This window comes from Dendrobates tinctorius, unplaced genomic scaffold (assembly GCF_039654945.1).
Source record: "Dendrobates tinctorius isolate UK_male_01 unplaced genomic scaffold, ASM3965494v1 ptg000028l, whole genome shotgun sequence".
Lineage (NCBI taxonomy): Eukaryota > Metazoa > Chordata > Amphibia > Anura > Dendrobatidae > Dendrobates > Dendrobates tinctorius.
The window spans coordinates 25,820,555-25,964,733 of NW_027361696.1; the positions used below are offsets into that span (position 1 = coordinate 25,820,555).

At 45.5% G+C, this 144,179-nt stretch overlaps 1 protein-coding gene across 1 annotated transcript; it reads right to left on the reverse strand.

The window, feature by feature from the left end:
• Positions 1-31,126: 31,126 nt before the first annotated feature.
• SCN1B (sodium voltage-gated channel beta subunit 1) lies at positions 31,127-117,606 on the reverse strand. The gene is made up of 7 exons (XM_073570502.1): positions 117,149-117,606; positions 93,605-94,043; positions 52,844-53,010; positions 42,722-42,959; positions 42,010-42,151; positions 40,246-40,344; positions 31,127-34,829 (listed from the first exon to the last, which is right to left on the reverse strand). Exons 2-6 carry the CDS (start codon positions 93,642-93,644, stop codon positions 40,278-40,280), a joined length of 654 nt encoding a protein of 217 aa, XP_073426603.1. The 5' UTR covers positions 93,645-94,043; positions 117,149-117,606; the 3' UTR covers positions 31,127-34,829; positions 40,246-40,277.
• Between the last annotated feature and the right edge of the window lie 26,573 nt (positions 117,607-144,179).

Genomic DNA, 144,179 nt, shown 5'->3' on the forward strand with positions numbered 1-144,179 from the left:
CCTCCGGTTTTGGCCGTTCGGGGAATCTCTTCCTCAGAGCTGCTCCCACCACCTTCCTGTTCCTCACGCCATGATGGGTCAAGGACCTCATCATCTACACTCCCCTCTTCAAACACCTGCTTCTCCTGGGTTGTCTCGCCAGCACCGTACGCACCAGAAAGTGGTAACTGAGTCTCATCATCATCTGATGCGTTCTGAGGTGTGCTGACCATAGGCACTGGCCCATCCACCTCTTCAGATTCAGAGGGACAAAGAAGTTGCGCATCACTGCATACTCCCTCTTCTTCACATTCTGAAATGCTGCTTGGCTGGCCCCCTCTTTCCAAACCAACAGATTCCGAGAACAGAAGTAGAGACTGTGATGGCTCCTGTCCAGGGCTCTCTGACTGCCTGGGCACTTTGGCAGGTGGTGAAGAGACAGATGGTTGCTCTTCGGTGCTCTGGCCCTGAGAGGATGTGGAAGTAATTGAAGTCGATGCGTTAGCTGCCATCCATCCGACAACGGCTTCAATTTGTTCCTCCTGCAGCAGTGGGGTACGGTGAGGTCCTACAAAGCTGCGCATAAAGGACTGTTGCCTGCTAAAACTGGGGGATGCTGACTCACTGGTGCCAACAGCAGGCACAGAATCCCCACGTCCTCTCCCTGTAGAATCCCCACATCCTCTCCGTGCAGAATCCCCACGTCCTCTCCCTGCTGAAACTCCACGCCCACGGCCATGTGCCTTACTCCCTGCCTTCTTCATCTTGCTAGACTGAGAAAGATAGGCAGAAAAGTACAAAGGGAGGCCTTAGTGTGCTTATTCCTGAACAGCTGGTTACAGGTATAAGAAACACAAATTTTATGAAGTGTGTGTGTCGACTACACTTTAATGGGAGCTAATGTGGCCTACACAACTTTCAAATGTAGTGTTTGGTGAACTTTATTGTTTTTTTGGGGGGGAAAAAAAATTAAAAGGATGTGACCAAAGATTTGAAAGTCAGAGTATCACCAACTTTCTGGAGCTATTACAATGCAGGCAGGTAACCTACAATGCAAAAGATGAGGCTCCAAAAAAATTGGGTAATACTAATCTGGCTGCAGCTGAAGGGCACAAGCCAGAAAAAAGGCTCCTCTATCTACTCCTATATAGTGTTTGCAACCAACCAATGTAGATGGATACGGATGGATGCACACTAATAGGAGAAAAAATGAGCTGCAATAAAAGAAAAATGTGTGAGGGAGTGACACGCTGAGCTGCCTACAACCAGACGTAGCTGCAGGACACTACTCAGCGTGAGCTGCACTCACACACAGTCAGAGACCTCTCAGACAGCTGTGAACAGTGCAGCTAAGTGGGCACTAGCACTGAAAGGCTGCAGAAAGGCTCCGCTGTCTACTTCTAGTGTTTGCAACCAACGTATATGGATACAGATGGAAGCACACTAGATAGAATTTTTTTAAAAATAAGCAGCTCAAAAAGAAAAATATGTATGAGGCAGCAGTGAGGCACGCTGGGTGGCCTACAACCAGACGTGGCTGCAGGACCCACTCCACAGCGTGAGCTGCACTCACACAGCCCTTGCAGACACCTGTGAACACTGCTGCTAGGGAAAAGCAAGCTACAGTGGTGGTTTATGTAGCCTGGGTAAAGCACAATATTGTTTTGAGAATTGCTATTTCTAACTGTCCCTCACAGTCTTCAACAGCAGCCTGTCCCTAACTGAATTCACAGCAGAGTGACCAGAAATGGCGGTGGCGGCTTTTATAGTGCATCATGACATCATTTCAGCAGCCAATCACAGCCATGCCAATAGTTAACATGTCTACATGCCTAACAGGATGTGCCCACACTTCTGAGGATTCCCATTGGCTGAATCAAAGCGAGCGGGCTGATAGCATTATGGGAACTTCTGATTCCGGTATCCGATATGAAAAAAGTATCGGAAGTCAGTATCGGAATTCCGATACAGCTAATATCAGCAGATACCCGATACTTGCGGTATCGGAAAGCTCAACACTATTAAGAACACAATAGCTTACTGGTGGAAAAAACCTGACCCACCATTATTTTCTGAAATCTTGGATAGGATCCATCAGCATAGTTCCATAGAAAAGAGATTTGCATTCATAAATGACGGATTAAGCAGATATTCCAACAAATGGAAGGTTTGCAACACTAAATTCTGTAACATTTATATTTTGGTGTGGTCTGAATTTGCTAACTTGGCCCCAAATATATGTACATTGTACGGGGTTCTGATAATTTACTTTGCATACTCGTGTACTTGTAAGGTATTGCTAAATAGACTTGAGTTCTCTTTTTTTTATTCCCTTTATCCTCTTTCCTTTTCCAAAACTTTTTTAGGGTTTTACATAACAATAGGAAGGGGGAGTGGAAAGGCGAAGGATCGGAAGGGGAAAAGACATTAAAGGGAATCTGTCACCCATTTTTTGAGATATCATGTAAACATATCATTGAATTTTGTGTTACCTAAGTATTCTAGTCGTACTTTTGATCCCCCCTGTCCCCGCACCTTTGGAAATCGCCGCGGTCTGGTCCAATGGGCGTGGCTTATTCTCCTCCCCCCCACCTTGGCTTGCTGGACGTAATTTCTTCTGTGAATATCACAGATGCCGTTGTTTATTCGCGCCTGCGCATTGATAAGGCCGTTCGCACTTGCGCAGTATGCTTTGCCCAACTGTTGGCAAAGCATATAATCGCTACTGCACATGCGCCGGTATTTTTCCCTGTGTCTATGACCTGGAAGTCTTCATGTCCCCAATTAACAGAAAAGTAACATGTTAACTTATACAAACATTTCGCTTTTAAAGTAACTACATAGGCACTTATAACAAATAGTATCAAGTAACCAGGAAGTGACACAATAATGTAGTCTGTCTAAATAAACTTTAAGGGAATAAAGGTATCCAAATGGACCATTTTTTTGTGAATTTGTCGAGGTTTTAATGCACCGTTGCTATTTTTTGTTCGAAGGCTTTATGGAGGGTCATTCTGTCAATAATGTCTTGGATGGTGGGAGGGTCTGGTCTCTTCCAATGACAAGCGATTAAGTTTTTTGTAACTAATAGAATGTGTGCCACCAAAGGAATGGTGGAATGTTCAATGCAATCTGAGTTTAAAGATAGAAGAGCTAGTTGCGGATACAAAGTGATGGGTTTTGGAAGTAGTGAGTTAATTAAAGACGATATGTCTTTCCAAACAGGCTTAATAAGGGGATAGTGCCAAAATATATGAAGTTAGCTACCGTACTGGCCGCAGCCTCTCCAGCACGACGAGCAGTGCTCCGGGTTAATCTTAGAAAGTCGGGCTGGTGTATAGTACCAACGAGTTAGCATTTTGTAGTGGGCTTCCTGAAGTGATATAGAGATAGAAACAGTGTAGGAAATAGAGCAAGCTTGCTCCCATTCTTCCGGACCTGGGGTTATGTGTAATTCTTGTTCCCACTTCAGTAAGTTGTGGGTCTTGATGAGTGCATGACATATTATTGAGCCACATATTAATATAGAAGGTGCTCCAAAAGATTTTATGGCTTATGTTAGTAATGAGGTTGGCAGCAGGTTCTGATAGGCTTGGTTTAGTTGCAAGGAATTTCTCGATTAAATCTTTTAGTACAATGTAATGGCAGAATGAAGAGGAGACCTTGAATTTTTCTTTGATTTGAGTGAAGGGGACGGGAATCAAATCATTGTAAAGGTCCTTAAATTTTTTGACCCCATGATCAACTCAAATGGGATAAATAACTGTGTTGTACAGGGAAGAGATAAGGTGGAGTGGGAGATTTTTAAGGAAGGTTAATTTGTTTATACCCCATTTTTGTTTGGAGAATGTTTTCCAGGCATCCAATGTGGCACTGAATATGGGGTGGGAAGGAGAGGGAAATTTATTAAGAATAATGGAGTCAAGAAGTAAGCGATATGGTGGGATATTCTTATTGAGGTGACATTCCAGTTCATACCAAGCAGGGGGGTCTGGAAGAGGCCACCAAAAAAGGCTTTGCTTGATAAGGAAGGACATGTAGTATGCCGAAATGTTCAGTAGACCGGCCGCACCGAATCTTTTGCTGTTGTAGAGGATATTGGAGGCGGTCCTTGCCTTTTTTTTGCCTCAGATGAAATTGTTAGTACGGGTTTGTAAGTTCGTTAGGTAATGGACTGAGATCGGTAATGGTAATAACCTAAACACATATAAGATTTTAGGAAGAATGTAGGATTTGAAAGTAGTGATCCTACCCCACCAAGAGAGGCCTTTGTCTCCAAATGAGGACATATCGTCAGCAATAGATTTGTTAAGGGGGGTTAGGTTTAATGGGATCAGAGAGGAGATATAACTGGAGATTCTCAGGCCCAAATAGGTGATGTGGTTATGTGACCAACTCCAAGGAGTAGACTGTTTAATGTCTTCAATGAGAGATGGGCGTAGGTTTAAGGGCAGAATTGTCGATTTAGATTCATTGATCTTGAAGAAAGATACTTTAGAGAATTGTGAGAGTAAAGTTTGGAGTTTCATGATTGAAGTGGAAGGATTTAGGACTGTAAGACCACGTTCACATGTTCAGTATTTGGTCAGTATTTTACATCAGTATTTGTAAGCCAAAACCAGGAGTGGGTGATAAATACAGAAGTGGTGATGTGTTTCTATTATACTTTTCCTCTGACTGTTCCACTCCTGGTTTTGGCTTATGAATACTGATGTAAAAAACTGACCAAATACTGACAGTGTGAACGTGGCCTTAGAATAATATAATCCGCAAAGAAAGCTAATTTTGTAATCTCTAGGGCCTGGCGGGATGCCATGAATGTCTGGGTCGTCCCTAACGAGTTGAGCCAGCGGCTCTATGGCCAGGACAAAGAGGAGAGGTGAGAGTGGACACCCTTGCCTCGTTCCATTTGAGATATTGAAGGATGGGGACAAATGATTATTGATGTATACCTTCGCGGCAGGGTTAGAATATAGGGTTGAGATACTGGACAGGATTTTTGAATGAAAGTCAAATTTACAAAGAGTTGCAAGCAGATAACTCCAGTTGAGTTGGTCGAATGCCTTTTCAGCATCTAAGGATATTATAGCAGTTTTTGATTTCTTGGAACCAATCAATTTGATCAAATTGATTAGCCTCCTTGTGCCATCAACAGATTGCCGGTTAATAACAACTCCGATTTGATCGTTATGAATCAGTTTAGGGAGAAATTGATTTAATCTATTTGCTATAGCTTTGGCGTAGATCTTAATGTCAGTGTTGATCGAAGATATTGGCCGATAGTTTTTCAATTGGGTAGGGTCAGAATTGGCTTTGGGTATGAGTACTATTGTGGCTTCTAACATTTCTTTCGGGAAGAATCCGGAGTTTGAGGCTGAGTTAAAAATTTTAGTTAAGTGCGGGGCTAGGAGATCACAAAAGGCTCTGTAATAATCATTTGTGAAGCCGTCTGGGCCGGGGGCTTTCAAGGGCTTGAGATGTTTAATAGTGTCCAAAATCTCTGTGTCTGTAAAAAGAGAGGATAGAAAGTCCACGGCTTCTTTGTCCAATTTAGAGAGTTTTATTGAGGCCAGGAAGACTTGGATATCTGACTGATTCAGTTGAGATTGGGGTGAATCCTGATTAATATTGTAGAGGTTGCAGAAAAAATATGCAAAAGAGTTTGCAACATCTTGGGGGTGATACTGGAGGGTACCGTTAGGGGAGTATATCGCATCAATCCTGTGTTTGCGCCTGAAATTTTTTAGTCTATTCGTCATGCATTTGGAGGGACAGTTGAGGTTGGAGTACCGTTTGAACTTGGAGGTCTTATTTGCGGAGTCATAAAAAGAAAATGTCAAAGACCTGAGCTCCAGCCGGAGCCCAGAGAGGTCCGATTGTATGGTAAGGTCAGGGCTAGTAATGTTAGCAAGGGCTAATTCCTTAGTTCGATTTGAGTTTTGAAGGACTAATATTTTTTCTCTATGGGATTTCTTTATTTTTGAGGAAATCTGCATTAGTCTACCTCATAGGACTGCCTTGTGGGCATTCGAGCATGAATAAGGGCTCGAGAGATTAGCACCATTTTTCTTGAAGTAGTTGGAAATGGCCGATGAAATTTCTGATTTTATTGATGGATTGTGTATGAGGGAAGAATTACATTTCCATAAGAACTGCATGTTGTACGCTGGGCCGTCTACAAACTTTGCGATGACTGGGGCATGGTCTGAGACCGTTTTGGGTAGAATTGATGTTGCCAAGCATTTTGGGAGAAAGAAAATATTGGTCAGGATTAAATCTATCCTGGAGGCGGAGTGGTAGTGATCGGAAAAGTGGGTGTACTCTACGGAGGTGAAGTTAAGGCAATGGAAGATGTCTAATAGTTCGTTGGTCTATAGCCAGTTATTAAGTGATTCTGTTTGGGGTCTCTTTGGGGAATAGGAGTCCAATTTATGGTTGGGGACCATACTAAAGTCACCTGTAAGGATGAGCGAACCATTCTTGACTGCATTAAGTTTTGTCATGAGTTTACTGAGGAATCTGAGTTGTCTTTTTGCCGGGACATATTTATCGACAATCGTGTATTCCGAGTTATTTAATTTACAGATTAGTATATGATAGTGACCCGACTTGTCTCTAACTTCATCTATGAATTCAAATGGTATTGAGTTTCTGATTAGGGTGAAGACTCCAGCCTTCTTTTTTGGTCCAGAGGATTCATACACATGGGGAAAATTTTTATCCCCAAAATTGGGATGGGAGTTAAACTTAAACTTAGTCTCTTGGAGACATACAATGTCAGTGCGCATCTTATTGATTTAATTACGAATAGTAAAGTTTTCTAGGGCTGTTGAGGCTCCTGACATTGTACCTAACCAATTTGATTGACATATTGTGAGCTAACCAAGAAGAACTATTTCAGAGAGAAACTAAATGCAAGTGGAAAATTAAGCCTTTGTAGTTCCAAATAAGCCTTAAATTGGAAACTGGGGCAATAAGACCAAAGGAAACTTAATGCAAATAAAAATTAGAGGCAGAAAATATCGGAACAAACTCGCTCCAGCGGACTCTACTTGAACTTGGGGGAAAGTTTGTGTGAGAGCCTTCCATGTGGAATCCTCAAAAATGCTGAGAAAAGGGTTTTGGAGGCCCATCAAACAAGGAGAAAGAACGTAATGTCTATAGTAAACAGTCCGAACAGAGAATTACTAAAGAAACTTAGGCCTGTATGGGAAGAAGAAAATTAACTTTATGCAGAACAGGAGACAGCATTACCTAATAATGGATCCGAGTGAAGAGTTAGGTCAAGTTTTGGGTCTTGCGTCAGAGAAGTTAGCAGAATTAGCCTTTTGCCTGATGTTTAAGGACTTAAGGAATTTTCCGCCTTGCTCCGGGGTGAGGACTGTTGTTTTCCCATTATGGTGGACTAGGAGCTTCAAGGGGAAGCCCCAATTATACTGGATGTTGTCTCGCAGCGAAGTTGTAATTTCCTTGAAAGCCTTTCTACCGTCAATGGTAGCTTTAGAGAGGTCGGCAAAGATTTTCAGGTGTGAGTATGGGTCTGGAAAACCACCACTGTCTCTAATTCTAGTCTGGAGAAGATTTGTAATATGAAAAAAATGGATCCATAAAATTGTGTCCCTTGAGGAATCTTTAGGGATATGTGCTGGCTTTGGTAGTCTATGTATACGGTCAATAGTAAGATCCTGACTGGACAGTGAGGGGTCAATTTTTTTAAAGACTTTCTTGACATAATCCTCGAGATTACCTGGGACAACAGACTCTGGGATGCCCCTGATTTTAATGTTAATACGCCTGTTCCTGTCTTCCAGGTCAGCCAATTTGTTTTTCATCTGGAGCAGATCCTCTTTAATCTGAAGATTATCTTTTTGAGTGAATTCGTGTTTTTCTTCTATGGAGACAAGTCTGGTCTCGTGATTGTCAAGTTTTTATTAAATGATTCGAAGGTTTCCCTGAATACCTTCATTTGAGAGTGCAAAGTGAGTTTAAGGCTGATATTAATTTTCTCTGCAAGAATGGGAATATATGCCTCTATAGACTCTTGACTTATATTAGTGGAGGTAAAGCTCTTGGGGTTGACAAGTTTGGGCCTGGATTTTTCTGGGCTTGAGTTTGGCGATGAAGACCAAGAATCATCTAAGCTGTCACCATTATGACTGCTTTGCAAAGCAGGGAGGTCCCCCCAGTCCCCTGGAGACTTCCTTTAAATGGAGATGGAGGTATCCATGGCATTGGGGTTTCTGATGGGGGATCTTGACTTAATCGGACTTAATGTGTGAATAGAGTCCGTGGAGGGATGACGACCACGTCCTCTCTCTGTCAGCCCTAACAGGAATAGATAAGGTAAAGGAAGTGGACTTGTTTGGTTTATTTTTAGGCTGCTTGAATTGACTCATATTGTTGGTATATAGAACAGCTGAGCAGAAACAGGGTAGACTGAAGTAGAGACCCCAAGGGTAACACCAGAACTGGAGAAATTGAGGTCTCCAGATCGCCGAAGATGAACAATCTAATCCAACAGGTAGAAGCCCGATAGTGTCCGGGGAAAATTAGGCTTTAATAACACTTAGTTAAAATAGAAAGTTGCCAACCGCGGGATGTATAGGTTATAAATCAATATCCGCTGGAGCAAACACTGCGCAGAATGTAATACAATTAAATATACGTACCAATTCTTCTGTATTGATCTGGCTTTACAGCAGGTCTCAGAGATGATCTGGTAGTGAGGTATCAAGGGTTAAGTCAAGCTTAGAATGCTGTACACCCCGGCAGTTGGCGCAGCTTTTATAATGGGAACTGCAAAATATGTTAATAATATAGCGGGGACCGTGAGGATGCACTTAACGCTGATAGAGTTACTGGAAATAACCCCGTTGAGCTATTAGGGCAGAAGCTGAGGACCCCTCTGGCTTGATTAGATTAGAGGGGGTGAGAGAACATTCACCAAAGCTATTCCTGCAGCTATTCCCACGGTCCGCGGTGAATGAAGAGAAAGCCCGCTGTGTAAAGCTGTCTGTAAAGCCAGGGCGGCAGATTCGCCAGGAGCCGCGGCTATTAATGGACTCTGCCTGGGCAGGGACTATGGATGGCAGCAGGGTCTGCATGCGGACAAGGGCTTCCCGACCCTCCGGTACCTGTGGTAAGTGTAAATTGATTCGGGTCCGATCCCGGCCACCCGCTACTACCTCAGGCCGGTCGGGGTTGTCAGCCAGGACCAGGAGCAATGGTGCCCGCACGGGAAATCATGTTACATGGAGCGGCTTTTACCAGGTGAAGTTCTGAGAAGGCAAATGTCACGTAGACCCGTCCTGTGTGACGCGACCAGCAGGCCGGTAACTAAAACAACAGGACGTGGCACGTGATACTGTCCTGTGTGACATGGCTCGCAGGCCGGTAACTAAAACAACAAGACAAGGGGTAGAGAAACAGTTACAAAGGTGGGGCCTGCAATAGGGAAAGGGGACGTGGAGACCTCCTGCACTCCCCTGAGTCAGTGTCCCTAACGCTTGTCATGATCTGACAGTTTTAAAATGGACAAAGTGAACTTTTTTTTACTTTGTAAAGTTCCAAGGTGTCTTGACTGTCCCCGGTGGTGGTTAGTGGTATCGCACTTTAGGTTTTTTGTGCACATAATTATGTATCAGGTGTGACACCCTATAAAGGTGTGCTAGGGGTGTGCAATCACTGGCTGTGATATTGTGAGATTGTGTTCATTCTGAGTTTGAGAGCCTGGTGGAAGGATGGAGCTGGAGAGGAGTCCTGCGCTGCTTAGCCAGGGGGGACGTGTGTCAGCTATGGTGTCTGGACGAAGGGCTGGCATGGCGTGGTGGGGTCGCAGTGATGGTGTCGGCGGGAAGTGTCTGCATGGACTGGTGGAGTGGCGACTATGGAGAGTGGCACTCACCATGTGGGACTTGGCTGCTGAGCTGGACTCAAGCATGCTTGACTTCGTGGCAGAAGCTGAACTCATCTTTGGGACTCTGTTACTAAGCAACAGCAACTGGTGGTGGACTCTGCTCCAAGGCTGTGTATGGTGAAGGATCCTGTTATGGTGATGGATCCGGGTGGAGGTGAAGATGCACGCAGGTGGTGGGCTCTGTTGCTAGGAGCGCACGCAACAGAGCAAAGCTAAGTGGTGTTTCCCCTGTATTGTCTCTTTCCTCATGTGTGTTATTAGTGCAGTGGTGGGATTAGTCTCCGCACCGACCTATTCCCTAGTGAGGGTTTAGGGTCAGGGCGAGCAAGGGTTTAAGGTTCGCGTGCGGCGACAGGTGTGGAGCCTGTATAGGGAATGTGAGGAGTGCAGGGACTCTTGCTCAAGGGAGTGTAGGAGCTCTCCAGGTCCCCATTCCCTATCGCAGGGCCCACCATTGTTAAAGTTTCCCAGGTTCCCCCTTTATTATTTAAATTCGCCTTACTGGAGGCGGGGTTTCCAGAATTATTGTATAACGTGTAATACCTAAATTCGCCGGGTGGAGGCGGCGTATCCACCTGCACGTTTTATTATTTAAATGCGCCCCATTGGAGGCGGTGTATCCAGGGTCACGTGTGTTATGGGTTCGCCTTGCGGTGACCACTGCATCCAGAGACACGTGACCGTGACATTATCACAGGCCCTACAGTTTTTTTTTCTGGTGAGCCTTGGCCATGTGGAGACCTGTTAGTAATTGCTGCCGGGCCTCACTGAGGTGAGTGGGGAGCGGCATGGTGTGTTAGAGCCGCTGCAGCAGCAGTTATCAGGGTCTGGGGCCTCTGCTCTGCTAACCAGAAAATCAAAAAAAAATGGCGGCTGCGGTCTGGCTAAAAGCCCCCTAGAGTCGCTGCTGGGGAGCGGGACTGGTTCATGCATGCGGGCGCACCCAGGCAGGTGGGAGGAATGGTGCCCCACGGAGCTGCCTGGTATTCCCCGAGGTGAAGGGGTACGCCCCTGTGGTGAGCTGACTGGTGTGATAGTCCGCGGGGTTTACGCCAAATCTTCTATACCACCGAAGAAGCCGCCCTCCTGGTTGTGTGGAGGCGACCAGCGAGTGTATATTTCCTCCATTTCCCATCCCCTTCTCCTCCTGGTGTGTGCAGCAGGTGTGCTGCGGGGGAGTAGGGACAAATCTCAACCCTCGCCATTAACCAACCCTGGGAGGCGCAGACCTCATGGTGAAAGGGTTGGAGGGTGGTGTCCCTTGGTGAATAGCGGGGGTGTGAGTGTGGTGACTCAGGGGGACGCCTCTGTTGTCGAGTCCAGAATGAGCTCACCAAAGTTATGACAAACAAATGTGTGCAATAAACGTTCAGGTCTGGACCTGCGTGTGAACGAGCGTGTATGGGTGCCACCAAAAAACATCTTGTGGAAATGTGTTGTGGAGTCTGATCAGCTCATAACAAACATTCACATACATAAACTCGTTCCCCAGGTCGGCGCTGTGGAGAGGAGTGGTACCTCCAAAATGAACATATATTGCCAATACCAGCGGTGCGTTTGTCATAAACCTGAAGTGTCAGGTAGTGGTGGGGTGAACTCAGGATCTGGGCGTCCCCGCTGTAGGTGTTTCCCTAATGAGGGGTGGTCTTGAGGGTCCAGAGGCCCCTCATTGAGGAGGGGATACTGTCATGATCTGACAGTTTTAAAATGGACAAAGTGAACTTTTTTTACTTTGTAAAGTTCCAAGGTGTCTTGACTGTCCCCGGTGGTGGTTAGTGGTATCGCACTTTAGGTTTTTTGTGCACGTAATTATGTATCAGGTGTGACACCCTATAAAGGTGTGCTAGGGGTGTGCAATCACTGGCTGTGATATTGTGAGATTGTGTTCATTCTGAGTTTGAGAGCCTGGTGGAAGGATGGAGCTGGAGAGGAGTCCTGCGCTGCTTAGCCAGGGGGGACGTGTCAGCTATGGTGTCTGGACGAAGGGCTGGCATGGCGTGGTGGGGTCGCAGTGATGGTGTCGGCGGGAAGTGTCTGCATGGACTGGTTGAGTGGCGACTATGGAGAGTGGCACTCACCATGTGGGACTTGGCTGCTGAGCTGGACTCAAGCATGCTTGACTTCGTGGCAGAAGCTGAACTCATCTTTGGGACTCTGTTACTAAGCAACAGCAACTGGTGGTGGACTCTGCTCCAAGGCTGTGCTATGGTGAAGGATCCTGTTATGGTGATGGATCCGGGTGGAGGTGAAGATGCACGCAGGTGGTGGGCTCTGTTGCTAGGAGCGCACGCAACAGAGCAAAGCTAAGTGGTGTTTCCCCTGTATTGTCTCTTTCCTCATGTGTGTTATTAGTGCAGTGGTGGGATTAGTCTCCGCACCGACCTATTCCCTAGTGAGGGTTTAGGGTCAGGGCGAGCAAGGGTTTAAGGTTCGCATGCGGCGACAGGTGCGGAGCCTGTATAGGGAATGTGAGAAGTGCAGGGACTCTGGCTCAGGGGAGTACAGGAGGTCTCCAGGTCCCCATTCCCTATCGCAGGGCCCACCATTGTTAAAGTTTCCCAGGTTCCCCCTTTATTATTTAAATTCGCCTTACTGGAGGCGGGGTTTCCAGAATTATTGTATAACGTGTAATACCTAAATTCGCCCTAGCACACCCTACACCTATCCCTTGCTAGGGGCACTGGCCCCACCGCTGTAATAATACACAATAAGGAAAAACACAAACAGGGAAACACCACTTAGCTTTACTCTGTTGCACTTGCTCCTGGCAACAGAGTCCACACCAGCATGCAGTTCTCCTCCTGAATCGCTCCCATGAATGTCATCCGCTCAATGCTGACTTTTATTTCCCATTGACTTGCATTGGGGTCGGGTTTCGGACGAAACTCCGACTTTTTTTTGCCCTAGTCGGACCAGTTTCATCTGAAACAAATTTTGTTTCATGAAACCCGATCCGACCAAAGTCGCTCAACTCTATTCCTGACTTATCCTCCAGTAAACTCCTCCTATGTTAACTACATACACTGTCTATTACTCTAAGGTGTCATGTACCCCATCTAGTGACTGATTCCGGTACTACGGTTTCCCTATGTTACAATTATATATTAACAGAACATATACATATATATATATATATATATATATATATATACAGTCATACATATTTACTTTTTTTGTATTTTATACAGAAATGTTCTTTAAAGAAGTGTTATATGTAGCATTTCAGTAAGCTGGATCATATTACTTAATCTAACACACCTTCACTAACATTGTAAAATAACTTGAAACATGTCTTGTAAAATGTAACAACCTTGTTTTAAATTGCACTTTTTTGTCAGGGTCTACATAAAGATAAAGGCCATCCAAATGTGCAACACTGCCCAGGATGAAGTGAAAAATCCATCACCTTCCAAGGCAATTTTGACAAATCCACCTGGCACGCAGACAGCAAAAAAGAAGAATAAAAAAAACAGGAAAAAGAGAAGGACAAAGAAGGTCGTGATGGAACAATCTACAGAGCAAGTAGACACTATAAAGAACCAAAATAATGAGCAAGTGGAGGTCATCAAGGACCCACCTACTGAGGCAGGTTAGTGTCGTAAGGTCATGATTTCCCTTCAGTGCCACCTATGCCAAGTGACAGACATGTATATCTATAACAGAGCAGGATAGCAGAGAACGTACAGCATAAAGTATGTACAGAGAAGAGAGGTCCTTAGGCCAGTAGATACTCACCATTGGCCTGAGTGAATTTTTGCACATGTAGTGAAATCTGTATTATGATATTTTTCACATGTGATCTAAGTTTGAAGTACTTTGATATTCTTCTTTTCATACATTCTCCTTTTCATTTACACTTTTTTTGTGTTTTTATTCACAGAAATAGTTATTCCTGTTCCTTTATCTATTGAAGAAGAAGGGTAAGTGTGAAGGAAAACCAGGGTAACTACTTCTCTTCTCTCCAATCCTTTTAGTTCTCTTTTCCTCTCTTCTCTTCTAGGACAAAGGAGGCATCTACTGGGAAAGTGGAGGCCATAATGGCCCAAAATAATGAGCACATGGAGGTTATCAAGGACCCACTTACTAAGAATCATAGAATCGTAGAGTTGGAAGGGACCTCCTGGGCCATCTGGTCCAACCCCCTGCTCAAAGCAGGATTCGCTAAATCATCCCAGTCAGATGTCTGTCCAGCCTCTGTTTGAAGACTTCCATTGAAGGAGAACTCACCACTTCTCGTGGCAGCCTGTTCCACTCATTGATCACTCTAACTGTCAAAAAGTTTTTTCTAATATCTAATCTGTGTCTCCTCCCATTCAGTTTCATCCCATTGCTTCTAGTCTTTCCTTGTGCAAATGAGAATAAAGTTGATCCTTCTACAATGTGACAGCCCTTTAGATATTTGTAGACAGCAATTAAGTCTCCTCTCAGTCTTCTCTTTTGCAAACTAAACATTCCCAAATCCTGCAACCTTTCCTCATAAGACAGGGTTTGCAGACCGGTCACCATTCTGGTCGCTCTTTTCTGAACTTGCTCCAGTTTGTTGATGTCTTTTTTAAAATGTGGTGCCCAAAACTGGACACAATATTCCAGATGAGGTCTGACCAAAGAGGAGTAGAGGGAAATAATGACTTCACGTGATCTAGACTGTATGCTTCTGTTAATACATCCTAGAACTGCATTTGCCTTTTTTGCTGCTGCATCACACTGTTGACTCATATTCAGTCTGTGATCTATTAGCATACCCAAGTCTTTTTCACATGTGCTGTCACTTAGCCCTATTCCTCCCAGCAAGTGTCCTCCAGCAGTGTGATGTTTTTCACTTCTGATCTAAGTTTTAAGAACTTTAATGTTTTCCCTTTATACAATGTCCACTTTGTTAGACTTTTTTGTGTTATTCTTGACAGAAGTGGTCGTCCTTGTTCGTTTATCTATTGAAGAAGAAGGGTAAGTGTGAAGGATGATTATTAGTGTCAGTGCTTCTTGTCTTCTCTACTCCTCTCTAAACTTTGTTTCTCTGCTCCTTTCCTGTTTTTCAGGTCAGAAAATGTCATGAAGCCATCTAATGAGCAAGTGGAGGTCACAATGGACCATAATAATGAGCAAGTGGATGACATCAAGGACCCACCTCCTAAGACAGGTTAATTTCTTTAAGTCAATAGGATTTCCCCCCTGTGCCTGTTAGGCGTCGGGTTCCTGCCGATGCACAGCAGGAATCCCGAGCCTTGCATTCAGCGGTCTCCCATTCCCCTTCGACTGCAGAGGAGCCTGCTCAGCAGACTCGTCGATCCCGGCGCTCTGCTCAGACCAGCTCTAAGGGCTTGGTTGCTGCTGCCACTTCTGGTCCAGCTATAGCAAGGCATGCTGGTCAGCAGCGAGCTACTCCAGGGACTAATTCCTCCTTTCGGTCCACTGAGCATGCCCGTGGGACGATCTCTCATTGGAGATCGGAAGTCACATGCTCAGGTCCTTCTCCAGCTCGGATTGGACCATCTGAAAGGTCAGGAAGGTCCCGGAAGGACGCGGCTATAAAAGGTTCGCATAGCCGCTCGGCCATGCACTAGTATAGACTGCATTATCAGACTATGAGAAGTATTGTCACTGTTAATATATGTATTGCACACAATTATTTTTGTTGTTATGATGAGCACTAATATTGTTGTGGCACTTTAAGTGAGGTATAATAATTGTGATATGGTTCCTCATTTTTTTCATATATTGATGCCGATAAGATTTAGATTTTACTTTTCCTCCACCGGATCTTGTGGTAACAGCTGTTCGGCAAGTGCGCGTGCGCTATTCTCCCTGACTCCCGTCACTTCCGATAACTCTCATACACTGACACGTAGACCTAAGTTTGCGTGCCATTGAGGGTTGTGAGGAAGTACGACATAGGGTGCGGGGTTGATGCATCACGTGCCGATGTCTGCTGATTAGCTCCCACAATGATCGGCCCTTTCTGACACATGTATAAAGACCGGGCCGCCCCTCACCCTGGACACGCCCCTGGAAGAAGCTGGTGGCGAAACGTGCGTCTTCACTATTTACTTGTTACTACTTTGATTATGGGCCTAGTAAATGGATTCTAGTGGAAATTGTATCCACTTCTTATCTCTATGTGTTATCATGCACAGGAGTTTTTGTAACCATTGTGTTATATTCCTTTTTATTGGAGTTTGGTAATTTTGGGCTGCATATCATTATACTGGTGTTAATCTTACCGCTTAGATAATCATTACCTTTTCTGACTCGATACATGAATTGGGCTTAAATTACATTTTTTATTAAGGCAATTTCTGGCATTTATTTTTTTGATGTCTTAGAGTAATATCTTTAGCTCAATTTTGGAGCATTAATACATTTCTCTTCATTTTTTCGATGTAGCTGTACATTGGAATTTTTTGTTATAATATGAGGAGTGAGTGTAGTATGCATGTATGAATGTCTCTGGTGAATGACTCATTGGAAACCCCTACCCTTGGTATGCATGTGTTGTGCAGCCAAGCCTATTAAGCGCCCAGTCTTAGGTGTTGGTAGGACAGAGTCTGAGACAGGCATCAGTGTCCACCGGTGGCTCGGTGCACGTGCTCGATGCTCCATAGTCAGCGTCTATAGTGGCGTCCGCAGGTGCGACACCAGGCGCTCAGAAGGTCTAGAGGAACTCTGACCCCGTGTCCTTGGGGCAGAGTTCTGTGAACGCTTTTTGTGTGCTCCGTGGCCGGGCTAAACAGGCACCGGCATTTATGTTCTGCGGTAGCACGGCTCTGTGAGCTAACAGAGTTCACTTCTGTTCACACTGGGTGACGTTAACCCACGTGTGACCTCTTTTACTTCCACCATTAACTAAGCAGCAATTTATCACCCCTGCACGGTGGACCCCGGGCTGCGAACGCACTTTACTATTATTTTATTATCTGGTGCGTTCCGCCAGCCCTAACAGTGACACCTATGACATCTGACAGATGGTCCAACTGACTTACACTTCTGAGGAGGTGGTGATGATGTCTAAAATCTGGGGTCTCATCAGATCTCATTCCTTGACCACTGTTGAAAAATTTAAATCTCCAGGATCATTCAATTGTAAAACCAAGGTGTTTTTTTTTTTTTTTCAAAAATAGATGTTCCTGTTAGTTTATCTATTGAAAAAAAAGGGTAAGTGTGAAAAATTGTATTTTCTTTTCTCTGTCTCCCTTTCTTATAATTCTCCTTTATCCTTTCAATTCCCTTCCATTTCTTCCTCTTTTCTTGTCCATGTTCCCATTTTTCTTCCCTTTTATTTTCCATCTGTTCTTTCTTTATCTCTTCGCACTTCTCTTTTACAATATTCTTCTGATTTAAAATAAAAAAAGGGATGTCACCTCTTTGCTTGTTTTTTAGCAGCATAGTTTCTAGTAAACTGTCCCTTTCCTGGTGACAATACTGAATTGGATGACTTTAGGAGTTGATAACCTTCCTCTGTAACTTGTGTTAAACATTTCTACAACCTCTTTGCCTTCACAGAGAGAATGACGTTTCTGCATTTAGTAGGAAAAAGTTGTTTGAGATTAGGATAACATTTGATATTTGGTATCCTATCCTATAATACTCACCCACAAGACTTGCTGATCTGTCCATAACTTCACTGACTTTCCCCAAAAAAACTGAACCTGTCTCGTAAAGCATCACAACCCTGTATTATATTGCGTTCTCACAGAGTCGTCATTGACATTACGATTAATGGCAATCAACAGATGAACTTTACTAATCCTCCAGTAAATAATCCATCACCCTCTAAGAAAATCTTGACAAATCCAGTTGGTAATCATTCATCAAATAAGAATATGAGAAGGCCAAAGAATGTTGTGAGGAAACCATCTACTGGGCAATTGGAGGCCAAATTGGATGAAAATAATGACCGAGTGGATGTCATCAAGAAAGGTTAGTTTCTTCAAGTCATAAGGTTTTCCCCTTTGGCCACCTATGATGTAAGATATTGGCCTACTAACTTACTCTTCTGAGGTGGTGGTGATGTCCAAAATCTGGTGTCTGATCTGATGTTGTTCCTTGAGCATCGCTGAATATTTCAATAGCTGACCTAGCTCAATCCAGTAGTGATGAGAGAGCATGCTCGTCACTATTCATTACTCACTCGAGCATCAGTGAGCTCGGGACACTCGTTACTCAGCGAGTATTCTTTTAATGCTCGAGCAGAAATTCGAGTCCCAATCCCACATGTTTGGCGATTTTTAGACAGCCAATGAACATGTGAGGATTGCCTGATTCACACACACTTATATTTCCTTTAAGTACAACAACAGTCCTTCTTAGGGATAGTGATAATCAATAGTAATACTGCTGTTAGCAGCACTAATGGAGACATTGTGCTGAAGGGGTCGTGTAGGACAGGATAGGGTGAATTGCATGTCCTTTAAGTTGCAACTCATATCAAAACCCATTCCTCCATAACTATGGGTAAGCACCATTATGCCTAACCTACTTTCCCTTGCCTCTATTTATATATGTGGCCACTTGGCTGAATTCATGCTTATATACAGAGACTGGGTATCTTGGTACTTTGCACATTATGTGCTGTGCTATACATAGGATTTCAATGTAAGGCTAATTTCACACTTGCTTTTTTTTGCAGCGCGTTTTTCCCGCAAAAAAACGCATTGAAAAAAACGCATACAAAAGCATACAACTGCTGCGTTTTTTTCAAGCATTTTTATGAGCATGCATGAAAAAAACGCAGCGTTTTTATGCGTTTGTATGCGTTTTTAGTGCGTTTTTACCACGTTTGCGTTTTTTCCAAACATTAGGTGGCCCCTCACACTAACCCAAACCATGACTTTACTAACCCTAACCCTAACCCTGACCCTAACCCTAACCCTAACCCTGACCCTAACCCTAACCCTGACCCTAACCCTAACCCTAACCCTGACCCTAACCCTTAACCAAACCATACTTAACCCTAACCCAAACCCTAAACCCTAACTAACCCTAACCCTGACCCTAACCCTAACCCTAACCCTGACCCTAACCCTAACCCTAAACCCCCTTAACTAACCCTAACTCTAACCCAAACCCCTAAATTCCATGGTTAACAAAAAAATGCATGTGCAAAAAAACGCATACATAAGCATGCCAATGCGCACATATGCGCACCCATAGACTTATAATGGGTGTCTTGCTGTAAAAAAACGCATTGCGCGCGCATGCGTTTTTTTGAGGCAAGTCGGACGCCCAAAAAATGCAACAGGATGCATTTTGTGCGCCCGAGCGCATACAGCAAAAAAAGCATGCGTGCAAAAACGCATACAAACGCGTGTGTATGCGCACATAAGCGCATCCCATGCAAAGTATAGGGAAAAAAACGCATGCGTTTTTTAGCGCTAAAATCCCGCGAAAAAAAACGCAAGTGTGAAACCAGCCTTAGCCCTCCACATTTTCATTCCTCCTGATTAGACTCATTGTTTGTATCTAATAGTAATGATTTAAAAATGTTTGAAGATATAATGCTTCTCTACATTCATGTTTTTTATTGTTAATTGGTGGTTTATGGCTACTCTTTTTGTTTCTTTTGTTTTGGTATCTATAGTTTGAAGTACTCCACCACTTTATTGTCTATGATATGCCAAAGGGGGACACTATACACTAGTCATATTCCTTAAACCATGATTGCATGCTGTTTGAATTTTGTCTTGTTTATTCCTTTTTTTCCATGAACTCATTGACCGATTCATGTTTTTATGGTGTTCTGTGCTCAGAAATTCATCAAAGCAGGCAAAATTAAATTATTCAGTATGTCCATTCACACTTTCTCTGTAGCATCTGTATGTAAGAGGTAGTTCTGGGAGGCTTTATGCTACTGGAGCTGAAATTACCACTTCTGAACTCTCCAGTACTTTGTTTCCATCTATTTCTGGGTGGTTCCTGAAGTATGTTTGGGATCATTGTCCTGCTAGAAGACCTGTGACCTACTACGATGCATTCCCAGATTTCTGTTCCTGGGCACTGCATTGCGACCCAAAATCCTGTAGGAATCTTCACATTTCAAAGCCCCCAGGACCAGAGACAGCAAAACAACCCAAAAATATCTTTGAACCTCCACCATGTTTGACTGTACAGTTGTGGCCAAAAGTATTGACACCCCTGCAATTCTGTCAGAAAATACTCAGTTTCTTCCTGAAAATGATTGCAAACACAAATTCTTTGGTATTAATATCTTCATTTAATTTGTCTTAAATGAAAAAACACAAAATAGAATGAAGCAAAAAGCAAAACATTGATCATTTCACACAAAACTCCAAAAATGGGCCAGACTAAAGTATTGGCACCCTCAGCCTAATACTTGGTTGCACAACCTTTAGCCAAAATAACTGCGACCAACCGCTTCTGGTAACCATCAATGAGTTTCTTACAATGCTCTGCTGGAATTTTAGATCATTCTTCTTTGGCAAACTGTTCCAGATCCCTGATATTTGAAGGGTGCCTTCTCCAAACTGCCATTTTTAGATCTCTCCACAGGTGTTCTATGGGATTCAGGTCTGGACTCATTGCTGGCCACCTTAGAAGTCTCCAGTGCTTTCTTTCAAACCATTTTCTACTGCTTTTTGAAGAGTGTTTTGGGTCATTGTCCAGCTGGAAGACCCATGACCTCTGAGGGAGACCCAGCTTTCTCACACTGGGCCCTACATTATGCTGCAAAATTTGTTGGTAGTCTTCTGACTTCATAATGCCATGCACACAGTCAAGCAGTCCAGTGCCAGAGGCAGCAAAGCAACCCCAAAACATCAGGGAACCTCCGCCATGTTTGACTGTAGGAACCGTGTTCTTTTATTTGAATGCCTCTTTTTTTCTCCTGTAAACTCTATGTTGATGCCTTTGCCCAAAAAGCTCTACTTTTGTCTCATCTGACCAGAGAACATTCTTACAAAACGTTTTAGGCTTTTTCAGGTAAGTTTTGGCAAACTCCAGCCTGGCTTTTTTATGTCTCGGGGTAAGAAGTGGGGTCTTTCTGGGTCTCCTACCATACAGTCCCTTTTCATTCAGACGCCGACGGATAGTACGGGTTGACACTGTTGTACCCTCGGACTGCAGGGCAGCTTGAACTTGTTTGGATGTTAGTCGAGGTTCTTTATCCAACATCCGCACAATCTTGCGTTGAAATCTCTTGTCAATTTTTCTTTTCCGTCCACATCTAGGAGGTTAGCCACAGTGCCATGGGCTTTAAACTTCTTGTTGACACTGTGCACGTAGACACAGGAACATTCAGGTCTTTGGAGATGGACTTGTAGCCTTCAGATTGCTCATGCTTCCTCACAATTTGGTTTCTCAAGTCCTCAGACAGTTCTTTGGTCTTCTTTCTTTTCTCCATTCTCAATGTGGTACACACAAGGACACAGGACAGAGGTTGAGTCAACTTTAATCCATGTCTACTGGCTGCAAGTGTGATTTAGTTATTGCCAACATCTGTTAGGTGCCACAGGTAAGTTACAGGTGCTGTTAATTACACAAATTAGAGAAGCATCTCATGATTTTTTGAACAGTGCCAATACTTTAGTCCACCCTCTTTTTTATGTTTGGTGTGGAATTATATCCAATTTGGCTTTAGGACAATTCTTTTTGTGTTTTTTTCATTTAAGACAAATTAAATGAAGATAATAATACCAAAGGACGAAACTGAGTATTATCTGACAGAATTGCAGGGGTGTCAATACTTTTGGCCACAACTGTAGGTTCTGTGTTCTTTTCTTTGCAGGCTTCATTCCATTTACAGTAAACAGTAGAATGATGTGTTTTACCAAAAACCTTTATCTTGGTCTCATCTGTCCAAAAGACATCTGCTGGCCCTCTTACAATAGAAAGGGCCACCTGATGGCCCTCTAACAATAGAAGTTGCAGCCTGATGGTCCACTACTAATAGTGATGGTCAGCTGATGGTCCTGAGAAAAAAAAATTGTGACTTTCAATGTGTCTGATCATGTCTAAGGGTACCGTTACACTTAGCGATGCACCAGCGATCCCGACAACGATATGGATCGCTGGTGCATCGCTAAGTGGTCGCTAGTGAGCTGCCACACAGGCAGATCTCACCAGCGACATAGCAGGGGTCGGGGGTCGCTACTTACCTGTCAGACGCCGCGATCCTGACGTCCTCCCGCCCGCGTCCACGCGTCGCTCGTAGGTGCCACAGGAAGCCCAGCAGGAAGCTCCCGACGGTAAATGGTCCACGAACGTTCTCGCGCGATCAGTGATAATCAGCGGGGGAGCCGGTCAGAGGTAAGTATCACATGTAGCGATATCGCTAGCAATATCGCTGCTGCGTCACAAAACCAGTGACGTTATAGCGATATTGCTAGCGATATCGCTATGTGTAATGGGCCCTTAGCACACCACATGGCCAGATAAGGTAGTAAAATGATAAAATTGCATTTTGCTGGTGAATGTTTTTTTCACCATTGAAAACAAACATGCAAAAACACTGCGTGCGAACAAGCTCCCAAGCTGTGGAGGATCATTTTTTTTCTCTTATTATTGCCTTATATACAAGTCATTATCGTGGAAGGAATGTTTCTTAACATTTTCTCCCTGTCAAATCATTTTATCTTTGGTTTTATTTGTTTTATTGTCAGTCCATAAAAGTGATGTAATACTCTGACGACAATCCAGTTATCATTCAACTTTCTCAATAAGTATGCGATGAACTTTACTTTTATTGGTCATGGATCTGCTTGAAAATGTGACCAGTTAGCACAATGTCCTAAACTTGTTGGAGAAGGTCTTCTTTACAGTTATCCTTACATTCAGTATGACACAAAATCATTATTACTGGATATTTCATCTTCAGAGGCACCTATTATATAATGTGAGTTTTGGATTTGAGGTCTGATGATTTTTCGTCAGTTTTGTCAACTTCTCAAGTCTCGGATCTGATGATGGCATATGTGATATACAGCAGTGTTCGCTTACAGTAAAATTTGGCATGGGACAGGGCAGCATAGAGCAAGTACAGTATACAGAAGACTGCCAAACAATTACCATTGGCATCTGTTACTTTGTGTTATACTAGCCAGATCTCGGCTCGACATTGTGAAGCTTCTCACATCTCGTTGGAGATTTGATATTTTCCCTTTGTACATTCTGCATTTTTGTTTATACGTTCATTGTGTTTTTATTGACAGAAATGGAAGTTCCAGTTCATTTATCTACTGAAGACGAAGGGTAAGTGTGAGTGGTGAATGGAGTAATTGCTTCAGTCATCACCTTTTTCTTCCATTTTCACTTCTGTCTTCTCTTTTTCAAACTTTTTTTTGTTTTCTCCTCTCTCCCTTGTTGTCTTCTCTAATATTCTTTTCTCTTCTCTTTTCCTTCACACAAGAGAAACAACTTGTTTGTATTTTATAGAGAAATTGAGTTTGAAATTTGCATTTACATTTGGTATTTCATTAACTCAAAAAACTTATCCTCGCCATTAACGTTCTCTCCACTCCTTCACTCGTCTCTTTTCCATCATCAAACTTGTTTTCTGTTTTTCCCACTCTTATTTTCTAATATTCTTTTCTCTTCTCTTTTTCTCCCTTTTCCTTGTTTCTTGTCCTTCAATGACATTAACCAAATAATTTAAAACCTATCTTGTAAAAGAAAATCACAACCTTTGTTTATTTTGTACTTTTGTAGATTCTCCATAGACAAAAAGAAAAAAGACAGACAATCCACCAACTTTGCTATGGATCCAAAGAAAACACCATCATACTCCATGGAGACTCTAACGAACCCAATTGGCCCTCCGTTAGAAAAAAAGAAGGAAAAGAAAACAACAAACGAGGCTTCGCAGGAAGCACCTGAAGGGCAAGTGGAGAAGCCACCTACTAAGATGGGTTTGTATCTTCAAGTGACCGCATTTTCCCATCTCTGCCACCTATGATATGTGATACATGACCTAACTTGTTTCCTCTTCTTCGTGGTGGCAATGTCCTATATCTGGAGTCTGATCTATTATTCCTTATCCACTTTTAAGCAGTTTTCATCTCCAGAGTCCTTCAATAGTTGACTGAGCTCAGTCCGGTTATCAACCCATCATGGTGACGGGCAATCATCTTTACAGTAGTCTTATCGGTCATAGATTGGCTTTAAGATATTATTGTTGGGCCGTACAAGGAGTTATAAGTCAGTATAAAAAATATTAAAACATAAGGAAATCCCAAACCAAACAGGATACATTTTGAGGGATCCTCATGATATATAAATAACTGAATTAACTGCTTCCAGACCTCCCACTGTACATAAAAGTCGGTGCTTGCTGGGCTTTGTTGTGCAGCGCCGACATTTATAAGCAGTCGGTGGTCTCACCGTGCTGAGGACCCTGCAAGCGCTGCAATTCCTGTTCAGAGCGATAGCTTTGACAGGTGACATCATCGGGACCTGATTGGATCAGGTCCCAATGATGTTAAAACTTTGCTATCTTCTAGATGCCGCAATCATGGCATTTAGAAGACAACAAAGGGAGACCACTGCTATACTCACCTCGCCGACATCCATGGTGATGAATTCTGATCACATCACGGTGAATCCCGCGTTGTCCTGGCAGCCGGAGGTCTGGATATGCCAGCTACGGTGGCTTGTTAGATTTAACCTTCAACTGAGTCTAACAAGCGATCTACCTGTGTAACACATTGTATGAGACTGGAGATCAGAGAAGCAAAAATTGAAGTCCCGTACAGGGACTAAGTAAAAAAAAATTTAAAAAGTTAAAAAATGTTTTAAAACTATTAAAAAAAATAAATAAAAACATAAAACCAATAAATTCGTATATTTATGTAAAACGATTTAGTTAGTATTTGTACCACAGTTAGATATAGATTAAATTGCAAAGAGGTAAAATTTAACTTTTAATACTGATGCAGAAAAAAAAGGTTATCACTAGTGTTGAGCGATACCATCCGATATTGAGAAATATCGGATCGGATTGGATCGGCCGATACCCAAAAAGTATCGGGTATCGCCGATTCCGATACCGGAAGTCCCATTCAAGTCAATGGGACAGAAATATCGGAATTAAATAAACCCCTTTCTGTACTTGCACATCCTGTTCGGGAGGGGGGAAGAGTGTGGGCGGTGCGTGGGTGGACACTGTGCGTGTCTATGTGTGCGGGCGGGGTCTGCGCGGGCCTGCCGGGGGTCTGTGCGGGCCTGCCTGGGGTCTGTACGGGCTTGCCGGGGGTCTGTGCGGTCTGCCAGGGGTCTGTACGGGCCTGCCGGGGGTCTGTGCCGGCTGCCGGGGGTCTGTGCCGGCCTGACGGGGGTCTGTGCGGGCCTGACGGGGGTCTGTACGGGCCTGCCGGGGGTCTGTGCGGCCTGCCGGGGGTCTGTGCGGGCCTGCCGGGGGTCTCTGCCGGCTGCCGGGGGTCTGTGCGGGCCTGCCGGGGGTCTGTGCGGGCTGCTGGGGGTCTGTGCGGGCCTGCCGGGGGTCTGTGTGGACTGCCGGGGGTCTGTGCGGGCCTGCCGGGGGTGTGTGCGGGCCTGCCGGGGCTTGTGTGTGTGTGTGTGCAGGCATCGTCCGATGGGACTACAAGTCCCATCGGGCGATGCCTGCTACAATGACAGTGATTGACACATTAGCCAATGATGGGACAGTAGTAGTCCCATCATCCGGCTAATGTGTTGAATGTAAAAAAAAAAATACTACATACATACTACATACATACTACATATATACAACATTCAAACAACATACATACATACTACATACATACTTCATATATACTACATTCATACAACATACATACATACTACATACATACTACATATATACTACATTCATACAGCATACATACATACTACATACATATTTCATATATACTACATTCATACAACATACATACATACTACATACATACTACATATATACTACATTCATACAGCATACATACATACTACATATATACAACATTCATACAACATACATACATACTACATACATACTACATATATACAACATTCATACAACATACATACATACATACTACATGCATACTTCATATATACTACATTCATACAACATACATACTACATACATACTACATATATACTACATTCATACAGCATACATACATACTACATATATACAACATTCATACAACATACATGCATACTACATACTACATACATACTACATATATACTACATTCATGCAACATACATGCATACTACATACATACTACATACATACTACATTCATACATACATACTACATATATACTACATTCATACAACATACATGCATACTACATACATACTACATATATACTACATTCATACAACATACATACATACTACATATATACTACATTCATACAACATACATACATGCATACTACATACTACATACATACTACATATATACTACATTCATACAACATACATACATGCATACTACATACTACATACATACTACATATATACTACATTCATACAACATACATACAGACTACATACATACTACATATATACTACATTCATACAACATACATACATGCATACTACATACTACATACATGCTACATATATACTACATTCATACAACATACATACATACATACTACATACATACTACATATGTACTACATTCATACAACATACATGCATGCATACTACATACATACTACATATATACTACATTCATACAACATACATGCATACATACTACATAAATACAACATACAACATGCTACAGACATACAAAATACATACTACATACAATACATTCATACATTCATGCAATACATACATATAGACATACAGTACATACAACATAGAGTACATACTCACCATCACTGGTCACTTTGATCCCCGAAGCCAGTGTCATCTGTAAAAAATATTAAAATAACAAACAACCAATATACTCCCTGATCCGCAGAAATCCACGAGTGTCCCACGACGATCTCCCGTGGAGAACAGCAGCATCAGCTGATGCGTCCGCTCTCTAGGGGCCCCAGGAATACAATGATGGGAGATAGGTATCCTTCCGAACTGTATTCCTCTGCCACTGTAAAAAAATAGTACCTAGTCTCACTTTTGGCATTGCTTTGTGAGAAAGTTCCCACGCAGCTTTTGCCATAAAGTGAGACCATTAAATGATAGTAACCTCTCAGTGATGCACTGCAGGAGATCGTCGTGGGACACTCGTGGATTTCTGCGGATCAGGGAGTATATCGCTTGTTTGTTATTTTCGAATTTTTCTCACAGATGACACTGGCTTGGCGGAACAAAGTGACAAGTAATGGTGAGTATGTACTCTGTTATATGTACTGTATGTCTATATGTACGTATTGTATGAATGTATGAATGTATTGTATGTAGTATGTATGTAGTATGTATTCTGTATGTCTGTAGCATGTTGTATGTATATTGTATGTATGTAGTATGTACTATGTCTGTATGTATGTTGAATGAATGTAGTATATATGTAGTAAGTATGTATGTAGTATGCATGTATGTATGTTGTATGTATGTAGTAAGTATGTAGTATGTATTTTGTATGTCTGTAGCATGTTGTATATATGTTGCATGTATGTAGTATGCATGTATGTATGTTGTATGAATGTAGTATATATGTAGTATGTATGCAGTATGTAGTATGCATGTATGTATGTTGTATGAATGTAGTATATATGAAGTATGTATATAGTATGTAGTATGTATGCATGTTGTATGAATGTAGTATATATGTAGTATGTATGTAGTATGTATGTATGTATGTTGTATGAATGTAGTATATATGAAGTATGTATGTAGTATTTATGTATGTTGCATGAATGTTGTATATATGTAGTATGTATGTAGTATGTATGTATGCTGTATGAATGTAGTATATATGCAGTATGTACTATGTATGTATGTATGTTGTATGAATGTAGTATATATGTAGTATGTATGTAGTATGTCTGTATGTTGTATGAATGTTGTATATATGTAGTATGTATGTTGTATGTATGTTGTATGAATGTAGTATATATGTAGTATGTATGTAGTATGTCTGTATGTTGTATGAATGTAGTATATATGTAGTATGTATGTTGTATGACTGTAGTATATATGTAGTATGTATGTAGTATGTATGCATGTTGTATGAATGTTGTATATATGTAATATGTATGTAGTATGTATGTTGTATGAATGTAGTATATATGTAGTATGTATGTATGTTGTATGAATGTAGTATTTATGTTGTATGTATGTAGTATGTATGTATGTTGTATGAATGTAGTATATATGAAGTATGTATGTAGTATGTATGTATGTTGTATGAATGTTGTATATATGTAGTATGTATATATATTTTTTTTTTTACATTCAACACATTAGCCGGATGATGGGACTACTACTGTCCCATCATTGGCTAATGTGTCAATCACTGTCATTGTAGCAGGCATAGCCCGATGGGACTTGTAGTCCCATCGGACGATGCCTGCACACAGACACAAAAACCCCCGGCAGGCCGCACAGACCCCCGGCAGCCGGCACAGAACCCTGGCAGGCCAGTACAGACCCCCGGCAGTCCGCACAGACCCCCGGCAAGCCCGTACAGACCCCCGGCATGCCCACACAGACCCTCGGCAGTCCGCACAGACCCCCGGCAGCCGGCACAGACCCCCGGCAGGCCCGTACAGACCCCCGGCAGTCTGCACAGACCGTGCATCATGATGCGCACAGACCGCGCATCATGATGACATCATTTCAACAGCCAATCACAGCCACAACAGTGGCTCATTGCATTATGGGAACTTCCGATTCCGGTATCCGATATTGTAAAAATATCGGTTCTCGGTATCGGAATTCCGATACAGCGAATATCGGCCGATACCCGATATTTGCAGTATCGGAATGCTCAACACTAGTTATCAGTTATCACCAAACCTCAGAAAAAAGTGAAAAAAAAAAAAGTGATCCAGCTTGAGACGGAGGCGGCTGCAACTTTACAAAGCTTTATTGGACAACTTAAAAATATGTTAGATCTTTAAAAATGTCTCCATAGCAAACACCAAGCACACCAGTGAGGAGGATCATCGCGTTTCAAGTAAAAAGTCTTAGTCATGATCTACCTGACAATGCATTGAAAAACTACACTCACTGGCCACTTTATTAGGTACACCTGTCCAACTGTGTGTTAAGACTTAATTTCTAATCAGCCAATCACATGGCGGCAACTCAGTGCATTTAGGCATGTAGACATGGTCAAGACAATCTCCTGCAGTTCAAACCGAGCATCAGTATGGGGAAGAAAGGTGATTTGAGTGCCTTTGAACGTGGCATGATTGTTGGTGCCAGAAGGGCTGGTCTGAGAATTTCAGAAACTGCTGATCTACTGGGATTTTCATGCACAACCATCTCTAGGGTTTACAGAGAATGGTCCGAAAAAGAAAAAAAATCCAGTGAGCGGCAGTTCTGTGGCCGGAAATGCCATGTTGATGCCAGAGGTCAGAGGAGAATGGGCAGACTGGTTCGAGCTGATAGAAAGGCAACAGTGACTCAAATTGCCACCCGTTACAACCAAGGTAGGCAGAAGAGCATCTCTGAACGCACAGTGCGTCGAACTTTGAGGCAGATGGGCTACAGCAGCAGAAGACCACACTGGGTACCACTCCTCTCAGCTAAGAACAGGAAACTGAGGCTACAATTTGCACAAGCTCATCGAAATTGGACAGTAGAAGATTGGAAAAACGTTGCCTGGTCTGATGAGTCTCGATTTCTGCTGCGACATTCGGATGGTAGGGTCAGAATTTGGCGTAAACAACATGAAAGCATGGATCCATCCTGCCTTGTATCAACGGTTCAGGCTGGTGGTGGTGGTGTCATGGTGTGGGGAATTTTTTCTGGGCACTCTTTGGGCCCCTTGGTACCAATTGAGCATCGTTGCAATGCCACAGCCTACCTGAGTATTGTTGCTGACCATGTCCATCCCTTTATGACCACAATGTACCCAACATCTGATGGCTACTTTCAGCAGGATAATGCGCCATGTCATAAAGCTCGAATCATCTCAGATTGGTTTCTTGAACATGACAATGAGTTTACTGTACTCAAATGGCCTCCTCAGTCACCAGATCTCAATCCAATAGAGCATCTTTGGGATGTGGTGGAACGGGAGATTCGCATCAGGGATGTGCAGCCGACAAATCTGCGCCAACTGTGTGATGCCATCATGTCAATATGGTCCAAAATCTCTGAGGAATGCTTCCAGCACCTTGTTGAATCTCTGCCACGAAGAATTGAGGCAGTTCTGAAGGCAAAAGGGGGTCCAACCCCTTACTAGCATGGTGTACCTAATAAAGTGGCCAGTGAGTGTATATAGAGTGCACATGACAGTGATATCATGGGGAAGTCCCTGTGAATAACTTGACTACAAGTTCTCACATAGAGATCACCATCTCAGTCACTTGAACTTTTAGTATGATGAAACTCCGTGGACTGGTTTTCTACAATGGGAAACTGTAACTTCTATCACAGCTACTGATGATGATCACAAAATTCCTGTCACACACAGTTATAATGAAGGAGATCACAGTTCAGTCTCCAAGCCTATGCAGTTTTGGTGTCCATTAGCCGCACCTATGTCAATTAGTTACCCCAAAGCACAACTTCTTTATCTTTCGTGTTATCATTTTTTCTCTAAATGTCATTGACTCACACAGCAAGGAACACTAAAGCCCCCATTACACACTGAGATATCGCTAGCAATATCGCTGTAAAGTCACCGATTTTGTGACGTTGCAGCGATATTGCTAGCGATATCGCTACATGTGATACTTATCTCCGACCGGCTCCCCCGCTGATTATCGCTGGTCGCGCGAGAAGGTCCTGGATCATTTCTCGTCGGGCGCTTCCTGCTAGGCTTCCTGTGGCGCCGATGAGCGACGCGTGGACACGGGTGGGAGGACGTCAGGATCGCCGTGTCTGACAGGTAAGTAGCGACCCCCGACCCCAGCGATGTCGCTGGTGAGATCTGCCTGTGTGGCAGCTCACTAGCGACCACTTAGCGATGCACCAGCGATCCATATCGTTGTCAGGATCGCTGGTGCATCGCTAAGTGTAACGGTACCCTTACTCTTCTCCGTTTCTGAGGTGGGACACTTCAAAAACTGTTGCAGCTGCATGATATTTGCCCAAAAGCATTTGAAACCTAAAGCAAAAAAAATCAGTCCGACCTCTGCTCCTCAACATATCAGTAAATGACTGGACACACATGATATAAAGTCATTTTCAACATTTATATTGTTAGATCTCTTTATTATTCTCAGTCAAATAAATAGAATCATTTATTTAAAAAAGCAAAAAATCAAACAAAAAGAAAATAAAAAACAGCACAGCCCGCAAATCCCCAAGCCAAATTATAAGGAAGAACGCAAAATGATACATGTAAAAAAATAACAACAGTAAAATAAAAGATGAGAATAAGATGGCATTTTACAGCAGGGATTAACATGGTGACAGCGGGTGATGACGGACAGATGGGTTTAACGCCTTCATCTCCAGCGTGACGCCACAGCTGGTTCATGAAGGGTTAAGAAGCAGGCACAGTTAGACAGTAGAAGCTTGCTTTGCAAGGCTGCAGCTTGTTGATACAGTAAGTTCAGCATGCATCATACATAATTTGCGGCTACGCAGTAGCCCTACTAAATCATATGCTACTGAGGAAGTTTCCTTCGGCACAACAAGCTCCCCGTGAGGCTCTAGAGGCCAACTCCAGCTGAAACAAAAAAGGAGAAACTGCACTTAACTGAAAACTCCCCCTTATATCATAATAACAGAATTCGGAGATTAGCCGCTCTCTGATAAGGACCTGCTGTCAACGAACTGCTTTAGTTGCCCTAAAGTTTGCAGAGTTGAGATGGAAGGTACATGGCGGTCACTAGAGATGAAGAAGGTTTTATTGTCAATGTGTACAACGAAATAAAGCTGAACACTATCAACTGGATCACCACTAGCTATATGGAATATCACCAGGGATAGTCAATATCCCCTGGGCCACCAGGGACAATCAAAGCCTCCAAATGTTCATTAGATCCTCAATGATACCCAGTAATCACCAGTTGAGGATAGAGAAAAAAAATAAGGAATCACCAGTTAGGGACAAGACTCTGAATCCCATCATCGGGTCACCATGTTGTAGTGCATTTTTTTTTTGGAAATCTATCATTGAGTCATCACATGCCGGTGGTCATAACTATTAAAATCCTGGATCACCAGGGACAATCAAAGTCTCCAAATTTCCACTAGCTCCTCAATGATACTGAGGATAGAGAAAAAATAAGGAATCACTAGATAGGGACAAGACTCTGCATCCCAATATTGAGTCACCAGTAGTGCAATTAATTTTTGTGTGAATCTATTGTTGGGTCATCACAAGCCAGTGGTCATAACTATTAAACCCCTGGACCACCAGGGACATCTACTTAGGTCAGTAGAGATGGATAAATTCTTACTGTCAATAATGCTGGATGCTATCAGCAGGATCATCACTAGTTACATGGAATACGAGTAGTACACCAGAGTTAGCTACTAAACCCTGGACCACCAGGGATAACCGGTACATCATGAAATATGATCACTAGCTCATCAACGATACCCAATGATCACTGGATGGGAATTCAGGGACAGCACTATCATGAGGATACTATGTAGTACAGCAGTGTTTTTGTCTCTATTTCTAACCCTGGGTCACGACAGTCAGGTGATCACTATTCTCCTTCCATAACTAACCTTATAGGTTCTCTGCAAAAGTCATGGAGTCAGTAATGGAGCAGTTCCAGAGCGAGGACCTCACAGAAAAGCGGATCTCAGTTTCCAAAGCTCCCGAGAGTATAATGAGGGGAAATGATACATTGTGATCAGGTACGGACTGGTACTGAAATTCAGCCCTGGCATTTGAAATCACAAAGGCCCATGCTTTCACTATCCCCAAGCACCAGATGGGAAATATTACTAATATTACCCCAATATTACCCCAGATGGAAGAAAGCAAGATTTACTACAAGACCAATATGTTTAATGACACCCGCGGCCTGCTGGGGTAAGTGACGGAGTCAGCGACTTTGAGTTTCGTCACAACTCTTAGCAGTATGAGTGTCTTGAGAACACAGATTCTGTTAACAGAGTAGCAGACATGGCGGCCCACGATCAGACAGGCCTTTCTGGCATTTGCCAGAATTGCCAAATGGCCAGTCCTGCCCTGAGTGTGATTAATTGCAGTCCAACCTTCATTTTTTAGCCTGAGTTGTCCATTAATTATGTTAAGGGATTTTTAATGCACCTTGTGCAAAAGAGAGTTCGGCTGAAAAGCCTAAAAGGTTTACTAAATTGATCAGTTTGGGATTATCATCCATTAAGATGACACCAATGTTTAGAAGATTGCTCACTCCACCGACAATCAGGAAGTATAATTAAGGATTGTGGTCACTGAGTTATCGCAATTTCATAATTCCTTTTGAAATCAATAAGAAATCATAATGCATATCCTTTTAAGAGAAGGAATTTAATTTTTTTATTTTTTTTATTAGTTTTCATTTTCATATGAAAGGGTCCTTAATGGGGTCTTTTCTACCCTCCATATTTAGTAAAGTGATATACTGCTCTGAAGAAATCATAGTGTACATCCTTTTTAAAGAAATAATTTTATTTTTTATTAATTTTTTATTTTATTTTTATTTTCATTATCAGAGGGTCCCTAATGGGGTCTTTTCCACCCTCCATATTTCCTAAAGTGATATATTTCAGTTACAATACACTGCCTGACCACCGGGGTGCTGTTGAGGAGAGTGCACCTCCACACATTGCACAATACTCTACAGTGCCATCTAGTGGTGGAAATATATAATGCAGAAATTGATATTTCCTAATTTATTAATAGATGAAAAATTGGTGGGGCTTAAAATGCGTCTGCAAGCTTCAGAGGAGGAGGAGCAGCCGGATCAAATCTTCCTCTTTCAATCATACATAATATAATGTATTCTCTTTTCTGTGCTTTATTCTGTATTACAAAATAAAGAACATGCTTTGATAAAAAGTCATTAAACCCCTTTTTCTTTCCCTCCCTGGAGCGTCACAGACCCAGTGCACAGCAGGAGATGGGTAACCACACTTGGATTGCATCCCATAGTTCACATTCAAAATGTCACCCCAATGGCGGACACAGGAACAGCAGAGCCGAGTGAGTTCAATCCATTTTTTTTCCAATGATCATCTCCAGGTAATCGCCATCCCAAGTGCCAGCGTTCAATTAAAGGTTCGAATGTGCAGGGGTTTAACTCATCAAATGCCAGACCTCGTTGCAGCACAATACTGTGAGAATGAACGCCCCATCCACGTGGCTGAGCATATGCAAGACTAGGCGCATTTATGTTATTTTGCAGCAGCAGAGAAAAAAAATAAAGGATATGCATCAGGAGCGACATGCAAGGAATATTAAACATGCCAATTAGATTGATCGCCGCATGTCGAATAATATATGTAAAAAATAAAAAAAATAAAAATAAAATTTTTGCTTTCCGGATCATTTGATGTAGATTTGATCGGTTCCCATGAATGCAGCCCCTTTCCACCTCCCCTATCCAAAAACTTAAAGAAATTGCAACGCCGCAAAAGAAAAAGTCTTACTTTCCACGGAAGCTTTTTTTTTTGGTATGTTTCCTTAACCACTTCATTGCTGGTAAGGGAAATGATGAAGCTAAGGAGCATTGCATATGTGTGTGACCCGGTGGAAGTGAGCCGAGTCTTGTCCACATCTTTTGCGCTGTTTGGCGACTTGGAGCGGATTTTGGCGGAGAAAGGAAAGGGCGGCGGTGGCAGTGGTGGTGTTGACAGCGACGGTACTGTTAGTGGCGGGCTGATTTATGACTCGTTACAGTTTTCGGTCCTCACAGCTGTTGTTTGTTGCTCCTGGCTCCATCTGTTCTTCCAGCTGTTGACAAAATTACAGTTAAAGGGGAAGTGTACTTTAATTAACCCCTATAGGCTTTCTTTTACTATTAGCATTGTTCCAGATTTTTTATTTTATTTTATACTAGCTGAAGAGCCCGGCGTTGCCTGGGCATAGTAACCAACTGTGGTTAGTTATAACAAATTATAATGATTATATTGCACATAAAAACTGTGCATCTAATCCTATCCTGTGTGATACTGACTGCTGAGCCGTGTATCTAATCCTATCCTGTGTGATACTGCCTGCTGAGCCATTTGTCTAATCCTCTCCTGTGTGATACTGACTGCTGAGCCGTGTATCTAATCCTATCCTGTGTGATACTGGGCTCCCCCTGCAGTCTGTGTCAGAGGGTGGTCTGTGTTGGCACGGTAATAAATTGTGTTATTTATTGCTGATAGCAACCAATCACAGCTCATTTTTCGTCTTTTAAACAGCTCTGGGACAGCGTGGCGAGTTTTGAGTGGCGACTTTTGTGTTTCGACTTTTATGTGGCGAGGTTGGTGTATGTGTGGTGAAATGTGTGCAGAGGATGGTATATGTGTTGAAGCACGTGGTAGTGTGTGGCGCATTTTGTGTGTGTGTTCTTATCCCCGTGTGTGGTGAGTATCCCATGTCAGGGTCCCACCTTAGCAACTGTACGGTATATACTCTTTGGCGCCATCGCTCTCATTCTTTAAGTCCACCTTGTTCACATCTGGCAGCTGTCAATTTGTCTCCAACACTTTTCCTTCCACTTTTTCCTCATTATGTAGATAGGGGAAAAATTGTTTGGTGAATTGGAACACGCGGGGTTAAAATTTCGCCTCACAACATAGCCTATGACGCTCTCGGGGTCCAGACGTGTGACTGTGCAAAATTTTGTGGCTGTAGCTGCGACGGTGCAGATACCAATCCCGGACATACACACACACACACACACACACACACACACACACACACACACACACACACACACACACACACACACCCACATTGAGCTTTATATATTAGACTAGCTGAACAGCCCGGCGTTGCCTGGGCATAGTAACCAACTGTGGTCAGTTATAGCAAATTATAAATGATTATATTGCACATAAAAAACATGCATCTAATCCTCTCCTGTGTGATACTGACTGTTGAGCCGTGTATCTAATCCTCTCCTGTGTGATACTGTCTGCTGAGCCGTGTATCTAATCCTATCCTGTGTGATACTGACTGCTGAGCCGTGTATCTAATCCTATCCTGTGTGATACTGACTGCTGAGCTGTGTATCTAATCCTATTCTGTGTGATACTGACTGCTGAGCTGTGTATCTAATCCTCTCCTGTGTGATACTGTCTGCTGAGCCGTGTATCTAATCCTATCCTGTGTGATACTGTCTGCTGAGCCATGTATCTAATCCTATCCTGTGTGATACTGACTGCTGAGCTGTGTATCTAATCCTCTCCTGTGTGATAGTGACTGCTGAGCCATGTATCTAATCCTCTCCTGTGTGATACTGACTGCTGAGCCGTGTAACTAATCCTATCCTGTGTGATACTGACTGCTGAGCTGTGTATCTAATCCTCCCCTGTGTGATAGTGACTGCTGAGCCGTGTATCTAATCCTATCCTGTGTGTTACTTACTGCTCAGCCGTGTATCTATTCCTATCCTGTGTGATACTGACTGCTGAGCCATGTATCTAATACTATTCTGTGTGATACTGTGTGCTGAGCTGTGTATCTATTCCTATACTGTGTGATACTGACTGCTGAGCCGTGCATCTAATCCTCTCCTGTGTGATACTGACTGCTGAGCCGTGTATTTAATCCTATCCTGTGTGATACTGACTGCTGAGCTGTGTATCTAATCCTATCCTCTGTGATACTGACTGCTGAGCCATGTATCTAATCCTCTCCTGTGTGATACTGGCTGCTGAGCCGTGTATCTAATCCTATCCTGTGTGATACTGACTGCTGAGCCATGTATCTAATCCTATCCTGTGTGATACTGACTGCTGAGCCATGTATCTAATACTATTCTGTGTGATACTGTGTGCTGAGCTGTGTATCTAATACTATTCTGTGTGATACTGTGTGCTGAGCCGTGTATCTATTCCTATCCTGTGTGATACTGACTGCTGAGCCGTGTATCTAATCCCATCCTGTGTGATACTGACTGCTGAGCTGTGTATCTAATCCTATCCTATGTGATACAGACTGCTGAGCTGTGCATCTAATCCTATCCTGTGTGATACTGACTGCTGAGCTGTATATCTAATCCTATCCTGTGTGATACTGACTGCTGAGCCGTGTATCTAATCCTCTCCTGTGTGATACTGGGCTCCCCCTGCAGTCTGTGTCAGAGGGTGGTCTGTGTTGGCACAGTAATAAATTGTGTTATTTCCAGCTTTACAGAAGGACGATAACACCATAGAAATGATAAGAATAGGCCTCAGTTACCACAACTGTCTACAAAGAAAACTGTTGCTGATAGCAACCAATCACAGCTCATTTTTCATCCTTTAAACAGCTCTGGGACAGCGTGGCGAGTTTTGAGTGGCGACTTTTGTGTTTCGACTTTTATGTGGCGAGGTTGGTGTATGTGTGGTGAAATGTGTACTGAGGATGGTATATGTGTTGAAGCACGTGGTAGCGTGTGGCGCATTTTGTGTGTGTGTTCACATCCCCATGTGTAGTGAGTATCCCATATCAGGGTCCCACCTTAGCAACTGTACGGTATATACTCTTTGGCGCCATCGCTCTCATTCTTTAAGTCCCCCTTGTTCACATCAGGCAGCTCTCAATTTGTCTCCAACACTTTTCCTTTCACTTTTTCCTCATTATGTAGATAGGGGAAAAATTGTTTGGTGAATTGGAACGCGCGGGGTTAAAATTTTGTCTCACAATATAGCCTATGACACTCTCGAGGTCCAGACGCGTGACTGTGCCAAATTTTGTGGCTGTAGCTGCGACGGTGCGGATGCCAATCTCGGACATACACCCACACATTGAACTTTATATATATACTAGCTGAAGTGCCCGGCGTTGCCCGGGCATAGTAACCAACTGTGGTTAGTTATAGCAAATTATAATGATTATATTGCACATAAAAACCGTGCATCTAATCCTATCCTGTGTGATACTGACTGCTAAGCCATGTATCTAATCCTCTCCTGTGTGATACTGTCTGCTGAGCCGTGTATCTAATCCTATCCTGTGTGATACTGTCTGCTGAGCTATGTATCTAATCCTATCCTGTGTGATACTGACTGCTCAGCCGTGTATCTAATCCTATTCTGTGTGATACTGACTGCTGAGCCGTGTATCTAATCCTATCCTGTGTGATACTGACTGCTGAGCTGTGTATCTAATCCTATCCTGTGTGATTCTGTCTGCTGAGCCGTGTATCTATTCCTATCCTGTGTGATACTGACTGCTGAGCTGTGTATCGAATCCTATCCTGTGTGATTCTGTCTGCTGAGCTGTGTATCTAATCCTATCCTGTGTGTTACTGACTGCTGAGCCGTGTATCTAATCCTATCCTGTGTGATACTGACTGCTGAGCTGTGTATCTAATCCTATCCTGTGTGATTCTGTCTGCCGAGCTGTGCATCTAATCCTATCCTGTGTGATACTGACTGCTGAGCTATGTATCTAATCCTCTCCTGTGTGATACTGACTGCTAAGCCCTGTATCTAATCCTCTCCGGTGTGATACTGACTGCTGAGCCCTGTATCTAATCCTATCCTGTGTGATACTGTCTGCTGAGCTGTGTATCTAATCCTATCCTGTGTGATACTGACTGCTGAGCTGTGTATCTAATCCTATCCTGTGTGATACTGTCTGCTGAGCTGTGCATCTAATCCTATCCTGTGTGATACTGACTGCTGAGCCATGTATCTAATCCTCTCCTGTGTGATACTGACTGCTGAGCTATGTATCTAATCCTCTCCTGTGTGTTACTGACTGCTGAGCTGTGTATCTATTCCTATCCTGTGTGATACTGACTGCTGAGCTATGTATCTAGTCCTCTCCTGTGTGATACTGACTGCTGAGCCCTGTATATAATCCTCTCCTGTGTGATACTGACTGCTGAGCCCTGTATCTAATCCTATCCTGTGTGATACTGACTGCTGAGCTGTGTATCTAATCCTATCCTGTGTGATACTGACTGCTGAGCTGTGTATCTAATCCTATCCTGTGTGATACTTACTGCTGAGGCGTGTATCTAATCCTCTCCTGTGTGATACTGACTGCTGAGGCGTGTATCTAATCCTATCCTGTGTGATACTGACTGCTGAGCTGTGTATCTAATCCTATCCTGTGTGATACTTACTGCTGAGCTGTGTATCTAATCCTCTCCTGTGTGATACTGACTGCTGAGGCGTGTATCTAATCCTCTCCTGTGTGTTACTGACTGCTGAGGCGTGTATCTAATCCTATCCTGTGTGATACTGACTGCTGAGCTGTGTATATAATCCTATCCTGTGTGATACTTACTGCTGAGCTGTGTATCTAATCCTCTCCTGTATGATACTGACTGCTGAGCCCTGTATCTAATCCTATCCTGTGTGATACTTACTGCTGAGCTGTGTATCTAATCCTCTCCTGTGTGATACTTACTGCTGAGCTGTGTATCTAATCCTATCCTGTGTGATACTGACTGCTGAGGCTTGTATCTAATCCTATCCTGTGTGATACTGGGCTCCCCCTGCAGTCTGTGTCAGAGGGTGGTCTGTGTTGGCTCGGTAATAAATTGTGCTATTTCCAGCTTTACAGAAGGACGATAACACCATAGAAATGATAAGAATAGGCCTCAGTTACCACAACTGTCTACAAAGAAAACTGTTGCTGATAGCAACCAATATATGGTATATGTGTTGAAGCACATGGTAGTGTGTGGCGCATTTTGTGTGTGTGTGTTCATATCCCCGTGTGTGGTGAGTATCCCATGTCAGGGCCCCACCTTAGCAACTGTACGGTATATACTCTTTGGCGCCATCGCTCTCATTCTTTAAGTCCCCCTTGTTCACATCTGGCAGCTGTCAATTTGCCTCCAACACTTTTCCTTTCACTTTTTCCCCATTATGTAGATAGGGGCAAAATTGTTTGGTGAATTGGAACACGCGGGGTTAAAATTTCACCTCACAACATAGCCTATGATGCTCTCGGGGTCCAGATATGTGACTGTGCCATATTTTGTGGCTGTAGCTGCGACGGTGCGGATGCCAATCCCGGACATACACACACACACACATTGAGCTTTATACATTAGATTTCCATCACAATGTTGCAATCTGCAAAAACCCCAAAAATGCCCACTTTTTGCTAAGCCCTGCCCCCGAGGAGCCGTGAGGTTCTTTCATGTGCTAAAGACCAGGTGCTACCTCTGCACCTCCTATTGCTACATAGAATGTATTTGGAGGCCACTCACCTGGTTTCCCTGTGTCACTGTCCTGGGTCCCCCTACTCCTGCGGCTGCACTCCTAGGCAATTATCTTTAGTTTCAGTAGTTATTGCTAAATAATCGGAACTGTGAAAATAAGGAAAAGTGGAAAAAGAGTCAAATTATGTACAATACAATGCAAAAAAAAAGGTGGATAACACAATTTACATATTTGGAAAAATCAAAGAAGCCAATCGCAAAGTGATTTTGTAAAATTTTTAAAACCCAGATTTTATGCTGAATAATTTCTTAATATTTTTTTTTACATTTTTTTTTTATCCAGATTCCTTACATAGATAGAAGATAAATTATGACTACCTGCAGCCGCCACTAGAGGGAGCTCAATAGCAGTCATATACAGTATGTGTGCACTGAATGCAATAAAACGAAAAAAGTGGTTTGGTACCGTGTTAGCCAGTAGAAAAAAATATATAAAGTGCTCTCAGTGAGAGAAACAAAATAGGAATCTTGTGGGTATGATACCTTTTAATGGCTAAAAAATAATAGTAAATGATGTTACAAAGCAAGCTTTCGAGACAACTTACGTCTCTTCATCATATCCGCCTGATGAAGGGACATAAGCAGTCCCGAATGCTTGCTTTGTAACATAATTTACTATTATTTGTTAGCCATTACAAGGTATCATACCCACAAGATTCCTATTTTGTTTCTCTCACTGAGAGCACTTTATATATTTGAATGCAATAATAACACACTGTGCAGTGAGCTCCCTCTAGTGGTGGATTTTTAGATGTGTCATACAAAATATTGGGTGCCATGTGAAGATGGCAGCTCTTTTTTCCTGCCTTCAGCTGCACTGCTGTGTACTCACTTGGAGTACAGATGATGAAAGTCATGGGTCAGCTCAGATCTTGTGTCTCGCTAACTGTGCTGCAGGAGATTGTTTCGACAAGCAGAACACTCAGAAAAGAGAGATGTTGACCAATCACTACCATCATCTGTACTCCAAGTGAGTACGTTCTGATATCAATGCAGTTAAAGACAGCAAATAGTATGGGAAAAAGTTGCTTATATGCAATTTTTCACAGGAATGAATACAAAAAGAATTCCAATTCAAAGTGATTTGCAAAGTTTCATGACTTTCAATGGGGGACAAAATTATATAAAAATTACATTTTGCTTACTCTATAAGTATAACTTAATAAAATAAATAATAAAACTACTAATCATAGTTTAATAGAAATCTATTTTATATGAATGGGTCAAAAAACACCAAAGTAATCTGGAATCCACTCAAAAAAATCAGAATGAAAAAAATTGGCAAAAATAGACATTTATAAAACTCATCCGATTGCAATATTTTACTGCGGGATGTGTTTTCTACATTTACATATCTCTGTAACTATTTTCTGATAATCTGGAAAATTCAATGTTTCAAAATCATTCAGGATTTGATTTGTAAACTTAACATTTAAACTTTTGGGGGCAATACTCAGTATAAACACTAGATGGCCATACATATTAACAAATCTGTGGTTCGCTTCTTTTTGAGGTGCTCTTTTTTTTTCAGGCAATGCGGAGTATAACCACTAGATGGCGATACTTATTAAAAAAATCTATGGGACTCTTCTGGTGTATGTAATGGATGATAATTTGACTTTCCAGCAATCTTGTACCTGGGACAATAGAAAGTGCTACCCCTAAGTCTCAGCCACGGGGTCCTGTCTGGTGGGCAACATATATCAGATATATACTACATTTAGTCTCAGAGTCTCCCGGTCTCGCACTCACGCGTTTTCCAGCACTTGCTCCTCCCCGGCCGCAGCAATCTTCTTATAACAGTAGATCATTTCGACCACCAGCCATATTGTGAGCACTACGATGAGGACGTACATCATGATCTCCGACACTATGGACGCGATATCCCTGTTTCCTGTGCCAGGAGAGAGTCTTATCAATCAATTCATCATCAATACATGAATACGTAACCAAAATCATCATCAGTACATAAACAGATGGAACACCAGAGCCATCAACAGTACATGAAGACTACAAAGTACAGTGCACTTAGACTATGTTCACACTGAGATTTTTTTCAGGAGTTTTTGAAGAAGAAACTTTCCAAAATCTTTCTTAAAACTGCTTCAAAATCTCTTTGAAAATCTTTTCAATTCTTATTTTTTGGAACGTCACTTTGCTCTTCATAGGAAGAGTTTTTGGATGTTTTTATACCTAAAATTGGTTTGAAAAACTTCTGATGGGCAAAAAAGAAAGTGCAGGTGACTGCTAGGTAGTGATTGCAGCAGAAGACCTCTGCAAACCAGGCGCTGTCCAATCAAAAGGCTGCAAGAAGAGGAGAAAAAACTCTTCCAAAACTTTTCAGTAAACAAAAGCTCCTCAAAAAACTTTTCCCCCCCCCCAAAAAAAAAACTGCTTGAACCCCTCATGGTTTTTGATTGTTTCCACAAACTCAATGTTCACCCCGTTTGGTTTCGTCACTCACCTTTGCTCACCACTGTAATGTCCATGAATTTGGTGACGTTGGTGTTGTACTCGTGGCTTTCGAAGATCAGCGTGCGGTTGACCCTGCACATGTAGGTCCCCGCGTGATCGAACGACACGTTGGAGATGACCACGGACATGTCCTGCAAGTCCTCTGAGTGACTGCTCCCGTTCCACTTCAGGCGCCCTACGAAGCGCTCGTCATCCACTATCGTCTGTGGGTACTGGTAGGTGAGGATCTGGGCGGGGAAGACAAAAGGAACGTAAAGTGTCCACAGAGCTCAACCAGTGGTGTAACTTGTGCATCCGTGCAAGGGCACAGAGGTCAGGGGCCACATCACCTCCAAAGTAGTGGACTTGTGCATTGACATGAACTATTGGCCAGTAAAGGGGCCATATATTGTTCTTGCACAAGGGCCTCTTCTGTCTGTGTCCATTATGCAAGGGCCCCAGAGGTCAAGGGGCCACTACCACCTACTGGACTCATATACAGGGCCCTCTCTGTCTGTGTCCCCCCATGATCTCAGCATCTTCTCTAGAGACGGCATCAGGAAGGGTTTTGCTCAGGAGTTAGGCCATGCTGTACAGTACCGCTCTGCTCCCTTAGGCCTTCAAGTCATGCTTTACAGTGCAGCTCTGCTCCTTTTGGCCTTCAACTCATGCTTTACAGTGCAGCATTGCTCCATCAGACAATACAGTAACTCCAAGGGAACTGCACTGTATTAGTCTGACACAGATATCCTGCTTGTCCACTATAAAGGCTGTCACCCAGATTTCCCAGGAACAGAAATGCCTGTATCCCCAGAAGGAGCAGGAGGAGAATGAGGAGGAGGAAGAGGAGGATTTCTATCACAAGATCCTTTATATACAAAAATCATCAAAACAAGTGAAGATTTACAGTAAACAAAGCAGGAAAGATAAAAATAAACAAAACCAATGAATATTTATATCCCTGACATCTCCACAATCCGACAAGTGCAAAAGACACAACTTTGAAGTCTGAGTTACTGTAGAGAGGAGACAATGGAAAGCAAAGATCATCTACCAGACTGCGCCCAGGTTATACCAGCACTATATACCAGAAGATGTACAACTTATACAAGCTGATGCCCAAGTTATGCCAGCTGTAAATATATATTAATTATATACAAGAGATGCCCAGGTTATACTAGCTGTACATATATATTTATATACATGACATGCCCAGGTTATACTAGCCGTACATATATAATTATATACAGGAGATGCCCAGGTTATACCGGCTGTACATATATAATTATATACAGGAGATGCCCAGGTTATACCAGCTGTACATATATATTTATATACATGAGATGCCCAGGTTATACCAGCTGTACATATGTATTTATATACAGGAGATGCCCAGGTTATACTAGCTGTACATATATATTTATATACAAGAGATGCCCAGGTTATACCAGCTGTACATATGTAATTATATACAGGAGATGCCCAGGTTATACCAGCTGTACATATGTAATTATATACAGGAGATGCCCAGGTTATACCAGCTGTACATATATATTTACATACATGAGATGCCCAGGTTATACCAGCTGTACATATATATTTATATACATGAGATGCCCAGGTTATACCAGCTGTACATAAATATTTATATACATGAGATGCCCAGGTTATACCAGCTGTACATATATATTTATATACATGACATGCCCAGGTTATACAAACTGTACATATATATTTATATACATGAGATGCCCAGGTTATACCAGCTGTACATATGTAATTATATACAGGAGATGCCCAGGTTATACCAGCTGTACATATATATTTATATACATGAGATGCCCAGGTTATACCAGCTGTACATATATATTTATGTACATGACATGCCCAGGTTATACAAGCTGCACATATATATTTATATACATGAGATTCCCAGGTTATACCAGCTGTACATATGTAATTATATACAGGAGATGCCCAGGTTATACCAGCTGTACATATAGAATTATATACAGGAGATGCCCAGGTTATACCAGCTGTACATATATAATTATACACAGGAGATGCCCAGATTATACCACCAGTACATATATAATTATGAATAGGAAATGCCCAGGTTATACCAGCTGTACATATATAACTATATACAGGAGATGACCAGATTATACCAGCTGTGCATATGTAATTATATACAGGAGATGCCCAGGTTATACCAGCTGTACATATATATTTATATACATGAGATGCCCAGGTTATACCAGCTGTACATATATATTTATATACATGAGATGCCCAGGTTATACCAGCTGTACATATATAATTATATACAGGAGATGCCCAGGTTATACCAGCTCTACATATATAATTATACACAGTAGATGCCCAGATTATACCAGCTGTACATATATAATTATATATAAAGCTCAAAGTGTGTATGTATGTGTGTATGTCCGGGATAGGCATCCGCACCGTCGCAGCTACAGCCACAAAATTTGGCACAGTCGCACGTCTGGACCCCGAGAGCGTCCTAAGCTATGTTGTGAGGCGAAATTTTAACCCCGCGCGTTCCAATTCACCAAACAATTTTGCCCCCGTCTACATACTGGGCAAAAAGTGTGAGCGTGTCAAGCCCCGCCCCTCATTATGATGTCACAATACCCCTATTTGCATACTGGGGATGCAGCGTGTGCGCATCAAGCCCCGCCCCTCATTATGATGTCACAATGGTTGCCATGGCGACGCTGATGTCATCATAGGTTGCAAGCCCTGCCGCGACGGGTATATGGGCACTGGACTATGGGATGGAGGATATGTATGACGGGTATATGGGCACGGGACTATGGGATGGAGGATATGTATGACGGGTATATGGGCACGGGACTATGGGATGGAGGATATGTATGACGGGTATATGGGCACGGGACTATGGGATGGAGGATATGTATGATGGGTATATGGGCACGGGACTATGGGATGGAGGATATGTATGACGAGTATATGGGCACGGGACTATGGGATGGAGGCTATGTATGACGGGTATATGGGCACGGGACTATGGGATGGAGGATGTGTGATGGGTATAAGGGCACGGGTCTATGGGATGGAGGATATGTGTGATGGGTATATGGGCACGGGACTATGGGATGGAGGATATGTATGATGGGTATATGGGCATGGGACTATGGGATGGAGGATGTGTGATGGGTATATGGGCATGGGCCAATGGGATGGAGGATGTGTATGATGGGTATATGGGCACGGGACTATGAGATGGAGGATGTGTGATGGGTATATGGGCATGGGACTATGAGATGAAGGATGTGTGATGGGTATATGGGCACTCGACTTGGATGGCGAATATGTATGATGGGTATATGGGCATGGGACTATGGGATGGAGGATGTGTGATGGGTATATGTGCATAGGACTATGGGATGGAGGATGTGTGATGGGTATAAGGGCTCGGGCCTATGGGATGGAGGATATGTATGATGGGTATATGGGCACGGGACTATGGGATGGAGGATGTGTGATGGGTATATGGGCATGGGACTATGAGATGAAGGATGTGTGATGGGTATAGGGACACTCGACTTGGATGGCGAATATGTATGATGGGTATATGGGCATGGGACTATGGGATGGAGGATGTGTGATGGGTATATATGCATAGGACTATGGGATGGAGGATGTGTGATGGGTATATGGGCATGGGACTATGGGATGGAGGATGTGTGATGGGTATATGGACACTCGACTATGGGATGGAGGATATGTATGATGGGTATTGGGCATGGGCCTATGGGATCGTGGATATGTATGATGGGTATATGGGCACGGGACTATGGGATGGAGGATAATTATAATTTGCTATAACTAACCACAGTTAGTTACTATGCCCGGGCAGCGCCGGGCTCTTCAGCTAGTATACCAATAAAAATGCTCGCCACCCGGGCATAGAACGGGTTCATAGCTAGTAATTATATACAGGAGATGCCCAGGTTATACCAGCTGTGCATATATCATATAGACAGGAGATGCCCAGATTATACCAGCTGTGCATATATAATTATATACAGGAGATGCCCAGGTTATACCAGCTGTACATATATAATTACATACAGGAGATGCCCAGATTATACCAGCAGTACATATAGAATTATATACAGGAGATGCCCAGGTTATACCAGCTGTACATATATAATATATACAGAAGATGCCCAGGTTATACCAGCTGTTCATATATAATTCATGGGCGTACATACCGCCGGTTCAACCGATGCGACTGCACCAGGGCTCAGAGCCTCCAGAGGGCCCTGCAAGGCGGCTAATGATGAGGGCAATCTGGCCTGTTTCTCTGGGCCCGAAGCTTCGGGGGCCCCTGGCCAGATTGCCCTCATGTGCGGCGGGCAGGGAGCAATCCCAGCAGCTCCGCTGCCTGCAAGAGAAAATAGCAGGAGCGGAGCTGCAAGGATCCGTCCTGCTTCCTGCCCGGCGGCCGCGCTTCCTGTCTCTGACAGAGAGCAGCGCCGCTGGATGATGTCATCATTCAGCGGCCGCTGCTGTGCCAGAGCGAGGAAGCGTGGGCGATGCTGCGGACAGGTGAGAGGTGCTGCTGTGTGTGTGTATGTATGTATGCATGCGCGTGTGTGTGTGTGTGTGTGTATGTATGTGTGTATGTCTGTGTGTGTGTAGGTGGAGCCTGGCCCTGGAGGAGAAGGCAATGATATGATGGGGACATGGGGAGAAGGCCATGATGGGGTGAGGGGCGAACGCCATGATGGGGGTGATGGGGAGAAGGCAGTGATGGGAGAGATGGAGAAGGCAATGATGGGAGTGATCGGGAGAAGGCAATGATGCGGGTGTTGGGGAGAAGGCAATGATGCGGGTGATGGGGAGAAGGCAGTAATGGGAGTGATGGGGAGAAGGCAGTGATGGGAGTGATGGAGAAGGCAATGATGGGAGTGATCGGGAGAAGGCAATGATGCGGGTGTTGGGGAGAAGGCAATGATGCGGGTGTTGGGGAGAAGGCAGTGATGGGAGTGATGGGGAGAAGGCAGTGATGGGGTGATAGAGAAGGCAATGATGGGAGTGATGGGGAAGAAGGCAATGATGGGAGTGATGGGGAGAAGGCAGTGATGGGGGTGATGGAGAAGGAAATGATGGGAGTGATGGGAAGAAGGCAAATGATGGGAGTGATGGGGAGAAGGCAATGATGGGGTGATGGGGAGAATGCAATGATGGGAGTGATGGAGAAGGCAATGATGGGAGTGATGAGGAGAAGGCAGTGATGGGAGTGATGGGGAGAAGGCAGTGATGGGAGAGATGGAGAAGGCAATGATGGGAGTGATCGGGAGAAGGCAATGATGCGGGTGTTGGGGAGAAGGCAATGATGCGGGTGATGGGGAGAAGGCAGTGATGGGGAGAAGGCAGTGATGGGGTGATAGAGAAGGCAATGATGGGAGTGATGGGGAAGAAGGCAATGATGGGAGTGATGGGGAGAAGGCAGTGATGGGGGTGATGGAGAAGGAAATGATGGGAGTGATGGGAAGAAGGCAAATGATGGGAGTGATGGGGAGAAGGCAATGATGGAGTGATGGGGAGAACGCAATGATGGGAGTGATGGAGAAGGCAATGATGGGAGTGATGAGGAGAAGGCAGTGATGGGGAGAAGGCAATGATGGGGGTGATGGAGAAGGCAATGATGAGAGTGATGGGGAGAAGGCAATGATGGGAGTGATGGGGAAGAAGGCAATGATGGGAGTGATGGAGAGAAGGCAATGATGGGGGTGATGGAGAGAAGGCTATGATGTGGTGGGGGAAAAGAAATGATGATGGTGGTGAATGCAATGATGGTGGTGGAAAGGGCAATAATGGGGGTGGAGGAGGAGGAAATGATGGAGGTGGTGGAATGATCAATGATGGAAGTGGTGGGGGAGAAAGCAAAGATAGTGATGGGGGAAAAGAAAATGATGGAGGTGGTGAAGAGGGCAATGATGGTGTGGGGGAGGAGAGGATTAGATACACGGCTCAGCAGACAGTATCACACAGGATAAGATTAGATACACGGCTCAGCAGTCAGTATCACACAGGATAGGATTAGATACACAGCTCAGCAGTCAGTATCACACAGGATAGGGTTAGATACATGGCTCAGCACACAGTATCACACAGAATATATTAGATACACAGCTCAGCAGACAGTATCACACAGGATAAGATTAGATACACGGCTCAGCAGACAGTATCACACAGGATAGGATTAGATACGCAGCTCAGCACACAGTATCACACAGAATAGCATTAGATACACGGCTCAGCAGTCAGTATCACACAGGATAGGATTAGATACGCAGCTCAGCACACAGTATCACACAGAATAGTATTAGATACACGGTTCAGCAGTCAGTATCACACAGGGTAGGATTAGATACGCAGCTCAGCACACAATATCACACAGAATAGTATTAGATACACGGCTCAGCAGACAGTATCACACAGGATAAGATTAGATACACGGCTCAGCAGTCAGTATCACACAGGATAGGATTAGATATGCAGCTCAGCACACAGTATCACACAGAATAGCATTAGATACACGGCTCAGCAGTCAGTATCACACAGGAAAGGATTAGATACGCAGCTCAGCACACAGTATCACACAGAATAGTATTAGATACACGGCTCAGCAGACAGTATCACACAGGATAAGATTAGATACACGGCTCAGCAGACAGCATCACACAGGAGAGGATTAGATACACGGCTCAGCAGTCAGTATCACACAGGATAGGATTATATACACAGCTCAGCAGGCAGTATCACATAGGATAAGATTAGATACATGGCTCAGCAGTCAGTATCACACAGGATAGAATTAGATATGCAGCTCAGCACACAGTATCACACAGAATAGTATTAGATACACGGCTCAGTAGACAGTATCACACAGGATAAGATTAGATACACGGCTCCGCAGTCAGTATCACACAGGATAGGATTAGATACGCAGCTCAGCACACAGTATCACACAGAATAGCATTAGATACACGGCTCAGCAGTCAGTATCACACAGGATAGGATTAGATACGCAGCTCAGCACACAGTATCACACAGAATAGCATTAGATACACGGCTCAGCAGGCAGTATCACACAGAATAGGATTAGATACATGGCTCAGCAGTCAGTATCACACAGGAGAGGATTAGATGCATGGTTTTTATATGCAATATAATCATTATAATTTGCTATAACTAAACACAGTTGGTTACTATGCCCAGGCAACGCCGGGCTCTTCAGCTAGTGCAAAATAAAGGAGACTATGTACATATACTGTATGTGTGTGTGGCTATGATATATATACTAGCTATGAACCCATTCTACGCCCGGGTGGCGAGCATTTTTATTGGTATATGGTCTCCTATCCTGCTATGTGCTCCTATCCTGGTACGCATGGCACCCCTCATTCCTATCCTCGTATGCATGGTACCCTCACCCCCCCCAATCCTGGTATGCATGGTACTCCCTCATCCCTATCCTGGTGTGCATGGTCCTCTCACCCCCCTATCCTGGTATGCATGGTCCCCTCACCCCCTATCCTGGTGTGCATGGTACCCCTCATCCCCCAATCCTGGTATACATGGTCCTCTCACCCCCCAATCCTGGTATGCATGGTACTCCCTCATCCCTATCCTGGTATGCATGCTACCCCTCATCCCCCAATCCTGGTATGCATGGTACCCCTCATCCCCCAATCCTGGTATGCATGTGGGTCGCCCTCCCAGGGCCGTGGGGTACTCGGTACCGGGCCGGTATCAGCGGGATGTGTCACAGCGTCGGTGACCCGGACCGTGGCCCTGGGCGCCCAAGTAATCGATGTGAATGGTGGAATGTAGTTAAATGAATAGTTCGTGACGCCACCTGTGGTGTTTGGCAAGGGAGATGTTAAGCCGACGCTGCTGACAGATCCTCTGGGACAGATGGTGTGGAGCAGCAAGGATGGTATAGCCCTCCACAGGCAGGGCTGTTGTCCCAGGGCAGTGTAGATGTGGAGACACTTAGATGGTGTAGTGTTTGGCGCAGGGGATTTAGCAGTGCCAGGCGGATGGAAGCAGGAAGGAATGGAGGACACCAGGGCATGTAGTTCCAATGCTTTACCCACAGTCTGTAGTGCCCGCTTCTGTGCCGTGTCCTTCGGGTCAGGGACTCAGTCAACCTCCAGGCAAGATGGAATGCTCCCTTCCACACTCCGCCAACTTAAGTGCCTTTTCTGAACGTCTCCTCTATAGCACCTTTAAGTGTGAAGATCTCCTAGTACTGAGTTACACTGGAGTTCCTCCTGACAGATGTTCCCAAGAACTCTACTTGCACGGCAGACAGCTGTAGCCTGCTTCGGGGACTCTCTACTCCTAAGTCCCGGCTCTCTATCCGTGTTGCTGTTGTGCCCTCAAGTCTTAGATGGGAGTAGTGCATTTACAGCCCACTACTCCATCGGTGTCTGCTGCAGAACCATTAGTGTCCATACAACCTCGGGGACCGGGCCCCGGCCTTGCGCTTAGAACTTCTAGGCAGGGTTCTTCCTCTAACCCACGTTCTCTGTGTTCCCTTTTACTCCTACGTTCCGCTCTTGTCTTTTCCCTTCTATGGAAGCTCAGGCTTCGATTCAATGTCCTTCTCCTTCTTTCCTTTCCCCGTGCCAGCTGGCTCAGGTCACTGAGGCAGCTGCAGCACTCCTTCCTCCATCCCTCTTCCAGGGATCCCCACTCCTCCCGAGTGGCTTCCTCTCCTACTCAACCTCCGAACTCAACTGAACCTCAATCCTGGAACCGTCCCACTCTTTTATATGTATCCTAAACTCCACCCACCTACCAGCACGTCTAGTGTTCCAAGCAGGGAACCACCAAAGGTGCTCTGCCTCTCTGCGGCAAGGAGCCGCAACGTGGTTTTGCTGAACTACTCTATGGTGTGGGGTGCGAGTGTTGGAGCGTGGTCAGGAGCCCCCAACTTACCTGGATGGTGGGGCACCACACCTTAGGAGAAGGTGCAGTACCTCTGTGGCGACTGAGCCTCAGGGGCGCCACACATGGTACCTCTCATCCCCCATTCCTGGTATGCATGGTCCCCTCACCCCCAATCCTGGTATGCATGGTACTCCTCATGCCCCAATCCTGGTATGCATGGTACCCCTCATCCCCCAATCCTGGTATGCATGCTACCCCTCTCCCCCCAATCCTTGTATGCATGGCCCCCTCACCCTCCAATCCTGGTATGCATGCTACCCCTCTCCCCCCAATCCTTGTATGCATGGCCCCCTCACCCTCCAATCCTGGTATGCATGGCCCCCTCACCCCCCCTATCCTGGTATGCATGGTACCCCTCATCCCCCAATCCTGGCATGCATGGCCCCCTCACCCAGTACAAATATATTTATATACATGAGATGCCCAGGTTATACCAGCTGTACATATATCATATATACAGGAGATTCCAAGGCTATACCAGCTGCACATATATAATTATATACAGGAGATTCCCAGGTTATACCAGCTGTACATATATAATTATATACAGCAGATTCCCAGGTTATACCAGCTGTACATATATAACTATATACATAAGATGCCCAGGCTACACCAGCTGTACATATATAATTATATACAGGTTATACCAGCTGTATATATAATAATATACAGGAGATGCCCAGGTTATACCAGCTGTGCATATATAATTATATACAGAAGATGGCCAGGTTATACCGGCTGTATACGGTATATATAATTATATACAGGCGATGCCCAGGTTATGCCAGCTGTACATATATAATTATATACAGGAGATGCCCAGGTTATACCAGCTGTACATATGTAATTATATAGAGGAGATACACAGGTTATGCCAGCTGTACATACTGTATATTATATAGGGGAGATAGACAAGTTATACCAGCTGTACATATATAATTATATAGAGGAAATGCCCAGGTTATACCAGCTGTACTGTACATATATAATTATAAACAGGAGATGCCCCGGTTATACCAGCATGGTCTATGTCGTACAGTTAATATATCCCTCTCCATTCTCCACTGCCATTGCCTCCTCCTCTGTATAACTCTTTATATTGATTACTCACCAGGTCAAATTTCTCCAGTCCTTCTCCTTTAAAATACCACTCGGTGAAGGTTTTGGCCACTGTCTCTCCTCGCTTCTTGCAGGAAATACATCGGATCTTAAATTCTTTCCCAGCGACGGCTTCCGTCTCTGGATCGACCTCTACGCAGCCAGACCAGCAGGTGTATGCTAGGTGGAAAAAAGACAACGATATGTTACGGTCTACATTGTCTGCTGAAAAACTGTAAAATCCATTTAGACATCTCCGGAGAGGAGACAGATCACTCTCACATTAAACATATGGGATTAATTATAACTGGGGAAGTGAAAAACAGATGACACTTTAACCTCCATTGAAGTAGAACCTCCTGACATTAACAGGTAATTACAACAGGGGATCTGCTTAGAGCTAGCCACCAAGTCTAGGATTGGTATACTCAGAGGCAGAGAAATACAATTCCCGAAGCAAAAAGGAAATATCTCAGACTTTCCGGAGCGAGTGGTCAGTATTAATAAATATTGGGGTTTGCAGCAATCCGATATTTATGGGAGATATATTTTCGGCGTTGTGACGAACATTATGCATTCACTCACATCACCGTAAGGCCGGCCTACCACCTTCAACTTAATATCGACAAATGGATGATGCTATCCATGCCATGTTTCATCTGTATAGAAAGATAAAATTGCGATAGGAAAAATGACAACGAAATCTCTCACCTGAGACCTCGGGAGGGAGAGAAGTGTGAACATGTCCTGAAGTCTACATCTGTTTTGAGACTACAGCTCCCTGCAGGTGTGTACTTGTTATCCCATTCACAGATTGCCCAGTGACCTACATCAGAGCTCAAACCTTGAGGCTGAAGGTCCAGCTGAGGGTTTGCTACAATTGTATCCAGTCTTAATAATCCTCTGAGAGATCCCCAGTCTCTATGAGGACAGGAGAGACTGATGTATTTGTCTCATAGAGGATTGTCTACGCTGGATACAATTGTACCAAATCTTCAGCTGTAAGAAGCATTCAAGAATCTCTCCACCCCCCAGGGTATGATGATTTGTTCCAGAACATTTTGGATTTTATGTCATTGTGGGTAAATGTTGTCCAATAACCCAAACCGTAAGAGCAAGAAGGACGTGATAAAATTCAGACCAAGGTTCCATATTCTATGTATATTTTCCTATATGAGCACAATACCCAAGCCCATTTTCCTTACACATTATTATATCACACAGATCAAGTCACAATCGGGTGACATATACAGTAGATCACTTTAGCAAATATTGGTGATTAGTCTGACCCATTTGTATGTGCATCTACGAGGTTCAGCTTCACAGTCATTGGATCATAATGCTGCATAAGGGAAAGGATTATTTTGAAGATGGCAGGAAATAAGTTCATTTACTCTGCTATTTTATTGCAGAATTGTTTCCTGCTGCTATAGCTGCTCTCCTTGCTTTAATATCAATTGGTTTGAGGCAACCCTTTTTATATGTTGTGTTTGTTAAAGTTTACAATTTTTGAAACAAAGTATTTTTTTTATTTTATCCAAATATGAGTAGCACTCTTGATCAAAATGTCACCCGATTGTGACTTAATCTGTATGATATAATATTTTCCTTTATCTCTTCACTCTATAGATTCCAGGACTTTACACAGCTGAGGTGTCGTTCTAATGTTTTCAGGAGAGTAGATGAGGATTTCTACAGAGATATCATTCTGTGTCTTGTGCTGAGGCCTCGGCCGGGCCCCCGGGGCTCTGAGAGCACTTTACACAATCATCTACTAATGTAAGTGAGGAGCCTATGTCCGGACTCTGCTCCTAGTAATGGATCATCTTAACTCTTAACCCTTTGTTCTCTGCAGTCAGCAATAACAGGGAGGATACTGGTAAGAGGCGATTAGTACCTGGTTTATAAATCAGGGTCAAGTCCTACTTATGATGTCCTCAAAAAGGGCAACTTCTCTTTATAAACTTAAGGGTTCCCATTCCCAAACCTAAGTGGAACCCCCCACTCCTCATGCATTTTTATGGCCAGCGCTGAGACATTGTATCAATTGGTATCGAGGTCCCATCATGCCATACACTGGGATAGGGGGCACTGGGTGGTGCCAGTTTCCAAATCACTGACCCCAAACAGACAATTTTTGAAATCGTTATATAATGATCAGCCATGACTTGATACGTTTCTGTTAAGTCATTTCCAGGGGGATTGTAACAATATAATATCTATAGGGGTGAAGGTTTACAAATGTTGGGGGCTTTCCTTCACAAGGTCAAATTGGCTAAACACCTTGTGCATAGAGACCATAACTCAAGAACAGCGTCAGACTTGGAGCACCTTGGGCCCACCAGAGAAAATCATTCTTGGGACCCACTAGAAGTAGCTACATAGAAATAAAAACAAGACCACCAATTGTGTGGTAAAACACACTAATATTAAGGTATAACATAAGGTAGTACACCCCCTCATAGAATATAAAGTAGCCCCCTCATAGAATATAATGTATCCCCCTCATAGAATATAAAGTAGCCCCCCTCATAGAATATAATGTAGCCTCCCTCACAGAATATAATGCAGCCCCCCTCATAGAATATAATACAGCCCCCCTCATAGGGTAAAATGCAACCCCCCACAAAATATAATGCAACCTCCTCATAAGGTATAATGCAACCTATCCATAGACTATAATGTAGCCCCCTCAAAGGGTATAATGCAGCCCCTCCACAGAATATAAAGTAGCTCCCTCAGAGTATAATGCAACCCGCTCATAAGGTATACTGCAGCCCCCCCATAGAATATACTGTAGCCCCCTTATAGGGCATAATACAGCCCCCCTCATATAGTATAATGTAGCCCCCTCAGAATATAATGTAGCCCCTTGAGAGTAATGCGGCCCCCACAGAATATAATGTAGCTCCCTCATAAAGTATAACGCAGCCCCCTCATATAGTATAATGCAGCCCCCTCAGGGTATAAGGCAGCCTCCCCTCATAGGGTATTATGCTGCCCCCCTCATAGGGTATAATGCAGCCCCCCTCACAGGGTATAATGCAGCCTACCTCCACCTCCTTCATTGTTCTCCCCCTCACTCCCATCATTGTCCTCATCACCACCTCCATCATTGCCTTCTCACCCATCACCCCTATCATTGCGCTTTCCACCACCTGCATCATTGCTTTCTCCCCCACCACCACCATCATTGTCCTTTCCACCACTACCATCATTGTCCTTTCCACCACAACCATCATTGCCTTCTCCCCCACCACCCCAGCATTGCCCTCTCCATCTCCATCATTGCCTCGCCCCCACCACCCCATCATTGCCCATTCCACCACCTCATCATTGCCTCCTCCCCCACCACCCCATCGTCCTTTCCACCACCACCAATATTTCCTTCTCCCCCACCATCCCCATCACTGCTCTCTCCATCACCCACATCATTGCCCTCTCCAATGCATACACACACACAGCACCACTCTCACACACACAGCACCACGCCACTCCTACACACACACACACACACACACACACACACACACAGCACCACTCTTACACACACAGACACACACAGCACCACTCACCTTTCAGCATGTTTCTTGCAGCCGCAGCACATCCCGGCAGCATCTTCATCGCCGGCAGCTTTCTCTCTGAAACAGCCATGCGCTGAATGATGATGTCATCCTGCAGCGCTGCTGTGTCAGACAGGAAGCTCTGGGCAGGAAGCAGAACGGAATTGGATCCCTGCAGCCTTTTCCTCCTGTAGGCAGTGGAGCTCCCTTGCCCTCAGTGTTAGCCACCCTGCAGGGGCCCGCCTCCGGGGCCCTGATGCAGCCACACCGGCTTTACATGTGGTATGTCCACCCCTGCGGGCAGTATTAGCCTCAGCCTGCGGCTAACATTGCCTGCCATTAAAGTGGAATGAATATTGACTCTTCTCCACGCCCATGTGGGCGTGGGGAAGCGTGAAGATTCACTTCTCTTTAGCAGCAGGGACAGGCTTCTGTCTCCAGCTGCTGATCCCCTGGCATTGGGTGGGCCCCCCTGATTCACGGGCCCCATAGCAGTTGGGTGTGCCGCTATTAGCGACACACCCCTGGCTGGGGTTCCCTGGAGAAGCGGGGGCCCTAGGCAGCTGCCGGCCCTGTATGCCAGCAGTTGTAAGAGCTTGGGCCCACCGGGGAATTCTCTGATTCTCCCGTGGGCCAGTCCAACCCTGCTCAAGAAAGACGATTACTTCTAGCAGGAGTAAAAGTTTAGGAACAGGGGGCTATCTTCACACTTCAGTTTAACCGAGGTCAACTTTCATTCTAGCAGCTAAAAGGTTAACCAGTTGAGAGCAAAAGAAAAATACATGTTTCTTGTCGCCACACCCGGCACTTCCATTGCAGCCTCAGCTTGATCTTTGGCTCTTCCATTGCGTTTTTGTCTTCATGACTTATTCACGACTGTTTACAAGTTTCCAGATGGAAATCATAATGTAACGCGGGACGTGATAATCGACTGATTACATCTCTTCCATTGGTAGGAACTTGGATATTGCATCTCTCGCTTTAATAACCATCCAAAAAGATCGTCCCCAATTTGACATTGAATCTGCAGTGGATCTTCACATCTCAAAAGTGGAGCAAACTTTTTTCTGTTTGGATCATTTATGAACATTTAGCATAGAGATAAGTTTGGTGGAGGTCCCAGGGCTAAGAATTTGGTGAACCCTCCGATCCCATGACCAGGCCCAGGAACCTAATCCACTATGGGAGCCACATAAAGAAAACGAGCTCTGAAGTCTATGAGAGCTATGGAAATTGATGAAGCAGTGACTTCTTGAGACGTCAAAAGAAAGACAGGGGAGTAGCAAATATCCATGACGCCACTACAGCAACACCTGGTCTAGTGTCCAACTCCAACATGACACCATGAGCAGCACAGGAATAATGTGCACAGTCATGTCACAGTACAGGGATAATTAAAACAGTAATGTCACAGTACAGGGATAATACACAATGTCATGTCACAGTAGAGGGATAATACACACAGTCATGTCTCTGTAAAGGTACAGTATTCGGCTCACTGGAACTTTTCAACCTTTTCCCACATATCATGCTTCAAATGTAAATGTAAATTTTTGGTGAAGAATCAACAACAAGTGGGACACAATTGTGAAGTTGAATGAAATTTATTGGTTATTTTAAATTTATGTGGAAATTCAAAAACTGAAAAGTGGGGCGTGCAATATTATTCGGCCCCTTTAACTTAATACTTTGTTGCTCCACCTTTTACTGCGATTACAGCTTCAAGTCACTTGGGGTATGTCTCTATCAATTTTGTACATCGAGAGACTGAAATTCTTGCCCATTCTTCGTTGGCAAAAACAGCTCGAGCTCAGTGAGGTTTGATGAAGATTGTTTGTGAACAGCAGTTTTCAGCTCTTTCCACAGATTCTCTATTGGATTCAGGTCTGGACTTTGACATGGCCATTCTAACACCTGGATACGTTTATTTGTGAACCATTCCATTGTAGATTTTGCTTTATGTTTGGGATCATTGTCTTGTTGGAAGACAAATCTCCTTCCCAGTCTCCGGTCTTTTGCAGACGCCGACAGGTTTTCTTCAAGAATGGTCCTGTATTTGGCTCCATCCATCTTCCAATCAATTTTAACCATCTTCCCTGTCCTTGCTGATGAAAAGCAGGCCCAAACCATGATGCTTCCACCACCATGTTTGACAGTGGGGATTTTGTGTTCAGGGTGATGAGCTGTGTTGCCTTTACGCCAAACATATCGATTGGCATTGTTGCCAAAATTTTGATTTTTGTTTCATCTGACCAGAGCACCTTCTTCCACATGTGTGGTGTCTCCCAGGTGGCTTGTTGCAAACTTTAAATGACTCTTTTAATGGATATCTTTGAGAAATGGCTTTCTTCTTGCCACTCTTCCATAAAGGCCAGATTTGTGCAGTGTATGACTGATTGTTGCCCTATGGACAGACTGTCCCACCTCAGCTGTAGATCTCTGCAGTTCATCCAGAGTGATCATGTGCCTCTTGGCTGCATCTCTGATCAGTCTTCTCCTTGTTTGAGATGAAAGTTTAGAGGGACGGCTGGGTCTTGGTAAATTTGCAGTGGTATGAAACTCCTTCCATTTCAATATGATCTCTTGCACAGTGTCCCTTGGGATGTTTAGAGTTTTGGAAATCATTTTGTATCCAAATCCAGCTTTAAACTTCTCAGCAACAGTATCACGGACCTGCCTGTTGTGTTCCTTGGTCTTCATGATGCTCTCTGTGCTTCAAACAGAACCCTGAGACTATCACAGAGCAGGTGCATTTATATGGAGACTTGATTACACACAGGTGGATTATATTTATCATCATTAGTCATTTAGGACAACATTGGATCATTCAGAGATCCACAATGAACTTCTGGAGTGAGTTTGCTGCACTGAAAGTAAAGGGGACGAATAATATTGCACGCCCCACTTTTCAGCTTTTGAATTTCCACAAAAATTTTAAATAACCAATAAATTTCATTCAACTTCACAATTGTGTTCCACTTGTTGATGATTTTTCGCCAAAAATTTCATTTGGTATCTTTATGTTTGAAGCATGATATGTGAGAAAAGGTTGAAAAGTTCCAGGGAGCAGAATACTTTTGCAAGGCACTGTATAATGTACATTGTGATGTCACAGTAGAGGTATAATGACCACAGTAATGTCACAGTACAGTGGGCCCGTACTGTAAGCCACAGGCTGTAGAAGGGAGGGCCTCATGACCAGAAGGTATACCAGGCCCTAATAGGGGTAAAACAAAGCAAGGATAAACTAAAATGGAGTTTTAGGAGGGGGGTTATGATCCAGAATGGTGGATGGGAGGGGTTTAAGGTGCAAATTATGGTAGGGTATTAGTGGAAAGGGGGCGTAAATGGGGTCAGTTAATTAGCTAAGGGGGAAGGTATAAAAGAAAGGGATTGAGGGGGCAGGGACAGCATTTTAGTACATCAAAGTTGACACATTACCTTGATGGAGGAGCTATTCCAGGAATTTAAACTGCTTGCAGCAACAAAGGGCTCAGCGTGGCTGCAGGAGCAGATGCGGCAGTGGAGTGGCAGCAACGACGGACCTACAATGTTACCAACACGCTCTAAGAGGTCGCAGACTCAAGAGAGAACAAGCCCTGAATTGCAATCCAGATCGAGGAGGAATAGTGTGAGCCGATCCATGGACCATTATAGCCAGGAGACAGGCAGCCAGGAGACGCTGGAGGCTCCGAATTAGCGCAGGAAGACTGCACGGAGTTCGCTTCCGGTGAGCCAGCTACGTCATGCAGGGAGATAAGGTCACGGGGCGCTGGGAGTAGGAACACGGAAGTGACTGTTGGGTACAGGGAGCAAGAAACGGAGCGGGCAGTGCAGCGCTCTCCCTCTTTACGAGGTCAGAGCGTGGGGACTGGCCTTGAGAACGGGGTTAATACTGGGATGGGCCTGCTCGAAGGCAGGTGGAGGATTGCAGGCTGCGTGCTTGCAGCTGAAGTGCCTTCTACCATCGCTGGGGCTACAGATTTTTGCAACACTAATGCAACAAGACCAGGGAGGTTCTTGGTTGCTAGGGCGTCGGCTGTGGAATCTGAGGAGGAGGACATGGCGTCTACAGGAGAAGAATCAGAGGAGGATCATTGGGGAGATAAGCAACGGCCGTTCCGAGGGGGACTCGAAGTCGGCCCGGTAAGCATTGTGGTCACTGTAATGCAGTGAGTGGTTGTGATGTGGGTGGCGGTCAGCATGCTGTGTAGGAGGGGTCAGCAGGTAGTGAAGAGTTGTTGGGAATGATGCATAAATTTATGGGTGTGGCTGTCTTCCCCCGCTGCAGTGTGGCAAGGGGGTGGGGCGCAAATGGGAGATGAATATATAGAAATTTTTTTCATTATTGCCGTTGGAGAAGTTAAATTTGGACAGGTTCATGTTGATGGAGCGTAAAATAGAGGAAGAGGAAAGGTGTAGATATCGGTTGATTCCTCCAACTTTCACAAATTTGTTGCAGGCATTTTCCAATTTGGCAAGTGTGGTGGGGGAAAAGATCCCAGAAAAATGTTCATCTCTTTTTTGCTATCTGGATAGCATTGGGGAGGCATGTCGTACGTATGGTGGGACTGGTTGGTTATGGTATGACAAACATTTTAGGCAGAGGAAGGCAGTTCGTCCGAGTTTGTGATGAGATAACAAGGACAGAAGTTTGTGGATGCGCTTAATGTCTGCACCGAGAGGTCATGTCTTCCTTTCCTGGGGCCGCTGGAGTACCAGCCAGTGCAGGGGCACCACCGGCGGGAGCAAAGGAGGTATTGTATTGGCTATTCAATGAGAAGGAATGCAATTTTACGTCATGTAGGTTTAAACACGAATGTTCTGGTTGTGGAGGACAACACAGCTTCTCAAAGTACTTTAAGAGAGCAAAAGGAAAGCTTGGGGAAGCTGCGGGTAAGAGGGACGACTCCAGTGAGGGTAGAGTGGATGGAGCGGTATTTAGATGTTTATCCTGATAGGGAGGCAGCATGTTTGTTGAAGGAGGGTTTTTTCGGTTTGGTTTTCAGATACCTTCAGTTGTGAAGGAAGGATCGGTTTTGGTTCGGAATTTGAGGTCTACCATGGAACTACCTGAATTAGTTGGTCAAAAATCGGGTAAAGAAATGGAGTTGGGCAGGATGGCTGGTCCATTTCGGTCATTACCATTGCTACAATTAAAGATTTCTCTGTTGTGTTTGGTCCCAAAGAAATAACCAAATAAGTATCGACTGATACACCATTTATCATACCCAGAGGGGGGTCGGTCAATGATGGCATCTATCCTGAGTTGGTCTCGATGTCTTACGTGTCATCGATAAGGCGGTTGAGTGGATAAGGCGGTGTGGTCATGGTGCATTGTTGGCCAAGGTATATATAGAAGCGGTGTTTCATTTGTTGCCGGTTCATCCTGATGGTTTTCACCTGTTGGGTTGTTTTTGGGAAGGGCATTATTACGTTGATTGTTGTTTGCCCAAGGGTTGTTCGATATCATGTTCTTATTTTGAGAAGTTTAGTTCTTTTCCGAAATGGGTGGTTCGCACGGAGGCAGGTGCAGATTCCATTATTTACTGTCTTGATGATTTTTTGTGTATTGGACCTTCTGGGTCTGCGGTGTGCGCAATATTACTGCAGTCTATGGAACAAGTAGCAGAGAGGTTTGGGATCCCTCTGGCTGCAGAGAAGACAGTTGGCTCAACTACCACGCTGTGTTTTTTGGGCATTGAGATAGATATGGTGTTGATGGAATGTCGTTTGCCAGCAGAGAAGCTGGAGGATTTGAAAATGGTCATACACGAGGCGTTGAGAGCCCACAAGGTTCGGTTGCATCAGTCTTTCCTGAGTAAATTGAATTTTGCATGCAGGATTTTACCCATGTATTTATCAGGAGGTTGGCTGTAGCAAAGGTGGGTGTGACTAACCCACAGCATTTTATTCGCTTGAATGCGGGTCAAAAAGCGGATATACGCATGTGGAAGCAGTTTTTGGATAGTTATAACGGGCGGGCAGTGTGGTTGGACGAGGTAGTGGATAATGTTGATTTAGAATTAGTGACAGATGCAGCAGCATCATTGGAATTTGGAGACTATTTTCAAGGCAAGTGGTTGGCCGAGAAGTGGCCGGATGAGTGGAGTGTCAATGGCCTGACAAATAATTTAGCGGTCTTAGAGCCATTTCCCATTGTGGTAGCCATGGAGTTGTGGGGAGAGGCGTTGTGAAACAAGAGGTTGAGGTTTTTGTGCAATAAGATGAGTGTAGTGCAGAGTATTAATCAATTGTCAACGCATTCTCCCCCCCGTGGTGAACTTGATGCGTCATTTGGTACTTCGATGCCTGCATTTGAATGTATGGTTGAGGGTGACACATGTGCCAGGAGTCAGGAATTTTATTGCTGATGCAATTTCTCGCTTTTAGTGGGGCCTCTTTCGGAAGCTGGCACCAGAGTCGGAGCAGCACGGAACACATTGGCCGGAGAGCTTATGGAATCAGATATTGGATTAGCAATGAGGTTAATTGAGGCATCGGTGGCTCCTGGAACATGGCATCGATATAATGCGGTGTGGGACTATAGTATAGACTGGAGGTGAGTACAGGGAGTTGTCAGTATGATGAAGATAGAGTGAAGTTGTTGTTATACACTACCGTTCAAAAGTTTAGGGTCACTTAGAAATTTCCTTATTTTTGAAAGAAAAGCACAGTTTCTTCCAATGAAGCTAACATTAAATGATTCAGAAATACACTCTATACATTGTTAATGCAGTAAATGACTATTCTAGCTGCAAACGTCTGGTTTGTAATGCAATATCTTCATAGGTGTATAGAGGCCCATTTCCAACAACCATCACTCCAGTGTTCTTATGGTACTTTGTGTTTGCTAACTGTGTAAGAAGGCTAATGAATGGTTAGAATACCCTTGAAAACCATTGTGCAAGCATGTTAGCACAGGTGAAAATAGTTTGGCTGATCAGAGAAGCTATTAACCTGACCTTCCTTTGAGCTAGTTGAGAATCTGGAGCATTACATTTGTTGGTTCCATTAAACTCTCAAAATGGCCAGAAAAAAAGAACTTTCATGTGAAACTCGACAGTCTATTCTTGTTCTTAGAAATGAATGCTATTCTACGCGAGATATTGCCAAGAAACTGAAGATTTCCTACAGCGGTGTGTACTACTCCCTTCAGAGGAGAGCACAAACAGGCTCTAACCAAAGCAGAAAGAGAAGTGAGAGGCCCCGCTGCACAACTGAGCAACAAGACAAGTACATTAGAGTCTGTAGTTTGGGAAATCGACGCCTCAAAGGTCCTCAACTGGCAGCTTCCTTAAATAGTACACATAAAACGCCAGTGTCAACGTCTACAGTGAAGAGGCGACTCCAGGATGCTGGCCTTCAGGGCAGAGTAGCAAAGAAAAAGCCATATCTGAGACTGGCTAATAACAGGAAAAGATTAATATGATTGGAAAAAAGTGTTATGGACAGACAAATCCAAGTTTGAGGTGTTTCGATCACACAGAACATTTGTTAAAACGCAGAACAACTGAAAAGATGCAGGAAGAGTGCCTGACGCCATCTGTAAAGCATGGTGGAGGTAATGTGATGGTCTGGGGTTGCTTTGGTGCTGGTAAAGTGGGAGATTTGTACAAGGTTAAAGGGATTTTGAATAAGGAAGGCTATCACTCTATTTTGCAACGCCATGCTATACCCTGTGGACAGCGCTTGATTGGAGTTAATTTCATCGTACAACCGGACAATGACCCAAAGCAGACCACCAAATTATGCAAGAACTATTTAGGGAAGAAGCAAGCAGCTGGTATTCTATCTGTAATGGAGTGGCCAGCGCAGTCACCAGATCTCAACCCCATTGAGCTGTTGTGGGAGCAGCTTGACTGTACGGTAAGCAAAAAGTGCCCATCAAGCCAAACCAACTTCTGGGAGGGGCTTCTGGAAGCATGAAGTGAAATTTCTCCAGATTACCTTCGCAAATTAACTGCTAGAATGCCAAAGGTCTGCAATGCTGTAATTGCTGCAAAGGGAGCATTCTCTGACGAAAGCAAAGCTGAAGGAGAAAATTATTTCCAATAAAAATGTTTTTTAGAACCTTGTCAATGTCTGGATTTTAAATTCATTTGGCAACTCATTTGATTATTAAATTATGAGTTTTCATGGAAAACACAAAATTGTCTGGGTGACCCCAAACTTTTGAACGGTAGTGTACATGATTGCTAGGACATGTGAGGAAGGGGTGTCAGTGTTGAATGGCGGCATTGGCATTAATGTTCAAATTGTCTGGCGTAAAAGATGTCACCAAGAATTTTGTGGTATGACAAGCTGTGAAGGGGTTCAGGAAATGAAGGGCGGTTCAGGATTGAAGGCACCCGATCTCATTTCAAATGTTGGGTAGGATGTTAGCAGCATTGAAAAATGTGTGTCGGTCTAGTTACAAAACTTTGTTGTTTCAGATGGCTTTCAGTTTAGATTTCTTTATAGCGTTTTGTATAAGTAAGTTAGTTAGCAAGAATTGTGGTGATCAAGGGGGTTTGCAATTTTGTGATGTGCTTTGGGAACCCGGGGTTATTCGTTGTAGACTTCGGCGGTCGAAGACAGATATCTATTGTTAGGGTTGTATGATGGAATTATGGGCGGTAGAAGGATTAACGGAATGCCCGGTATATAGAACGTCTCAATTTCTGTTGGTGAGGGGCAGTGCCAGGGGTTCTTTGTTGATTCATCAGGATGGTTCGGCTTTGTCTAAATTTCAGTTTATATCCATATTCAAGAGGTGCTTAGGTGTGATTGGGGTAGATGATTCTAAATTCGGGTCCCATTCATTTCGTATAGGGGCAGCGATGGAAGAGGCCAGGTGGTGCCTCAGTGCAATGGCGGTACGCAAGATTGGGAGATGGGAATCATTACGCTTTGTGTCATATGTCTGGACAGGAATGTTGGATGTTTAACAGTGAAAAAGGGGGTTGCAAATTATAATTTTCTTTTGATTGTTTCATTTTTTGCACATGGTCCGATGTTGGTGAGAGTGTTAGGACACTCGTACGTGGTGTGGGGAGCTTTACATGCTGATTTCAGACCGGCCGGCAGGCAGCTCGGGTTAAGAAAGGATGAGGCAACAGTCAGGTGGATTGGGGTTAGTGGAATGCTCTGGTCCAGGTTGGCTCCAGAATTCTATTTTCATGCGGGTTTGGATAGATCCCTCAGATGTTTTATTGATTCACGCAGGGGGTAACGATTTGGGGGTCTGCATTTCCAGGGACTTGGTTCAGGACATTAAGGCTGACTGCTTAAGGCTCATGGCTGCCCATCCGAGGATGGTCATTGTTTGGTCCAATATTGTGGGCCCCTTTGGCATGGAATGGAAATTTGGTCGTTCAATGGAACATTTAAACAAGGCTCAGATTAAGGTTAATCGGGAGGTGTCACATTTTTTGGCTAGGAGTGGGGCGATGGTAGTGCGGCATGGCGATCTGGAGCTACCATCCAGGGAGCACTTACGCCAGGATGGGGTGCATTTAACACCTATCGGTATAGATATTTGGGCACTGGGTTTGAGAGAGGGTTTAGAGAAGGCCGTTAAGGTGTGAAGGGACATACATGCATAAGGTGTTATGCATGTCTGTCATGGCGAGAATGGGTCTGTGGAGAGCCAGGTGATGGTAGCAAAAGGGAGGGGAATGGGGACCCATTTTGGTGGGGCAGTTACCTCCCCCTCCCCTCTTAGGGGTCTCTACTGGGCTGATATCTCAGTGGGACAATTTAATTGGTGATGCCATTCAATTAGGGTCCTCGAACCGGTGTAATGCGGTTGAGGGCATAAGCATGAGGGTCCTCGAACTGCTGTGGTGCGGTTGAGGGCATAAGGTTGATGGCGCAATAAAATCTGGTACACGGCTTTCACAGATCTCGTTCCTTGTTATTTGTCAATATATTGTCATGTTGAATTATTGTAATGTAAATATGTTTAATAAACAGGGCTGCTGTGGCCTATTTTATTCAAAAGGTTGATTATGTGTTTGTGGTTATTGTAATGTAGGGATTAGGTAAAAATAGAGATTGAAAGGAAGGGGCTGAGTCAGACATTCCAAGGTCAAGGGATAATGAACAAAGTAATGTCACAGAACAGGGATAATGAACACAGTAATGTCACAGTACAGGGATAATATGCATAGTGATGTCATAGTACTGGGATAATGAATACAGTGACGTCACAGTACAGGGATAATGCCCACAGACATGTCACAGACACAGTACATGGATAATAAACACAGTAATGTCACAGTAGAGAGATAATGAACACAGTAATGTCACAGTACAGAGATAATGAACACAGTGATGTCACAGTATAGAGTGTCAGAGACACCACACTGAACTTGCTCACTGAGCCAGTGCACGTGTCCTGAGTAAAGCGAACAGCGCTCAAAGCTACCTGTGGAGCGGGCAGCAACCGAATAGATGCGTACTTCAGAGCTGCAGGACCTGAAGCACGTGACTGCTGGGGGCGTGGCCTAAACTCCACAGAGCTAGGAGCTGCAAGACAATTCCTAGCAGAGTAACTGCGAGACAAAGTTATCAAGGGGCATAGACAGGGAGAATAGTCAGGACGTAGCCAATGAGTCACACACAGAGATAGCTGTAGGGTACCAAAGGGGGCGAGCAGAGAGTAGTCAGGTCACATGCAATGAGTCATACACAGATAGTTGCAAGGTACAAGAGGGGCGAGCAGAGAGTAGTCAGGTCACATGCAATGAGTCATACACAGATAATAACGCAGTACAAAATCAACAGGCAAACTCACAACGGGAAACAGAATCGGGTCAGAACCATATAAACAAGCTATAGCAACAAACAGGCACACGGGGGTCAGTACACTAGGCCAATGGCAAAAGTATAACTGGCAGGGATTGAAGCTACCCAGGGGTTTATGAAGCTCTCCCAGAACCAGAAAGAGGCCACAATCATTAACCCCAAGTGTGCAGGTCAAAACCTGCACAGAGCTCCAGACATTAACCCCCGGTGTGCAGCTCAAAAACCCGCACTGGGATCATGACAGTACCCCCCTCTCAACGGGGGGGCCTCCGGACCCCAAGGCTTCCCCGGGTACTTGGCATGGAACGCCTTAACCAGGCGATCTGCATGTACCGAGCGAGCAGGGACCCATGAGCGCTCTTCTGTTCCATATCCCTTCCAGTGGACCAGGTACTGCAAAGAGCGGCGCACCAGCCGAGAGTCCACAATATGTCCGACCTCATACTCCAATTGACCCTCCACCAGCACTGGAGGAATAACAGTCTCAGAGTTCTCTTTGACAGATCCTGCTGGTTTCAACAGAGACTTATGGAACACATTAGATATTTTTAAGGAGGCGGGGAGACGCAACCTATATGCCACTGGGTTGACTATCTCCATAATCACGTACGGACCAATGAACTTTGGTTCCAACTTAACTGATGGTACCTTTAAGTTGATGTTACGCGTGGAGAGCCAAACCTTTTCTCCCACCTGAAACATGTCTCCCGAGGCTCTCTTTTTGTCCGCAAAATATTTGTATCTCCCCTGGGCTCGAGAGATATTACGCTGGATCTCAGCCCAGAGGTCTTTTAACCGTTGAACGGACCCCTCTGCTCCTGGACAACCGGAATCCACCCGAGAAAACTCCCCAAAATGTGGATTAAAGCCATAGTTAATCAGGAATGGGGACATGTTGGTGGACTGACTCACCCGGTTGTTAAAAGCGAATTCAGCCAACGGTAAAGCATCACACCAATCCTCCTGTCTGGCGGAGGTCAGACACCTGAGAATTTGTTCCAGGGATTGATTGGTGCGTTCTGTCTGACCATTACTCTCCAGGTGATATGCCGACGAGAAGGAGAGTGAGATGCCCAATTTCATACAGAACGCCCTCCAAAATTTGGCCACAAACTGCACACCTCTGTCAGACACAACATTCAAGGGTACCCCATGCAATCGGACCACATGCTGCACAAACAATCTTGACAACGTTTCTGCTGAAGGTAATGCTGCCAAGGGAATGAAATGGGCCTGTTTAGAAAACCTATCCACCACCACCCAGATCACGGTATTGCCCCTAGAAGGTGGAAGGCCGGTAATAAAATCCATGGAAAGATGAGTCCATGGCCTATCAGGAACCGGTAAAGGTATGAGTTCCCCAGCCGGTCGGTTATGCGAGCTTTTGGAACGGGCACATATGCCACAAGCAGAAACAAATTCCTTGATATCGGACCTTAATGAAGGCCACCAAAAACCCCTGGCTATTGCCTCTCTAGTGGCCGTGATACCTGGATGAGCACTCAGCCTAGAATCATGAAACTCCTGCAGAAGTCTAGGCCACAATGAATCTGGAACAAACAGTTTATCGCTTGGCCTGGTTGCCGGAGCTAGGGCCTGAGCCCTTAGGATTTCTTGTTCCAACTCAGTTGAGACCCCCGCCACTACCACCCCTGGGGGAAGAATGGAGGACGGCGGCTCAGGGGGAGACACTGGATCAAAACTTCTGGACAGGGCATCCGCTTTAACATTTTTGGACCCCGGTCGAAAAGTAATTGAGAACTGAAATCGTGAAAAAAAAGTGACCAACGGGCCTGTCTAGGAGTAAGCCTCTTAGCAGATTCAAGGTATGCCAAATTTTTGTGATCCGTGACAACTGTGATAGGGTGAGCCGCCCCTTCCAAAAAGTGCCTCCATTCCTCAAACGCTAGCTTGACCGCAAGAAGTTCTCTATTGCCTACATCATAGTTTTTCTCAGCTGAAGAGAACTTCTTGGAGAAGAAGGCACAGGGTTTGAGATTGGTAAGGGTGGCCGGACCCTGGGACAGCACAGCCCCCACCCCCACTTCAGAAGCATCCACCTCCACAATGAATGGTTTGGACGGGTCAGGTTGCACCAACACCGGGGCAGACATAAAACATTTCTTAATCGCTGAGAAGGATTCCTTAGCGAGTACAGACCAATTTTTTACATCAGCTCCCTTCTGGGTAAGATCCGTGAGTGGTTTCTCCACTTGTGAGAAACCTTTAATGAATCTCCGGTAATAGTTCGCAAATCCTAAGAAGCGCTGGAGCCCCTTGAGATCTCGAGGCTGAACCCAGTCAGCGATCGCCAGCACCTTCTTAGGATCCATACGAAACCCCTCACAGGACACAATCAACCCCAAAAAAGACAGCTCCTGTACAAAAAACGAACATTTTTCCAATTTGGCGAATAATTGGTTCTCCCTGAGTCTCTGGAGAACTGTCTTTAGATGTTGCAAGTGAGATTGACTGTCCGGGGAATACACCAAAATATCATCCAAATAAATAATAACAAAACGGCCTATCAGATCAGAAAACACAACATTGATGAAATTTTGGAAAATAGCGGGTGCATTAGTTAACCCAAATGGCATTACCAGGTTCTCAAAGAGTCCTTCTGATGTGAGGAATGCCGTTTTCCACTCGTCCCCTTCCCGAACCCTTATCAGATTGTAGGCCCCCCGCAGATCTAACTTGGAGAACCATTGGGCCCCAGCTAACTGGTTACATAAGTCTGGGATGAGGGGAAGCGGGTAAGAGTTCCTTACCGTTATCTTGTTCAGTTCCCGAAAGTCGAGGCACAGCTGCAAACCACCATCTTTTTTCTTCACAAAGAAGAACCCTGCTGCCACAGGTGACACAGAAGGCCTGATATGCCCTTTGCGGAGACTCTCAGCTATGTACTCCTTCATGGCTTGGCGCTCAGGCCCAGACAAATTGAACAATCGAGCCTTAGGTAACTTGGCTCCGGGTACTAAATCAATGGCACAATCATAGGGTCTATGCGGTGGCAGCGCCTCAGCCTCACTTTCGGAAAACACGTCTTCGAAATCTTTCAGGTACTCCGGAATACCTTCCAGATCGACAGACGACACAGACACAGATTTAACAGCGTTAACAAGATGTCCCTGGTTACCACATTTATTATTGCATCCCCATTGAGTGACTTCCCCTGTAACCCAATCAATGGTAGGATTATGGCGTTGAAGCCAAGGCATCCCCAGTACCAGTCCTGCAGGCAAGTTATCTAGCACCAGACAACTTAGTTTCTCCACATGAGTGGAACCCACTTTTAGAGAAAAAAGTTCAGACCTGCAACAGATACCGTCTTGGTTAAGAGGAGATGAGTCAATTGCCACAAGTTTAACAGGATCATGAAGCCTGACTGTCCCTATCTTATTAAGAGTCATAACCTTGGTATCAATCAGGTTCACAGCCGAACCGCAGTCAATAAAAGCAGTAGTCTGAACAGGACCATAACCAAGTTCCAGTTCCACCTGCAGCACCATTTTTGCACATGAGGAAAATTGTACCTGAAGGTCTGGGTAGCCTCCTCGATTACTAAACAGACCTAGTCGTTTCCCGCCATCTTGGAGGATGACGGACAGGAGGGGCAGTCCTTCTTCCAATGTCCAGATTTCCCACAATAGAAGCACAACTGCTTTTCCCGGCGGCGTCTTCTTTCCTTTCCCTCACAGGTGACAGCGCTCACCTCCATAGCCATAGGAAGAGACTGGGTCTCATCTCCACTGAAGAATAAGGGCGATTCCCGTTGCATAATGCCTCTAGCCCGCAGCCTGCGATCCATGCGAACCGCTTGGACCATGGCATCCTCCAGGGAGTCAGACGGAGGATGAAGTGCCAAAGTATCCTTCAGACGTTCACAGAGGCCTCTGTGGAACAGCCCCCGCAGGGCGGCGTCACTCCAGGAAATCTCCGATGCCCAACGTCTGAATTCAGTACAGAACCATTCGGCCGAGTGCTCCCCCTGACAGACACTCATTACTTTGTCCTCAGCCAACCGCACTCTATCAGGCTCATCATAAATAAGCCCTAAGGCTTCAAAAAATGCATCCACAGACATTCTCTCAGGGGCAGAAGAGGAAAGCGAGAACGCCCAGGCTTGTGGGCCCCCCTAAGCAGGGACATCACCACCCCCACCCTCTGTTTCTCATCCCCAGAGGAGCGGGGTCTCAAAGAAAAAAAAAGCTTACAGCCCTCCTTAAATGCCCTGAACTCATCCTTGTTACCAGAAAATATATCTGGCAATTTAACCGGGGATTCAGGTGGGATTAAAATGACATCTCTATTCCCCACCTGCTGGAAGCCTGCGGAAAGTACCCCCTGAACTGAGTCCTCAACCCGCCGTTGGGACTGGGCCAGAGCTTGGTGTTCCAAACAAAGCTTCTGCAGTGACTGAGTCAAGCTTTTCACCTGCTCAGATAAAGCACACATTGGGTCCATGCTGCAGAAGAGAGGAGAGAAAAAAAAATTGTAGGCCAGTTATAATGTCAGAGACACCGCACTGAACTTGCTCACTGAGCCCGTGCGCGTGTCCTGAGTAAAGCGAACAGTGCTCAAAGCTACCTGTGGAGCGGGCAGCAACCGAATAGATGCGTACTTCAGAGCTGCAGGACCTGAAGCACGTGACTGCTGGGGGCGTGGCCTAAACTCCACAGAGCTAGGAGCTGAAAGACAATTCCTAGCAGAGTAACTGCGAGACAAAGTTACCAAGGGGAATAGACAGTGAGAATAGTCAGGACGTAGCCAATGAGTCACACACAGAGATAGCTGAAAGGTACAAGAGGGGCGAGCAGAGAGTAGTCAGGTCACAGGCAATGAGTCATACACAGAGATAGCTGTAGGGTACCAAAGGGGGCGAGCAGAGAGTAGTCAGGTCACATGCAATGAGTCATACACAGATAGTTGCAAGGTACAAGAGGGGCGAGCAGAGAGTAGTCAGGTCACATGCAATGAGTCATACACAGATAATAACGCAGTACAAAATCAACAGGCAAACTCACAACGGGAAACAGAATCGGGTCAGAACCATATAAACAAGCTATAGCAACAAACAGGCACACGGGGGTCAGCACACTAGGCCAATGGCAAAAGTATAACTGGCAGGGATTGAAGCTACCCAGGGGTTTATGAAGCTCTCCCAGAACCAGAAAGAGGCCACAATCATTAACCCCAAGTGTGCAGGTCAAAACCTGCACAGAGCTCCAGACATTAACCCCCGGTGTGCAGCTCAAAAACCCGCACTGGGATCATGACATAGAGATAATGTACAGAGTGACATCACAGTACAGAGAAAATACACAGACATGTCACAGTACATGGCTAATAAACACAGTAATGTCACAGTAGAGGGATAATGAACACAGTAATGTCACAGTACAGAGATAATGAACACAGTGATGTCACAGTATAGAGATAATGTACAGAGTGACGTCACAGTACAGAGAAAATACACAGACATGTCACAGTACATGGATAATGAACACAGTAATGTCACAGTGATGTCACAGTATAGGGGTAGTACACATAGTCATGTCACACTACAGAGATAATGAACAAAGTGATGTCACAGTACAGAGATAATCCACACAGAGATGTCATGTCACAGTACAGAGATAATGAACACAGTGATGTCACAGTACAGGGATAATGAACACAGTAACGTCACCGTACAGGGATAATACACACAGGCATGTCACAGTACATGGATAATGAACACAGTAATGTCACAGTGATGTGACAGTATGGGGTAATGCACACAGCAATGTCACAGTACAGAGATAACACACACAGTGATGTCATAGTACAGGGGTAATGCACACAGTGATGTCATTGTTATGAATAGACCTGTCATCGTGGTGAGCTTTGCTACATAGAATGGACCGATACAACAATGGAAACAGAAGGTTTCTGGCCCCTATGAATGTTTTCAATGCTGCCATTTGGGGGTCCCTGGTTACCCCTGCCGTAATGCGGATGCACCATGCGCTGGGGGGGCCACACACTCTCTGCAGTATTATATGGTGCCCATGGAGATAAATGTAGGTCCTTGTAATACCAGAAACCTTCAGGCGTGGGAGGCTTTGCAGTGGTTTTCTGCAGCGAGGCTCATTGTATAAAGCTCCTTAACCAAACAAGTCAAGCCGTGCTCCATAACAGAGGTGACATTTCTCCGTAATTACTGATTGCGGCACCAGAAAGAATGAAATCAATTACCTAATTATTGCATTGTGATTTCTGCTCTTACGTCCCGTATTAACCCTGTAATTACCCGCTGACATGAGTACGTGGCCTGCTGCTCGGCCGTCCTGTAAGATCTTAGACAGCATGACAAAGTGGAGTCGGCTGCAAATGCCCCCATTGTGCTATAACTGCATTTACTCCGGCCTCGCTCCTCCAGCAAAGGAAATAGGATTTTTCGCAGGATCGGAAATTGTATTTTGAGTTTCCCCATCCCTGCTGTGCATGAGGCAGCATGTCTGCTCCGGAGCCCTCCCTTATGCTGCACTCGCTCTCCTCCCCGTCCATCCCCATCCCATCAGGGCTCTGGGATTCTCTTTCACGAGATCTGCAAGTTCAGCATTTCCTTCCTAGAACTAGAGCGAAAGCAAGAGAGGGACAATAAAGCGTGTGAAGCCATTAGAGAATGGAGAGGTCAATGGAAAAATCCTGAAAATATACAAGGAACTACCATCATGGCCGACCACTGGACATGACCATAACACAATCCTATTAAAGTCGATGGCGGCTCATGTGTAAAAGGAGCCGCAGATTCTTATAAATGGAGGCGCATTGACCTGATATAGATGAGATCTGTGTAGATAGATGACTTTGGTTAATCACTCCCTAATTCCATAGAGTAACTACTTCCATCATCTCTAATATCATCAGTGATGTGAACGGAAGAAGAAAATCCTCACTGAAGCTCCTCAACCTCCTGATCTACCCCAATTGTTACAGATAGCACTTGTCCATCCACTTTCTGACACTACATGTAGACCAACCACAAGATTGCACTGGTGGAGGACCATGAGCCAGGACCATCACATAAAGGCAACAGGTTTCTGCTACTAATCAAGAAAAATTATCTTTCACAATTGGTGCAGAATCCAACCAGAGGAGCAGCACTTTTACAGCAAAAACCATCTAATAGACCTGACAGAATAACAAACCTACAGGTCGTCGGGTATCTAGGAAATAGCGACCACAATATTGTACGGTTTCACTTGTCTTTCGCTAGGGGGACTTGTCAGGGAGTCAAAAAACCACTGAACTTTAGGAAGGTAAAGTTTGACCAGCTTAGGCCTGTTTCACACTTCCGTTTTTGACCATCAGTCAAAATCCGCCGGTTTTTGAAAAAAACGGATCCGACATTTTTTTTGGGCGGATCCGTTTTTTCCCCCATTGAGTTGCATTACCGGCGGATCTTGACGGATGGCCATCCGTTGGATCCGTTTTTTTTGCGGATCCGCCAAATTTTTTGCGTCCGCCGACATGGCTGGACGGACCCTGCAACGGTTTTTTTGCTGCAGGATCCGCATTTTACAGTGCGCATGCCCGGAGAAAGGAAGTCAGCCGGAAATTTAACCCTGAAATCCTTTCTGGCGGACGAAAAAAATTCTCTCTCTCTCTCCTCTCTCTCTCTCTCCTCTCTCTCCTTCCCGGGCAGCGGCTCCTTTAAACTTCTTCATTCGGCGGATCTGAAAAACGGTCCGGTGGCATCCGTTCACATCAGTTAGCAACGGATCTGCTTTCCGCCATTTTGGCAGATTTTAACTGACCCAAAAAAACGGAAGTGTGAAACAGGTCTAAGAGATGCCCTTAATCTGGTTGACTGGGACAATGTCCTCAGAAATAAGAATACAGATAATAAATGGGAAATGTTTAAGAACATCCTTAAATCACTGTAAGCGGTTTATACCTTGTGGGAATAAAAGGACAAGAAATAGGAAAAACCCAATGTGGCTAAACAAAAAATTAAGAGGGGCAATTAACAGTAAAAAGAAAGCATTTAAACTACTAAGGCAGGATGGCACCATTGAAGCTCTAAAAAACTATAGGGACAGGAATACTTTATCTATAAAACTAATTAAAGCTGCCAAAAAGGAAACAGAGAAGCACATTGCTAAGGAGAGCAAAACTAATCCCAAGCTGTTCTTCAACTATATCAATAGTAAAAGAATCATAAGTGAAAGTGTATGTCCCTTAAAAAATTGTGAGGAAAGAATGGTTGTAGATGATGAGGAAAAAGCTAATTTATTAAACACTTTCTTCTCCACGGTATTCACGGTGGAAAATGAAATGCTAGGTGAAATGCCGAAATTGTATTCACTAAAAGGTTGAAACAAGAGCGCAATAGGGTCTTATCCGGGTAAAATGTACAAATACTGAAAGTATTATACTCACCTTCTCAAAGAGAAAGTAAAGCCTGTATAGTATGTCAGCCTGCTGCACGTCCAACGGTCCACAGCGGAACCGCACCACAGATAATAAGGAATAAATTCTTGGACTTTAAGTGCGCTGCCAGACAAATTCCATAACCACACAAGGTTAAAAAAGTTAACCCTTTAACCCTACGCGTTTCGAAGCATAACGCTTCTTCTTCAGGAGTTGACATGAAATGCCGAGAGACATAGAAAACCCTATATTAAGAGCCACCAATCTAACCCAAGAAGAGGTGCAAAACCGGCTAAATAAGAATAAAATAGATAAATCTCCGGTTCCGGATGGCATACACCCACGAGTACTAAGAGAACTAAGTAATGTAATAGACAAACCATTATTTCTTATATTTAGAGACTCTACAGCGACGGGGTCTGTTCCACAGGACTGGCGCATAGCAAATGTGGTTCCCATATTCAAAAAGTGCTCTAAAAGTGAACCTGGAAATTATAGGCCAGTAAGTCTAACCTCTATTGTTGGTAAAATATTTGAAGGGTTTCTGAGGGATGTTATTCTGGATTATCTCAATGAGAATAACTGTTTAATGCCATATCAGCATGGGTTTATGAGAAATCGCTCCTGTCAAACCAATCTAATCAGTTTTTATGAAGAGGTAAGCTATAAACTGGACCAAGGTGAGTCATTGGACGTGGTATATCTTGATTTTTCCAAAGCGTTTGATACCGTGCCACACTAGAGGTTGGTACACAAAATGAGAATGCTGGGTCTGGGGGAAATGTGTGTAAATGGGTAAGTAACTGGCTTAGTGATAGAAAGCAGAGGGTGGTTATAAATGGTATATTCTCTAACTGGGTCGCTGTGACCAGTGGGATACCGCAGGGGTCAGTGTTGGGACTAGAGTTGAGCGAAACGGGTCGAAAAAATTCAAAAGTCGCCGACTTTTGGCAAAGTCGGGTTTCATGAAACGAAACTCGACCCTAGGATGAGGTCGGCCACGAGGTCGGCGACTTACGCGCCAAAGTCGCGTTTCAAAAGTTTGTTTTGCGCTCTTTTTCAGCCAATCAGGATCAACGGACACTGTGGGCAACGTGATGACATAGGCACGGGTCACCACCATCTTTCAGAAGGGCATGCAAGTGACTGGCTTGCTTTGGTGGGCGTCACAGGGGGTATAAAAGGGCGTGCACGCCGACCGCCATCTTACTTCTGCCGATCTCAGTATAGGGAGAGGTTGCTGCTGATTCTGTAGGGAGAGCGTTAGGCAGGGAAGAAGACCAAAAAACTGCTTCTGCTGCCAGCGATTTGGCCTGCACAACACACCAGTCACTGTGTGTGCAGTGCAAGGGGAGGCTATATTGTGGTGTATCAGTGGTGTTGGTTGTTGGGCTGCCTTCTAAGGCTTCCTGACAGGCTGGCATTGCTGTTTACCCACTGCTCCGCAAACTGCTTTTTTAAAAGCAATCCAATCTCCCTTATCCTCTAGTCACTTTGGTCACAGCTGTGCCATCGAGCCTGTCACATAGCGCTCAGATATTCATTGGGCCTCAAACTGCTTTTTTAAAAGCAATCCCAATTTTTTTTTTTTGTCCTGCTGAGAAGAAAAAAAACTGCTTCTGCTGCTGATAGCAATTTGGCCTGCACAACACAAAAGTCACTGTGTGTGCAGTGCAAGGGGAGGCTATATTGTGGTGTATCAGTGGTGTTGGTTGTTGGGCTGCCTTTTAAGGCTTCCTGACAGGCTGGCATTGCTGTTTACCCACTGCTCCGCAAACTGCTTTTTTAAAAGCAATCCAATCTCCCTTATCCTGTAGTCACTTTGGTCACAGCTGTGCCATCGAGCCTGTCACATAGCGCTCAGATATCAGTGGGCCTCACACAATCCAAAAGTGTCCAGTGTCCAAAAGTGTGTGCAGAGATTCAAAATCTCACTTATCCTCTAGTCACTTAGGTCACAGCTGTGCCATCGAGCCTGTCACATAGCGCTCAGATATTCATTGGGCCTCACACAATCCAAAAGTGTCCAGTGTCCAAAAGTGTGTGCAGAGATTCAAAATCTTACTTATCCTCTAGTCACTTAGGTCACAGCTGTGCCATCAAGCCTGTCACATAGCGCTCAGATATCAGTGGGCCTCACACAATCCAAAAGTGTCCAGTGTCCAAAAGTGTGTGCAGAGATTCAAAATCTCACTTATCCTCTAGTCACTTAGGTCACAGCTGTGCCATCGAGCCTGTCACATAGCGCTCAGATATCAGTGGGCCTCACACAATCCAAAAGTGTCCAGTGTCCAAAAGTGTGTGCAGAGATTCAAAATCTCACTTATCCTCTAGTCACTTAGGTCACAGCTGTGCCATCGAGCCTGTCACATAGCGCTCAGATATTCATTGGGCCTCACACAATCCAAAAGTGTCCAGTGTCCAAAAGTGTGTGCAGAGATTCAAAATCTCACTTATACTCTAGTCACTTAGGTCACAGCTGTGCCATCGAGCCTGTCACATAGCGCTCAGATATTCATTGGGCCTCACACAATCCAAAAGTGTCCAGTGTCCAAAAGTGTGTGCAGAGATTCAAAATCTCACTTATCCTCTAGTCACTTAGGTCACAGCTGTGCCATCAAGCCTGTCACATAGCGCTCAGATATTCATTGGGCCTCACACAATCCAAAAGTGTCCAGTGTCCAAAAGTGTGTGCAGAGATTCAAAATCTCACTTATCCTCTAGTCACTTAGGTCACAGCTGTGCCATCAAGCCTGTCACATAGCGCTCAGATATTCATTGGGCCTCACACAATCCAAAAGTGTCCAGTGTCCAAAAGTGTGTGCAGAGATTCAAAATCTCACTTATCCTCTAGTCACTTAGGTCACAGCTGTGCCATCGAGCCTCTCACATAGCACTCAGATATCAGTTGGCCTCACACAATCCAAAAGTGTCCAGTGTCCAAAAGTGTGTGCAGAGATTCAAAATCTCACTTATCCTCTAGTCACTTAGGTCACAGCTGTGCCATCGAGCCTGTCACATAGCGCTCAGATATTCATTGGGCCTCACACAATACAAAAGTGTCCAGTGTCCAAAAGTGTGTGCAGAGATTCAAAATCTCACTTATCCTCTAGTCACTTAGGTCACAGCTGTGCCATCGAGCCTGTCACATAGCGCTCAGATATTCATTGGGCCTCACACAATCCAAAAGTGTCCAGTGTCCAAAAGTGTGTGCAGAGATTCAAAATCTCACTTATCCTCTAGTCACTTAGGTCACAGCTGTGCCATCGAGCCTGTCACATAGCGCTCAGCTATCAGTGGGCCTCACACAATCCAAAAGTGTCCAGTGTCCAAAAGTGTGTGCAGAGATTCAAAATCTCACTTATCCTCTAGTCACTTAGGTCACAGCTGTGCCATCGAGCCTGTCACATAGCGCTCAGATATCAGTGGTCCTCACACAATCCAAAAGTGTCCAGTGTCCAAAAGTGTGTGCAGAGATTCAAAATCTCACTTATCCTCTAGTCACTTAGGTCACAGCTGTGCCATCGAGCCTGTCACATAGCGCTCAGATATTCATTGGGCCTCACACAATCCAAAAGTGTCCAAAAGTGTGTGCAGAAATTCAAAATCTCCCCTGTCCTATAGACACCTTGTACCTTGTTTTCTACCAAAAATGAGGAAGGCTGGTGGAAGAGGCCGTGGAATTGGGCGGGGGTTGGCAGCTGGTAATGATGGTGTTGGTGGTGGATCTGATGGTAGTGGCAAGAGCAAAATAGGACCGAATGCAGGAGGTGTTGAGCCTGCGTCATCGTCTGGCTACATAAGGCCTCGAACGCTTAGTTTTCTAGGAGTTGGCAAACCGCTTTTAAAGCCAGAGCATCAGGAAAAAGTTTTGTCTTACATTGCTGACTCAGCCTCCAGCTCTATCGCCTCCTCTTCTTCAGTTGTAAAAAGTAAAAGCACTGAGTCGTCATTGGAGGCTCATGTTCATGAACCACACCTTTCCTTGTGTCCTTCACCCCAACCAAGATTGAAGGATGACGCAGGCCATACTACTGATTACTCCATGGAGGTGTTTTCACATACCATGCCTGGATTATCAAGTGAAATGGTGAATTACCCAGGCCAAGATGAATCTGACATGGAGTGCACTGATGCACAGCCGCTGATGGATGATTCTGCTGGTACATTCACTCAGAGCACTACATTGTCCTCGCAGTGTACAGAGCCAGATTCTGACCCTGATGAGACTCAGGTGCCCCTTCCCGCACACTATACCACCATACACGGTGACACAGAGGAAGGTGCACATGACATAGAAGAGGAGGTGATGGATGACCCAGTTGTTGACCCAGATTGGCATCCATTGGGGGAAGAGGGTGCTGCTTCCAATAGCTCAGATGAGGAGCATCCACAGCAGACATCGACATCGCAACAGCTGTTATCTGGCAGGCCCGGAGCACTCCAAAGACAGGTTCCAAACATCAAAAGAGATGCTGGACAGCTTGTCCAGAGGGTCAAAAGATCACAGCGTGCTAGGCCGCAAAATGTCTGCCAAAGTAGGAAGAGTGCAGTGTGGCACTTTTTTGAACAAAATCCTCATGATCAGGCCAAGGTTATCTGTAAGAAGTGCGCAAAGACCTTTAGCCGAGGGAAAAATCTGAAAAATTTGAATACCAGTTGCATGCTTAGACATTTAACCAGCATGCACTTGCAAGCGTGGACACAACACCAAACCTCAAGCGCCACATGTGCAACTGATCACAACGAAGGTAGTCATCAACGCTACATTGTTTCCCCCACTGTAAGCCCACCGGTTAGCACAGCAGCAAATGTTGAGGTGTCGTTGCAAGGCCACAGCAGTCAGGGAATCCCACTGTTATATCAACGAAAGACTGATTCTAGGCCATCAGAAAGAACACCAACTCCATCACCATCATCAACCCTCTCTCAGTCCGCCCTGTCCACCGCTACTTCTACCATATGCAGCTCTCAAGTCCAGCTCACCCTCCCAGACACTATGAGTAGGTCAAGACAGTACTCAGTCACATTGCCAAACTAATCTAGTTTGAGATGATGCCCTTTCGGTTGGTGGAAAGCACAGCTTTCCGCGAACTCATGGCCTATGCAGTACCACGCTATGACCTACCCAGTCGCCACTTCTTCTCTCGCAAAGCCATCCCAGCCCTCCACCATCATGTGAAAGACCGCATTGTCCATGCACTCAAGCAGTCAGTGAGCGGAAAGATGCACCTCACAACTGATGCATGGTCCAGTCGGCATGGCCAGGGCCGTTACGTGTCCATCACTGCGCACTGGGTTAATGTGGTGGATGCAGGGTCCACAGGGGACAGTGGTGGTGGGACAGTGCTGCCTAGCCCACGGTATAGGAAACAGTTGGCTGTAGGCGTTCCACCCTCCTCCTCCTCCTCCTCCTCCAGAAGCGAAAGCTCGTCCACTGAGCGCAGTCGTACGAGCACTCCATCTGCAGCTGCCACTGTTGCACACGATGTGTCCCCCTATCGAGCAGCTAGTGGAAAGCGTCAGCAGGCTGTGTTGCAGATGATGTGTTTGGGCGACAGACATACCGCCGAGGTGCTGGCCGAGTACTTGAAGCGACAAACTGAGTCATGGCTGGGCAGTGTACATCTTGAGGCAGGCAAAGTAGTTAGTGATAACGGCCGTAATTTTGTGGCAGCCATAGCCCTTTCAAAACTCAGCCACATACCTTGCTTGGCTCACACCTTGAACCTGGTGGTGCAGTGCTTCCTCAAAAATTATCCGGAGTTAACAGCCCTGCTCCAGAAGGTGCGAAGACTGTGCGCGCACATCCGCCGGTCGCCTGTACACTCCGTTCGTATGCAGAAGCTGCAGCGATTGCTCCACCTTCCCAACCACTGCCTCATTATCGACATTGCAACAAGGTGGAACTCCACCCTGCACATGGTGGAGCGGCTGTGCGAGCAGAGGCAGGCCATAATGCATTTGTGGGAGGATACACGGCCAGGCACTTTGAGAGCAGACATGGAGTTGACAGGTGTGCAGTGGTCGAAGCTGAAAGACCTCTGTAAAGTCCTTCAGTGTTTTGAGGAATGCACACGGCTGGTAAGCGCAGACGACGCCATCCTAAGCATGAGCATCCCACTTATGCGTCTGCTCATGCAAACTTTGACGCACCTTAAGGAGCAGGCGTCTGCAGCCAATGTTGATGAGTAGGAAGAGGAGGAGGGAATCCTTGATGACATTCAGCCATTGTCTGCTCAGGGACCTCTCCTGGACGAGGTGGAGGAGGAGGAGGATGATGATGGGGATGATTACTTAGGGGAGGAGGATGCATCTCGTGGGGCAAGTGAAAATGTTGGCGTGGCAAGGTCTGGTACAGGGTTTGTGCGTGACTGGAGGGATGTGGATTTGCCAGAAAGTGCTCCTCCAACCAGCACTCGCAGTGCATCATTGACACCGGGAACATTGGCCCACATGTCAGATTATGCCTTGCGGATCCTAAAAAGGGACCCCCGCATTGCCAAAATGATGAACGATGACGACTACTGGTTGGCCAGCATCCTGGATCCACGCTATAAAGGCAAATTACAAAACATCATGCCACGGGAGAACCTTGACCTAATATTGGCTAATAAACAAGCAACTCTGGTAAATCGGTTGCTTGAGGCATTCCCAGCACACAGCAGCGGTGATGGTTCTCACACGAGCCGTACGGGCCGGGGGCAGCTTGGCAGAGGTGTTCGTGGTGCACACAGCAGAAGTGGCGTTGGAGACAGGGGTATCATGACAATGTTGTGGACTGATTTTTCAAATACCGCTCACACAACTGGTAATACTGCATCGATGGAAAGTGACAGGAGACAGCAGTTGTCAACTATGGTTACAAACTACTTTTCCTCCCATATCGATGTTCTCCCACACAGGTCATTCCCCTTTGACTATTGGGCCGCTAAACTGGACACCTGGCCTGAATTGGCACAATATGCCTTACAGGAGCTCGCTTGCCCAGCTGCAAGTGTGCTATCGGAAAGAGTCTTCAGTGCAGCTGGATCAATCCTGACAGAAAAAAGGACCCGTCTGTCAACCCAAAATGTGGATGATCTAACCTTCATTAAAATGAACCATGCATGGGTTTCCAAGGATTTTGTCCCACCTTCCCCTGATGACACATAGGGTGACAGAAAAATGGCTTGCTTTGGTCCACCTCTTCCTGGGACTTGACCTATTTCGCCTTTTGCATCAGCTGAATGTCCAACATCAACATATGCCACTTTCTAAAACTCCCTAACTGTGCTGCCTCCCCCCCATGGCCGGGGTCACCACCTAGCGCACGACACCGTGCGAGTGCCGTTGCCCTGGACAGGTGAGTAGGCCGACTCTTGGGCGCGGGCACTGGCACAGGGTCCTTCATAGTGCAATCAAGTGTCTCTGACGGTGGTGGTGCACACCCGCCGTCAGACACACCGCTGTACTATGAGGGGCCCAGTGCCAGTACCGACGCCCACGAGTGGGCCCCCCTTGCTTGGGCAGGGCCCCAGCATTTGCAATCTTTACCTCTCCCTGCTCCTCCGCTGTGTAATCTGGGCCGTCAAATCCATACTGTGCCTGACACCGTCTGAGCCTGCCTCCTGAGACATATATTTTGAATGTGTACGCTATCCATACAAGTTATCCGGGGATACGGTACCCTTTCTAACCTTTGTGCAATCACGTGCAATCCATACTGGGCCTAACACCGTCTGAGCCTGCCTCCTGAGACATATATTTTGAATGTGTACGCTATCCATACATGTTATCCGGGGATACGGTACCCTTTCTAACCTTTGTGCAATCACGTGCAATCCATACTGGGCCTAACACCGTCTGAGCCTGCCTCCTGAGACATATATTTTGAATGTGTACGCTATCCATACATGTTATCCGGGGATACGGTACCCTTTCTAACCTTTGTGCAATCACGTGCAATCCATACTGGGCCTAACACCGTCTGAGCCTGCCTCCTGAGACATATATTTTGAATGTGTATGCTATCCATACATGTTATCTGGGGATACGGTACCCTTTCTAACCTTTGTGCAATCACGTGTAATCCATACTGGGCGTGAGAATGGCTGGCGAGCTGTTAAGCAAGCTACAGCACCTGTGGTTTGCACACGTAAGTTTTTCATTTTTTCAGGAATGACGGTTAGGCCTAATTCCGGAACTGCAGTTGACCTGCACTTACTGGGAAATCATTGTTCGCGGGTAAGAATTGTAATCAGTGATCCCCATCACTAACGTTGTTCAGCGGGTTATCTGCACCTGTAAGCGACAAACGCTGGCCTTTTCAGTGTAGCGCACATGCAGCCACGGACATGTAAGGGCATGACACACCAGTTATTGGCCAATCTCATGTTCCAGAGCCTCACGTGTCCCTCTAGTAAGCCGGACTCGGACCGCGGGGCATGACGGAGTCTCGTTCGTTAACGGAATTAAGCTTGCAATGTGTGCATCTGTTCTGTAGCTGGCATGGTTGAGGTTTCCCAGGTGGAGTCGAATTTAACCGTAGGCTCCACTCCTGGTGGTGCCCTTCTGGACATTCCTTTAAGGTTCAGCTTTGCAACCATACTGCCCACGTAAAACAAACACTTTGCCTTCATGAACGCTGTTTGGAGGGTCATGACTCGTGGGAATAGCGACGCCCAATCAGTTAACCTGCTAGAGAGATCGTTCGTTGCTCCCAAGCATGACATCACACTCCCTAGGAAGAAGGTAATGCCACTGTGGCGACCGTACTCCTGGGGGCGACACAAGTGCACTGATGCCCAGCCACTGCTCGATGAATCTGCTGGTACATTGACCCAGACCACTACATTCCCCTCGCACGCTACACGGCCTGAATCTGACCCTGATGAAACTCAGGTTACCCTTCCCATATACAGTTCCATCTTACACGGTGACAAAGAGGAAGCTGCAGATGAAAGTGCAGGTTCGGCCCACCCGCCATCAGACACACCACCGTACTATCAGAGGCCCTGTGCCAGTGCCGTCGCCAACGAGTGTGCCCCCCCTGCTTGCTCAGGATCACAGCACTTGTAAGGTTGAAATACTGCGCAGTGAGATGGAAGATGGGGACGACGAGGAGTCCAGACTAGTACAGGGATTCCCTAGCGAGGAGACTTATTTGATTGTTTTCAATGTTGGGACAGCAATTTTTGGGGAGCACTATACTCTGGAGAATGATAGATGGGGCCCACCATACACTGGAACATTCCAAAGGTGGACATCAGACACTGGAGCAGCATTTACAGGGCCCATTATACACTAGAGCATTAGAAATGGGGCCCATTATGTTTGGAGCATTATTTGGGCCCATAAGACAGTGGAGCTTCATCCATGGGGACCAACATATACTGTAGCATTATGTGGAGCTCATCATATACTGTTTCAAACATTATATGGGACCAATGATTCTGTATGGAGAAATAGATGGGCCTTGTCATGAGATGTAAAAAGTGAAGTATTTTTCATTGTACTATACCGCTATTTCTCTGCCGTATCGGAGCATGATGAGTTGTGGTATGTGTTAAAGGGGCGCTCTTTCGCCCAGGGCACATGAAAACCTGGAGCCAGCCCCCCCCCCCACAACTTTAGCCAAATAACCCCCATTTTTCAGTGCGTAACTTGTATTATGAAGTTAATTAAGGTTGACAAGCTTAAGTAAGAAGAATTGATGCTTTTGGCATTCAAATGGGCACTGTAGGTGTGTTTCCTGTCCTCCTCTCACTGCCGACTTTTATTCCCCATTGACTTACATTGGGTTTCGTGTTTCGGGACGACCCCGACTTTTCCCTATAATTGGACGATCTTGCTCGACCCGACTTTTGGAAAAGTCGGGTTTCACGAAACGAAACGCGACCCTAAAAAACCAAAAGTCGCTCAACTCTAGTTGGGACCTATTCTCTTCAAGATATTTATTAACGATCTGGTAGAAGGTTTACACAGTAAAATATCTATATGTGCAGATGATACAAAACTATGTAAAGCAGACAATACAAGAGAAGATAGTATTCTGCTACAGATGGATCTGGATAAGTTGGGAACTTGGGCCGAAAGGTGGCAGATGCGGTTTAACAATGATAAATGTAAGGTTATGCACATGGGTAAAAGGAATCAATATCACCATTACACACTGAACAGGAAACCACTGGGTAAATCAGACATGGAGAAGGACTTGGGGATGCTAGTTAATGATAAACTTACCTGGAGCAGCCAGTGCCAGGCAGCGGCTGCCAAGGCAAACAGGATCATGGGTGCATTAAAATAGGTCTGGATGCACATGATGAGAGCATTATACTGCCTCTGTACAAATCCCTGGTTAGACCGTACATGGAACTAGAGCAAGTACAAAGAAGGGCAACAAAATTAACATAAGGGATGGCGGAACTACAATACCCAGAGAGATTAGCAAAATTAGGATTTATTTAGAAAAAAAGACGACTGAAGGGTGATCTAATAACCATGTATAAGTATATAAGGGGACAATACAAATATCTCTCCGAGGATCTGTTTATACCAAGGAAGGTGACGGTCACAAGGGGGTATTCTCTGCGTCTGGCGGAGAGAAGGTTTTTCCACCAACATAGAAGAGGATTCTTTACTGTTATGGCAGTGAGAATCTGGAATTCCCTGCCTGAGGAGGTGGTGATGACGAACTCAGTCGAGGGGTTCAAGAGAGGCCTTGATGTCTTCCTGGAAAGTAACAATATTGTATCTTACAGTTATTAGATTCTTTAGAAGATCATAGAACAGGGGATTTATTCTGATGGAATATATGCTGAACTGGTTGGACAAATGTCTTTCGTCGGCCTTCCTAACTATGTTACTATGTTATATTACTGATACATTTTTGAACAATTTATTTTGAAGGTTATATACTATGTTACTACTAAGAACAAAGGGTCAGTTGTTGCCCAAAAAACACCCAAATCTCAGATAAACCACTTAGCTAATGTTAGGGCTGGCGGAACGCAACAAATAATAAAATGATAGTAAGGTGCGTTCGCAGCCCGAGGTCCACCGTGCAGAGGTGGTAAACTGCTGCTTGGTAATGGAGGATGTATATAGCGGTATACAGAAGGTCACACGCGGGTTAACGTCACCCGGTGTGAACAGGAGCGGACTCTGTTATGTCACAGAGCCGCAGTACCGCGGAACATAAATGCCGGAGCCTGTTAAAACTCACAGCACTCGGCAAGAGAGCGCTCAGTATGTGGTCACAGAATTCAGCCCCAAGGACACGAGGTCTGAACCCTTCTAGACCTACAAGCCTGCAGCTTCGCACCTGCGGACGCCCCTAATGACCGCTGACCACTGAGGAGTGCAGACTATGTGCACCATGGCATACAGACAAAGCCACCGGTGGATGCTGATGCCAGTCTCTTACTCTGCCTCTACCCGGGCCTCAGCCTGGGCGCTAGCAGGCTAGTCTACACAACACATGCGTACCAAGGGTAGGGGTTTCATAATAAGTCATTCACCAGAGACATTAATACATGCATACAACACTCACTCCACATGGTCTATATCTCTATATTAGCGCATGGCCGGGCGGCCATGCTAAGCTTTTATAGTTGCAGACTTCCGGGACCTTCCTGGTGGTCCAATCAGAGCAGCAACAGGACCTGAGCATGTGACCTCCGACCTCCAATGAGAGGTCATCCCACGGGCATGCTCAGTAGGAGAAAAGCAGGATTTAGTCCCAGTAGCGTCTGCTTTCCACTGACTCATGCATGGTAGAATAGCTGAGCCTGGAGGAGCAATCAAACACCTAGCATTAGCCTGGGCAAGACGCTGGGACCGACGTCTCTGCTGAGCAGGAACCTCTGTGGCTGCAGAAGAATGGGAGACCGCAGAGGACATGGCTCGAGACTCCCCCTGTGCAGTGGGAGATACTCGACGTCTAACAGCTGGACTATGAGTAGTACCAAGAGGGTTTAATGGTCTTCTGGTCATGGGCACCTGTCCATCCACCTTCCGACACTACATTTAGACTAACCAGAAGATGGCATTGGTGGAGGACCATGAAACAGGACCACCAGTACTAAGTACAAAGGGTCAATTGTGGCCCAGAGACCACCAAATCTCAGGAAATGTCAGATGAACCACTTAGCTGGACCATGATTAGTACCCAGGGGGCCCATTGGTCTACTGGGTACCAGTCCATCCACCTTCCGACACTACATGTATGTCAAACAGAAGATGGCACTGGTGGAAGCCTTGAGCCAGGGCCACCACTAAGTACAAAGGGTCAATTATGGCCCAAAGATCACCCAAATCTCAGGTGCAACACTTAGCTGGACCATGAGTAGTACCAAGAGGGTACAATGGTCTTCTGGTCATGGGCACCTGTCCATCCACCTTCCGACACTATATTTAGACCAACCAGAAGATGGCATTGGTGGAGGACCATGAAACAGGACCACCAGTACTAAGTACAAAGGGTCAATTGTGGCCCAGAGACCACCCAAATCTCAGGAAATTTCAGATGAACTACTTAGATTGACAATGAGTAGTACCAAGGGGGTCCAATGGCCTACTGGGCACCAGTCCATCCACCTTCCGAAGCTACATGTATGCTAACCAGAAGACTGCACTGATGGAGGACCATGAGCCAGGACCATCACTACTAAGTGCAAAGGGTTAATTGTGGCCAAGAGACCACCCAAATCTCAGGAAATCTCAGATAAAGCACTCAGCTGGACCACGAGTAGCACCAAGGAGGGGCGGTCCAATGGTCTACTAGGTACCAGCCCATCCACTTTCCAACACTATGTGTATGTCAACCAGAAGATGGCACTGTGGAGGCCAAGGGGGGGGCAATGGTCTACTGGACACCAGGGCAGCTTGGATGGGTTTGTGGTCCCATAGACAGAGCAATGTAGACCTGTAAGAAGCGTCACCTGTGGAAGATCACCTGTTTTGGAGGTAGAAGTGACCCCTTTACCTCTTGGGCCCTTGTGTCCATCCTTGAATAGATCCCTTTGTTTTAAAGGTTGAAGATCTCATTAAAATAAGTGGAACTGAGAGTCCGAGCAATTCCAAAACCTCCAGTCACTGTCATATCTGACCTGCTACTTTAATGGACCAGAGGATTTCAGTCTTTGCCAGCTCACAGTTTACTTTTCTCTGGATTTCATCCAACCATCATAAAATACACAAAAGCGCTCGCACGTGATGAGAAAGCGAAGAGTGCGGCGCACAATGCACCAGTCTGACTTCTTAGCAGGGCTCCTAATATAATATACTTCAAGAAATGAAAAGTCTACACATTCAATGCTACAGCTGAGATTCTGTTACAATGTAAAAACCAAGACAATCCTCTATGAGAAAAACACATTATCAGCATATCATGAGAGATTTCTACAATGAATCAGTCTAGACAAACCTCTGTGAGCTAAATACATTTGTGGCACAAATCTCTCTATGGTGATCGTTTGTTAAAATACAATATATCAATGTAGAAAATCATCTGTCAGCTAAATACAATGTATCAAATCATCTGTGAGCTAAATAAAATCCATCAATGTAGACAATCCTCTGTGAGCTAAGTACAATGTATCACTGTAGACAATCATCTATAAGTAAATGCAAAGTATCAATGTAGACAATCCTCTGTGAGCTAAATACAATATATCAATGTAGAAAATCATATGTGCGCTAAATACTATGCATCAATTAAGACAATCCTCTGTGAGCTAAATACAATGCATCAATGTAGAAAATCCTCTGTGAGCTAAATACAGTGCATCAATGTAGACAATCCTCTGTAAGCTAAATACAATGTATCAATGTAGAGAATCCTCTGTGAGCTAAATACAATGTATTAATGTAGACAATCCTCTGTGAGCTAAATACAATGCATGAATGTAGACAATCCTCTGTGAGCTAATTACAATGTATCACTGTAGACAATCATCTATGAGTAAATACAATGTATCAAAGTAGCCAATCCCCTTTGAGCTAAATACAATGTATCAATGTAGAAAATCATCTGCGAGCTAAATACAATGCATCAATGTAGACAATCCTCTGTGAGCTAAATATAATGCATCAATGTAGACAATCCTCATTGTGCTAAAGACAATGCATCAATGTAGACAGTCATCTGTGAGCTAAATACAATGCATCAATGTAGACAATTCTCTGTGAGCTAAATACAATGTATCAGTGTAGAAAATCATATGTGAGTTAAATAGAGTGCATCAATGTAGACAATGCTCTGTGAGCTAAATACAATGCATCAATGTAGACAATCCTCTGTGAGCTAAGTACAGTGTATCAATGTAGACAATCCTCTGTGAGCTAAATACAATGTATCACTGTAGACAATCCTCTGTGAGCTAAATACAATGCATCAATGTAGACAATCCTCTGTGAGCTAAATACAATGTATCAATGTAGATAATCCTCTGTGAGCTATATACAATGTATCAATGTAGACAATCCACTGTGAGCTAATACAATGCATCAATGTAGACAATCCTCTGTGAGCTAAGTACAATGTATTAATGTAGACAATCCTCTGTGAGCTAAATACAATGCATGAATGTAGACAATCCTCTGTGAGCTAATTACAATGTATCACTGTAGACAATCATCTATGAATAAATACAATGTATCAAAGTAGCCAATCCCCTTTGAGCTAAATACAATGTATCAATGTAGAAAATCATCTGCGAGCTAAATACAATGCATCAATGTAGACAATCCTCTGTGAGCTAAATATAATGCATCAATGTAGACAATCCTCTGTGTGCTAAAGACAATGCATCAATGTAGACAATCATCTGTGAGCTAAATATAATATATCAATGTAGACAATTCTATGTGAGCTATATACAATGTATCAGTGTAGAAAATCATATGTGAGTAAAATACAGTGCATCAATGTAGACAATGCTCTGTGAGCTAAATACAATGTATCAATGTAGACAATCCTCTGTGAGCTAAATACAGTGTAACAATGTAGACAATCCTCTGTGAGCTAAATACAATGTATCAATGTAGACAATCCTCTGTGAGCTAAATACAATGCATCAATGTAGACAATCCTCTGTGAGCTAAATACAATGTATCATTGTAGACAATCCTCTGTGAGCTAAATACAATGCATCAATGTAGACAATCCTCTGTGAGCTAAATACAATGCATCAATGTAGATAATCATCTGTGAGCTAAATATATCAATGTAGACAATTCTCTGTGAGCTAAATACAATATATCAGTGTAGAAAATCATATGTGAGTTAAATACAGTGCATCAATGTAGACAATGATCTGTGAGCTAAATACAATGCATCAATGTAGACAATCCTCTGTGAGCTAAATACAATGCATCAATGTATACAATTCTCTGTGAGCTAAATACAGTGTAACAATGTAGACAATCCTCTGTGAGCTAAATACAATGCATCAATGTAGACAATCCTCTGTGAGCTAAACACATCAGCAGCATATATCTCTCTCCTGACTACAAAGTTTGTTACAATGTATCAGTCTAGACAGCCCTCAGTGAACAAAATTCATCACAAGCTTCTATCCTTTCCTAATACTTTGTTACAATGTGTCAGTACAATCCTCTGAGAGATAAACATCCTGTAACAAACGAGATTTTTGCTACTGATGAATTTAGGAAATACGCTTTATCCTGCTGATCTTCTTGTTTATACAGAGGTGATGAAAAACTCAAACAGTTAATAATGGGGTTTGTTGGGGATTATTGAGGTTGCTGTCAAGCAAAGCCTAACTGCCCATAGAAACCCCAAACAATTGCTGAGGGTTTGTTACAATATCCACAGTTTAGATAATCCTCTGAGATAAACTGCCTAGATCCCAGACTGATACATTGTAACAAACTCCCAGGAGAGGAGATAGATTTGTGCTGATGATGTATTTACCTGTCTAGTCTAACACATTGTAACAAACTATCAGGGCAGGAGAGAGATTTTGTCTGATGTGTTTATCTCACAGAAGATTGTCTAGACTGGCTACAACTAAAGTATAAGGCCAGGTTCACACAGCGTTAATGCAGTCCGTTTAACGCATAGCGTAGACGGACTGCGTTAACGCTACTCCCTAATGCAATCGTGTTATGCGATCCCGCTAGCGCAGATGCTCCATCTGCACTAGCAGTGACGGACCCTTGGACGCTGCAGACCGGGTCCGAGGGTCCGTCACAGAATGACGGCACATCGTTAACGCATGCTGATTAAGACATGCGTGGCAATGCGCTACCTTATGGCCGTCTATGGGTGTGTTAACGTATCCGTTACATGGCGTTAATGCCGCTGTGCAACGGATGTGTTAAACGCACCCCCTTAGGCTAGTTTAAGACTAGCGTTTCCGGGCGCAGCGCAGGGCCGCCGCTAAGCCCGCCCCCGGCTGTGCCCCCTCCTGTCATCTCCTTCTCCGATCGCATGACTGTTCATGCGATCAGCGTACCCTATACTTAGCGTTGGATGCGCTGATCATGCGCTGGTCTGATTTTGCTGGCGCTGCCAAAAGGGTGCAGCGCCAGCAAAATCAGACCAGCGCATGATTAGCGCATCCAACGCTAAGTATAGGGTACGCTAATCGCATGCACAGTCATGCGATCGGAGGAGATGACAGGAGGGGGCGCGGCCGGGGGCGAGGCTTAGCGGCGGCCCTGCGCTGCGCCCTGAAACGCTAGTCTGAAACTAGCCTTAACGCAATGTGGACCCAGCCTAACAAACCCTCAGCTATTCTGTTTGCGTCCTCTTTATACACCTGAACCCCAAAAGACCCCATTATAAGTAGCTAGCGAGATCGCCGATTTTGTGATGCATCAGCGATCTCGCCGGCGAGATCGCTGTGTGTGACGGGGATCAGCAACCGGCCCCCCTGCCGGTTATCGCTGATCGTGCTCAAGCGGCCTGGGCCGTTTTTTGATCGCTGGCCTCCCGCTGGCCTGCACACATCGCTGCGTGTGGCAGCAAGAGACCAGCGATCAGTGACGCTGGACGCTGGTTGCTAATGTAAACGTCGCGCGGCTCCTGGATACCCAACGTTTACATTAGAAACCAGCGTCCAGCGTCGCTGGTCCTGATCGCCAGCTCACCAGCCATCAGCCTAACGATGTCCCAGCGATCCCATCATGTTTGATCGTTGGTGGGATCGCTGGGACATCGTTTAGTGTGACGGGGCCTTAAGTCGTTTGGGCATAATCTGTGAAGTGTCGCAATCACTGACAGTTTGCAGAGATAAATTAATAAATGATAGAATTAGACAGTGGTAAAAGTTCCTCCAGAGCACTGGCACGTCCTGGCTTTTTGGTATGCAGGACCCCAATGATCTCCTCAAGTTCAATGACCTCACAAGACAAATTGTGAGGTCATAAATATTAGCCAATCACTGAGCAGAAGACGATGATGTCACGGCGCCACATTCCCCACAGTTATGTATATCATTATTTGCATTCTCCAATGTTGCAAAATGTCAGAGCGGTCACCGCATCACACGCTGCTCAGTGTATTATTGTAACCTAATATCCCCCCACCCAACCAAAACCCCCAGTCAGCAAAAATGAGTCCTCCAGATGGCCAGAAAGAAATAAAACCTTCCCCACCGTCCTATTCCACAACCTAAAACCTTCACAGGCGCGTTCTACACACCGCACCCTCGGCTCTTATATACCCATGTGCAGAGAACTGTTACATTGTTTAATATTTACCATAAATATTGTTACATTCATGATCGGTTTAACTGATTTAAAGGGGAACTCCACCAAAATTGTCTATTCGACCATGTCATAGAGACCTGTTGGAAGATTTGGAGAGTGCAAGAAGAATATATGGGCCTTTGGCAGTCCAATAGCCCATCACCTGGTTTGAAGGTAGATGTGGCCTTCTAAGGTTACACAGGTTGCACCAATGGCATGTCCTCCCCTGGTGCTATGGTATAAAAGAAGAATTCCCCTTTAAATAGAGAGATGACCAAAAGCAGAAGGAGGTCACCCACCTGCCGTGAGGCAAATAAGCATGGTCACCCAGTAGTCCATGGCTTGTCCTGGGTGTTCAGGAGCCAGCAGAAGTCTTCTTCTTAAGACGCAGTGTTTCTTCTCCCGTCCTCCGCTGTCTTCTTACATTTCCAGCCTCCTTATAAGACTTCTCGTCCCGTCCTCACTTCTTTCACGCTTCTCTTCGTCTTGATACTTTCCACCCTGTAAAGTCACGGACTCCGCCGTCCCCCACTTCTCTTATTCGTCTTCTAGAAGATGTTACTTGATCTCCCCCCAAGCTGATCATTCCAAGGGGGCTAATTTTAGATTAGGATGGAGGCTGCAGGCAGTCCCGCCACCCTTGCCTGTCCTGTTGGGAAGACGCCACCACCATGCACTTCTTAAAGGGAAGAGTACGTCCTGTAATCTGGAGGCCTTTTCTTTAAGATTGAAGAATACCTGGAGAGAAGAAGACATTAGTTTTACTAAAACGTAACAGGAAGAAGAGCAGCTGGCACCGAGACCACGTCTAATGCTCCACGGTCATAGCTGTGGATAATTATCCGGCTACGGAAATGACCTTCTGATTGGAGAAGAGTCTGTCTGAATATACTCTGAACTCATTTATTTATCAACTTATCTCAAATTTTCTCCATACTTTACACTGCAGCACTGCTTGTTCATATGCTCGATTGAAAATCAGTATATGCAGATCAAATTTTTATTACCGCAAAAGGATATGGTTATAAACGATACAATTGGGTCATTTCTATCACTAACACAACCACTTATTGAGTTCTAGATAGTCTAGAACTGACTTTCTGTCTCATCTGTCCCCCATACTTTATCCAGAAGCATTGCTTGCTGTGCATGTTGAGCACAATTTTATTGCCTTAGGAATAAAGTTAGGAAATACAATATTGGGAGGTAACTACCATAACTAAAGCAAATTGCTCTGGAGTTTTTCTTTAAGTAATTTCATTAAAAGGGGTGTTGCCATCTTTTTAGTGGGGTCTTGCCCACGTTCTTCCCCCAAAACCCATCATATTCTTTCTGGTAATGCCCTACTCGCTGGAGAAATGCCTCTGACCCAATGCTCAACACCTGCACTTAGGTGGATTTTACATAAAACTTGACCCCTTTTTTTGTTTGGCGTTCGAGGAAATGTTGGGACAGGTGGCAAGTTTGGCTGCAGATCTGGTGTAGCGGGGGGAGTGTTGCGAGTGTCAATGAGTCCAGTGTGGATAAGTAATGGGAACTCCCTGCTAAAGAGATCCCGAGGCCATGATGTCAATTTCATAGTGATCACCAATCACTTACATTGCCCGAAGAGGAGCGGCAAATGCCACATAAGAAGACACCAGTATTTAAAATGGCAGAAAGTTTAGAAAGTTGTCCAGCAGGGGTGTTATAGAGCCCATGTGGGAGTGGGGCCAGCAAAGCCAGCACCTATTTCATCTGGATGTGCATCCTGTGGAGCACAGACCCGCCGGTTCCCTGCATCACAATACAAACCGCCAGCCAATGAGAGGCTTGCAGCTAGTGTTGGCACGACCATCACAGAAGGTACATGGCAGTAACATCATGCTCTGCCAAAGTCAGCTACCAACTTCTGCACCGGTTATAGAAGAGGACGCCGCATGTTGTGGGAGCGAGGGGAAAGTAAATATAATTGTTTGCTTCAGAGGGCCTAATTACAGGAGGTGGCCAGGATGGGGACAATATTACACCAGGAAGGGGTCAGGACGGGAGACATCATTACAGAAAGGGCCCAGGGTGGGGCATATTATTACAGGAAGGGACCAGGATGGGGGGAAATTATTACAGGATGGAGCCAGAACGGGAGAAGATTATTACAGAAAGGGGCCAGGACGGGGCATGTTATTACAGGAACGGACCAGGACAGAGGGACATTATTACAGGAAGGGACCAGGACAGAGGGACATTATTACAGGAAGGGACCAGGATGGGGACATTATTACAGGAATGGGCCAGAATGGGAGAAAATTATAACAGAAAGGGGCCAGGATGGGGCATATTATTACAGGAAGGGACCAGGTCAGAGGGACATTATTACAGGAAGGGACTAGGATGGGGGACATTATTACAGGAAGGGGCGAAGACTCAGGACATTATTACAGGATGGGGTGAGGACGGGAGACATCATTACAGAAAGGGGCCAAGATCTGGGACATTATTACAGGAAGGGGCCAGGATTGAAGATATTATTACAGGAAAGGGTTAGGATGGGGGACATTATTACATGGGGGGGTGAATATGAATGTTTTTATAGGTTCTAGAGCACTATAAGGGCCCATATATCTGACCTACATTCAGTAGAGGGCAAAGGTCCAAATTTTGCCCCAGGCCCCATCGGACTCTAATTACAGTACTGGGGCCCAGATTTTGCACTGAGCCCAATAACTTCACATAATTGCCTTAGTGCATCGATCATCTTTTTGCCTTTCGAGCACGACTTCCACGCATTGCTCCTGCCTGCCGCTGCCACCCAGTGTCTGGTACTATTTTTTATTCATTTTACTCATTTATATAGCGCCATTAATTCCACAGGGCTTTACAGACATTATTGGCACTGTCCCCGATGGGGCTCACAATCTAAATTCCCTATCAGTATGTCTTTGGAATGTGGGAGGAAACCGGAGAACCCGGAGGAAACCCACACAAACACAGGGAGACCATACAAACTCCTTGCAGATGTTGTCCTTGGTGGGATTTGAATCCAGGATCCTAGCGCTGTAAGGCTGCAGTGCTAACCACTGAGCCGCCATGCTATACTAAACATTTTGCTGTAGTGGCTCAGCACTTTCATTCATCGCCCCCTTGCTTTGAGCTTTGCACACCAGGTCTGCGGCGCTCACTATAATTGTAGTAAGTGGAGGGATTCCTCGCTGCCGAGTTTTCAGCATTCACACTTCACATCTGTATGTAAATTTTCGGAAATCTGTCAATATCTGGCTTTTTGCCTCTGCCTACAAACAGGGCACTAAAGAACAAATTTAAAGGGATCCTTACAACCTTACTGATGCCCCATGGAGGTTAATCTAGGAGCTGTTAAATGGACTTTCCAGGTACCAGTCAGGGCGGCTGTCACATGTACTGGCACACAATGAGTCTTTGTAGCCATTCAGGAGAATCATGAGGAGTCTCCTGAGAATCCTCACTGCCACTCTGCCTACCTAGAGTTCTCCCTGGAATCGGGGACACATAGCTGGAACTTTGGGGGCTAAGTGCATTTGAAATAATACATAGGCTTGTATGTATATACTGTATGTCACTAATGCTCAGTCCAATGCAGGGATTATATGGGAATAATAGCTCAATGCAACAGTCAATTATTGTCCCCAGGAGTCATCCTGGAATCAGAACATAATCTATTCTTGTAAGCAGGTTGTTGTCATAAATGTATATATTTAAAAAAAAAAAACAATTTAGCAAGTTTTTCCTTATCACCATCCGTAGTTCAAAAAAAAAAAATAGAGATCTTGGCGTCATCACACCAGACACTGGGGCTTTTTAGGCTCTAACTTCATGTTTCAGGAAATCACTTGCACACTAGACTGAATCACACCCTATTGTACAGAAGCATCTAATGAGCATGTGCAAGGCACATTGTGAAGGTAGAAGGAGGAGGTGAGCTGTGACAATACCTATTGTGAATGGAGGATTGTGTTATCTACTGTATATAGAAGTATTATCAGTCATTGCACAGAAGGAGGAGGTGAGCTGTGATATCACTTACTTATTGTGAATGGTGGATCCTGTGTTATCTACTGTATATAGAGGTGTAATCAGCCATTGTACAACAAGAAGAGAAGGTGAGCTGTGACATCACCTATTGTGAATGGTAGATCCTGTGTTATCTTCTGTATATATAGGTGTTATCAATCATTGTACAGGAGGAGGAGGTGAGCTGTGACATCACCTATTGTGAATGGTGGATCCTGTGTTATCTGCTGTATATAGAGGTGTTATCCATTATTGTACAAGAGGAGAAGGTGAGCCGTGACATCACCTATTGTGAATGGTGGATCCTGTGTTATCTACTGTATATAGAAGTGTTATCAGTGATTGTACAGGAGGAGGTGAGCTGTAACATTACTTATTGTAAATGGTGGATCCTGTGTTATCTACTGTATATAGAGGTGTTATCCATTATTGTACAAGAGGAAGAGGTGAGCTATGACATCACCTATTGTGAATGGTGGATCCTGTGTTATCTACTGTATATAGAGATGTTATCAGTGATTGTACAGGAGGAGGTGAGCTGTAACATTACTTATTGTAAATGGTGGATCCTGTGTTATCTACTGTATATAGAGGTGTTATCCATTATTGTACAAGAGGAAGAGGTGAGCTGTGACATCACCTATTGTGAATGGTGGATCCTGTGTTATCTACTGTATATAGAGATGTTATCAGTGATTGTACAGGAGGAGGTGAGCTGTAACATTACTTATTGTAAATGGTGGATCCTGTGTTATCTACTGTATATAGAGGTGTTATCCATTATTGTACAAGAGGAAGAGGTGAGCTGTGACATCACCTATTGTGAATGGTGGATCCTGTGTTATCTACTGTATATAGAGATGTTATCAGTGATTGTACAGGAGGAGGAGGTGATCTGTGACATCACCTATTATGAATGGTAGGTCCTGTGTCATCTACTGTATATAGAGGTGTTATCAGTCATTTTACAGGAGGAGGAGGTGATCTGTGACATCACCTATTATGAATGGTAGGTCCTGTGTCATCTACTGCATATAAAGGTGTTATCATCATTGTACAAGTGGAGGAGGTGAGCTGTGATATTACCTATAGTGAATAGTGGATCCTGTGTTACCTACTGTATATAGAGGTATTATCAGTCATTGAGGAGGTGAGCTGTGACATCACCTATTGTGAATGGTGGATCCTGTGTTATCTCCTGTATACAGAGGTGTTATGAGTCATTGTACAGGAGGAGGTGAGCTGTGACATCACCTATTGTGAATGGCAGCACGTGATTAATAACTGACTAGCTGAAACTTTCTAAGCTCCATGTAGAAACATGAGGTCAATTTTCTCTGTAAGACTCAAAGGTCACTGCAAAACTCAATGGCAGGGGGAGGAGGGAGCAGCTGGGTCAGGAGCTGAAAATGGGAATGATTTCTTCAGGGACAAGAGACTTCTTGTTTTTACACAGATCAGAGAAAAGAGAAAAATTATCTAGGTAGAAAGGTAAAATGAGCAATTGTAAGTACACAGTTGTATAATATGAGGACTGTCATATATTAAGAGGATAAAAACTTCGGTGGGTGGAGAAGGATGAAGAGGAAGGGGAGGTGGAGGAGTTATAGGAGGAGCAGGAGGGATGTTTCTTTAAGTATCCAGTGGGCACATCTGGATCTTACAATCTTACAAGTGTACTGTTGATCTGCGACACTTCCTTCTGAAGGACACAGCACATATACGTCAGTCTTGCGCTTGTGCAGTGCAACACAGAACTTGCGCATGCGCCGTATGGTTTCCTGGCAAAAATAATTATTTTATTCCATTCACAGGTCACATGGTAAGTCGTAACTTCTTGGTCATTAACTTTACCAAGTTCTGTGCCGGTTCTGTGCTACGAGGGCCAGATTTGCCCAGCAGACTCATAAGCGTATAGTTATACATTGTATACAAGGCTACTGGGGACCTGTATATAACTTTTCAAAAGTATTTTCTAGGAATTCAACATAGTGGAAAATTATTATAAGGATTAAACCCAGTGATGGATTTCACTTAAATGCCCTTGACAAAAATATAACTATTGTTTGTATGAGAGTGTCCACCCGGGGCTTGTTAAGCAATCTGGATCATAGTCCATACTTTGTCCTGTGGAACAGATGCTTCTTGGCTCTTGTGGAACTGACGCTCTTGGGCTCCTGTGGTTCTGACGCTCTTGTGCTCCCGTAGTTCGGACGCCCTTGGGATCCTGTGGTTCGGACGCCCTTGGGCTCCTGTAGATTGGACGCCCTGGGGCTTCTGTGGAAAGGATCAAAATGGGTTCAAGAGGATCTGATGCGCTTGAGCTCCTGTGGATCGGACGCTCTTGGGGTCCTGTGGATCGGACACTCTTGGGCTCCTGTAGTTTGGACACCCTTGGGCTCCTGTGGATCGGATGCTCCTGGGCTCCTGTGGATCAGATGCTCTTGGGCTCCTGTGGATCGGACACCCTTGGGCTCCTGTGGATTGGATGCCCTTGGGCTCCTGTGGATCAGATGCTCTTGGGCTCCTGTGGATCGGACACCCTTGGGCTCCTGTGGATTGGATGCCCTTGGGCTCCTGTGGATTGGATGCTCCTGGGCTCCTGTGGATCTGATGCTCTTGAGCTCCTGTGAATCGGACGCTATTGGGGTCCTGTGGATCGGATACTCTTGGGCTCCTGTGGATCGGACACTCTTGGGCTCTTGTGGATCAGAGGATATTAAGATCTTGTGGGTCTGACGCTCTTGGGCTCCTGTGGATCGGATGTTCTTGGGCTCCTGTGGATCGGACGCTCTTGGGCTCCTGTGTATCAGACGCTCTTGGGCTCCTGTGGATCGGATGCTCTTGGGGTCCTGTGTATTAGACAATCTTGGGCTCCTGTGGATTGGACACTCTTGGGCTCCTGTGGATCGGACACTCGGGGGGTCCTGTGGATCGGACACTCGGGGGGTCCTGTGGATCGGACACTCGGGGGGTCCTGTGGATCGGACACTCTTGGGCTCCTGTAGCTTGGACACCCTTGGGCTCCTGTGGATCGGATGCTCCTGGGCTCCTGTGGATCAGACGCTCTTGGGCTCCTGTGGATCGGACACCCTTGGGCTCCTGTGGATTGGATGCCCTTGGGCTCCTGTGGATTGGATGCTCCTGGGCTCCTGTGGATCTGATGCTCTTGAGCTCCTGTGAATCGGACGCTATTGGGGTCCTGTGGATCGGATACTCTTGGGCTCCTGTGGATCGGACACTCTTGGGCTCTTGTGGATCAGAGGATATTAAGATCTTGTGGGTCTGACGCTCTTGGGCTCCTGTGGATCGGATGTTCTTGGGCTCCTGTGGATCGGACGCTCTTGGGCTCCTGTGTATCAGACGCTCTTGGGCTCCTGTGGATCGGATGCTCTTGGGGTCCTGTGTATTAGACAATCTTGGGCTCCTGTGGATTGGACACTCTTGGGCTCCTGTGGATCGGACACTCGGGGGGTCCTGTGGATCGGACACTCGGGGGGTCCTGTGGATCGGACACTCGGGGGGTCCTGTGGATCGGACACTCTTGGGCTCCTGTAGCTTGGACACCCTTGGGCTCCTGTGGATCGGATGCTCCTGGGCTCCTGTGGATCAGACGCTCTTGGGCTCCTGTGGATCGGACACCCTTGGGCTCCTGTGGATTGGATGCCCTTGGGCTCCTGTGGATTGGATGCTCCTGGGCTCCTGTGGATCTGATGCTCTTGAGCTCCTGTGGATCGGACGCTATTGGGGTCCTGTGGATCGGATACTCTTGGGCTCCTGTGGATCGGACACTCTTGGGCTCTTGTGGATCGGAAGATATTAAGATCTTGTGGGTCTGACGCTCTTGGGCTCCTGTGGATCGGATGTTCTTGGGCTCCTGTGGATCGGACGCTCTTGGGCTCCTGTGTATCAGACGCTCTTGGGCTCCTGTGGATCGGATGCTCTTGGGGTCCTGTGGATTAGACAATCTTGGGCTTCTGTGGATTGGACACTCTTGGGCTCCTGTGGATCGGACACTCGGGGGGTCCTGTGGATCGGACACTCGGGGGGTCCTGTGGATCGGACACTCGGGGGGTCCTGTAGCTTGGACACCCTTGGGCTCCTGTGGATCGGATGCTCCTGGGCTCCTGTGGATCAGACGCTCTTGGGCTCCTGTGGATCGGACACCCTTGGGCTCCTGTGGATTGGACGCCCTTGGGCTCCTGTGGATTGGATGCTCCTGGGCTCCTGTTGATCTGATGCTCTTGAGCTCCTGTGGATCGGACGCTATTGGGGTCCTGTGGATCGGATACTCTTGGGCTCCTGTGGATCGGACACTCTGGGGCTCTTGTGGATCAGAGGATATTAAGCTCTTGTGGGTCTGACGCTCTTGGGCTCTTGTGGATCTGATGCTCTTGGGCTCCTGTGGATCGGATGCTCTTGGGCTCCTGTGGATCGGACGCTCTTGGGCTCCTGTGGATCGGACACTCTTGAGCTCCTGTGGATCGGATGCTCTTGCGGTCCTGTGGATTGGACACTCTTGGGCTCCTGTGGATCGGACACTCTTGGGCTCCTGTGGATCGGACACTCTTGGGCTCCTGTGGATTGGATGCCCTTTGGCTCCTGTGGATTGGATGCTCCTGGGCTCCTGTGGATCTGATGCTCTTGAGCTCCTGTGGATCGGACGCTATTGGGGTCCTGTGGATTGGACACTCTTGGGCTCCTGTGGATTGGACACTCGGGGGGTCCTGTGGATCGGACACTCGGGGGGTCCTGTGGATCGGACACTCTTGGGCTCCTGTAGCTTGGACACCCTTGGGCTCCTGTGGATCGGATGCTCCTGGGCTCCTGTGGATCAGGCGCTCTTGGGCTCCTGTGGATCGGTCACCCTTGGGCTCCTGTGGATTGGACGCCCTTGGGCTCCTGTGGATTGGACGCCCTTGGGCTTCTGTGGATTGGATGCTCCTGGGCTCCTGTGGATCTGATGCTCTTGAGCTCCTGTGGATCGGACGCTATTGGGGTCCTGTGGATCGGATACTCTTGGGCTCCTGTGGATCGGACACTCTTGGGCTCTTGTGGATCAGAGGATATTAAGCTCTTGTGGGTCTGACGCTCTTGGGCTCTTGTGGATCTGATGCTCTTGGGCTCCTGTGGATCGGATGCTCTTGGGCTCCTGTGGATCGGACGCTCTTGGGCTCCTGTGGATCGGACACTCTTGAGCTCCTGTGGATCGGATGCTCTTGCGGTCCTGTGGATTGGACACTCTTGGGCTCCTGTGGATCGGACACTCTTGGGCTCCTGTGGATCGGACACTCTTGGGCTCCTGTGGATCGGACACTCTTGGGCTCCTGTGGATCGGACATTCTTGGGCTCCTGTGGATCTTATACTCTTGGGCTCTTGTGGAGCTGACGCTCTAGGGCTCCTGTGGATGGGATACTCTTGGGCTCTTGTGGATCAGAGGATATTGAGCTCTTGTGGGTCTGACGCTCTTGGGCTCCTGTGGATCGGATGCTCTTGGGCTCCTGTGGATCGGATACTCTTGGGCTCTTGTGGATCAGAGGATATTGAGCTCTTGTGGGTCTGACGCTCTTGGACTCTTGTGGATCTGATGCTCTTGGGCTCCTGTGGATCTGACGCTCTTGGGCTCCTGTGGATTGGACACTCTTGGGCTCCTGTGGATTGGATGTTCTTGGGGTACTGGGGATCGGACACTCTTGGGCTCCTGTTAATCGGACACTCTTGGGCTCCTGTGGATCTGACACTCTTGGGCTCCTGTGGATCCTACACTCTTGGGCTCTTGTGGAGCTGACGCTCTTAGGCTCCTGTGGATTGGATGCTCTTGGGTTCCTGTGGATCGGATGCTCTTGGGCTCCTGTGGAGCTGACGCTCTTGAGCTCCTGTGGATCTGATGCTCTTGGGCTCTTGTGGATCTGATGTGCTTTTGCTCCTGTTGACCTGACACTCTTGGGCTCCTGTGGATCTGACGCTCTTGGGCTCTTGTGGATCTGATGCTCTTGGGCTCCTATGGAGCTGAAGATCTTGGGCTCCTTTGGAGCTGATGCTATTGAGCTCCTGTGGATCAGACGCTCTTGGGATCCTCTGCAACAAGTCCTCCGTGGTTCTTGTGGATCAGACATGCTTGAGCTCCTTTTGATCGGACGCTCTTGAGCTCCTGTGGATCTGACACTCTTGGTTTACTGTGCAGCATGTCCTCCAAGGCTTCTGTGGATCTGATGCTCTTGGGCTCCTTTGCAACATGTCCTTCATGGCTCTTGTGGAGCTGACGCTCTTGGGCTCCTGTGGAGCTGATACTCTTGGGCTCCTGTGGTGCTGACGCTCTTAAGCTCCTGTTGATCTGATGCTCTTGCTTTCCTGTGCAGCATGTCCTCCATGGCTCCTGTGGATCTGATGATATTGGGCTCCTTTAAAACTTGTCCTTCATGACTCCTATGAATCAGATGTTCTTGGGCTCCTGTGGAACATGTCCTCGATGGCTTCTGGAGATCTGACACTCTTGGGCTCCTGTGGATCTGACACTCTTTGTCTCCTGTGCAACATGTCCTCCATGGCTCCTGTGGATCTGACACTCTTGGGCTCCTGATTAACATGTCCTCCATGGCTGCACTACCAGTAAGGCTGTTTATCCATGTGGAAGTGAGTTATAATCTCCACCATGGTCCGCACGTACCTGCATCCTTCGCCTCTCCTCGCTCTATAGCTATGACCCTATAGAGATCCCCTTTAATCATCAGAGCCCTTGGATTAACCTTCCCCTTCCTGGCACCTTCTGCTTCCTTTGATCTCAGTTCTTCGTCTTTCTCTTTCTGACTCCCTCCCGGGGGACAGTTCATGTAATTATTACACAATCCTTAATCATCTTTTCCATAATGAAGCTGAATATTAATTAATTGCCATTTTCTATGTCACTCTTTCCTGACATTTCCCTGGATTTGTAGTGAGATCCTCTCAATTTGTAATTTGCTTGTATCCAGTGTTTGTTTTTTTTGAGTCACGTTTTGTCTTTTACTCCGATCAAATCCAGAGCTGCATTCAAAACTCTTCCGGTATGTGTCCACGTTCCGTAATTGCTGGGCTTTGGACGCAGCGGATACCCACTCCACCCAAAGTGCCGCCCCCTGTTGTACGCAAGGTGATTCCGCATGTGTTTATTGAACACATGCGGTATCACCGCATCCTATTCATAGAGCAGTGCTATTTATCTTGCAGAGACCGTGCGTCTCCGCAAGATAAATAGATATGCTGCAGTCTAGAAAGACGCGCCGCATGTGCATATACACAGGTATGGCGAAGGCGTCCCTGCATGCATAGTGGAAATGGGAGTTCATAAAATCTATGCTGTCACATCTGGACGCTGCTGATTGGATGCTGCGGCTGTACGCAGCGTCCAATGTGCAACAAATTCTGACCTTGGAAACATACCCTAAAGGTTGCGCTTTCAATATGATTGTCTATTTGTCTACATCATGTTGTCTGCTCCTGTTGCATCCAGAGCTGCATTCAATATATTGCTGCTCATTGCTTCCCTATTTGCAACAGACACTGAATGTGCAGGGATAGCGGAAGACATATACTGCAATTATAGAAATCAAGAGAATTCCTAGTGCAGCTTTGGATGTAACTAGAGACTAAGTATTAGCAAGTGTAAATTATTTTGTTTTCCTTTAATTTCATATTTGCCTTATCAATGACTGCATCTTTACACATTTTTGGAAAGTATTTCAGCTCAGTAATTTACATTGTGCGCAATGGATAAAGTGTATTTTACTCACTGATCCACCCTTCAGTTTAATATGGCTGTGGTTTCCAATATGTGACTCTCCGGTTGTCCAATTCACATTCTATTTTCCATCAACGGGATACAGAACATCACTGTTTAGTATTCACTATCCCACATTTCTATATGTTTACTCACTGATCCAACTTTCCAGCCTGAATAGTATGAGCTGCTTCCTTAGCTATATTTTACACACTGACAGTATTGATTGGCTCAGCATCTCATAAAAAGTGACATCACCGCTCTGGGCAGAGTGATGTCATTAATCTTAACCCATGGGCAGTAGACCTCATTATACTGCCCCAACACTCACCCCAGGTCCCAGGAAAAGATTTAATGCTCTTATCAAAATTACATAACAAATCCAAAACACTAATGCGTATGTTTCAAAAGTAAAGTAGAAAAATATAACATACAATAAAATCTTATTCACTGATCCACTTTCCACCCAGTATAGTTTATCTAACAATTTATACAGGAAGCTTATGGAAACCAATGCATAATCTTCACCAAAACTTGGAAAATGTTCATGTACACTTGATATGACTGCTGTCCTAACTGCCAGTAGCTGGTGACTATAATACATCTTACTCACTGATGCACCTTTTTTCCAGTATAGTTTATCCATCAGTCTCTGACTAGAGATTTGAAAGGAAGCTTATGGACCCAAAATGCCCCCAAAACATTCATGTACTACCGATAGGATTGATGTCACCCAGATAACAATCACTAGTGACTAGAGTAAATCTTATTCACTGATCCACCTTACACCCAGTATAGCTAATCTATCAATTCCTGACTATAGACATGAGAGAAAGCTTTTAGACCCCAATGCAAATTCTGCTCCCTGAAATCATCACATACCATCGATAGGATTAATGGCTCAAAAGTTTTGGAATCAAAAGTACATGATACTCACTGATCCACTTTCCACCCAGTACAGTTTAACTATAAATTCCTGACTAAAGTCGTGACATAAACCTTTTGGACTAGAATGCAAATTCTACACCCTGAAATTTTCACGTACTATTGATAGCACTGGTGTCTCCCAGACATCAATCAAAAGTAGATCTTACTCACTGATCAGCGTTCCAACCAATATAGTTATTTATCAATTCCTGACTAAAGACATGAGAGAAAGCTTTTGGACTGCAATGCAAACTCTGCACCCTGAAACGCTCACGATAGAGCCAATGTTTCCCAGACGGCCATAGTTGGCATCAAAAGTAAATCTTACTCATTGATCCACTTTCCACCCAGTGCAATTTATCCATTAGTCTCAAACAAGAGACCTAACAAGAAGCTTTTGGACCAGAGTCCAATTCTTATGTACTATTGAGAGTACTGGTGTCCTATTTGGACTGCAGGACTTGGGCACATCTACATCCATGACTGTTCCAAGTCTTGGTAGATGCGACTGCCTACTGTGGGTCCATGGTGCTCTAGGTAAACATGTGATATACTGGGGTACACAGGACACCCACTCCAATTAAGGGTGTAGATTGAGCTCGGTTCGCACCCCTTTCTAACAGTTTAATGAACAACAATGTCCTAAACTCCCCAGCGCCCCCTGTAGGCCGTATGTACACTGCACAGTTCCTGGACTCCCATCATCTCTATTACCTATGATCTTTAGTCCACCAGTGGAGCTGAATTACTACAAACCCTAAAAATGTACCCAAATCAGCATACTAGGGGAATATAGTGCGACTCCATGGATGGCGCTTGTCCTGGCTGTACCGCTGCTCTGCTGTGCCAAGCCCGGGGTTGTTTTTCTACAGATTGAGTCTGGACAATAATAGATATCGAACACAAAGCAAATCTGATAATTGTGCTCTGTCACGTCTGAGGGCAGAACCGATGGATAAAACTAAAAAGACAGATCAGCTTCAGGGTTTGACGGACGATCAGTGCTGCACAGCACCACCAACAAGTCCTTAAAGAGACATTATCACTAAAGTGTATCCATTCACTGTTCAAACTATTGTTTTCTGTTATTAGCCATCTCAGCAGTCTTGTTTACTAAACCCCAGAAAGTTCTAGAGGTATAGCAGTAAGGGGGTGTGGAGGTGGCAGCTGTACTGAGCCCTGATTCCTAATAGGACCTAAAGGTCTTCCCACAGTCCTCTGTACAGTTTAATGATCTCTCTATAGGCTTCCATACAGTATAATGCACCCCATAGTCCTCAATACAGTATGAAGTATATACTATATAATACATTGTATACTATATGGAGGACTATTGGGAGTGTATCATATTATATGCACTCCCCATAGCTCTCCATATATCCATATAGTATAATGAAGACCATAGTCCTCTATACAGTATAATGCACTTCTCATAGTCCTCCATATAGCATAATGCATTCCTCATAGTCCTCTATATAGTATAATGCATCCCCATAGCCCTCCATATAGTATAATACACTCCCCATAGTCCTCCATATAGTATAAAACACTCCCCATAGTCATCTATATAGTGTAATGCACTCCCCATAGTTTTCCATATAGTATAATGCACTCCCCATAGTCCACCATCTAGTATAACGCACTCCCCATAGTCCTGCATATTGTATCATGCACGCCCCATAGTCCTGTCTTGGTTTATTCAGAATACTGGGCAGGCGGTGTAGGGGTTAATAGGGAGAGCCTCTCTTTGGGCCCAGGGAGGGTTTTTATAGCTTCAGGTGAGTGCCCTCCCCTGTCGTTTATACTCCTAGTTTGAGTGTTCCTGACCCTGCTCTGTTTGTGCCTCTTGCCTGTCCCTCTACTGTTGTCTGGTGTATGTTCTGGATTCTGATTCTGTACCTGTATGCCCATCCTGTGTATGACCTCCTGGCTTTGTCTTGACCTCCCTCTGGTTGCCCCTCTTGTACCTCTGCCGCCATCTAGTGTATGACCGTTTGCTACGTTTGACCTTTCTCTGATATTTCCCCCTGTACTTCTCTGCCTGACCCGTGCATGACTTCTGGCTCATCTGACTACGGCTATTATCTCTAGCTCTGTACCGTCCTCCACACTGTGACCAGCCCTGCTGCAGTCTGTTGGTGAGTTCCTCCGACCCCACTGACACGCAGTCACATGGTACACAGGTCCTGCGGGCTTCCAGCGCTTCTCCATGGCTCCTCCCTGCCCGCAGGTCCTAGAGCAAGATTTCTGCCACCTAACGCAGCACCCTTGCCCGGCCACGCTGTGAGTATAAGCTACTTAACTCTCACTGTCCCGAACAGGGATCGCTGGACACCTGGCAGTCACGCTGTCCCTGACTACTGTCACTTGTGAGCGTGACATTATAAACGACCATACCGTTCTTTTTTTTTCCCTTCTTACTCCCCCCCTCTCCCTTGGATCGAAAGGTTGTGAGTGAGGGAGGTTTCGATGTAATTATGGACCCCATGCATGCATTGTCAGAGCAGGTAAAGCAGCTCTCACAGATGTTTCAAAAACTAAACGTGGAACAACGCTCTATGGCTCACACCCAGCAGTAGCTGGTCAATACTGTACAAGGGGCTATGGGTCCCGAGAATAGGGACGTGTCCCTTAATTCTCCAGAATCTCCGGTTAAATTACCCGACTCCTTTTCTGGGGACAAAAGGGAGTTCAGGGCTTTTCGGGAGGGATGTAAATTGTTCTTTTCCCTGAGGCCCCCTTCTTCTGGGGGAGAATTTCAAAGGGTAGGGGTCGTTATTTCCCTACTGTGGGGTGCCCCACAAGCCTGGGCATTTTCTCTAGCACCTACTGCCCCAGAACGTATGACTGTGGATGCATTTTTTGAGGCCTTGGGCCGCATTTATGACGAACCCGACAGGGTTCGCCTGGCGGAGGACATGGTGATGAGTGCACGTCAGGGTCGGCACTCTGCGGAGTGGTTTTGTTCGGAGTTTCGGCGGTGGTCAGCCGAAGTCTCCTGGGATGAGGCTGCCCTCCGGGGACTATTCCGTAGGGGACTACGGAATGTCGGAACGCCTTCAGGACGCTTGGGCCCTGCACCCGCCTCCTGATACTCAGGAGGAAGCCATGACCCAAGCGGTGCGAATGGATTGCCGGCTGAGAGCCAGGGGAGTGATGCATTCCGAAACGTCCTTGTTCCCTGGTAGTAAAGAAGTGGAGGCCAGTCCTATGCCTATGGAAATTGGCGCCACCTCGATCAGAGAGAAAGAGAGGAGACGCCGCCGTGAAAAACAATTGTGCTTCTACTGTGGGGAATCAGGACACTGGAGTAGAGACTGTCCCTCTTGTCCTGCGTCTTCCAAGATGTCGGGAAACTACTTGGTCTGGGTAGTGATCGAGGAGACTGCCCAGACCCTCAGGTAGTTTTTTCCTCATGCCCGAAGTTTTTGCTTAATGTTGAACTGGTAGTAGACAACTATCATTTTGCTTCTACAGCCTAGGTGGACTGCGGTTCATCTCTTAACTTGGTCAGTTCCAGTAAAGTCTCCAGAGTCAAGATAGGGACAGTCAGGTTGGAGACCCCTCTGAAAATTGTGACTATTGACTCTTCCCCTCTCACCCGTTCGGGGATTTGCTATGTTACTAACAGTTTTGTTTTGGATGTTGGTTCCCCCCATGTTGAGGAGATGAGATGTTTTGTTATGGACAACCTGCCCAAAGGGCTGGTGTTGGGCATGCCGTGGCTGCAACAGCATAACCCAGTTATTGATTGGGAGAGAAGAGTAATTATTAAGTGGGGCCCAAAATGTATTGACTGTTTCTATAAACCTGTGTTCTGTGTTTCACCCGCAAAACCTGTCTCTGAGTCTTCTGTTTGTCTGGAGGGTGTTCCGGAATAACTTAAGGACTTTGAGGACGTGTTCTCCGAAAGCGAGGCCGAGGCATTACCCCCACATAGGCCATTCGACTGCACCATTGACCTGATTCCAGGGGCCAAATTGCCCAAAGCCCGCTTGTTTAATTTGTCTGGACCTGAGCGTCTGGCAATGAAAGAATATATAACGGAAAGTCTCCGTAAGGGGCATATAAGACCTTCAGTTTCTCCGATAGCAGCAGGGTTTTTCTTTGTCAAAAAGAAAGATGGTGGCCTGCGTCCCTGCCTCGACTTCCGAGAACTCAACAGAATTACCGTCAAGAAGGCATATCCCTTACCCTTGATCCCAGATTTGTGTAACCAACTCTCGGGGCAAAATGGTTCTCTAAATTGGATCTCAGGGGGGCTTATAATTTGATAAGAATTAAAGAGGGGGATGAATGGAAAACTGCTTTTCTCACTACTGAGGGGTTATTTGAAAACCTAGTGATGCCATTTGGCCTTGCTAATGCACCAGCAGTTTTCCAGAACTTCATCAATGTGGTATTTGTGGACCTAATTGGTCGCTTTGTTGTCATTTACTTGGACGATATTTTGATTTACTCAACTGACGAGCACTCTCATTTGTTACATGTGAAAACCGTTCTTCAGAGACTCAGGGAAAATCAATTATTTGTCAAATTGGAAAAATGTACATTTTTTGTCCAGGAGCTAACCTTTTTAGGACTCATAATTTCTCAACAGGGGTTTCGGATGGATCCCAAGAAAGTGCAAGCTATTGCGGAGTGGGTTCAACCTCAGGACCTAAAAGGTCTTCAACGCTTCTTGGGGTTCGCAAATTATTATCAGAGGTTTATCAAGGGTTTCTCACAGATAGTGAAGCCCCTCACAGACCTCACGTGTAAAGGGGCCGATATCAAAAATTGGTCTCTCCCGGCGAAAGATTCCTTTTTGGTCTTGAAGAATTGTTTTATGTCTGCTCCGATACAGGTGCAACCTGACCCATCCTTACCATTTGTTGTGGAGGTCGATGCTTCCGAGGTGGGGGTGGGGGTCGTTTTGTCTCAAGGGCCATCTACCCTGACTAATCTTAGACCTTGTGCGTTTTTTTCCAAAAAATTCTCACCGGCAGAGAGAAATTACAATGTTGGGAATAGAGAGCTCCTGGTAATTAAGTTGGCGTTTGAAGAATGGAGGCATTTTTTGGAAGGGGCAGAGCATCCGATTACGGTCATCACTGACCACAAAAATCTGGAGTACATTAAGACAACAAAAAGATTGACTCCCAGACAGGCTCGGTGGTCACTTTTTTTTTTCAATTCTCTACTACCTTCCGGCCTGGGTCTAAGAACGTGAAAGCAGATGCTTTATCACGAAGCTTTGAACCATTGTCTGCCCCCGATCCACCGTCATCCATTCTTCAACCCGGGGTGGTTATAGCAGAGCTATCGTCGGAATTGGAGCGGGAGATTGTGAGGGCTCAATCTTTAGCTCCAAGATCCAAACCTGCTCATAAATTGTTTGTACCACAATACTTACGTTATATCTCCTATGAGAATTTCACAACTCTAAGTTGGGTGCTCACCCAGGTATTGCAGCCACATGTGAGGCAGTGAAGAGAGTTTTTTGGTGGCCATTAATGTCTGCAGAGATTAAGGAACATGTCACAGCCTGTGGAGTTTGCGCCCGTTCAGAGCTCTCATTGCCGGCCGGCCGGGGAATTGGTACCTTTGCCAATTCCGAGAAGACCTTGGACTCATCTGTCCATGGACTTCATCACCAATCTCCCTCCATCCTGGGGTAACACGGTGGTTTGGGTAATTGTGGATAGGTTTTCTAAGATGGCTCATTTCGTACCCATGGCCAAGTTACAGTCAGCTGAGGTTCTTTCAAAACATTTTCTTTCCCAAATCGTTCGTCTCCATGGTGTACCTACGAATATTGTATCTGATAGGGGGACGCAGTTTGTAGCAAAATTTTGGCAAGCTTTTTGCAGGAAGATGGGAATATCTCTATCTTTTTCCTCAGCCTACCACCCAGAGAGCAATGGACAAACGGAGCGCACCAACCAGTCATTGGAACAGATCCTCCGGTGCTTGACTTCGACATTACAGGATGACTGGTGCGATGCGTTGCCTTTGGTGGAATTCGCTTTCAACAACAGAATTAACCAATCCTCTGGTAGGTCACCTTTTTTTATTAATCTCGGATTAAACCCGCATTTTGGTGAGTTTTCATGCCTGGATTCAAACTGTCCGGGGGCCGAAGATTCAGTTGGCAGGATAAGTGATCTTTGGTCAAAGGTTCGGGCAAACATTGGCAAGGCACAAGAAAAATACAAACACTTTGCTGATAATAAGAGGGACCCGGATCAGACTCTACATTGTGGGGATAAGGTATGGCTCTCGACACGAAACATAAGTTTAAAACTGCCTTCCGCCAAGTTGGGTCCCAAATTCATTGGTCCCTATGTGATAACTGAAGTGGTTAACCCGGTGGCTTATCGCTTACTCCTCCCATCATCTTCGAAATTGCATAACGTTTTCCATAGGTCCTTACTCAAACCTGTAGGCTCGGTGGTAGAGGAACCCACACCCTTACCGCCTCCGGTATTGGTGGACGGTCATATGGAATTTGAAGTTCAAAACATTGTGCAGTCTCAATGGGTTCACAGTTCACTGCAGTATCTCGTCCATTGGAAGGGGTATGGTACAGAGGATTGGTCATGGGTACCGGCCAGGTTGGTGCACGCAGATCGCGTGGTCAGAGCGTACTATGCTCGATGACCTGAGGGTCCTGAGGCCCCGTTGAAGGAGGGGTACTGTCATGGTATATTCAAAATACTGGGCAGGCAGTGTAGGGGTTAATAGGGAGAGCCTCTCTTTGGTCCCTGGGAGGGTTTTTATAGCTTCAGGTGAGTGCCCTCCCCTGTCATTTATACTCCTAGTTTGAGTGTTCCCGACCCTGCTCCGTTTGTGCCTCTTGCCTGTCCCTGTACGATTGTCTGGTGTATGTTCTGGTTTGACCATGGTAACGTCTCTTGGATTCTGATTCTGTACCTGTATGCCCGTCCTGTGTATGACCCCCTGGCTTTGTCTTGACCTCCCTCTGGTTGCCCCTCTTGTACCTCTGCCACCATCTAGTGTATGACCATTTGCTACGTTTGACTTTTCTCTGATATTTGCCCCTGTACTTCTCTGCATGACCCGTGCATGACTTCTGGCTTGTCTGACTATGGCTATTATTTCTAGCTCTGTACCGTCCTCCACACTGTGACCAGTGCTGCTGCAGTCTGTTGGTGAGTTCCGCCCACCCCTCTGACGCGCGGTCACATGGTACAAAGGTCCTGCGGGCTTCCAACGCTTCTCCGTGGCTCCTCCCTGCCCGCAGGTCCTAGAGCAAGATTTCTGTCACCTAACACAGCGCCCCTGCCCGGACACGCTGTGAGTATAAGCTACTTAACTCTCACTGTCCCAAACAGGGATCGCTGGACACCTGGCAGTCACGCTGTCCCTAACTACTGTCACTGTGAGCGTGACAAGTCCTCCATATAGTATAATGCACTCCCCATAGTCCTCCATTCAGTATAATGCACTTCCTGTAGTCCTGCATATAGTATAATGTACTCCCAGTAGTCTTCCATGCAGTTTAATGGACTCCACATAGTCCTGCATATTGTATCGTGAACTTCCCATAGTCCTCCATGCAGTATAATGCACTCTCCATAGTCCTGCATATAGGATGATGCACTCTCCATATTCCTCCATATAGTATAATGCACTCCCCATAGTCCTCCATTCAGTATAATGCACTTCCTGTAGTCCTGCATATAGTATAATGTACTCCCAGTAGTCTTCCATGCAGTTTAATGGACTCCACATAGTCCTGCATATTGTATCGTGAACTTCCCATAGTCCTCCATGCAGTATAATGCACTCTCCATAGTCCTGCATATAGGATGATGCACTCTCCATATTCCTCCATATAGTATAATGCACTCCCCATAGTCCTCCATATAGTATAATGCACTCCCAATAGTCCCCTATAAAATATAATGCACTAGCCATAATCCTCCATATAGTATAATGCTCTCGCCATAGTACTCCAGACAGTCAAAAGAGAGAAAGCTATTGACCAAAAACTGGGATCACCACAATGAATCACAAAAAATGTCAATTTTTATTAAGTGTCAGACAGACCAAAACATGGTTAAAAACATTTAAAAGTCATGAAATGACAATGCACCCAAAAAAAGGTTAATAATATAACCTATACAGGTACCCCTATAACTCATGGTACAGGTATAATAAAGACAAATAGTTGGTCCATAAGAACAATAATTTGAACCATATAAATGTGATACAAAAACATGCATGGAAAGAAAATTTGACTTTTATGGACACAATACAAATCCAATAGTCGACTACTATATGCAAAATATCATAGATCTAACTGCCCTAAATTGTAAAAGAAGGACATAGTCTAGAGACGAGAGAAGTATCTCGAAATGCATCTAGGCCCTGGAGAAAATGATACACAGAGCCACAAGGCCATGCTCAACACTGGCACACGACATGTGCATTTAAATATGTAGCAGCCGTACCATACCAAAGTTAGGGGGAGCCTGTGGAAAATGCCCGACGCGTGTCGCTACCACAAAGGTAGCTTCGTCAGGGGCATTTTCAGGGGCCCCTGACGAAGCTACCTTTGTGGTAGCGACACGCGTCGGGCATTTTCCACAGGCTCCCCCTAACTTTGGTATGGTACGGCTGCTACATATTTAAATGCACATGTCGTGTGCCAGTGTTGAGCATGGCCTTGTGGCTCTGTGTATCATTTTCTCCAGGGCCTAGATGCATTTTGAGATACTTCTCTCGTCTCTAGACTAAGTCCTTCTTTTACAATTTAGGGCAGTTAGATCTATGATATTTTGCATATAGTAGTCGACTATTGGATTTGTATTGTGTCCATAAAAGTCAAATTTTCTTCCAAGCATGTTTTTGTATCACATTTATATGGTTCAAATTATTGTTCTTATGGACCAACTATTTGTCTTTATTATACCTGTACCATGAGTTATAGGGGTACCTGTATAGGTTATATTATTAACCTTTTTTGGGGTGCATTGTCATTTCATGACTTTTAAATGTTTTTAACCATGTTTTGGTCTGTCTGACGCTTAATAAAAATTGACATTTTTTGTGATTCATTGTGGTGATCCCAGTTTTTGGTCAACAGCTTTCTCTCTTTTGACTATTTGGCTTTTTATATTGACCATTGGTGTATCCCCTACCCATTGCTGGTGGTGCCCTCCCTATTTCTAGTGTTGTAGTACTCCAGACAGTATAATGCACCCATAGTCCTATATATAGTATAATACCATAGTTCGGATTCTGCATTGGGGCCAAAGAGCTTTAAGTTACATCATGCTTCCATCTAGCCAGCAACCAAAGGTATCATTCAAGGACTAAATAACAGGAAGTCATTGCTGCAGCAGCTAAATGCTTCCCCCCATGAGCCATAGTCTTAAAACCCATCCACTTTCTCCTGCTGTTTGGAATATTATCGCCTCTTGTCTTAGGCCCCGAGTGGATGTGATAATAAGTATCATTGTCTATACATATGTACATAATGCTCTGTATAGTAATGCCAACCCTCTATGAGTGTTACTTAAGTATCATCACTATTATATTGTGTATCATTACTAGTAATCAGTATCTAGATATTACTTTATGTATCATTAGTATTGTCCTTATAAAATTATACTATATATCATGACTCATAAACTGTGTGGTTATATTATGTATCGTTATTAGTATACAATATGCCACTATATTATTATTCTGTAATATGTAACACTTATTTTACTGTATATAATAATTATGTATCATTACTATTACACTATGTGATTATATTATTATTCTGTATGTCACTAATATATATCACGACTGCTACAACTGCTATACATTGTGTTTGCATTATGTATCATACAGTATTACTTTGTATCATTGTATTTATATATAGTGTGTGGTTTTGTTATGTATCATTATTAGTGTGGCTTATTATTATGTCATTGTATTATGTAGAATTATTGTACAGTATGTGATTATATTACAGATCATTAGTATACGATATGCGGCTATTATTATTTCACATTATAAATATACTATAATTGTTAATAAACTATGATTATATTGCTTATCATTATGAGTAGGGAATATGTGATCATATTGTTGTTATTATTTTATTATTATTCTGAATGTTCTTGTAATAAGTAACACTTATTATACTGTGTATAATTATTATTACTACTATGTGGTTATAGCATTACTCTGTATGTATCATTATTATACAGTGTGTGATTATTACTACTGTGAAATATGTATCACTATTATTATGTAGCATTATACAGTCTTTATTACTCTGTATGTCATTGCATTATATATCATGACTGCTATACATTGTGGTTACGTTATGTATCGTTACACAGTGTTAGTTACTTTGTATCATTGTTTTAGATCATTACTATTATGCATAGTGGTTACATTATGTATCGCTATACAATGATACAAAGTAATAAATCCTACACAAACACATGGGCCATGCACACAGCGATCAAGTCTGTATGACAGTGTTCACACCACCAGAAGACTGAAACACAGAAAAAAACAGTAAAACAAATGTATAAAAATACTGTGTTGTAAAAAAGTAACAGTAAACAGCAAGATGATAACAAAACATGGAATTTGGTTGATACGGTTTTTGCAAAAAATGTATACTAAGCCGCTCCACCAAATGTCAAGGTATACCCATCTCAGAGCAGTCCCTAACTGTACAGTAATGATATATAACACAATATGTGCTTACAAATCATTGCTACATAATAATAATGTCATTTCTATAGCGCCAACATATTCCGCAGCTCAGTATGTGTGACCCCTCCTTGCATTGACGTGGGCAGCAGTGAGACCCCCGATACACTTGCAGTCCCTCATCGGAGTTGGGTTTGGTGCAGACACTGCAGATAGTTGTGTGCACACCGCAGTGCAGCCACGAGATATGGACCCAGTGCACCGATGCCGCCTGCCCACATGAAGCCCCGTTTCATGACCTTGTCGCTTCCTGACCTGTGACCTCCCAACGTGCCGATAGGGAGCCTTGCCCCTCCGCCCCGCCATGACTTTCCCAGTCCTCACATCTGACCACTGTGGCCTCCTTGCCTGTGTCTGCCCATCCCTGGTGCATGCTGCAGGATGGCCATTGTATGTGATACTTGCCTGCTCCTCTGCTCCGTGGCCGGCCTCTGTGGGCTGCTGATGGAGTGCTGGCGGCCGGTCCCAGGTGCAGATGGTTTGCAGCCAGGTAACCGTCTCCCAGTAAGGGATTTCCTATAATTGCCGTAATGTTGTCCAAGCAACGCAATGCGGAGTAATTCCTTGCTGTTTCCCTGGGAGACAAGTCTAGTATGTGTCTCCCTCCCTATATGTATCCCCCCCTAGCTGTCCTGTCCTCTTCCTCCCATCCCCCAGCTGCCAGTCTTGCATTTTCTCCCACCCTGCACTGTCTTCTCCTTTTTCCTCTGCCTGTCACTTTCTCTCTCTTCTTGCTGCCTCTGTCATATCTCCCATTCTCTGGCTGAGCCTCCTCCCTCCCTCTTCCTCTTCCTCTCTCTGCTGCATTGATGAGGGAGACTGATTGAGAGAGAGGACTGGAGACCTCACATTGGAGGCTGGCTTGGGGTTGGCTCCTGTTCACATTAGTATGCAGGGCAGGTGCTGTCCATGGTGCTGCTGATCACCTGCTCGGTTAACTCATTCTGCAGCCAGTAATGTGCAGGGAAATGGGGCCAAATGGCGCAAACTTGTCCCAGTAGCGAGGGCTCCTTGGGGCATGAACGTCTCTGCTGCACGGATCATGGGAGTTGTAGTACAGAGACACTACTGTATATAATGCGATACATCAGCATTACGCCTCTAGGTGCAGTGATCCGCACTGTGTCAGTCTTCACTGCACTTCTATTCTGTACCTATAGAGCATAGTGAGGGTTGTCTGCATGAATTACTATATATTTCATGCATATTATTAACACCTGACCGTGGAGCGCTGAGGCCGCCGCTACAATGAAGCAAACCGCACAGCGTGTCAGAACCCAGGTGCCGGCAATGTGATCCTCTCCCCATGGATCCATGGATGGAGTCAGTGCCGGATCCATATGTCATCAGTGTGCGTGTGCAGTGCAGCGTGTAATGAACGGCCGCAGCTTTAATTCGGGCGAGTTATGGATCGTAAATGAATCTAGGGGCTGTGACAAATGTAACAGTTTCACTTCAGGTCGTCATGTATTTATACTGCGCCTGAAGATTTGTGTTTATCAAAAAAAAAAACAATGAAAGATTGTTTTGTTTATTTTTACATATGTAAATACTTATGTCACCCCAAAAATTGAGAAAAGTATTCAAGGAATGATACCTTTATTGGCTAATCAGAGAAATTATATTTGCAAGCAAGTTTTCAGAGCTCAGAAGGCCCCTTCATCAGGCTTGATTACAAGTGAATTTATTTTTACATAAAATTCAGTGCACATCATATTCTTGATCTATTGTGAAAGCTCCTGAAGATATAAATATACATTTTGTTTTTCTGATAGGGATCTTCAAATTCTACACGCAGATGCAAAAGTTGCAAATGGCCACCACAAGAGGGAGCTGAGGATCCTACTGCATACAGTTTGTAAATTGAGCCTAATACTAAATCTGTATATGGTAATCTTCCCCTAGTGTCAACTGCATGCTACTATTAAACTGGTGTCTATGTAATGGATTTGGAGCTTTGCACAGTGGGGAAAAAAAGTATTTAGTCGGCCACCAATTGTGCAAGTGCTCCCACTTAAAAAGATGAGAGTGGCCTGTAATTTACATCATAGGTAGACCACAACTATGAGAGTCAAAATGAGAAAACAAATCCAGAAAATCACCTTGTCTGCTTTGGCAAGATTTATTTTGAAAATTATGGTGGAAAATAAGTATTTGGTCACCTAAAAACATACAAGATTTCTGGCTCTCACAGACCAGTAAATTCTTCTTTTAGAGGCTCCTCTGTCCTCCACTCATTACCTGTAGTATTGGCACCCATTTGAACTTGTTATCAATATAAAAGACACCTGTCCATAACCTCAAATAGTCACACTCCAAACTCCACTATAGTGAAGACCAAAGAGCTGTCGAAGGACACCAGAAACAAAATTGTAGCCCTGCACCTGGCTGGGAAGACTGAATCTCAATAGGCAAGCAGCTTGGTGTGATGAAATCAACTGTGGGAGCATTAATAAGAAAATGGAAGACCACTGATAATCTCCCTCAATCTGGGGCTCCACGCAAGATCTCACCCCATGGGGTCAAAATGATCACCAGAACATTGAGCAAAAATCCCAGAACCATATGGTAGGGACCTAGTGAGTGACCTGCATAGAACTGGGATCACCTTAACAAAGGCTACCATCAGCAACACACTACACCATCAGGGACTCAGATCCTGCAGCGCCAAAAGTGTCCCCCTGCTTAAGCCAGTACATGTCCGGGCCCATCTAAAGTTTGCTAGAGAGCATTTGGATTATCCAGAAGAGTACTGGGAGAATGTCATATGGTCTGAAGAAACCAAATAGAACTGTTTGGTCGAAACAAAATTCGTTGTGTTTGGAGGAGAGCGAATGCTCAGTTGCATCCAAAGAACACTATACCTACTGTGAAGCATGGGGGTGGCAACATCAAGCTTTGCGGCTGTTTCTCTGCAAAGGGACCAGGACGACTGATCCGTGTACATGAAAGAATGAACGGGGCCATGTATCGTGAGTGCAAACCTCCTTGCATTACCAATGGCATTGAAGATGAAACATGGATGGGTCTTTCAGCATGATAATGATCCCAAGCACATCGCCAGGGCAAAGAAGGAGTGGCTTCGTAAGAAGCATATGAAGGTCCTGGAGTGGCCTAGAGCTCTCAACCCCATAGAAAACCTTTGGAGGGATTTGAAAGTCTGTGTTGCCCATTGACAGGCCCAAAACATCACTGCTCTAGAGGAGATCTGTATAACAACCCTGCCAGCATCACTGCATGGCCTCCCATCCCCCACACACCAACTTAGCCACTGCTCCAGGCCTTTCTGTGTGTTCTGTCTGCTGACAGCTCCATGCTGTGTCCCTCTTGCTTCCTGCCTGCTCTCTGCATTCTTCCTGGCTGTGTGCATAAGGGGTTGGCGCCAGAACTCTCTGGTTCTTATGGCATCTGGGTGCACCTGTCTAATGTGTCCCTGGCCAATTACCAAGAGGCCTCTAGTATTTAGGGCAGCTCCACCCAGTGGAAGCGGCTGTGCAAAGCCTTAACTCAGTTAGTGTCTTGCTGCTGAGTTGCTAGGACCTGTCCTAAGTTTTGCCTTCTCTGGAGGCTTGATTCCTAGTCCTGTGTCTGTACCTGTCTTTCCACCCTCTAGGAGACAGAATATCCTAGTCTCTGTGTCCTTGTACCTTGCCTTTTACTTCTCCATCCACCCTCCAGGAGGCAGAATATCCTGATCCCTGTGCTATAATTCTTTACCTTGCCTTGTACCTCTCCGTCCGCCCTCCAGGAGGCAGAATATCCTGATCCCTGTGTCTTTGTTAATGTACCTTGTCTCATACCATTACTTGAACTTTGTCCTACCTCTGCCTGTGCTCCGTACTCTTGTGATTCTGCCTGTGCTCCATACTCTTGTGATTCTGCCTGTGCTCCGTACTCTTGTGACTCTGCCTTCGCTCAGTACTCTTGCGGCTCGGTCTGTGCTCTTTACTCTTGTGACTCTGCCTGCTCCGTACTCTTGTGACTCTGCCTGCTCCGCACTCTTGTGACTCTGCCTGTGCTCCGCACTCTTACGGCTCTGCTTGTGCTCCGTACTCTTGTGGCTCTGCTTGTGTTCCGCACTCCTGCAGTTCCGCTTTGTTCTGCTTTGTTCTGCTTCTGCAGAACCTCTTGCTGTTAACTGCAGCTCCTCACCTCTACCTGTTCCTTGATACACAATTCCTTCCTGCCAGTATCAGTACCTGCACCTACCGTGTGAACAAGTCTCTACCTAATCCATACACCACTCCTTCCTGTCCATGTGCCATTGTCACGATAATCTGGAATATGAGTTCCATTCCTTACACTTTTTCTAGAACTTTCAACTACACAGATGCAAGCGACCACCCCCCTCCTTTCCCCCTTCCCTGCCTGCAGATTTCTTTCACCCACTGCCTGTAACCTGAAACTACAACTCACTCCTTCCTCTCGCCCCCACCTCAGGAATGTCATTGTCTTCAGACCATGCGGGACTGTCCCATTGCATATAATGGGAATTTATTCATTCGGACATAATGCAATGAAAGATTGTGATAGAAAAATAAAAACTACATATCTGGGACGTGCGTCGACTAAGCGTCCTATCTCATGTTTTTCCCGGTTCCAGCGCTAACAGAACCAGAGAAATGGATTTCTCCTGAACCGAGGGGAACAGACAGCTTGTGTTTGGAGTCATTACAATGCTAATTTCAATATAAGATAGGTCCGCCGTTATTTTGCTAGGTTCTCAAGCCCAGTTATACAGCCGAGAAGGTTTCAGAACCAAAATTGCAATTTAGAGACAAGGGGAGGACCCCGGTATCTCAGCCCCTTTTATGATGTCATGACCCAGAACTATAGAGTACACCCACTCAGTCAGGAGGTCTGTCTGCAGAGGGTACCTGAAATACACAGCCACACTGTCATGCATGGTGACGTGTGGCCCATTCCCTTCCCCCAGCCTGATTCGCCGGAATGATCTACGTACCATGTGAGCGTTTTCTTCTTTAACCCTGTTTTAGTTTTAATTGTTTGTACATATTTTAATTGTCTCAGATTGATGCATCTTTTTTATACCTTGTAAACACTGCCTACCTTTTGGCGTAAAATGTATAAAATTATTAGCTCTGTATCTATGCTCTAAGAACGAATGTACAAGTGACTGAAGTAATTACGCTACAAATTCGGGTTTGCTACGGACCCTCTTAATTAAATTATTGATTAAGAGAATCGTTAGCTGGTGGCAGCGAAGTGTGGTCCTGGTTGGGTGGGTGAAGCTGTCAGCGACGGGAACTGTTTTATAAGCTTTTGTGTGGCTGCGGCCAGAGCATTTATAATTCCCTCGCTGCAGTGCACCTAACAGCCAGTCCACAGTGAGCTGCCTGTCCGGCGACCAATTATCCCAGGTGTAGTTCCCTGACTGACCTGAGGGTAAAGGGGGGAGCCGGAGAGCTGCAAGTTCCAAAGTGGAACCAGAAAGTGGGATATACATAAATCCCTGCTGTTCGTGGTATATTGTAGCAGCAGGGGGATAATTCAAATAAGCCCCTGCAGTAAATTGATAGGTCAAGACTAGTTTGCTGTTTTTCTTCACATTGTTGGCAGCGGTGGGATAACCAAGATAAGCCTCCTGCACATGTGATAGCTGCGTGCCGGCCAAAAGAGTCAAAACCCCTGCTCCGTGACATATTGGTGGCAGAGTGGTGGGATCATAGAGCATTAGTGATCTAGTTTGAGAAATCATTCCTCTCACTAAAAACCTGCACGGTTCCTGCGGTGATCCTGCATCACAGGTTTTGGAGAACGGACTCAGTGTTTATTAATCCTGAGACAATTAAAGTGTACTTGCGATTACCCCCTCCCTTCTCTTTGTTTTGCTGTCCTATCTTTTATTTGGCAATCATGGCTGCAAAAGGAGAATGCTGGTACACACAGCAGAAAAAGGAAACTGTTACAGGAATATGCACGTACCGAGGCATTGACGCCACAAACAAAAACAGAGACCAACTGACCCAGCGGGTGCAGAACCCGGCTCAAGCAGAGATTGCACTGCAGCCGAGGTCCAACCACCGAATGCTGGCCCCACATGCAACCAGAGTGGGTTGGACCCCTACCTGCAAGCGGCCTTGGGCGAACTCTCTGCCGACAACCATGATGGACGTCTGTGGCTGATCCAGCAATACCAGCAGGAGGCCCGGGCCGAGCGGGAGGCTGAGAGAGCCTGAGCTGAGCGGGAGTCCCAAGCGTGGAGAGCCCATGAACTGATATGGTCCAGCGAGGGGAGATACACCCCACAGCCCAGAACCATGAGCCCAACAGCGCTCCGATTCTGAAGCCCCGGCCAGAACACTTTTCCGTGATGGAAAAGGACGGGGACTCTCCCGCCAGACCACGATGACGACTATGTGACCATCAAGCAGGCCCTGATCGACAACTATCAGCTAACACCTGAGGTTTCCTCATGTGGTGTAATGTAGAAGTTGGGAAAAAATAAGTAATGTGTTCTGCAAGCAGAGCTCTAGATATCTGTGTTATTTCCTGCAGACACGAGCCCTGGCTGGAAGACGTGATGGCGATCTGTGCTGGATGAAAGATGAAAAGCAAGGATGAAGGACTTCACCTAGAGACGTCACTGGTGAGTTAGTGTGTTACCTGTACACTGACACTATACACTGTATACTATATACAGAGGTCTTGCGTATAATGTCACCAGTGATCACTGTGTTACCTGTACATTATATACAGAGCTCCTGTGTATAATGTCATTGATCAATATATTACCTGTACACAGACACTTCATGCTAAATACAGATCTCCTGTGTATAATGCCACTTATGGTGATAGTATTATGTTTTTTTTATTAATGATCAGTATTGTAGTATTCAGTCACCATGTGGTGGTAATATGTGGTCTGGGCATGGTGCGGTGGTATTTGTCCCTTGTATGTGCTATTATTTGGTCATTTTGTGGTGGAACCCTCATCCGACCCGGACAGGCGGCCCCTGAAGAGTTTATTCCAGGGAAAACCCTGACTGTCACCGGGATTGGGGGTGTCTGCTGCCCCTTGCCGATGGTCCAGGTTTTCATCGATTTGGGTGCCGGGAGCAGGGTGAAGGAAGTGGGGGTGTCCGAAAACCTGCCCACTGATGTTTTATTGGGGACAGATTTTGGGAGGATGGTTGTATGCTACGTCCCTGACATCCCTCCCCAACCTGTTAATAAGGGTAATGCTAACCCTGATGATGATGATGATGATGTTGATGATGATGATGGGAAACTGAATGTGTTACCTGAAAATGCCTTGTTGAATAATGATGCCTCTGATAACCATTCTTTCACCAGGAATGATGCCGATAGTGATGTAAATATGCCAACTGAACCTGATAACCATTCTTTCCCTAGGAATGATGCTGATAGTGATGTAAATGTGCCAACTGAACCTGATAACCATTTTCCTGAGAAGGTTGATGTGTCTACAGGTACAGGAGTGCTCAGCCCCATCGCTCTGCGGAGTGAGGCGGCTGAGGAACCCCTAGCAGGAGCAAGCAACAGTGCTCAAGGAAATGTGGAGGTGCATGGGAACTGTGAGGAAGGTGATGCCATGCCACTGACCAGTGCCACCGAGGAAGGTAACTGGCCCATAAGTCAGGGCTGCCATCAGGGCATTACTGCCCTGACTGGCGTATGGGGCACGGTGGGCAGAGGGGACCCGCATCGGGCCTGGTCCCCTCTGCTCACTGGGCCCATGCCAGCAGGTAAACCGGGCCCTCAGCGCTGCGGGAGCAACTAAACGCCATTGACATGCGGGCACGGCGGCCCACACGTCAATAGTTAACAGTCGCCACTGCGTCAGCTGCCAGCCTCCGATTGGCTGGCAGGCCGCCAGCCAATCGGAGGCTGGCAGCTGACGTCAGCAGCAGTGCGTACCTCGCCGGCGTCTGACATCAGTGTCAGTCGCCGGCTAGAGCACACTGCAGCGTGGAGGGACAGAGCTTCGCCCGCCGCTGGAGCGCGGCCAGGTAGGGAGAAATTGTTTTTATTTTTACAGTGGCGATTCGAGGGGCCCTGGGGCAGAATGCCAGACTGGGGCACAATGCTGAACATGGGGCAGAATGCTGGACTGGGGCAGAATGCTGGACATGGGGCAGAATGCTGGACTGGGGCCGATTGCTGGATATGGGGCAGAATGCTGAACATGGGGTAGAATGCTGGACTGGGGCAGAATGCTGGATATGGGGCTGAATGCTGGACTGGGGCAGAATGCTGGATATGGGGCAGAATGCTGAACATGGGGCAGAATGCTGGACTTGGGGCAGAATGCTGAACATGGGGCAGAATGCTGGACATGGGGGCAGAGTGCTGGACCTGGGGCAGAATGCTGAACATGGGGCAGAAAGCTGGACTGGGGCAGAATGCTGGATATGGGGCAGAATGCTGGACTGGGGCAGAATGCTGGACTAGGGCAGAATGCTAAACATGGGACAGAATGCTGGACTGGGGCAGAATGCTGAACATGGGGCAGAATGCTGAACATGGGGCAGAATGCTGAACATAGGGCAGAATGCTGGATATGGGGCAGAATGCTGAACATGGGGCAGAATGCTGGACTGGGGCAGAATGCTGGACTGGGGCAGAATGCTGGATATGGGGCAGAATGCTGAACATGGGGCAGAATGCTGGACTGGGTCAGAATGCTGGATATGGGGCAGAATGCTGGACTGGGGCAGAATGCTGGACTAGGGCAGAATGCTAATTATAGGACAGAATGCTGGACTGGGGCAGAATGCTGAACATGGGGCAGAATGCTGGACTGGGGCAGAATGCTGAATATGGGGCAGAATGCTGGACTGGGGCAGAATGCTGGACTGGGGCAGAATGCTGGATATGGAGTAGAATGCTGAACATGGGGCAGAATGCTGGACTGGGGCAGAATGCTGAACATGGGGCAGAATGCTGTACATGGGGGCAGAATGCTGGACATGGGGGCAGAATGCTGGACATGGGGCAGAATGCTGGACTGGGACAGAATGCTGGATATGGGGCAGAATGCTGGACTGGGGCAGAATGCTAGACTGGGGCAGAATGCTGAACATGGGGCAGAATGCTGGACTGGGGCAGAATGCTGGACTCGGGCAGAATGCTGAACATGGGGCAGAATGCTGGAGACTGGGGCAGAATGCTGGAGACTGGGGCAGAATGCTGGACATGAGGGCAGAATGGAGATACGGGGCATGATTGGAGACAGATCGCACAGGATCATGGGGCAGGATGGATACGATGGAGATCATATGGGAAGAATGGATACTCATGAGGGCGGGATGGGAGAACATATGGCTAAAGCCAGGAATGAGACACACGGGTTCAGGATGGGGGATATTATTACAATAGGGGCTATTTAAGGGATATTATTACTGCAGTGATGTATTTAATTTTTTGAGGATACTTTTTTAAATGGGGGGGCGGTCCTGTTACTGTGCAGAGCGACACTATGTCGCCTTTTTATCTTCATGTGGTGTAATGAAGAAGTTTGGAAAAAATAAGTAATGTGTTCTGAATGCTGGACTGGGGCAGAATGCTGGATATGGGGCAGAATGCTGAACATGGGGCAGAATGCTGAACATGGGGCAGAATGCAGGACTGGGGCAGAATGCTGAACATGGGGCAGAATGCTGGACTGGGGCAGAATGCTGGACTGGGGCAGAATGCTGGATATGGGGCAGAATGCTGGACTGGGGCAGAATGCTGGATATGGGGCAGAATGCTCGACTGGGGCAGAATGCTGGATATGGAGCAGAATGCTGAACATGGGGCAGAATGCTGGACTGGGGCAGAATGCTGAACATGGGGCAGAATGCTGGACATGGGGGCAGAATGCTGGACATGGGGCAGAATGCTGAACATGGGACAGAATGCTGGACTGGGGCAGAATGCTGGCTATGGGGCAGAATGCTGGACTGGGGCAGAATGCTAGACTGGGGCAGAATGCTGAACATGGGGCAGAATGCTGGACTGGGGCAGAATGCTGGACTCGGGCAGAATGCTGGAGACTGGGGCAGAATGCTGGAGACTGGGGCAGAATGCTGGACATGGGGGCAGAATGGAGATACGGGGCATGATTGGAGACAGATCGCACAGGATCATGGGGTAGGATGGATACGATGGAGATCATATGGGAAGAATGGATACTCATGAGGGCGGGATGGGAGAACATATGGCTAAAGCCAGGAATGAGACACACGGGTTCAGGATGGGGGATATTATTACCATAGGGGCTATTTAAGGGATATTATTACTGCAGTGATGTATTTAATTTTTTGAGGATACTTTTTTAAATGGGGGGGCGGTCCTGTTACTTTGCAGAGTGACACTATGTCGCCTTTTTATCTTCATGTGGTGTAATGTAGAAGTTGGGAAAAAATAAGTAATGTGTTCTGCAAGCGGAGCTCTAGATAACTGTGTTATTTCCTGCAGACACAAGCCCTGGCTGGAAGACGTGATGGCAATCTGTGCTGGATGAAAGATGAAAAGCAAGGATGAAGGACTTCACCTAGAAACGTCACTGGTGAGTTAGTGTGTTACCTGTACACTGACAATATACACTATACTATATACAGAGGTCCTGTGTATAATGGCACCAGTGATCACTGTGTTACCTGTACATTATATACAGAGCTCTTGTGTACAATGTCATTGATCAATATATTACCTGTAAACAGACACTGCTGTTATGATTGAGTCACCGTAGGAGGCAAAAATAGAAATGCTAGCTAAGTCCAGAAAACCAGAGAAGTTGGCAGCTATCGGATTGCAGACCCCTGAACCTATCAACACAACTAGCAGTAGCCGTGGGGGGCTCCTACGATGCCCTAGGCCCCTCGATCACAGCCGGAGGACTACATAGCCTAAGGACAGAAAGGGAAATCTAAACTGCCCCAGAGCAGACCCCAAAGCAAAAGGCAGCCCCCCACATATAATGACGGTGAAGCAAGAAGAAAGAACAAAACACAGACAGAAAGATAGACTGAGCAAAGATGGGGCCCAAGCTAGCTTAGATAGGAAAGGACAGGAAGGCTGCTGTCTGCAATCCGTGAAAAACCCTATGAAAATAAGAGCCAACAAACTGACAGTAAAAAAAAACCCTGAAGACGCTAGGCTTCAAAAAAGGCTATGTCAGTACTCAGGAATATTCTGAAGACAGAGCAACAGGCAAAAGGAGATTCAGCTCACCCCAGCAGGGAATGGCAGAATCCAGAAAAGCAAGGAAAACAAAACACTAATGCAAAAAGGCAAAGCAGAAATCTTAGCTTTAGATGAGCAGGAATCAGACTGGTTTCCTAAAAGTCCACAGAGAAATCACCCGCAGGCCAGAAGGGCGTTGGCAGCCTTATATCCAGTCATTAACTCCACTCAGCCAGTCATCATCATCAGCCCCAGGTGTTTGACAATCAGGCTCACTACCTTTCTTCACCAGAAGAGGGAGTTCCTCGGGCCTCAGTAGTGAAGGGGAAAATGAACTCACAACAGTACCTCCCCCTTGAGGAGGGGTCACCGAACCCTCAACCACGCCACCAGGGCGATCAGGGTGAGCCCGATGAAAGGCACGCACCAATCTTTTGGCATGAATATCAGAGGCAGAGACCCAGGAATTATCCTCCTGACCATAACACTTCCACTTAACCAAATACTGGAGTCTCCGTCTAGCCTGACGGGAATCCAGTACTTTCTCTACCTCATATTCCATGTTACCTTCGACCAATACAGGGTCTGGAGGTGCAACCCCCGGAACAACAGGTTCAACAAACCTCTTCAACAAAGATTTATGGAACACATTATGGATTTTAAATGTGACAGGAAGAGCCAAACGAAAAGAGACCGGATTAATAATCTCCAAAATCTTGTAAGGTCCAATAAATCTAGGCTTAAACTTAGGAGAAGCCACCTTCATAGCAATATTTTTTGATGATAACCACACCATATCACCAACCTTAAACTGGGGACCAATGGTCCTATGTCGGTTGGAAAACCGCTGGGCCTTTTCCTGGGAGAGAGATAACTTATCCACCACTTGGTCCCAGATCTGGTGCATTCTCTCCACCACAGTGTCAACACCTGGGCAGGCAGAGGGCTCCACCTGCCCTGAAGAAAATTGAGGATGAAACCCAAAGTTACAAAAAAAAGGTGACATCAAAGTGGCAGAACTAGCTCTATTATTTAAAGCAAATTCGGCCAAGGGCAAAAATGAAACCCAATCATCCTGATCAGCAGAAATAAAACATCTCAAATATGACTCCAAGGTCTGGTTTGTTCTCTCTGTCTGCCCATTGGTCTGAGGGTGAAAAGCAGAGGAGAAGGACAACTGAATTCCCAGCTTGGAACAGAAAGTTCTCCAAAATCTAGACACAAACTGGACTCCTCTGTCAGATACAATGTTCTCAGGAATCCCGTGCAAGCGAACCACCTGTTGTAAAAACAGGGGCACCAATTCAGAGGAAGACGGCAACTTAGGGAGTGGTACAGGATGAACCATCTTAGAGAACCTATCACAAATCACCCAAATAACAGTCATCCTTTGAGAGACAGGCATATCAGAGATGAAATCCATTGAAATATGGGTCCATGGCCTCTTGGGGGCAGGCAAAGGCATCAACAACCCACTAGAGCGAAAACCCGATTTAGACCGGGAGCACGTCCCACAGGACTGCACAAAATTCCTGACATCACGAGACAAGGAGAGCCACCAAAAAGACCGACTCACCAGATCTCTAGTACCAAAAATACCTGGATGACCAGCCAAAGCAGAGCAATGAACTTCAGACATCACTCTCTTCTTCCACTGGTCAGGAACATACAACTTTCCACTGGGACAACGCTCAGGTTTGTCCTCCTGGAACTCTTCCAGAGCACGTCTCAAATCGGGCGAGATGGCAGAAAGAACTACCCCTTCGCCTAAGATGGTAGCAGGCTTGGTCACCACAGGAGAATCAGCAAAGAAGCTCCTAGAGAGGGCGTCAGCCTTGACATTCTTAGTTCCAGGAAGAAAAGAAACCACAAAATCAAAACGTGTAAAAAACAAGGCCCACCTAGCCTGTCTAGGGTTCAAGCGCTTAGCCGACTCTAGGTAAATCAAATTCTTGTGGTCAGTGAGGACCACGACTTGATGCTTAGCTCCCTCCAACCAATGTCTCCACTCCTCAAATGCCCATTTCATGGCTAACAGTTCCCGATTCCCCACATCATAGTTACGTTCAGATGGAGAGAACTTTCGGGAAAAGAAAGCACAGGGATTCATTTTAGATGTTACAGGATCCTTTTGGGACAAAACAGCTCCTGCACCAATCTCAGAAGCATCCACCTCTACCTGGAACGGAAGTGAGACATCAGGTTGCCGCAAAACCGGGGCGGAGGTGAATCTTCGCTTCAGCTCCTGAAAGGAAGAAACAGCCTCCGGAGACCAATTTAACACATCAGCACCCTTCTTAGTCAAATCAGTCAATGGCTTGGCAATACTAGAAAATTTTGCTATAAATTTCCGATAAAAATTAGCAAAACCCAAAAACTTCTGGAGGGCCTTCAAAGAAGTGGGCTGAACCCAATCGTAAATGGCCTGTACCTTGGCTGGGTCCATTTCAATAGTTGACGGGGACAAAATAAATCCCAAAAAAGAAATCCTCTGTACTCCAAAAAGGCATTTAGATCCTTTGACATACAGGGAATTCTCCCTCAAGATCCAGAACACAGTCCGAATATGTTCCACATGAGAATCCCAATCCTTGGGGAAGATCAAAATATCATACAGATAGATAATCAAAAATTTATCGACAAAATCTCGGAAAATATCGTTCATGAAGCACTGGAAGACAGAAGGGGCATTAGTGAGCCCAAAAGGCATCACCAGGTACTCAAAATGTCCCTCCGGAGTATTAAACGCCGTCTTCCATTCATCCCCATGCTTAATGCGAATAAGATTATACGCCCCCCTGAGGTCAAGCTTGGTAAACCAGCAAGCACCTTTAACTCTGGAGAATAGATCAGAAATCAGGGGTAACAGATACTGATATTTAACAGTAATTTTGTTGAGAGCACGATAATCAATACAAGGTCTTAATGATCCATCCTTTTTGGCTACAAAAAAAAAACCGGCACCTAAGGGTGACGAGGATGGTCTAATATGACCCTTCTCCAACGCCTCCTTAATATAGGATCGCATAGCCTCGTGCTCGGGTACAGATAAATTGAAGAGCCGACCCTTGGGAAATTTACACCCCGGGCTCAGTTCAATTGCACAGTCATAACTCCTATGAGGAGGCAGAGACGCAGACTCATTCTCACTAAATACATCATAAAAGTCCGCCAAATAATCAGGAACATCATGCGACTGAGGAGAGGTGGAAAACACCGGAGCCTCACTAAAGGCACACCGACAACCCCAACTCACCACAGACACAGATTTCCAATCCAAAACTGGATTATGAATTTGTAACCAGGGAAACCCCAGAACAATAGTATCATGCAGATTATGTAACACCAAAAACCTGCAATTCTCTTGATGGTCTGGGGCGACCCGCATTACCACCTGGGTCCAAAACTGAGGTTTATTTTTAGCCAAAGGAGTAGCATCAATCCCCCTCAAAGGGATAGGTGTCTGCAGAGGTGTCATCGGAAATCCACAACGTTTAGCAAAATCCAAGTCCATTAGGTTTAGAGCTGCTCCCGAATCCACAAAAGCCTTGGCGGAAAATGTGGACAGGGAGCAGATCAGAGTAATAGCCAGAAGAAACTTAGGTTGAACACCACCAACAGAAAACGTGTGTGCAAGGCGTTTCTCGCTTTTAGGACAGACAGAAATAATATGCGAGGCATCTCCACAGAAAAAACACAACTTATTACGCCTTCTGAACTCCTGACGCTGCTCTCTGGAAAAAACTCTATCACATTGCATAGGTTCAGACATCTGTTCAACAGGTGGCAACACCTCTCGTGCAGGTCTGCGTTCGCGCAAACGCCGATCAACCTGAATGGCTTAAGACATAGAATCGTCAAGACCAGAGGGAACAGGAAATCCCACCATAGTATCTTTTACGGCTTCTGACAACCCCTTCCGAAAGAGAGCAGCCAAGGCATTATCATTCCAGGTAGTAAGTACTGCCCACTTTCGGAATCTTTGACAGTACAATTCTGCAGAATCACAACCCTGGTTCAATTCCAGCAGGGTCTTTTCAGCCTGATCAATGGCATTAGGTTTGTCATACAACAACCCCAAGGCCTGAAAAAATGCGTTCACATTAGTCAGAATAGGATCATCTGGTTTCAAAGAAAACGCCCAATCCTGGGGATCGCCACGCAGCAAAGAGATGACAATTTTAACCTGCTGCGCGGAGCTCCCTGACGAGTTAGGCTTCAAGGCAAAAAATAATTTACAATTATTTTTGAAATTCAAAAATTTAGACCGATCCCCAAAAAATACATCAGGTGTAGGAATCTTTGGTTCAGCAGCATGTGAATGAGCAAGGTAGGCGGAAATTCCCCGCACTTCCGCAGCGAGCTGCTCCACACGATCAGACAATTGCTTTATCTCCATTGAGAGAAAAAAAAATCCCCCTACGGCCTCAGAGATATAGAGGAAAAAATATACACACTTTTTTTTTTTTTTTTATACAATTCTTTCCTGCAATTGAGTACCCTAGGATCTGCGGTATGGCGGGTGATTCTGTTATGTTTGAGTCACCGTAGGAGGCAAAAATAGAAATGCTAGCTAAGTCCAGAAAACCAGAGAAGTTGGCAGCTATCGGATTGCAGACCCCTGAACCTATCAACACAACTAGCAGTAGCCGTGGGGGGCTCCTACGATGCCCTAGGCCCCTCGATCACAGCCGGAGGACTACATAGCCTAAAGACAGAAAGGGAAATCTAAACTGCCCCAGAGCCGACCCCAAAGCAAAAGGCAGCCCCCCTCATATGATGATGGTGAAGCAAGAAGAAAGAACAAAACACAGACAGAAAGATAGACTGAGCAAAGATGGGGCCCAAGCTAGCTTAGATAGGAAAGGACAGGAAGGCTGCTGTCTGCAATCCGTGAAAAACCCTATGAAAATAAGAGCCAACAAACTGACAGTAAAAAAAAACCCTGAAGACGCTAGGCTTCAAAAAAGGCTATGTCAGTACTCAGGAATATTCTGAAGACAGAGCAACAGGCAAAAGGAGATTCAGCTCACCCCAGCAGGGAATGGCAGAATCCAGAAAAGCAAGGAAAACAAAACACTAATGCAAAAAGGCAAAGCAGAAATCTTAGCTTTAGATGAGCAGGAATCAGACTGGTTTCCTAAAAGTCCACAGAGAAATCACCCGCAGGCCAGAAGGGCGTCGGCAGCCTTATATCCAGTCATTAACTCCACTCAGCCAGTCATCATCATCAGCCCCAGGTGTTTGACAATCAGGCTCACTACCTTTCTTCACCAGAAGAGGGAGTTCCTCGGGCCTCAGTAGTGAAGGGGAAAATGAACTCACAACAACACACTGCATACTAAATACAGATCTCCTGTGTATAATGCCACTTATGGTGATAGTATTATGTTTTTTTATTAATGATCAGTATTGGAGTATTCAGTCACCATGTGGAGGTAATATGTGGTCTGGGCATGGTGCGGTGGTATTTGTCCCTTGTATGTGCTATTATTTGGTCACTTTGTGGTGGTAATATGTGGTCTGGTCATGGTGCGGTGGTATTTGTTCCTTGTATGTGATATTATTCGGTCACTATGGTAGTAATATGTGGTCTGGGCATGGTGTGGCGGTATTTGTTCCTTGTATGTGGTATTATAGGTCACTATGTGGTGGTAATATGTGGTCTGGACATGGTGTAGCGGTATTTATTCCTTGCATGTGATATTATTGGTCATTTTAAAAATTGAAAAATAAATAAAAATATACCTAAAGTGTATTGCATATTTTAACAAATGATTAATAGGTTACAGTAGAGTAGGGCCCTTCCAAAAGTGTTTACCCTGTTATGGTGGCGGCTTAAAAAAATCTTTTGTCCAAAGCAAAAGCTGTCGGCTATATGTGTGATCTGGTGATGGGAACTGTTAATATCTGATAGGTGAGAAGTGGAGTTTTTCCAAGAGAGAGCGGTGGGACTGTGGAAAGTTTGAGGGGTGGAGGCGGGGCTGGGTGGAGCCTGGGCGGAGTCTCAAGGGGGCCCCGAAAATGTTGCCAGTATGGGGCCCCGAAATTCCTAGTGGCAGCCCTGCCATAAGTAGCACTGCTCCTGAAGTGTTGGGGTGGATGGAGAGGTAGAACCTATAGCAGCGCCGTCTGATGGGTCTATGGGAAACTCTGGGGAGACAGCCTATGTAGCTGCTGTCATCCGCAGTCAGAGTGCCCAGAACACAGGTAATATCCTGCCTTCTGGATGCTCCACAGAGAGTTGACTGAAAAAGAGGTGGACCCAGAGCAGGTCCCAGAGGGTTCCCGTGAGGAAGGAACCCTGATGTCTGTCATGGTCCAGTCCGGAGTTTATTTTCTGCTGTCTTCACTCCGGACTGGTCATGCGGGAGTTAATCTCCTCAGCCTCATTCTGGAGCTAGCTGGGCTATTTCAGTCTCTCACAGCCTGCTGACCAGTGTTAGTGATAGCTCAAGCTTCCAGTTTGGAGCCTCTGACCCTTGTACCTTGGTGTTCCTCCTGCCTTTGACTGATATTCACGTGTATGACCCGGACTGATTTCTGACCCCGTCTCTTGGTATTTGTCTCTGCTGTTACGTTCCCTCTCTGGCATCTGACTCCCCGGCTTGTACCCTGACCATGTATTTCGTCTCACGTTTTGGACCCCGTGCTCATGTTCTGGCTTTCTGACTCTCGGCTTAGTATTTTGACTACGTGTATTGCTGCTCCTTCTGGTACATCTGCTCCTGCTAGTTTCTGACTCGGTTCGTCTGACTATTCTCTCTCGTTACCTGTGGCACCTGTGCTGTTGCTCAGGGTTGCTGCTCTTAGTGTGTAACCTCTCTTCCCTCACCAGCTCCCCCTGGTGGAGGTTTCACTACAACGTCACTACTAGATGCCTCCAGCCAGGAGTTCCAGGCCGCTCAGCGCTCAGATGCGAGCCTGGAGAAATTGAGACACCTTGCCGAGATGCCCACCTCCGTGACTGATAAGGAGAGGGTGTTCTGGGAACGAGGAAGGTTGTACCGGGAGACAGTACCCGGAGACTCCCAAAAGGAGTGGTTGAAGGAAAGACAGCTGGTCGTCCCCTATCAGTTCAGGGGTGAGTTGTTGCGGATTGCCCATGAGATCCCACTAGCTGGACATTTGGGGATCAGCAAAACTAAGGCCCGGCTGTCTCAACACTTCTATTGGCCCAAGATGGGGACAGATGTGACCAACTACTGCCGTTTCTGCATAACTTGTCAAAGAGTGGGGAAGGTGGGGCCTGCTCTTAAGGCTCCCCTGATCCCATTGCCAGTGATAGAGGAGCCTTTCCAGAGAATCGCGGTGGACATTGTGAGCCCGCTGGTCATCCCCAGCAGCTCTGGAAAGCAATACATCCTTACTGTGGTAGACTATGCTACCCGGTACCCAGAGGCAGTAGCTCTGTCCTCAGCTAGGGTGGAAAAGGTGACGGATGCACTGGTGACCATCTTTTCACAAGAAGGATTTCCCAGGGAGATGCTTACCGATCAGGGGACCCAATTCATGTCTCGCCTAATGGAGGCTCTCTGTAAGAGAATGCAGGTGAAGTGTCTGGTATCAAGTGCATATCACCCATAGACCAATGGTTTGTGTGAACACGTCAATGGTACACTCAAACAGATGCTCCCAAGGGCATAACAGGGAGCGGTACCTCCCACACCTGCTATTCTCTTACAGAAAAGTTCCGCAGGCCTCGACGGGGTTCTTCCCCTTCAAGCTCCTGTATGGCAGGTGAGTTCGGGGGCCCCTTTGATTGGTAAGGAAATCTTGGGAAGATGAGCCGAACCCTTCTGAAGTGTCCATAGTGGATTATGTCATGCACTTCCGTGACAAGATGCAGACCTTTATGCAGTTGGTGCATGACCACATGACGCAGGCTCAGGCTGACCAGAAGCACTGGTACGACCAGTACGCCCGGGAGCGGACCTACCAGTTGGGTCAAAAAGTGTGGGTGCTGGTCCCCGTACCAAATGATAAGCTTCAGGCAGCCTGGGAGGGCCTGTACGTCGTCCAGCAACAGCTCAACCCAGTCACCTACGTGGTCACGCTTGACCACGCTCGGGGTAGGCGCAAGGTCTTTCACGTCAACATGATGAAGGCCCATCACGAACGTGAAGCCTGCATCCTACCGGTCTGCAACCTGCCCGAGGATGAGGAGGAAGACCCCCTCCTGGACATGCTGGCCCAAGCCAAGGCCGGTGGGTCCATCGAGGACATGGAGATAAGCGACTTGTTAACCGTACCCCAGTGGTCGCAGTTGTTGACCACACTGGAACCCTTCTGGGCCGTGTTCTCCAACCGACCTGGGAGAACAAAGAAAGTGGTCCCCGAGGTAGACACCGGAAATCATGCCCCACTACTGCGAACACCTTATCGGATCTCTGAGGAGGTGGAGCAGGTTATTCGTCAAGAGATCAATGAGATGTTACAGCTGGGGGTGATTCAACGGTCCAAGAGTGCGTGGGCCTCACCTGTAGTCCTCGTGCCCAAAAAGGATCAGACCACCCGATTCTGCGTGGACTACAGGGGGCTCAACGCCATCACAACCTCTGCTGCACACCTGATGCCGCGCATTGAGGATCTCTCAAGCGGTTGGCGAATGCAAAATACATATCCATCATGGATTTGAGTCAGGGATACTGGCAGATTCCCCTGAGCTTGGCGGCGCAGGAGAGATCCGCCTTTATCACCCCTTTTGGACTGTATGAGTCCACGGTCATGCCGTTCGGCATGAAAAATGCCCCTGCCACTTTCCAGTGGGTGGTCAACCACCTGCTTCGGTGACTGGAGAAGTACGCCGTCGCGTACCTGGACGACATTGCCGTTTCAGTTCCACCTGGGAGGAACACCTTCATCACATCCAGGAGGTGCTCAAGCGTATTCACCAGGCAGGCTTGATCGTCAAGTGGTAAAGTGCCAAATGGGCATGAGCAAGGTCCACTACCTGGGACTTCTGGTAGGCAGGGGTTCCATGAGTCCAGAGCCGGAGAAGGTGGACATGATCGTGTCCTGGCCCACCCCTGGACCAAGAAACAAGTGATGTCCTTTTTGGGCACTGCAGGGTACTATAGGTGGTTCGTACAGGACTATAGCACGCTTGCAAAACCCTTGATGGACCTCACCAAGCGGAGGCTACCCCAAACAGTCAACTGGACAGACGGCTCTGAGGCGGCCTTCTGAGCTTTGAAGACAGCCCTGTGCAGCTCTCCAGTGTTGAAAGCAGTCAACAGGAGTCGGCCATTCCTGGTACAGACCAAGCCAGTGAGTTTGGCTTCGGTGCTGTACTCAGCCAGGTCGACTCGGGGAACCAAGCGCAACCTGTGTTGTACCTGAGCCGTAAACTTCTGCCGAGGGAAGTGGCATACTCCACCATCGAGAAGGAGTGTCTGGCCATGGTCTGGGCACTGCAACGTTTGCAGCCCTACTCAAGGAGGTAACCAACCTCAACCCTCTGTGCTGGCTGCACACAGTGTCCGGAACCAAGGGAGAGTTGCTACGCTGGAGCCTTGCCCTCCAGCAGTACGACTTTACTGTACAACACAAAAAAGACAGCGAGCATGAAAATGCCTATGGGTTGTCCGGCTGGGACGAACCCGCTGAGGTGTGCATGGTGGATTACCGACAGGTCATGCCTCCTTAGTGCACTCTAAGAGGGGGAGGTGTCACGATAATCTGGAATGAGTTCCATTTCTTACACTTTTTCTAGAACTTTCAACTACACAGAGGCAAGCGACCACCCCCCTCCTTCCCCTTCCCAGCCTGCAGATTTCTTTCACCCACTGCCTGTAACCTGAAACTACAACTCACTCCTTCCTCTCGCCCCACCTCAGGAATGTCAATGTCTTCAGACCATGCGGGACTGTCCCATAGCACATAATGGGAATTTATTCATTCGGACGTAATGCAATGTGAGATTGTGAAAGAAAAATAAAAACTACATATCTGGGACGTGCATCGACTAAGCATCCTAGCTCATGTTTCTCCCAGTTCCAGCACTAACAGAACCAGAGAAATGGATTTCTCCTGAACCGAGGGGAACAGAAAGCTCATGTTTGGAGTCATTACAAGGCTAATTTCAATATAAGATGACTGATAGGTCTGCCATTATTTTGCTAGGTTCTCAAGCCCAGTTATATAGCCGAGAAGGTTTCAGTACCAAAATTGCAACTTAGAGACAAAGGGAGGACCCCGGTAACAAGGCCCCTTTATGATGTTATGACCTAGAGCTATAGAGTACACCCACTCTGTCGGGAGGTCTGCATGCAGAGGGTACCTGAGATACACAGCCACACTGTCATGCATGGCGACGTGTGGCCCATTCCCTTCCCCCAGCCTGATTCGCTGGAATGATCTAAGTACCATGTGAGTGTTTTCTTCTTTAACCCTGTTTTATTTTTAATTGCTTGTAGATATTTTAATTGTCTCAGATTGATACATCTTTTTTATACCTTGTAAACACTGCCTACCTTTTGGAGTAAAATATAGAAAATTACTAGCTCTGTCTCTATGCTCTAAGAACGAATGTACATGTGCCTGAAGTAATTACGCTACTAATTCAGGTTTGCTACAGACCCTCTTAATTAAATTATTGATTAATAGAATCGTTAGCTGGTGACAGCGAAGTGTGGTCCCGGTTGGGTGGGTGAAGCTGGCAGCGACGGAAGGGGTTTGTAAGCTTTTGTGTGGCTGCGGCCAGAGCATTTATAATTCCCTCGCTGCAGTGCACCTAACAGCCAGTCCACAGTGAGCGGCCCGTCCAGCGACAAATTATCCTAGGTGTAGTTCCCTGACTAACCTGAGGGTAAAGGGGGGGCGCCGGAGAGCTGCGAGTTTCAAAGTGGAACCAGAAAGTGGGATATACATAAATCCCTGCAGTTTGTGGTATATTGTAGCAGCAGGGGGATAATTCAAATAAGCCCCTGCAGTAAATTGATAGGTCAAGACTAGCTTGTTGTTTTTCATCACATTGTTGGCAGCGGTGTGATAACTAAGATAAGCCTCCTGCACATGTGATAGCCGCGTGCCGGCCAAAAGGGTCAAAACCCCCGGTCGGTGACTGCCAGTGTCTCAGCCGTGCCCACTTGCCAGTGTCTCAGCCATGCCCACCTGCCTGTGTCTCAGCCATGCCCACCTTCCAGGATACCATCCGTGCCTGCCATGCTCACCTGCCTGTCTGTCAGTTGCACCTGTCCTAGTGTCCTGTTCCCCAGTGGGATCAGCAGCCACAGCCAGACACCACCCTGGAGTGGCACCTGTCAGCAACCTGCCGCACAAGCCTGACCTCACCACCAGAGGCTCCAGCAAAGACCAAGGTAGCTGTCTTAGTCACTCCCCTTCCAGGGAAGTCTGGTTTGTGGCATATTGGAGGCACAACCCCCTCGCTCGCGCCAGCCTGCCAAGACGCCAGCGTGACCGTGACAATCTGCATGGAGGAATGGGCCAACATACCACCAACAGTGTGTGCCAACCTTGTGAAGACTTACAGAAAGTGTTTGACCTATGTCATTGCCAACAAAAAATTATAGCAAAATATTGAGATGATTTTTGTTAATGACCAAATACTTATTTTCCACCATAATTTGCAAAATAAATCTTGCCAAATCAGACAAGGAGATTTTCTGGATTTGTTTTCTCATTTTGACTCTCATAGTTGTAGTCTACCTATGATGTCAATTACAGGCCTCTCTCATCTTTTTATGTGGAAGAACTTGCATAATTGGTGGCTGACTAAATGCTTTTTTTCCCCACTGTAACACAGGAATATAATGTATGTACACAGTGACTGCACCAGCAGAACAGTGAGTGCAGCTCTGGGGTATAATACATGATGTAACTCAGGATCAGTAATGTAATGTATGTACACAGCGACTGCACCAGCAGAATAGAGAGTGCAGCTCTGGAGTATAATACAGGATGTAACTCAGGATCTGTATTGTAATGTATGTACACAGTGACTGCACCAGCAGAATAGTGAGTGCAACTCTGGGGTATAATACAGGATGTAACTCAGGATCAGTAATGTAATGTATGTACACAGTGACTGCACCAGCAGAATAGTGAGTGCAGCTCTGGAGTATAATACAGGATGTAACTCCGGATCAGTAATGTAATGTATGTACACAGTGACTGCACCAGCAGAATAGTGAATGCAGCTCTGGAGTATAATACAGGATGTAACTCCGGATCAGTAATGTAATGCAGGGTTCCCCAACTCCAGTCCTCAAGGCCCACCAACAGATCATGTTTTCAGGATTTCCTTAGTATTGCACAGGTGAAGCAATTATTACCTGAGCAGTACTAAGGAAATCCTGAAAACATGATCTGTTGGTGGGCCTTGAGGACTGGAGTTGGGGACCCCTGATGTAATGTATGTACACAGTGACTGCACCAGCAGAATAGTGAATGCAGCTCTGGAGTTTAATACAGATTGTAAATCATGTTTAGTACTGCATTAGAAATGTTTTTTAACAAAACAATTCAAGTTAGAGAATTATCAAGCGGCTAATAATTTAGATATGACTATATGAAGTACAGAGACGCCAATCTCTGGCTTTGATTTTTATGTCATTGGGCGTTTTACCTTTTTCTTGTTCCTTTCTGTTCTACAGATAACACACCGCAGACTTCTGTCATCATCCTCGGGAGTAAGGATGCATGCAGATGCAAATCATGTTAGGAACAGATTAAACCAATTTAGGTCTATTTTAAAGCCAGCAGCTGTTTAAAGGAACGGGAGAGACTGCATATGATGTCATTGTCGGGGATCGGATTCAATGAGTTCTTCTGTAAGAGGGTGGATATGAGGATCTAAGTCTTGTTCCTTTGTGTGTAAACAGCTCCTTATATCTCAGCTTCATAGACCAAACTGCAGTCAAGTAAATTAAGAATTCTATTAGTCTCTTAGTTGAAATGATTTGCGTTGATTTAATTTCATTTTACATGATAATCCACAGCTTTCAGAGGTGAAATCTCCCAGCATTCACTGCTTGATCAGTGTCTGTATACATCCATGTCATTGATATACCAATATGTATTTAACAGTTTTCAGATGTATTCAGAAAGTGAGGCGCTGATTCTTTTTGCCAATACAATTGCTATTTGATGTACACAGTGTATCTATGAGGACAGCCTGCAGAGTTTTTAAGCTAGACGCTTATTTCCAACACTTTACAATTATCATTCAGCTTGGTTTTATTCCTCTTTCTGCACAGTAATCTTGGTTTTTGTACCTTATCTGTGTTGTAAGATTGGTTCTGTTCCTGTATCTATATGCTAAGCTTTCTTCTGTTGCCATATATATGTGCCGCACTTCATTGCGGTATCATAGCTGTGAAGACTTACTGTATGCTTATGTAATAGATTTGGTATTGTTCCCATAATTATTTAATAATCGTGGCCCTAGTATATTTGTGAAGCTTGGTTTCAGAACCTTATCCATGTAGTAAGCTTGATTTTATTGCTGTATCTAGTTAGTAAGTTTTCTTCTGCTGTCATATCTATCTCAAAAGCTTGGTTCTGATGCTGTATCTATGTAACATGCTTTGTTTTGTTACCTTATTTAGAAATTTAGGCTATGTTTTGGTGCTGTATTTATTAAGTAAGATATCATAACTGCTTAGTAAGTTTGGTTCTGTTATTGTATCTAAATAGTAAGCTTGGTTTTGGTACTGTATCTATGTAGTAAGCTTGGTTTTGGTACTGTATCTACGTAGTAAGCTTGGTTTTGGTACTGTATCTATGTACTAAGCTTTGTTTTGTTACCTTATCTATTGCAAAAGCTTTTTTTCTAGTTCATCATCTATCTAGAGAGCTTGGTTTTGGTACTGTATCTTTGAAATAAATTTGCTTCTTGCATAGAAATAGTAAGCTTGGTTCTATTACTGTTTATTTGCTTCTAGTACTCTATGCAGTAAGCCTTGTTATGGTACCATATCTATATAGAAGTCTTCGTTACTATACCTTATTTATGTAGTAATCTTTGTTTCATTATCTATGAAATGGTCTTAGTATTGTATCTCTGATATAATCTTGGTTTTGGTAGAAGAAAGGGTGTATTCAGCTTACCCTGAACTGTGTAATGATTCCCTGCTGCCAGCCAACACCTGGCACGGATCCAGCAGAGCAGCCACAATGAGAGAGAGAAAAAAGAGGAAATGATCCAGCTTGGCTTTGGGATGGCTAAAAAATAACTTTTATTCCAGAGTTGTTAAAACATGAATAGGCACATATTGTCGGGCATAGTACACATGCGGATAGAACAACACATTGCCACAAGTCTTCCTCATGATCATGAGGAAGAATTTTGTGGAAACACATTGATCTATCTGCATGTGTCCTATACCCAACAATATGTGCCTTTTCATGTTTTAACAACTCTGAAATAAAATTAATTTTTTAGTCATCCTAAAGCCAAGCTGGCTAGGAAGCATGCCAGAGTACAAGGTAGTGGACCTGAGTACAGAGAGCGATCATGCAGGCACCAAGCTGGCCTAGCCAGGAAGCAAAACGATAATCAGGTGCCGCCTACTGGAAGAGACTGCCTGATATAGGGAATGCGCGCTGGAGGACTTCCGGGTTAGGGTCCTCCAGGATCATAGAGACGTCAGAGTTGGCGCGGCCGCAGTCAGAGCTGCAGGGTGCGCGCAAGCGTGCCTGACAGGACCCGGAGCCAGGCGCACAGCTGCAGAGTCAAGAGTGCGAGGCACGTGCGCGCACCCGACGGGACCCCAGCACCGGCCACAAGACCGGAAGTTAGGATGTCGGGCGGCGCGCTCCAGCTCCGGAGGTGCGGGGACGCCGCGGACCGGGAAGTATGAGGAGGCACAGGGGAGAGCGGTGTGACAGTATATTTATGTTGACAGATTTATTTTAGTGCTGCTTTATTCTTGTACCATATTGATATAGTAAGCTTGTTTCTTGTACTACATCTATGTAGTAAGCTTGTTTCTAATATACATATTGTGGTGCAGTGACCGCTGTGTCCGCTAGGGGGCGCTGTGTGGGTGTCCCAGGACAGCCGTATAAGCATTTCCATTGCCCTGATAGGTGTAGGATACTGAAAGATCATAACAATCAGCAGAGGTACTGCTGAGTAGTACGTTCCGTTACAATGTGTCAGGGAAGCCTGTGTGTGGCTGTGTGCAATAGGACCTTGAGTGAGGTCATAGCCATGTGATCACCTGTGGGTGTGGTTATGGACCATATAAGGTACCTGAGGTCTGGTCACATGGGGGTGAATGCAGAGACCCGATTGGTCCGTTTGGAAGGTCTCATGTGTCTTCCTGCTTGACAGCACGTCTGGACGCTTGTGACTAATGGCAAAGTGTGCCTGACAGTTCCCAGGGAGAGGGAATGAACATTAGCAGTGTAAAGCAGCATGCAGGGTAACCCGGAGACGGGACTACAACTGAGAGACTGTTTAGCCAGTTGGCTAGATGAAGCACAGTCTGTGTGACTAGGAGGGCTAAAGGGGAGCAGAGCTCCAGTGTGAAGATACCCTGCTATAAGACTGTTGCATATCGTGATTGGTTTATGATAATGAATAAACCTCATGGACTGTGATATTGTTTTATGGAAACCTGTGCCGGACGTGATTATTCGCTGCCATGCTAGTGTCCCAAAACCTTGAATGACAGCGCTACCTCACAATATGTAATAGACTTTGTTCTGTTACTGAATCTGTACAGTAAGCATGGTTCTTTTACCATATGTTTGTAGTCATTTTGGTTTCATTAACATATCTATGTAGTATACTTGTACTATGTTGTATACTTTGTAACCTTATGTAGGTAGTAGGCTTTACTGCAATTATACCAGGCATATATGTGGTGCCCCTGAGGGTTCAGTTGCCACAGAGGTACTGCACCTCCTCCTGAGGTGTGGTGCCCCACGATCCAGGTGAGTTGGGGGCTCCTAACCACGCTCCAACACTCGCATCCCACACAACACGGTAGTTCAGCAAAGCCACATTGCGGCTCCCTGCTTGGAGTGTAGCAGAGCACCTTTGGTGGCTCCCTGCTTGGAACACGAAACGTGCTGGGAGGCGGGTGGAGTTTAGAATACATAAAAGAGTGGGAAGGTTTAGAAATTCAGTTAGTTCGAAGTCAGCCTGTCGGAGAGTCACTCAGAGAGGAGTGAGGAAAGAAGATCCCTGGGAGAGGGATGGAGGAAGGAGGTGCTGCAACAGATCTCAGTGACCTGGGTCTGCTGGCACGGGAAAGGAAAGAAGGAGAAAGACTTTGAACTGAAACCTGGTATTCCATAAGAAGGAAAG

Coding starts and splice junctions, on each gene's coding strand:
- SCN1B (XM_073570502.1), bottom strand. CDS start 93,644: ATGGACTACTGGGTGACCATGCTTATTTGCCTCACGGCAG. Junction 53,011..93,604: donor GCTTATTTGCCTCACGGCAG/GTGGGTGACCTC, acceptor TTTTCCACCTAG/CATACACCTGCTGGTCTGGC. Junction 42,960..52,843: donor GACTGGAGAAATTTGACCTG/GTGAGTAATCAA, acceptor TTCCCCGCCCAG/ATCCTCACCTACCAGTACCC.